General features: G+C 49.7%; 3 protein-coding genes, 1 long non-coding RNA gene and 1 pseudogene across 6 annotated transcripts; 3 read left to right on the forward strand and 2 right to left on the reverse strand.

Annotated features, from left to right (window-relative positions):
• Positions 1 to 3,369: 3,369 nt before the first annotated feature.
• Positions 3,370 to 77,218, reverse strand: LOC140902798 (putative PIP5K1A and PSMD4-like protein). The gene is given in 23 exon segments (XM_073323268.2): positions 3,370 to 3,730; positions 4,114 to 4,181; positions 4,819 to 4,950; positions 5,562 to 5,670; positions 5,765 to 5,980; positions 7,933 to 8,001; positions 9,462 to 9,548; positions 11,745 to 11,859; positions 12,530 to 12,703; positions 14,522 to 14,564; positions 45,974 to 46,033; positions 47,038 to 47,169; positions 47,470 to 47,554; positions 47,993 to 48,041; positions 48,899 to 48,982; positions 49,646 to 49,851; positions 50,781 to 51,080; positions 52,444 to 52,596; positions 54,064 to 54,181; positions 54,823 to 54,953; positions 58,471 to 58,560; positions 59,824 to 59,858; positions 76,909 to 77,218. Coding segments are annotated over 23 exon segments (2,682 nt in total). The 5' UTR covers positions 76,967 to 77,218; the 3' UTR covers positions 3,370 to 3,562.
• On the reverse strand, positions 26,379 to 26,828 carry LOC140902644 (small ribosomal subunit protein eS28 pseudogene; annotated as a pseudogene).
• Positions 71,978 to 82,893, forward strand: LOC140902799 (uncharacterized). Of its 2 annotated transcripts, none has more exons than XR_012156114.1 (3): positions 71,978 to 72,072; positions 77,627 to 77,834; positions 82,623 to 82,893. It is a non-coding gene; the product is annotated as an uncharacterized LOC140902799 (long non-coding RNA). The 2 variants fall into 2 exon arrangements; XR_012156115.1 differs by lacking the exon at positions 71,978 to 72,072 and adding an exon at positions 76,906 to 77,166.
• A 7,517-nt stretch (positions 82,894 to 90,410) lies between these two features.
• VPS72 (vacuolar protein sorting 72 homolog) lies at positions 90,411 to 95,689 on the forward strand. The gene is made up of 6 exons (XM_073323057.1): positions 90,411 to 90,627; positions 91,472 to 91,624; positions 92,524 to 92,635; positions 92,907 to 93,086; positions 93,912 to 94,056; positions 94,822 to 95,689. Exons 1-6 carry the CDS (start codon positions 90,514 to 90,516, stop codon positions 95,210 to 95,212), a joined length of 1,095 nt encoding a protein of 364 aa, XP_073179158.1. The 5' UTR covers positions 90,411 to 90,513; the 3' UTR covers positions 95,213 to 95,689.
• Positions 95,690 to 97,342: 1,653 nt separating this feature from the next.
• On the forward strand, positions 97,343 to 114,920 carry TMOD4 (tropomodulin 4). 2 transcript variants are annotated; one of them, XM_073323056.2, is made up of 10 exons: positions 97,347 to 97,466; positions 101,450 to 101,624; positions 102,070 to 102,226; positions 106,135 to 106,257; positions 108,278 to 108,367; positions 108,814 to 108,944; positions 110,323 to 110,430; positions 111,618 to 111,761; positions 113,740 to 113,884; positions 114,613 to 114,920. In XM_073323056.2, the coding sequence occupies exons 2-10, from the start codon at positions 101,502 to 101,504 to the stop codon at positions 114,633 to 114,635; spliced, it is 1,044 nt and encodes a 347-aa protein (XP_073179157.1). In that variant the 5' UTR covers positions 97,347 to 97,466; positions 101,450 to 101,501; the 3' UTR covers positions 114,636 to 114,920. The 2 variants fall into 2 exon arrangements, with proteins under 2 accessions (XP_073179156.2, XP_073179157.1); XM_073323055.2 differs by lacking the exons at positions 113,740 to 113,884; positions 114,613 to 114,920 and having other exon boundaries at positions 97,343 to 97,466; positions 111,618 to 113,152.
• Positions 114,921 to 120,271: the final 5,351 nt, after the last annotated feature.

The following is a 120,271-nucleotide window of genomic DNA, read 5'->3' on the forward strand; positions in this document are numbered from 1 at the left end:
GTCTGAACAGGGAATTTCCAACACAGCTCTCATCCTGATCTGCAGGGCCATCTGCTGGTCCAGCCTTAGGCTTCCTTTAACATACCTAACTCCCACCCTGCAGGATCCCTTGCTACTCTATGGGAGGGGATTCATGAGAAAGCTTGTAGAGTTCTTAGCAAATAGAACGTGCTGAGGTAGAATCATAGAATCATAGAATATCAGGGTTGGAAGGGACCCCAGAAGGTCATCTAGTCCAACCCCCTGCTCAAAGCAGGACCAATTCCCAGTTAAATCATCCCAGCCAGGGCTTTGTCAAGCCTGACCTTAAAAACCTCTAAGGAAGGAGATTCTACCACCTCCCTAGGTAACGCATTCCAGTGTTTCACCACCCTCATAGTGAAAAAGTTTTTCCTAATATCCAATCTAAACCTCCCCCACTGCAACTTGAGACCATTACTCCTCGTTCTGTCCTCTGCTACCATTGAGAACAGTCTAGAGCCATCCTCTTTGGAACCCCCTTTCAGGTAGTTGAAAGCAGCTATCAAATCCCCCCTCTTTCTTCTCTTCTGCAGGCTAAACAATCCCAGCTCCCTCAGCCTCTCCTCATAACTCATGTGTTCCAGTCCCCTAATCATTTTTGTTGCCCTTCGCTGGACTCTCTCCAATTTATCCACATCCTTCTTGAAGTGTGGGGCCCAAAACTGGACACAGTACTCTAGATGAGGCCTCACCAATGTCGAATAGAGGGGAACGATCACGTCCCTCGATCTGCTCGCTATGCCCCTACTTATACATCCCAAAATGCCATTGGCCTTCTTGGCAACAAGGGCACACTGCTGACTCATATCCAGCTTCTCGTCCACTGTCACCCCTAGGTCCTTTTCCGCAGAACTGCTGCCTAGCCATTCGGTCCCTAGTCTGTAGCTGTGCATTGGGTTCTTCCGTCCTAAGTGCAGGACCCTGCACTTATCCTTATTGAACCTCATCAGATTCCTTTTGGCCCAATCTTCCAATTGGTCTAGGTCCTTCTGTATCCTATCCCTCCCCTCCAGCGTATCTACCACTCCTCCCAGTTTAGTATCATCCGCAAATTTGCTGAGAGTGCAATCCACACCATCCTCCAGATCATTTATGAAGATATTGAATAAAATCGGCCCCAGGACCGACCCTTGGGGCACTCCACTTGATACCGGCTGCCAACTAGACATGGAGCCATTGATCACTACCCGTTGAGCCCGACAATCTAGCCAGCTTTCTACCCACCTTATAGTGCATTCATCCAGCCCATACTTCCTTAACTTGCTGACAAGAATACTATGGGAGACCGTGTCAAAAGCTTTGCTAAAGTCAAGAAACAATACATCCACTGCTTTCCCTTCATCCACAGAACCAGTAATATCATAAAAGGCGATTAGATTAGTCAGGCATGACCTTCCCTTGGTGAATCCATGCTGGCTGTTCCTGATCACTTTCCTCTCATGCAAGTGCTTCAGGATTGATTCTTTGAGGACCTGCTCCATGATTTTTCCGGGGACTGAGGTGAGGCTGACTGGCCTGTAGTTCCCAGGATCTTCCTTCTTCCCTTTTTTAAAGATTGGCACTACATTAGCCTTTTTCCAGTCATCCGGGACTTCCCCGGTTTGCCACGAGTTTTCAAAGATAATGGCCAGTGGCTCTGCAATCACAGCCGCCAATTCCTTCAGCACTCTCGGATGCAACTCGTCCGGCCCCATGGACTTGTGCACGTCCAGCTTTTCTAAATAGTCCCTAACCGCCTCTATCTCCACAGAGGGCTGGCCATCTCTTCCGCATTTTGTGATGCCCAGCGCAGCAGTCTGGGAGCTGACCTTGTTAGTGAAAACAGAGGCAAAAAAGCATTGAGTACATTAGCTTTTTCCACATCCTCTGTCACTAGGTTGCCTCCCTCATTCAGTAAGGGGCCCACACATTCCTTGGCTTTCTTCTTGTTGCCAACATACCTGAAGAAACCCTTCTTGTTACTCTTGACATCTCTGGCTAGCTGCAGCTCCAGGTTTACTTCTGGGCCTTTACCAAATGGCTTCTGTGCTGAAAGCTAGGGAACTGCCTCCTGCTAGAAGGGTGTTGGCTTTTAATAAAGAGGCAATTAAAGTTAAAATAAGGCCTCTCCTTCTGCCCCTTCCCCAATGCACAGACGAGAACGGCTCCAGGAGAAGCACACTAGCGTCACTCCTGCAAGCAAACACTTACGTATGTACAGCAGCACTCTGGTCATTTAGTCTGAGCTCCTGCATAACACAGGGCAGAAAATTTAATCCAGCGATTCTTGCATAGAGCCCAATGACCTGGGCTGAGCTGGAGTACCTGCTCGAGAAAGACATCCCAGTCTTGATTTAAGGACTCTGAGAATTTACCATCCTTGTGATTCCATTCTGTTGGTCAGTTTCTCTCACCAATAATAATTTGTGCCCTCTCTCTCCTCTGAACCTTGCCAACTTCCACTTCCCACCACTGGCTCTTGTTAAGCCTTTGCTAGATTTAGGAGCACCAAGGTACCAGATCGATGCATAACTCTTCCCTAGGCAGGTAATCCTGTTTGCTTCAATGGGGTTACTCCTGTGAGTAAAGTTACACAACTGATTAAGCGTTTGCAGGATCTGGGCATAGTGGGGAAGGCTCTCAGGGGTTTATTTCCTTTACCACAAAGGTCCCCACGTACCACAAAGCTGAGAAGGGAATATATGTAAGATCAGCAAGCCGGGGATGTTGGTTGGAAGGTTGGATTTGGATTCAGTTCAGTTTAAGGCAGCTCAGGATACTGTGGAGTTAGGGGACCTGCACGCTAGAGGGGCTGCAGACTATGCAACACAGCTTTCCATGGCAGAAGCCCTGTCTACACACAGGCTGTACTGGTGTAGTTAAAGCAATTGACCCCAAGTACACTTATAGCTCTATACAAAGGTGCTTCATACAAATATAGCTATTCCCACACGGGAAGGGGATGCAATACCCCAGTATAAGAAGTATAATACCTCTATCCCAGTATAACCAAGTCCAGACTAGGGGCTGTTCTGGTAGATTAGTAAAAAGAGAAGCATTCCCCTAACCGATGGTTACATCAGTACAAAAGCTCTCTCTAAACCAGACCTAAGAGATGCAAGGAATTCCACTTGGACCCAACTAATCTGGTTTAAGTGAAGCCCTCTCCCGCTCAGTAACCTCATGGGCCTAAGGGGGCAGCTTTCCCTGGAGGCAGGTCACCCCATCACTGCAGGGATTCTTGCACCCTGTTCTGAAGCAGCTGGTTCTAGCTTGGAGTCAGGAGACTGGGCACCCCTGCCAATTCCTATGTGGCTCTAAGAAAATCCATAAGCATGTTCTATAGTTACTTTAGGAGGGAGATGGAAAAAAATTTAACGTTTTTATTAACTGTTACATCAAGAAAAAAAAAATCCTACCCTCGCCCTGTGATCGCTCCACAGCTACCTGGAGAACAGTGATTAAGTAAGTTGAAGTTATTAGGTTACATGGACTGGAACATGCAGGGCTGAGATTATCCCAATCGCTTGGCAGTGGCAGGGAGGTCAGTACCCCAGTGCCATCACTTCTTCTCCTCTTCCTTTTTGTCCTTGTTCTCCTTGGAGGCCTGAGAGGCCAAGGAACCCATGGCATTGCGGATGGCCTCATTGTTGGGGTCGACGCCAGGCAGGTTTTCAAGCACGCTCTGTAGGAACTCTGGATCTTGCATCACATCATAATCATCTTCTTCCTGCACATCCATGTAGAGAGAGTCACTCCCCACTCCCTATCAAGAAGATTGGCTGGGATCTAACAGGCTGGCACTGCTTGCTTGAAACACTCCACCCTGTTAGCAGGTGCGGAGCATGCTAGGGAAGGTTTAAGTGGATTCCAGGAACTCACTGAGCCTGGAAGCTCTTGATAAGGGAGATGGGAGCGGCTCTGTGGGGAAAGGGGAACCTAGGGTGCGAGCTGAGGAGTCCTGAGGGAGGAACCCCAGCAACAGCCAATCCTACTGACAACGCTTGAACTGAACTGTTATGTTAACCAAGTCTAAGGAGAGGGGGAGTTTGGACTCCACACAGAGTGGATGTCTTGAGAGATAGGGAAAGGGGTGGCTGGGGAGACCATCACCTTGGTAGGTTCTGATGTGTCCATGGCTGCACTGCTATCAACCTCTCCCGATTCAGCTTGGGCGAACTCTGGAGAGAGAAAAGAAATGTCTTGGCTACTGAGTATTCACCACCACCACCACCTTTACTGCAATCGTATTTATGCTGGGTTGTCAGCAGGGTGTGTATGTAAAGATATTGAAGGCGACTTGCCTGTGGCAGTTAGTGGGCCAGGAGTTTCACAAACCAGACATCCACAATTGCAGGCCTTCAGGTCGCGAGTCTGTCAGCACTTGATCCCATCCTTGCCTTACCCAGCTGTGCTTATGCATAGCAGCATATGGCAAATCATTCCCTCCCCACTGATCTGCTGCTCCCTGCTACAGACACCATATCAGTCAAGACATGCCTGGGATAACACTGATGGATGCAGAAGGAAGCCTCAAGGCAGAATAGTGAGAGCTGAGAAAGGAGATTCAGGCCTGAAGGCCTGACGTGAAGGTTCCGACACCCCTCTCCCCCAGACAGGTAGGACATTCATGGAATTCAGGCCACTCAGACAAGCACTCACTAACTTTGTGCCTCTCCATTTTTGGGTGCCCACCCTCTGTCAGACGTTGATAGGTGTTGAGAACCTGTTGCTGTCTCTGAATTCACTGGGACAGCTCAGTCAGCGCAGGATTTGTCTTCAGGGATTAGACAGATGTTCTAAATTCTAGCCACTCACCTGGCCCTTGCAGAGACATCTGCATAGCATAAGCAATCTGCTCCTCTTCTGTCATGCTGCTAAGGTCGGGCAGGCCAGCTCTACCAAACTCCTGCTGGGTGATCGTCATCTTCAATAAGGCATCGTCTGAATCTAGCACAGGGATAAACAGAGTACACATTCCTAGAGCAATTCCCCAACAAATTCTATATTCAGAGAAGAATCCCTGCCCACCACTGAAGGGCAGCCACTTCTGGGGTGGGATGAGACAGCTGCACAAAGCGCACAGCAACAATGCACAACAGTTCAGGACAGGAAAAAATACTGCATCCAACTGAAAGTGCAGGGGCAGTTTTTTAGGGAAGGCAGAATGTAGATACCCGAGAGGGAGTGGGCTGAGCTACTGGGGCTAACCGTATTCTTGTGGAAAGTGCCATGGGATCTCTAGCCAGTACAAGTGATCAGGGCCTTCTTTTACATCTCAAGTGAAGAGGAACACCACACTGGAGGGATATAAGGAACTACCATGTTGAAAGGAAGTGTACCCCTCCCTAATGAATCCCCTGCAGCGCCGTAGGTGTCCATCCCACCCAAATGCAACCCAGGCCCTGCTTAGCACTGGAGGCTGGACACAATCTCAGTACAAAATGATCTGGCTGCATCAGCAGCCTCCCCCGCCCCGCTGCATTGAACTCGCTGCTTTGCTCTGCTCACCCCGGCTCCTCCAAACGAAGAGGGATTAGATCCCCCGCCTGGTTTCTTACCATCCCCACCAGTGGCTGTAATTCCTGCCTCAGCAGCGGAGGCAGCTGCAGCTCTCCTGGCCTCTTCCTCCTGCCGCTGCCTCTGCTCCTCCATGGATACACGCAGCGCCTGTGGAGCAGACAATGGGGTAAACTCAAAGCAACAGCACGTTCACAAACAGTTCGGCTCCTTCAAAGCCATTCTTGGTTCCACCATCTCTTACCAGCGCCAGTTCTGGGTCCGCGCTGGGATCTACTCCAAACTCAAAGTCGCTAGCGCCAAGGCCAAGCATGGCACCGCCCTCCCCAGCCAAAATGGGGGAACTGATGAGGGCATCGGCAAGGCTAGGGCCAGGGGGAACAGTCACCAGGTGGGAACCAGTCCCATCCTTGCCGTTTAAGGTGTTAATGAAGGCAGTCAGCTTGTCTGTGTTGGCTTCCTAGGGGAGGGAAAGAGAGAGGTTAGAACCAGACTGACTTCCTCCCATTGACTTGGCTCAAAGGAAACGATGCTGGGCTGCCCTATGAACTGTAATAACCCTGACGTCCTCTTACCAGCTGGTGTTCAGAAAGGGAACTCATCTATAAACACAGAAGTACAGAGAACAGTGATCAGTATGCACCAGGGGTACGGAGACACACCACATTTCAGAGCTGGAAGAGGCCATCTATATAATGGGCCCCCTCCAATGGGCAACTGATTAACGCCCCCAGGAAGTCCCTGTGCAAAGTGAGGACAGTTGACCTGGAACATTGCTCTATTCAATTCATCCTGAGTTTGCTCGTGTTTTAGAGTCCTGCTCAAAGGAAGTGCCAGTAGTTTCCTTTCATAGTGCTGTGACCTCACTGGAGGATCAGGAACCTTATGGCCTGGGTGTCATCTGACAGTCAGCCTGAGGGTGTACCAGCAACACTAGAAATGAGATTGTTCCCAACAACCAGAACAAACTTTGGCCTATTTTTCCTCTAACATGGGCACCACATGTCTTGAATACAGCACTAATTTTCATACTATTGCCCTCCACCAGAATCCATGTTACACTGAGGTTTTGCTCTATCTATCCAGATAGAGCAGATCAATGTGATACGGCAACAGGCCACTCTGCTTTGCAGCTTGCTCATCAGCTACGCTGCGAATGGTTGTGGTAGATTTCTGGGATTCAGCTGTCTCAGTTTAGGGAATAAAACATCATTCTCCGCTGAGTACGAGTTGGCCTGTAGGAAAGACGGTTGGCTGGGGTATCATCCTGGCATCACTGATGCCACCCACACTCTAATGATCAGGAAAGAATAGTCACAGAACTTAAGCAGGCCCTGTGAAGGCTGCTCCCTCCGGAAATCTGGAAGTGGAGTAGGGATTATTGGGGAAGAGAAGGGAAAACCGCCAAACCAATTATTTTTCCCTCTCCCCTGGAATGTCATTACCAGCTTGGTTCCAAAATCAACCAAAGTCTTTTAAAGTGGTGATAAGATTCTTTCATAGCCACAGTGTTGCAGCTCAGAAACACCACTCGGAGGCATGGGGTGAGAGACCCTGGATGGAGAGGGGTCACCTCACAGGACTAGATGCCAGACCGACAAAATTCAACCACAATTTTATTCGCAACAATCTCCACTGTTCCTTAGCCTTATACCACAATACAGCCCTCTGCCCAAGGATGTCAGAAACCAACACTGACTAATGTAGCCTGTGACTCACAGAGGTGTGTTCCAGATCATTAACTATATTTCATGAACAGTAATTGAAGTCTTTGATGCATGGTTGCAAGGGAATATGGGAACTTCACACGGCCTTAGAGGTTTCATCCTAAGGATGGGTTGGGGTTTTTCATACAAAGGGCAAAGTATGTTTTGTATACAAAGGTTTGTGCCACCTGAGTGAAACTCAGAATTACAGCTGGCTTTCTATTTTCAGCCAGAACACTGTGAAAAGGCAGGTGACTAAAGTATGCAGAAAAGAAGTTAAAAAAAAAAATATTAAAAGACGTCCTTCAGTTCCTTCATTTATGGAAACAATTTTAAAAATCCAATTTGTTTTCTTTTTGCCCTTCACTGATGGTGAGTCTAGACCAGTCAATTTCACTTTTAGTTAGAGTCAGTTTCACTAAAGCATTAGCAGAAGCCTGAAATGTTTGGGTAGGAAACACAGCAGGGGAATATTTGAGAAGAGAGTCTCCTTTGGAATCTGCAAAATATTAATGGAAGGATTTCTGTTGTCTGAACAGATCAGCCTTAAAATCCCTGCTGAAGAGATTAAGATGGGGGAATTGTGATAGTATTCTTCACTGGTGTTCCCAGATAGATAGGAGACAAGTGTTTGAAAATGAGATGTAAACCCCTGGCTGGAGTTTGTATTTCAAAGACTCTTGGGAGATCAGTTTAAAACTCTCACCTCTTCTCCAAAGTTGATAATGTCAACATTTACTTTCTCCTTTTTAAGGCGCTTTGCCAGTTTCACCAGCTGCAATAAAGAGAAAGGAGTGTTAGCCTTTCATCACTTGTCTTCAGCTCCTACATCTCCTCCACGTAACAGAAAGCAGACAAAAGTGCGTGGGATTCGTTCATCAGGACACAAAGCCAGATATAAAAGCATCTAATTTACAGGTGCCAGTCTATACAAGCTTCATAGTAAGCGATTATTTCTGAACAGTAAAATGTTTGAGAGGTTTCATCTCCATTATACTCCTATGAAAACCAAATAGGCCAGAACTTAAAATCAATCCTTAAAGCCAGCAAGCTTCTTTTAAAGAGACACACGGACAATCTGAATTACATTACATCACCTTTTTAATTGTATGTACTTTGACTTAATTAATAAGGCACTTATCTAAAATTCTGAATGTTTTTTTATAACCAAAAAAAAAAAAAAATCCAGACAAATACAATTAAGAGTTCAGACTTCTGACTGTTTGATACTTGAAGGCTTTTTTAATACTGCAACAAGACATTTAAGCATGTTCTGATGCATGATCCAATTTAAATTCCCTCACCTACTGGGGGCAGATTTAAATTTTCACAGTTGCAGGGAAATTATGGGGCAGTCAGACAATTATTTAATCACAACACATGTTGAGATTCAAAAAGTTAGAGAGTTATAACTGTTAAAACACAAATTGTCAACATCACATCAAAATATACAAAGTAAATATCCTTAAATCAAACTCTAAGTTCTCAAGCAGCATTTTTCAATGGAAATATTTTTTCATGGGTTTGTATGTGTACAGCGAAATCAGTGTTTACCAACATTTACCTACAGAAATGGAATCCTTCCAAGCCTATGTATAGAATAGGATAAACGAGGCTCTGTTTTGATAGAAACCTGTATTGCCTGGAAGCTGAGTTAGTTTATTTGCATCATTCCTTCTTTTCCATTTTCACACCCACCCTCCCACCCCCTTTCAGTAGCTCACATTCTAGTAGCAGGATTTATCAGCTAAAGAGTCGTCTCATTGGGACATAAGCTTTGAGCCTTGCAGTTCTTGATACAGATTCAATAAGATTGCTGTAATATGAATGCTCATTAAGATTTCTTAGAACCAGGTTTTCTGGATATACAGACTGACCAACATAGTCAGTTCAGAAACGCATTGAACAGTTCCAGTTTCAAGAAAGCAGCTATTATGAGGTACTTGATATCAGGGTGATGAGAGCAGTATAAACACCTAGATAAAGAAATTGCTGTGAAAACTGAAGGCACGTCTACATTTAAAAGGCTGCACTGGCTCTCCCATCAACATAGAGCTGTCTACACGGGGGTTAGGTTGGTATAACTACGTCGCTCTGAGGAGTGGATTTTTCACACCGAGTGAGATTGCCATGGTTATATGACATAAGTCTGTAGTGTAAACCAGACCTGAGGGTTCACCATCACGGATTAAACACACCCATGAAATTGCATCTAACTGGTCACGCTTTACTCACATCTTTCTCGTTATCTTCCACGGGGCTCCCAACAAAGGCAATGATACGCATCTTGTGATTCTTGCCTTGACGATGTTTCAAAGCCAACTGGAAAATAAGAGTTGTCATCCAAGGTGAACATAAGAACGGCCATACTGGGTAAGACCAAAGGCCAGTATCCTGTCTTCTGACAGTGGCCAGTGCCAGCTGCTTCAGAGGGAATGAACAGAACAGGGCTATTATTGAGTGATCCACCCCAACGTCCTGTCTCAGCATCTGGCAGTCAGAGGCTAGGGACACCCAGAGCATGGGGGTGCATCCATGACCATCTTGGCTAATAGCCATTGATGGACCAATCCTCCATGAATGCATCTAATTCTTTTTTGAGCCCACTTATAGTTTTGGCCTTCACAAGATCTCCTGGCAACGAATTCCACAGGCTGACTGTGCATTGCGTGAAGTAGTACCTCCTTTGGTTTGTTTTAAACCTTCTGCCTGTTAATTTCATTTGGTGAGCCCTGGCTCTTGTGTTCTGTGAAGGGGTAAACAACACTTCCCTGTTCACTTTCTCCACACCACTCATGATTTCAGAGACCTCTGTCATATCCCCCCCTTAGCTGTCTCTTTTGCAAGCTGTACAGTCCCCATCTTTTTAATCCTCAAAAGGAAGCTGATGGTGACTGATGTATCAAGAAAATGTAAATGCCCAGGAGGGAGAGGAGTTGCGTGGGATAGAAAAAATGGGACATTGTACACACACACCTTGGAATAATGGGATGAACCTGAACTAAATAGCAGGAGGCACTTTTATGAAGCAAGACTCGTTAGACTGAGGAGTATTTTCAAGATGATATAAGCCGTAGTGTAATAAGCTGCTTTTAAGAGTCTGCTGCTTCTACAACATGCTTTATAAGGAACTGGCACTAGTAATGTCACTTCTCTATCAAAGGATTCCAGCATAACAAACATTAGTTTAGTTGCATTTGTGAGGCAGGTATTATGATCCCTATTTTGCACCCAAGGAAACTGAGGCAAAAGAGAATCATTAAGTGACTTACTCGATGTCTATACGGCAACTCCACGCCCGCGGCTAGCCCGTGCAAGGGGACTTAGGCTCACAGGGCTCAGGCTGCGGGACCGTTTCACTGCTATGTAGATGTCTGGGGTCAGGCTGGAGCCCAGGCTCTAGGACCCTGCGATATGGGAGGGTCCCAGAGCTGGGTCTGAGCCCAGACGTCTACACAGCCATGAAACAGCCCTGCAGCCCTAGCCAACTGGCATGGGCCAATGGTGGGTTTTTCTTTGCTGTGTAGACATAAGTAAATCTGTGGCAGAATTGGCAACAGACCAGAAGGTCGGCCTCCAAGTCTTGTGCCTTAATTACAAGACCATCGTTCCCCCCAGGGCTTTGGAGCGGAGCCCGGAGTGCGGAGCAGCAGATTTCTGCCTGTAGCTGGAGCAGAGCACAGCTCCAAAGCCCTGGTTCCCCCTCTAAATATCTATGAATAATAGCTTTCCAGATGTACACACCAGAGGATGACATGAGAAGCACATATACCAGTACAGAGCGAAAGTACAGGACAGAAGGGAGTGACTAAACCTTGAGACCTATTCCATATGTTTCAGGGTAACAAATGCATCTCTTCTTTGTGGGTGCGAATTGACGGAATTTGGCCCCTGTAAATTGGCTGCACACACATGAGCTATATTGCAACTGTAACCCAGCAATTTAGTAGCAAATAAAAAGCCATCTCCACAGACTCAGATTCTCTCTAGTTTATATTTCTCTTTCTACCCCTTCACCAAACAGCCTCATTGATTTCCCCACACTCAACTTCTCAATAGAATTATTCACCACGGTAGCAGACTGGATTACACTAAATCCCATAACCTGGCTCAATTCCAACTCGGGCAGTTACATGTCACTTGTCTAAATTCACCTCACACTTTCAGATGAAGACATTTAGTATCCTAAACTATGATGAGACTTTATTACAACAATACCAAGCCCTTATCTAGCACTTTTCATCCTTAGATCTCAAAGTGCTTTACAAAGGAGGTCAGTATCACTATTTCTATTTTACAGATGGGGAAACTGAGGCACGGAAGTGGCATGAATTATTCAAGGTCACCCAGCAGGCCAATGGCAGAACCAGAAATAGAAACTAGGTCCCCGAGACACAGTCCAGTGCTCTACCTATGAGACCACACTAGCAGTAAGCAGAATGCTTTAGGATGAGAGGGGTTATAGAAATACAAGACGACGACTCATTTAAGAAAAGTCATGAACAAGGTGTCACTTACATGAGCAACTCGAATTCCTGTACAAAAGGTAATTTTCCCTTTGGGTTGCACCGTGTGTAATTTGGAAAGGATCCGTCCTGTGTCTGGGGTAAGTGTGGTCAACACTTCACAGTTACTAGAACAATATAAATGGTTGCATTGTTATACGAAGTCCTATCAAACCTCCCAATACCCCTTGTAAGGTAATATCCTTTTGCAGGTGGGGAAATTGAGGCACAGGGTCACCCACAGTCACATGGAGAAAACAGCAGAAGCCAGTTATCCCTAGATCTGTGCTCAATACACTAGATCAGTGTTTCTCAGCCTTTTCAGGTTGGCAACCTGAAATGTGAGGTTAAAAGTGTGTGTAACTCCCTTACATTTACTATAAAAGGGTCAGAACTGCATCATTGATAAGCCTATGTAATTTGTGTTTTTTGAGAGGCTGACAGAATACTTAACCTTGCAGGATCAAGGTGTGCAGGGAGTGGGATCTCTGTTGTAGTTTTTTATAATCCCCTCCCTTATCCCCCGCACTGCCTTTCATGACCCTCTTACCCACATGGGGGTTGCAACCCACTGGCTGGGAAATACTACACAAGAGCAGTGTTACTCAAAGTGGTGGTCCACGGACCGGTGCCAGCCCGCGAGCCATCGGCGGCCGGTCTGTGTGCACATTGGGAAAACAAATTGCCGGTCCCCCACATCAGAGAGCTCGAGAAGCACTGCCCTAGACCACACTCATCATTTGGGTGGGAGAGCAGGAGTCGTTTTGATTTCTAGGAGTGGGAACTCTACAGACGTACTTAGCTAAGGTAATGAGCCCCACGTTGTTCTCTGGGTTGCTACGGGTTTTTGAGTGGCACACGATGTTGACAGCATCTTGCTGAGCTTGCAGGCGAGTAGGTAAAAAGTCCCCATTTCTCATGTATTCACTGTTGTCAACACTGAAATACAGAAAGAATCAGACAAGGTCAGAACTAAAAAACAGGCTTGTCTGGTTTTTACCCTAAGCTGGTTCATGAAAATGAAGCCTCAGGATCCTAGATCTGTGGCCAGATGGCTAACAACATACATGTCTCCTCGTCCTTGTCAATTCTTAAGGCAGAGCGAGAGAGCAAGAGAAGGAAGCATACAAGTAGCCTGCAAAAAAAAGTCAAAGGCTCTTCAGCCAAGGCAGAACCGACCTACAGAAATCCCATACTTTACATGCTCAAGAATCTTGAAATTCAGATGCAAGAACTAAACCCATTTTAAAGCCCTGGTTATAGTAGGACAATGCAGAGGCCTGTCCTTTGGGCCTATTGCACAGACTCTGAGAGTCCACAGTCCAGTCCATGAGTCCTAAAACTGGGCATGCAGCTCCCCCCTCCCTGTAACTGCCAGCTGAAGAGCACTCAACCTCAGCTGCATGTTCTGAGATTCGCAGGTGAACACAAAGAACAAACAATTTCTCTTCATTCATCAGCAGTATTAGCTATGGTTGGAGACAGGACAAAGAATAGCTGGACCAATCTGATGAGGCAATACCCTTGTTCCTATCAGTATGTATACGCAAATCTCTCTTAGGGTTATGAACATTTATTTGACATTTTAAGAAGTAGCCTACAGCTTTTTGATATTATAGCAACTTAGCACTGCTATAGTTGTAGCTTCCAAAGTGCTTTGGCAAAGGTGAACAAATATCCATGCCATCATTTTACAGAGAGGGAAACTGAGGCACAGACAGGGGCGACAGGTCACACAGAGTCAATGAGAGCTGGGACTAGAACGGTCATCTGATGTCTCACAGCCCCAGGCGCTAATGAAACATTTGATGCAGCTCAGGCTCCTGGCAAACTGTCAGCATGGCGGTATCCCAGAGTCCAAGCACCCCCCGTTATACAGATTCGATTGTTTGGGATACGGAAACGTCTAGGGGATAAAAAAGGAGACTGAGAAGCAGAGCTTCTGGGCTCTGTTCTGGACACTGCCACTAACTCACCGGAGGGAGGGACTTTGGGTGAGTCACCCCTCTGCGCTTCAGTTCCCTCCCCCTGTGTAAAATGGGGCTAATTCTCCCTTGCTTTTTGCAACAGGCATTGAGCTCCTTGGGTGAAAGGTGCTAAACATGTGCCTAGTATTATCAAGCGGTGAATTACCAGCTTTGTGGTTTCACTTCTGTTCCCAACAGAGAACCATTAACATCCCAGCTCCCCCTCAGTTAACAGGAGCTGTTACACTGCAGTTGTGACCTGTTAGCTACACTGACAGCGTAAGTCAGATTTACTCTCCACCTACCAGCAGGCTGACCCATTCCATGTAAGCTAGCACATCTGCAACACTGATGGCTTGCTACGATAGTGCTTTCATTGAGGATTGGCTGAACAAAGAGGGGCTCTACTCCAGTGGTCTCCGACCTTTTTATGCCCAAGATCACTTTCTGAATTTAAATGCATCCCAGGATCTACCTAGCCCCTTCCCCACGGCCCCATCCCACTCACTACATCCCCCCTCCCTCCGTTGCTCATTCTCTCCCACCCTCACTCACTTTCGCCAGACTGGGGCAGGGAGTTGGGGCTGAGGTGTTTGAAGTGTGGGAGGGGGTTCCGGGCTGAGCCTGGGGCAAGGGTGTAGGAGGGGTTGAGGGGTGCAAGCTCTGGGAGGGAGTTTGGGTGCAGGAGGGGGCTCTGGCCTGGGACAGTGTTGGGGTCAGGAGGGAGTACAGGGTGCAGGATCTGGGAGGGAGTTTGGGTGCAGGAGGGGGGTCCGGGCATGGGCAGAGTGTTGGGGTACAGGAGGGGGTACAGTGTGCAGGCTCCAGGAGGGGGCTCAGGGCTGGGGCAGGGGTGTAGGCTCCTGCTGTGGCGCTTAACTTGGGTGGCTCCTGGTCTGCGGCACAGTGGGGCTAAGGCAGGCTCTCTGCCTGCTCCAGCCCCGCGCTTCTCCTGGAAGCTGCCATCTCTACAGCCCCCGGCAGAGTGGGGAGGTATGTGGCTCTGCGTGCTGCACCCAGGCACCGCTCCCACAGCTCCCACTGGCCACAGTTCCCCGTTCCTGGACAAAAGGAGTTGCAGGCAGGAGCAGAATGTGGAGACCCCCCTGATCCCACCCCCTTTCCAGGACTCAGTGGCGCGGGACCAGGGCAGGCAAGGAGCCTGCCTTAGCCCTGCTGCGCCGCTGGACTTTTAGCAGCCGGAGATCACGATCAGCTATCAGAGACTCCAGGATCTACCAGTTGGTGACAATTGGTGACATTCAACTTGATGGCATGTCTGTCAATAACATGATAACTTTGCAATGCCAGAGCTGATCCATTCTAAAAATGTCAGAGAATGTTCAGTCTAAACATTAATGGGCAGAAAACTATGGATTTGGTGAAAAACAAAACAGGGTCACTGATGCCTTCCGTGCCCCCCACATCTCAGCTCTTCCTAATAGAGTTTAAAATGCTGTGCCCCTGAATGACGTAACTCCCAGACAGAAGAAATAATGGAGGGCACACAGAGCCCCTACCATAGGGCAATGAGGGGTTGCAGAGAGTTCCTGAAATAAGGCACACAAACAGCTTGTGGGGCAAATGGAGGCAAGGAGCCCCTGGTGTGTGCAATGAGTTCAGCAGACAGAAGCAACTATGTAGTAGTTTTGTCTCTGTGCGATTTTAAACCTTTCACATACAGAATGTCACTGCACAGGATCCAGTTTTAATCCTTGCTCTCCTGGCTGTAGCACACAAAGCCACTTTCTCATGCCAGAAGGCATCATTTGTATTAAAATGCAAACCCTGTGTGCTGCTGAACGCAAATATTCTTTACTACAAAAAGCAGCCATTCATTCACACACAAGAATGGAAGTGGATGTGTGTAGTAAGAAATAGCACATGGCATATGGACTTCAAAGTGCTTTGCTAACATTAATTCTAACAACCCTGAGAAGCAAGTTAATACTCTTATTTTACGAGACACAGACATCATGACTCCTCAAGGTGACAGTACCAGTGGCATGATGTGGGCCAGAAACCAGGACTCATGACTCCCAGTGCCCTGGTCTAACCCACTACACCCCCCACCCACATGGCCCAGCTCTTCTTGCCCTGCACCTTATGCAGTTATTGTCACTATGTGAACCTAGTGTAACAATGAGGGTAAATACACTGCCAGACTAGAATGGTAGCCCACTGCACCCATTCTGCACTGGTGTAGGTGACCATACAATGTACAAGGCAACAATGGACTGGACTCACTAGACCTGGGATTTTATATTCCAATTTCAGAACTCACTCTACCAAAGTCATGAAATCAACAGCTACAAGAGAACAATGATTAACCTGACACTGTCTCTTATTTGAATCTGACATAGTTACTTAGCAAATCAAGCTACTGTGATGTCTCTATCCAACTAACTGAAGAGCTATTTAGTTACCATATACAACGCACAATGGAAGTTTTGTGCATCTTATGAATCTCTGCCATTGCTACATTTGGTAATTAGACTACAGCAACTAATGGGTCTGAGGTATTGTAGTAACCATAATCTTTATTGTGCTCTGAACAATAGTAAGTTTAATAGTAAGTTTAGTGATTTTTTTATGCATCTCTGAAGTATAAACTTATTTTCTATGCCTGATTTTAGCTCTAGCTATCAGCTTGGTAATGTAGAAAGCAAACCTAAGTAAAATGGTGGTCAGTTTATTTATACTCTCCAGTTCTTGGGGGGTGGGGGAGAAGGGTCAGACACTGTATCCTGTGAACAGTCTCTATTGTCTGCTCTTGTTACAAGCTACTCTGGGCCACATCAAACCCGAACCAGCCTTGGCTGTGCTATGAGATAATGTGTGGGGGGTGGACAGGGAGGAAGGTTGGGGGTTGAATCCAGACCGGGCTAAAGGTAAGTTAACACAGAGGAGGCCCTGGCTATCTTTGTTGATCCAGTGTGAAGTGGATTCTAGTCTAGCTGTCTCAAATGCTCCCACTTCTCAGTCCCAACTGATCCTCCCAGAGAGCACCCCTCCCCATCCTCCAGAGTCTGACCACCACACTCTGCCCTACAGATTCTCCACAGCATCAAGCCCTCCCCAACCAATGTCAAATATTTGCCTTATCGCACCTGACCCAAATGTCACCACATCCCAGCACTGCCCCCCTCTGAATCTCCTGTCCCAGACTATCATCCATTGCCCACTAAACGAAAGCCCTCCACAGCCAAGGAGAAGCTCCCCATCCAAACAACGGTCATCTCTATAGCCCTCCCAGCCCAGCCTTACATCCAAGTTAACAACTCTCCCTGCCCTTACCTCAGCCAGCACCAAACCACCTTCTAGCCTGGAAGGGACAGCCAGCTTAGTCCCCTCACCAGTCCAGAATTAATCCTTCCTCCCATAAAAGGGCAGTGATTCTCATCACCTTGTGACCACCCCCTGATCCCTTCAGTCTATTACTGTGCCCCACAGTCCAAACTAGAACTAAGTCACCCAACAGATCCCACTTCCCCCCACAGCCTTCTACTGATGCTGCCCATTCATCTTCTCCTACCCCATCCCCAGCCCAGAACTGGGATGGCCTCTGCCTCTTTCACATCCCTGCTCCCAACCTGCCACTCATCTCCCACTCCCAGAAATCTCCCCAGCCAGGTCCTGCTCCATTTACCCCCTGCATGACTTTAACCCAGCCCTGCTCCAGACCCCCTTTCTGGCACCAGCCCTCCCCAACTCCCTCTCACCTCAGACTTTTCCCCACACTGAAATCTCCCCAGCCTGGGGCTATTCCACTCCCGCTTGCCCCGTCCTGCCTGATCCAAATCCAGCCCTCCCCTCTCCTAGTTCTCCCCAACCCCATCAAGTCAGCCCTGCTCCTCTTCCCCATCCCCTTAACCAGATTCTCACCCTGGTCCTGCCCCTACTTCCCCCACAGAGCCTCTCCAGCCTGACCCTGCTCCACATCCCGCACAACTCAACCCCAACCCCTCCCTTGCCACCCCCCCATCCCTGCTCCTCTTCCCCACCCCACCTAGGCCTCACTCTCCCCTCAGCCTGGCCCTGGCCCTGCCTCAGAGTCCCCCCTGCCTAGGGATATTCCACTTCCCTCGCATAACCCTAATCCACCCCCACCTGCCCTCCTCCAACCTCCCAACTAGCCCTGCACCCCTCCCCCCAGGACCCTAAACATATGTGGCCCCTACTTAGTCCTGTCAGTCCCCCCCAGATTCTCTCCAGCCTGACCCAGTGCCACATACCCCATTGCTCAACCCTATCGCCCACTCTGACAGCCCCCCCGACCCCGCACTCAGTGCAGTTCTCCTCACCCCAAGCTGGCCCTGCCCGCAGGAGTCTCCCCACCTGGGGATATTTCACCCCCTCACCTGCCCACTGCTGTCCCCCATCCCCCCACAGCCAGCACTGAACCAGCCCCCAGCTCCACATCCCCCCCTCCGGTGCCGCTCTGCTCCACCCCGGGTGAGCCCCCCTGCCTGACCCTGCTCCCCCTCAACCCACCCCCACAGCCCCACTCCAGCCCCAGAACCCCCCTGCCTGACCCTGCTCCCCCTCAGCCCCCCCACCCCAACAGCCTCCCCCAGCCCCACTCCACTCCCAGAGCCTCCCTGCCTGACCCTGCTCCCCCCCACCCAGACAGCCCCGCCCCGCTCCTCCCCCAGAGCCCGTCTGCCTGACCCTGCTCCCCCTCAGCCCCCCCACCCCAACAGCCCCCCCAGCCCCACTCCCCCTCCAGCGAGCCCCCCCCGCCTGACCCTGCTCCCCCTCCACCCAGATAGCCCCGCCCCGCTCCTCCCCCAGAGCCCGTCTGCCTGACCCTGCTCCCCCTCAGCCCCCCCACCCCAACAGCCTCCCCCAGCCCCACTCCACTCCCAGAGCCCCCCTGCCTGACCCTGCTCCCCCTCACCCAGACAGCCCCGCCCCGCTCCTCCCCCAGAGCCCGTCTGCCTGACCCTGCTCCCCCTCAGCCCCCCCACCCCAACAGCCCCCCCAGCCCCACTCCCCCCCCAGCGAGCCCCCCCCGCCTGACCCTGCTCCCCCTCCACCCAGATAGCCCCGCCCCGCTCCTCCCCCAGAGCCCATCTGCCTGACCCTGCTCCCCCTCAGCCCCCCCACCCCAACAGCCCCCCCAGCCCCACTCCCCCCCCAGCGAGCCCCCCCCGCCTGACCCTGCTCCCCCTCCCCCCAGATAGCCCCACTAACTCCCCTGTCCTGCTTCGGGCGAGCCCCCACGCCTGACCCCGCTCCCCCTCATCCTGCCCCCCGGCCGGGCCTAGACAGCGGAGCAGGAGCCGGGATGACTCAGGGAAACCCCGCGGGGGCCCGGTCCCCGCTCCCCGGGCCCTGGCCCGGCCTATTCTCGGCTCCTCCCCGGGGCCCCGGCCCGACCTCGCCCGCCTCGGCCCCCACCCCAGCAGCCCCCACCCCCTGCCCGGCCCCGGCTCCGGCTCCTCACCAGACCATAGTGCTCTCCAGCACCATCTTGCCTCCCTCTGAGACACCGGCCGGGCTAGGCCCCGCCAACAAGCCGCCCTCGCACTGGCCCAACCTCCAGCCAATCACCGGCGCCCATCTTAAAAGGTCGGCCGCAAGGGCCGCTGGGAGTTGTAGTTTCATCGCGCCTTCTCAAGGGGCTACAGGAGGACAACTTCGTCCCCGGCCGGAGGGGGAAGGGCTGGCGTTGGAGCTAGAACCCGCCCCCGCCTTGCAAGAAAAGTGCGTGCAGGCAAATCGTCTCAGGCAGGGGGATTAGTTGCGTTTTATTCCTCCAGCAGGAAAAGTTACTTGGCCCAGAGGAATGAGCTTTTGCCCTGGAGGAATTGCCAGGTTTTTCCAAACAAAATTGCTTTGGAAATTTCTTGGCCCTGATGCAGAATTCACTTGCCGGCCCTTTGTTGTGATAATAATGGGGGGAAAGAGAAATGCGTGAAATACAAATAACGGGACTTACAGAGCTGGGAGGGAGGGCACTTGTACGTTGTAGGCCTGCGTGGAGCTTGCAGGCATTATTTTGAGAACGTTCTCTGGCCTGGGCTAGACAGGAGGTCAGACTAGATGGTCACAGTTGTCCCTTCTGGCCATTTAGAACTGGGCTTGCAGGAATGGACAAGCACTTTATTCCCAATTAAAGCTTTGTAGATGTGCCATTGCGACAACAATTCCTGGCGTGGCTGCCTGCCAACAAGTGAGCGATTTGGAATGTGTGTACCCACAAGTCAAGTACATGGAGGAGCGCAGCATCTGCTAATTGTTTGGGAGTAGCGCATGGATGGGTTAAGGACATAAGAACGGCCATACTGGGTCAGACCAATGGTCCATCTAGCCCAGCATCCTCTCTTCCAACAGTGGTCAAGGCCATGTGCTTCAGAGGAAATGAACAGAACAGGTAACAGAAGTGACCCATCCCCTGTTGCCCGTTCCCAGCTGCTGGCAATCAGAGGATAGGGACACTATCCCTGCCCATCCTGGCTATGAACTTATCTAGTTCTTTTTTCAATCCACTCCCAAATCCCCTGTCCTCGCTGCCTCTCCCATCAGCTGATTGATCTTGCTAGGTCTCCGAGATCCATCCTACCCATTCCCCCATCCCTGCCCATCCTAATAACCATTGATGCACCTATCCTCCATGAATTTTTCTAGTTCTTTTTTGAACCCTGTTATAGTTGTGGCATTTACAACATCCTCTGGTAAAGAGTTTCACAGGGCCCCTGCACATTTCCTTGATCAGTATCACATTTAGCTTCAATCCATCCCATCCCTGCCAGTTAAAATTACCCAGAGGATGGTAGCCTTGGTTTACTAGGCTTGTGGTAACTGAAAACTCCCACATGTTGCGCACATATAGATCTTACAGTGTAAGCAAAGATACCAAACTCTTTTGTTAATTGTTTTAAAAGCAGCTGGTGCAAGAGAGATGTCCTGACCGTATTTGGCCATTGGGGGTCACTGCATTACCAGCTCGAGAGGTCCGAACAGGTACTTGTTTTTCTCTGGAAGAAACATTTTTAAAGGTGGACTTGAGGTTTAGATGGTGAAATTCAAACCTGGGACCATTACACATTTTGTTTAGGGAGTCCTTCTGCATGAGTGGCTTGTGATGATCTCTCTACCCCATGTTTAAAGTCAGCCCCAGTAACAAAACAATGAGCTTTGTTATTTTAACTTGCTTCATCCGTCTATAATAAGGGAGACAACGTGATCTAGTGGGTAGGGCACTGGATCAGGAGTCAGGAGATCTGGGTTCTTCCATTCCTGGCTGTGAGGATGGGTGAGTCACTTCCCCTCTGTTTCCTCTCCCACCCTTTGTCTGCCTTATCTATTTACAAAAAGAAAAGGAGGACTTGTGGCACCTTAGAGACTAACCAATTTATTAGAGCATAAGCTTTCGTGAGCTACAGCTCACTTCCTCAGATGCATATCGTGGAAACTGCAGCAGGCTTTATATATACACAGTGAAACTTATCTATTTAGATTGCCTAAGCTCCTTAGGGCAGGGAATGGCTCTATGGGGCTAGGTCTACACTACAGAATTACTTCGGTATAACGCAAAAAGAAAAGGAGGACTTGTGGCACCTTAGAGACTAACCAATTTATTAGAGCATAAGCTTTCGTGAGCTACAGCTCACTTCCTCAGATGCATATCGTGGAAACTGCAGCAGGCTTTATATATACACAGAGAATATGAAACAATACCTATTCCCACCCCACTGTCCTGCTGGTAATAGCTTATCTAAAGTGATTTCCAGCACAAATCCAGGTTTTCTCACCCTCCACCCCCCCACACAAATTCACTCTCCTGCTGGTGATAGCCCATCCAAAGTGACAACTCTTTACACAATGTGCATGACAATCAAGCTGGGCTATTTCCTGCATAAATCCAGGTTCTCACACCCCCCCCCCCCACCCCCATACACACACAAACTCACTCTCCTGCTGGTAATAGCTCATCCAAACTGACCACTCTTCAAGTTAAAATCCAAGTTAAACCAGAACATCTGGGGGGGGGGGGGTAGGAAAAAACAAGAGGAAACAGGCTACCTTGCATAATGACTTAGCCACTCCAAGTCTCTATTTAAGCCTAAATTAATAGTATCCAATTTGCAAATGAATTCCAATTCAGCAGTTTCTCGCTGGAGTCTGGATTTGAAGTTTTTTTGTTTTAAGATAGCGACCTTCATGTCTGTGATCGCGTGACCAGAGAAATTGAAGTGTTCTCCGACTGGTTTATGAATGTTATAATTCTTGACATCTGATTTGTGTCCATTTATTCTTTTACGTAGAGACTGTCCAGTTTGACCAATGTACATGGCAGAGGGGCATTGCTGGCACATGATGGCATATATCACATTGGTGGATGTGCAGGTGAACGAGCCTCTGATAGTGTGGCTGATGTTATTAGGCCCTGTGATGGTGTCCCCTGAATAGATATGTGGGCACAGTTGGCAACGGGCTTTGTTGCAAGGATAAGTTCCTGGGTTAGTGGTTCTGTTGTGTGGTATGTGGTTGTTGGTGAGTATTTGCTTCAGGTTGCGGGGCTGTCTGTAGGCAAGGACTGGCCTGTCTCCCAAGATTTGTGAGAGTGTTGGGTCATCCTTTAGGATAGGTTGTAGATCCTTAATAATGCGTTGGAGGGGTTTTAGTTGGGGGCTGAAGGTGACGGCTAGTGGCGTTCTGTTATTTTCTTTGTAAGGCCTGTCCTGTAGTAGGTAACTTCTGGGAACTCTTCTGGCTCTATCAATCTGTTTCTTCACTTCAGCAGGTGGGTATTGTAGTTGTAAGAAAGCTTGACAGAGATCTTGTAGGTTTCAGAGTAACAGCCGTGTTAGTCTGTATTCGCAAAAAGAAAAGGAGGACTTGTGGCACCTTAGAGACTAACCAATTTATTAGAGCATAAGCTTTCGTGAGCTACAGCTCACTTCTTCAGATGCATATCGTGGAAACTGCAGCAGGCTTTATATATACACAGAGAATATGAAACAATACCTATTCCCACCCCACTGTCCTGCTGGTAATAGCTTATCTAAAGTGATTTCCAGCACAAATCCAGGTTTTCTCACCCTCCACCCCCCCACACAAATTCACTCTCCTGCTGGTGATAGCCCATCCAAAGTGATAACTCTTTACACAATGTGCATGACAATTAAGCTGGGCTATTTCCTGCATAAATCCAGGTTCTCACATCCCCCCCACCCCCATACACACACAAACTCACTCTCCTGCTGGTAATAGCTCATCCAAACTGACCACTCTTCAAGTTAAAATCCAAGTTAAACCAGAACATCTGGGGGGGGGGGGGTAGGAAAAAACAAGAGGAAACAGGCTACCTTGCATAATGACTTAGCCACTCCAAGTCTCTATTTAAGCCTAAATTAATAGTATCCAATTTGCAAATGAATTCCAATTCAGCAGTTTCTCGCTGGAGTCTGGATTTGAAGTCTGAGGGGTTGGAGCAAATGCGGTTGTATCGCAGAGCTTGGCTGTAGACGATGGATCGTGTGGTGTGGTCAGGGTGAAAGCTGGAGGCATGCAGGTAGGAATAGCGGTCAGTAGGTTTCCGGTATAGGGTGGTGTTTATGTGACCATTGTTTATTAGCACTGTAGTGTCCAGGAAGTGGATCTCTTGTGTGGACTGGACCAGGCTGAGGTTGGTGGTGGGATGGAAATTGTTGAAATCATGGTGGAATTCCTCAAGGGCTTCTTTTCCATGGGTCCAGATGATGAAGATGTCATCAATATAGCGCAAGTAGAGTAGGGGCTTTAGGGGACGAGAGCTGAGGAAGCGTTGTTCTAAGTCAGCCATAAAAATGTTGGCATACTGTGGGGCCATGCGGGTACCCATAGCAGTGCCGCTGATCTGAAGGTATACATTGTCCCCAAATGTGAAGTAGGTATGGGTAAGGACAAAGTCACAAAGTTCAGCCACCAGGTTAGCCGTGACATTATCGGGGATAGTGTTCTTGACGGCTTGTAGTCCATCTTTGTGTGGAATGTTGGTGTAGAGGGCTTCTACATCCATAGTGGCCAGGATGGTGTCTTCAGGAAGATCACCGATGGATTGTAGTTTCCTCAGGAAGTCAGTGGTGTCTCGAAGGTAGCTGGGAGTGCTGGTAGCGTAGGGCCTGAGGAGGGAGTCTACATAGCCAGACAATCCTGCTGTCAGGGTGCCAATGCCTGCGATGATGGGGCGCCCAGGATTTCCAGGTTTATGGATCTTGGGTAGTAGATAGAATACCCCAGGTCGGGGTTCCGGGGGTGTGTCTGTGCGGATTTGATCTTGTGCTTTTTCAGGAAGTTTCTTGAGCAAATGCTGTAGTTGCTTTTGGTAACTCTCAGTGGGATCAGAGGGTAATGGCTTGTAGAAACTCGTGTTGGAGAGCTGCCGAGCAGCCTCTTGTTCATATTCCGACCTATTCATGACGACAACAGCACCTCCTTTGTCAGCCTTTTTGATTATGATGTCAGAGTTGTTTCTGAGGCTGTGGATGGCATTGCGTTCCGCATGGCTGAGGTTATGGGGCAAGTGATGCTGCTTTTCCACAATTTCAGCCCGTGCACGTCGGCGGAAGCACTCTATGTAGAAGTCCAGTCTGCTGTTTCGACCTTCAGGAGGAGTCCACCTAGAATCCCTCTTTCTGTAGTGTTGGTAGGGAGACCTCTGTGGATTAGTATGCTGTTCAGAGGTATTTTGGAAATATTCCTTGAGTCGGAGACGTCGAAAATAGGATTCTAGGTCACCACAGAACTGTATCATGTTCGTGGGGGTGGAGGGGCAGAAGGAGAGGCCCCGAGATAGAACAGCTGCTTCTGCTGGGCTGAGAGTATAGTTGGATAGATTAACAATATTGCTAGGTGGGTTGAGGGAACCATTGCTGTGGCCCCTTGTAGCATGTAGTAGTTTAGAAAGTTTAGTGTCCTTTTTCTTTTGTAGAGAAGCAAAGTGTGCGTTGTAAATGGCTTGTCTAGTTTTAGTAAAATCCAGCCACGAGGAAGTTTGTGTGGAAGGTTGGTTTTTTATCAGAGTATCCATTTTTGAGAGCTCATTCTTAATCTTTCCCTGTTTGCTGTAGAGGATGTTGATCAGGTGATTCCGCAGTTTCTTTGAGAGCGTGTGGCACAAGCTGTCAGCATAGTCTGTGTGGTATGTAGATTGTAATGGATTTTTTACCTTCAGTCCTTTTGGTACGATGTCCATCTGTTTGCATTTGGAAAGGAAGATGATGTCTGTCTGTATCTGTACAAGTTTTTTCATGCAGTTGATAGATTTCCACTCCATACGGCTAAATGCAGTGCCTTGCATAATGACAGGTTTCAGAGTAACAGCCGTGTTAGTCTGTATTCGCAAAAAGAAAAGGAGGACTTGTGGCACCTTAGAGACTAACCAATTTATTAGAGCATAAGCTTATAGCATAAGCATAACGACGTCACTCAGATCCACACCCCTGAGTGATGTAGTTATACCGCTCTAAGCGCTGATGTAGACAGTGCTAGGTGGACAGGAGATCTTCTCCCACTGACATAGCTACGGCCTCTGGCGGAGGTAGATTAATTCTGCCAACAGAAGAGCTCTCTCCCAGCAGCGTAGCTTGTCTTCACAAAAGCACTACACAACTGCATTGGACTGTGAGCTGTTCAGTGCAGAGAGAATGGGTTTCTCCAGCATGCAGCACAGTGAGGTCCTGACCCTGTTTGAGGCCTCTGGCGATTACAGCAATATAAAGTAAGGCCCCCATCTGAGCCAGCTGGGTCACACACATGTCAGAAGCCCCTCCCCTGCCAATTTGGACGGTTATTGGTATATTCTGAAGGCACATGGGGGAGTGCAGAAGCACTTTGATTTCACCAGGTACCCCCTTCCCAGGACCAGCTCTCTAATGCATTGTAGAAGGAGCTGTTAATGACAAGGAGGTCATGCTAAAAAGGTGTGTACGGACAGTGACACGGAGAAGGCAAAATCCCTTTGAAAAACAGGGTTTTCCACCAAAAGAGATGCCATGATTCAAACAGACCCCAGTTCTCGCCACTCGTCAGTAGGACATAGGCGGGGCTGCCCGCAACCCAGAAAGCAAGAGAGCCGGTCCAGTCAGGCCCCCACCCGGTTCTCTTTAGCTAATAAGCTAGCCAGGGCTTCCCCTAACAGAGTTATGTGTACCACTGGGGGTACACGAGCTTGATACTCCAGTCACATCACAGAATATTTTTAAGGGGCCAGTATGTGAACCAAGGAAGGCTGGGAGCCGCTGTGCCAACCCCATAAAAAATAATAGCTCGAGGGGAAACGTGAGCCAAAGGGCCTGCATTCTGCTACCCTCAGCAGACAGCATAGCAAAGCAAGCACACAGCATATGAAAACATACCATGTTCTACCTAGGCCAATTTGTTGTTCAGCAGAGTTCAGCTGACGTTTGACCTCTCTTTTTCTCCTTCCTTACAACTAACTTTGGGCCTTGTCTCTTTCATCGAAGGGTTGCAATATGCCCTTTACTGCAGAGTGGGGTGATTTTCCGAGGAAGGCATCGCTGTCTGTCTAGTTCTTAGCACAGAGCCCTGGGATTGCATTCTGTCACCAATCTGGCCACAGATTTTTGCACTGTGACCAAGAGCAGGTAACTTCAGCTCCCTGGGCGTCCATTTCTCCATCTGTAAAATAGGCTTATGCTCAAGAACCAGCGCTAGGCACTGTACAAACACCGAACAAAGTGTGACAGGGTGAGGCTAGATGGCTATAGGAGAGTAATTTTTTTTTTTAAACTGGAAAAAAATCCTTTTTGTAGTCTCTGAAACACAACATTCCTCTTCACTAAATCAAGCGGAGTAGGTATGAACTGTCGCTTCTTCATTACAGGAAGTTGGAAATGGTAGTCACATCAGGCTTGCCAACCAGCTGCAGCATAGATCAGCGTAATTGCCTTGCTTCACGCTCAGACTCCAGCAGCATCAAAACATCCCCCTCACGGACAGGCCCCTTTACGTTTCGGATGATGGATCTACTGGTGTCGTCCATGAATTCAACATGAATCTGGGTGCACTGGCCCTGCGAGCCCGTCCGGCCCAGCACCTTGGTGACCCGGGCCAGTTTGATGGGCTGCACGCGGCTTGTATCCATGGCGGCTGCTGTGGGTACGATAATTTTTTTTTTTTTTGAAGCAAAAAAGGTATTTTTTTATTTGCATAACACACTTACAAACAAAACAACAGCATATGCAATGTGTAACACAGCAACCAATCGCAATTGTTTTCTCATTAGCTTCAGGGGAGGGAAGTGTTCAAGCTTGCCTGGGCCCAGAACAGGGGGCTCTCTCGACTCTTGTGGTCTTCCACCCTTCCGAATTACCTGGTGGTCCAGAGCGAGGGGGCCTCATCGACTCTCAAGGTCTGCCACCCCCTTGAGTTACCTGGCGCCACGCCCGAGTGTCACCAACAATTCCCTCCTCTGAAAGCACCCAACAAAAGGGGCAGGCTGTGGGGTGACAACCCGGGGGGAGACCCATGCACCCACGTGTGAAAGGACCCCTCTAAGGTGATGGTGTCCACAGCAGCAATGGCTGGGGCTGGGGTCCCTTACTCTCTTCCCCAATCAAAGGGTCAAAACAAAGGGAGCCGGACGGGGACACCGAGCAGAGTGCCTCGGACAGCGCCCACTGCTCCTCAAAAGCATCAAGGGAGTCAGTGGACGCCGCCCAGAAGAACTCCGCCCAGATACACGAACGGACCGAGGACTGGAAAACGGCCCCACAGTCACAGGAAACTCCATCGGCCAACCTCCTCTCTGGTTTTATAGATGGCCGTTTTAGCCAGGGCCAGGAGGAGGTTAACTAGGAGATCCCGCGACTTTGTGAGGCCACGGATGGGGAGTGCATAAATAAAAAGGTGAGGGGAAAAATGCAAACAAAAACGGAATAGAAGAATTGTGAGGAGCCGGAACAGGGGCTGCAGCCTGGTGCACTCCAAATATACGTGCGCCAGGGTTTCCCTCACACTGCAAAAGGGACAAGTATCTGGGATGGGGTTGAACTGCGCCAAGTATGTGCCCGTGCTCACAGCTCCGTGAAGGAGCCGCCAACTGATGTCCCCGACGGGCCTCGGAACCAAGGTGGAAGACAGGCTGGCCCACGGGGGCTGCTCACCCTCCAAAGGTGGCAGAAGGTCTCGCCACTTTATGTCAGGGTGGGACACTAGGGTGAGGGCGTGAAGGGTGTGGAGCACGAGCGTGTATAGATGTTTCCTTGGCGCGGTTTGGAAGTGTACCGGCTGCAGTTCATGCAGCTGGCTTGCCATAAAGGGATGAGGGGGTTGATTGGGTCTACAGGGCAGGGGTCCAATTAAAAGGTCCAGCGGACCTGGGGTAGAGGATGGGCGGGGCAGGGCGTGCCCTTGAGCAGGACCCGACTGAGGTAAGCTCTAGCAGCGGGCAGCAAAGCGGCCCTCACCTCCTGAAGTACGCGCGGGGAGGGGGGGGGTTACAAGGTCTGGAGAGCCCCATGCGCCGAGCGAGCGTCAGGGGATCCAGCCAGTCTCCCCGGTCGTAGTCCAGGAGGTTTCCGACTCTCGTGACTTTTGCCAGGAAGTCCGTGACCCATCCTGTAGGTGAGTAATTGTTCATGGAAGACGCAGACCCGCCAGTAGGCCGTGGTATCCTACTTCCCCGTCCCTTTACCTTCCCCCATGAGGGCCCTTCTGGCCCAGAGGATTTGAGAAAAGTCCCTGGAGAGCAAGTTGTACCTTGTTGCGGGAGCCACGGACATCCTCTAAAAACTTCTGCAGCTCTCCTCGCAGCTCATGGGGGGGGGGGGGGTTACGGTTTCCCGGTTGTTCCCCAGCGGGGCCCTTTGTGCAGCCCCGTGGTCCACTAAAACGGACAAGCAGGGTGCGGACCCCCAACGGGGTGCCTGATGGGCTGGAGCTTCTAGGCCTGCCTCAAGCTCTGGGGCAATAGGGGGCGGTGGAAGGAAAATAGCAGCTCCTAATGGGTCAGGGCAGGAGAACACAAAGGCCGCTCCCTGGGGGTCATCAGTTGGGAAAGAAAAGGAGACAGCCCTGGGGGCGGCGATAACATCACAGGAGGTAAATTGGATAGGGGTAGGAGCACGGGCGAGGTTCTGGGTTTCGGGAGGCAAGCAGCTGGATGGTGGCGCCTCCCGATCAGGCTCAAGGGTTAAGGGGGTGGGGAGGGAGCTCTCAGTGACACTGGGCATGCGCTCTGTGGTGGATTTAGCAGCCAAAGCATCAGGAGGTGGATTATCTTCTGTAGAGCCCCCGCCCGGGAAAGAAGTCGATTGCTCTGCACCAACGGGGGGTGTCCCTGGCGACTCGTGTCCCGGCCGCGTGGCGCCGGCTGTCACCTGAGCAAGCTCAGTGGTCGTCAGCGGGGTGCCATCAGTGGCCAGGTCGATGGAGGAGTCCAAGGGCTCCTCGGAGGTGGGAGCGGAAGCAGCAGTTAAGGGGAGGGAGTATGGGGAAAAGGGGGTGGAGTGAGGTTGCCCAGATCGAGATTTGCTGGCAAAAGGTCGTCCTCCCCCGGGCGACCGGGGTCAGATCTAGGGCATCAATCTCCTTGAACATGGAGGAGAGGACACTTTCCGCCGCCCCAGGATTCTCCCCGCCAGCACCTGCCACGACGGTTGTCTTGGGGTTCCCGGGGGCTTCGGGTAGCGTCAGGACAGAAGGGGCTTCCTCGAGGGTCCGTGGAGGGTAGACACTACCCTCTGGTGCTGCCACGTCTTTCCCGGCTGACACCGGTGGATGGGACGCACTCGTGGGCAAAGCGGAAGGTTTGGCATCGGTGCCCCCCTTCCTGGTCTTCCGGGGGGCCTCCGCCTCGGGTAGATGAGGCAGAGCTCGAACCTTCCGCTTGCCTCGCTTCCTCTGGACTAGGGCCCAGCCCTCCATAGCATCATCTGGGGGCTGGTTAGGAGGGGTCGTGTCAGGGGGTAAAGGCGATGGCTCAGGGACTTGGGGGGGAGTGGTGGGGCAGCATAAGGGAGGGAGGATTCCCCTTGGGGTAGACTCTCTCCCATGCCTGGTGGTATCTCTGCCACACCCTCCTCCATAGGCCCCGCCAGATTGTCAGCAGCGAGGGCGGGGCTCTCCCGCTCGTCTGGGCATTGTAGGGGAGGTGCTCCTTGGGCCTGAGCAGGAGAAGTGATGGTCCGAAGAGGAGGGGGGTGGGTTCAGGTACCGGGTGGCCAGGGGCGTCGGCAATGACAGGGCCGATGTCCTGCCGGGTCTCGGGGATCCCAGGTGCCCCTCCTTGCCTGGCTAAGGGGCAGTCCGTCCGGACATGCCCCGACGCCCGGCAGAGGTAGCACCGGGCCTCCCCCGTGGAAAAGTACACCCGGTAACGGGTCCCCTGGTGGGGGACTAGGAAGGACCCCTCGAGCGCCTCTCCATCACGTGCCGCTGACGGCAGTAAAAGTTGCACATGCCGGCGGAAGGAAAAAATGTGACGGAGGGTGGGGTCCTTGCAGCCCAACTGGAGAAGACTGATGACAGAAACAGGTTTCCCCAGGGTGGAAAGGGCTGGTAGCAAGGCAGCATTGGGGAGAAAAGGAGGGACAGAGGTCAGGACCCCGGTAACCTCCATTGCCGATGCCCCAGCGGGGGCGGTGGCAGGTGATTAACAGGAGTTGGGGTCAGGTAGAAAGGGACAAGCTGTGGGGTGGACAATTCAGGGACGGGGGGGGGGGGCACATGAACCACCGTACACTTGTCCAGAGAGTCCTGTTTGGTTGGCTGGTGCTTCTGGCCCACGCCAGGCAGATGTTAGACGGCCAGCAAAGACGGTGGAGTGGGGGGGGGGTGAAGATCGTAGTGTGGGGGTTGGGAGGACACAGATGGATCGGGGGGCGGCTCCGTGCCACACCCCCTGTGTCCCTACAAACACAGTTAAAACACAGTCAAGGCCTCCCCCTACACGAGAGCACAGTTCGAAAGTTACTCAGTCTTAGGCCCCCTCCACGGCGATTTGTAGATTCCCCGGGCGGTGTTCCTCCGGTGGACGGCTTTTTCTCTGTCTGTTCCGGGCTTTCTTTTTTGCATTCCAGAAATGCCAGAGCAAGTGATAAGAGTCCTCTCAACCAGAGATGGGTCCGCAGACAAACAGCAAGTGGCTGGGTCTGGGTCCGCGGCCTAGGTCCTTCCACTCCCTCGCTCTGGGGAAGCGGGCCGGCCGGCCCCCCCTTCTCAGGCGGGGGGTTTTCAGCTGGAGCGGCAGCAGCGTCCGAGGGCGGGCGGGCGGGGGGGGGCTAACAGCTGGCCAGCAGCCGGCCAGCACTCTAGCAACACCAGAGAAAGAAAAAAAAACAACAAAAAGAAAAGAAAGGGGGGAGAGCATCTGGCCTGGTCGGGGTGGGGGGAAGCCAAAAGCAGGGCCAAAAAGCAAGGAAAGCCTAGGCCAGAGGGCGGCAGCAGCAGGAGAGCAGGCTAAGTAGGTCCCTTTTCCCTGGGTAAGGTAACAGGGAAGGTTCCAGAACAATCAGGAACCTTCTGGAGACAATTAAGACAGGCTGATTAGAACACCGCAGCCCATCAAGAAGCTGCTAGAATCAATTAAGGCAAGCTAATCAGGGTGTTGCCGGCACCCAGTGCCGAGAGGCTGAACAACAGCTTGAGTGGTTCGTTACCCGGTGTGCTACACCCAATAATCACAACGGGGTGGAGAAGCAGAAAAGTTTATTTGCAGCTGCAAAAAGGTACAGGGAGAATAAAATCTCAAATCCTGCACAACAGAGCAGGAAGTTACACAGGCTTTTATACATCCTTTTTCCCAGCATACTTATCCAATAGCAAGCTGCTCCAAGTATCCATATAGCCAGCCAATCCAGTTCCCAGCTAGTTCCCTGATTCTCTGTATCATTTGTTAAACTATACATAAAGCTGCTTTATTCAGCATTGTTCTTCCATATCTCCCCTGTTTGGCCTTGCTTAGTTTCAGGCAGTCTGACTCTGCAACATACTGTTGCAGATTCTCAGCATAACTGCTGTGTGTGCCTCCAGGCAGGGGGGCCAAGGACACTTGGGCCTAGCACACAGAGCTGCTGCGAGTGCCTCCAGGCAGGGGGGGGGGGGGGGGGCAAGGACACCGGGGCCTAGTGCGAGGGGGCTTCATCAACACTTGTGGTCTTCCATCCCCTCGAGTTACCTAGTGGCCATGCCCCAGTGTTCCCAACAAGGGCACCTGCGTTTTAAAAAGGAGCTCACTTCAGTTTGTGGTGTGTGTGTGGGGAGCTGGGAGTGAGAACGCGGACTGTTGGAGGACTGAGGTGTACAAGCATTATCAGACACCAGGAGGAAGGTCCTATGGTGAGGATAAAGAAGGTGTTGGGAGGAGGCCCTGGGGAAGTAGCCCAGGAGTTGTAGCTGTCGCACAGCTGTTCCAGGAGGCACTCTAGACAGCTGCATTCCACAGGGCCCTGGGCTGGAACCTGGAGTAGAGGACGGGCCCAGGTTCCCCCCAAATCCTCCCAACTCCTGGTCAGACACAGGAGGAGTCGACCTGGACTGTGAATTCAGAAAAATGGCCAAGCTGAGGGCTGCCGTGAAGCTACAAAATGAGCAAATCCGCCAATAAGCGCAAGACCCACCAAGGTAGAGCAGGAATTTTGTCACAAAAAGACAATCCCTACCCCCAAAAGCTTCTAATCTAGGCATAAGACAAGAGACAACAGCTGGAGGAGTGCAAGAAAAAAGTGAGGCCATATGGTCAGCAAAACTGGCTTTGCACACCAACAGCCTAACTGTTGTCAATATTTTTGTAGGCCTTACAGCAAAGGAGAGTTTAAAGGAGGATTACAAATATAAGAACGGCCATACTGGGCCAGACCAATGATCCATCTACCCCAAATCGTGTCTTCTTACAGCGACTGGTGCCAGATGTTTCAGTGAGAATGTACAGAACAGGGCAATTCTTGAGTGATCCATCCCGTTGTCCAGTCCCATCTTCTGGCAGTTGGAGGTTTAGGGACACCCAGAGTGTGGGGTTGCATCCCTGACCCTCTTGGCTAATAGCCCTTGATGGACCTCTCCTCCAGGAACTATTCTAATTTGTGTTATAACCCAGTTATAATTTTGGCCTTCGCACTATCCCCTGGCAACAAGTTCCCCAGGTTGACAGTGTGTTGGGTGAAGAAGTTCTTCTTCTGTTTGTTTTCAATCTGCTGCTTGTTAATTTCATTGGGTGACCCCAGGTTTGCGTGTTCTGTGAAGGGGTAACTAACATATCCTTATTCCCGTTCTCCACACCAGTCATGAAGGCATAGACCTCTATCCTCTCCCCCCTCAGTTGTCTCTTTAAAAAGCTGAACCGTCCCTGTCTTTCTTAATCTCTCCTCATATGGAAGCTTGTCCACCCCCCTAGTCATTTTGTTGCCCTTCTCTGCACCTTTTCCAGTTCACATCGATCTTTGTGCCAGAGGAGAACACTGTAGCTTTGCAACAGTTTACAGGGCGCTTGTCCCAGGCATGAGGGGCCGAAGGGGAGAAAGCACAAAGGTGTTTGAAAATGTAAGAAGTGGGTGACAGAGACTATCATGGGCCGATTGAAAGGTCGACTCCCACCTCCGATACCGAATGAGACATGACAGGGACAGTGAGGATAGGCTGTGAAGGGCCTTGACCTTAAGCAACCTACGTCTCGGTGGGATGTATAAACAGGGAAATCTCGAGTAGAAGCAGGGAGATTATTTTACTCCTGTATTTGGCACTGCTGCTGGAATCCTGTGTCCAGTTCTGGTGCCCACAATTCACAAGAAGGATGTTGAAAAATTGGAGAGGGCCAGGAGCATGAATAAAGAATTAGAAAACATATGTTATAGTAAGAGACTCAAAGACTTTCTATTTAAGCTTAAAGAGAAGGTGAAGGGAAGACTTGATTACAGCCTATAATTATATAGGGAACAATATTTAATAATGGGCTCTTCAGTCTAGCAGAGAAAGGTCCAACACAATCTAATGGCTGGAAGTAGAAGCTAGGCAATTTCAGACTGGAAATAAGGTGTAAATTTAAAACAAAGTAATTAACCATTAGAACAATTTACCAATGGTCATAATGGATTCTCCATCACTGAATTTTTAAATAAAGATCGGATATTTTTCTAAAAGACCTGCTCTTGGAATTACTTGGGTCAGGTCTCTGGCCTGTGTTAGACAGAAGGTCAGACTAGACGACCACAGTGGTCTCTTTTGGTCTTGTAATCCATGCAATTGCTCTGGTTTCAGAGCCTGCAGACAAACAATAGTTTTGAGAGGTGCGAACTACTTAATCATGTAAATGGGTTGTTGATTCTGAAACCTAATGACAACTGTGTGCAAATACTATCAACTGTATGGATTAGAGCATGAGTTCCATGTCACATGAAAGACACAGGAAGAAACTGTCTCACTCCACTCAGCACTGGTGTGGCTTACGCTGGAGTAACACATCCCGTATGGGACACCTCGCTTTAAGAAACATGTGGACTAAATGGAGAGAGTCCAGAGGAGAGCAACAAAAATGCTCAAAAGTTTAGCAAACCTGACCTATGAAGATTGGGCACGTTTAGTCTGGGGACCTGTAACAGTCCTCAAACATGTTAAGGACTGTTATAAGGATCAACTGTTCTCCATGTCTGTTGTAGTCATTTAGATGGAATACAGGGGCCCAAAGAGTCCAAGGTGTTAACATGATTCTGTTACTCTCCAACAGTGTAAAACAAGGTTCAGGGTTTGGTACTCAGATCTCAGCCTGCTTATACTATGGTGCAAACACCATTCAAAATCACTAACTGCACTAACTTTAAGAAAAATGCAAAGCTTTAAGTAAGGCTTTCATTTTAACACCCCTCCCTCTTTCCTTTGAGCTGGAGTTTTTAAAAGGACCCTCCCCCCACCTCAGCTGACAGTCTTCTAGATGGCATTAAAGATGGCCAGAACTGTCCTTCTGGGGAAAAGAGACACTAATTGAAATGGACTGGAGCTGGCGTTGTTGTTGTTGTTATTCAAGTCCAATCCTGCTTTCCAGAAAACCAAACAAGACGAGCACACTCAAGGTGAAAGGAAAGAACAGCAAAAGAGAGACAATGCAGCTGGCTCTTCGGTGGAGCCTTGCTGCAGAACAAACACAAGACCACACAATGTGCCTATCAGTCACTCTGAGACCTGGCAAACTTGTGCCAGCAGTAGGCATTTTAGAGCATTGCACTTTGCATATTTTGCAACAGTAGTGTAAGCTGTCCTTGCAATCACAGGCTCTTGGTCATCTAAGCCAGCCTCTTCTTAGACAGAAGGAAAAAGGGGACAGAGGCAGGGAAGAGAGGAAATAAGGTAGGGAAGGGAAAAGACATATTGGGAGAAAGACAAAGTCTCACAACCCAGATGCTGTTTGGGATTTAGTTGGAGCTGGCAGAGGTGGTAGTCCCTCTCCCTGGTCTGGTGTTGGATCATATTAAAGAAGTTCTGTATTAAAATCACAAATGAGTTTGATTTCCCCATAGTTTAAATTCCAGGGTATTACTAATTAAGAGGTCTCTTAGTTTTTGGTACTGTTTCTCTCCCTCTATGTGTGAAACTTGCAAGCTGCTAATTGTGTTAGTACATTCTAAGACAGTCTGTTCTCAAAGCAATTGTTTGTAACAACTACTACTCTCACAGAGAGAGACTCAAAGCAATACTCTGTAACAACAGAAACAGCACCCAGAGACTCCCCGCCCTTTTGTTGTATTCATCTCGCTTTAACAATAATAGAGATAGAGGATGTATGTGGATGGATGCTTGGTGTGGATAATAACTGAATGATCAGGGAGGTGCCAGCCTAAGAATCCAGTGTCCATCGGCTGAAGAAGGCATCAAGTGGAAATAACCAGAGGACCCCCGGAGGGCAGACTGGAATCCACCCAACAGCCTCAAGAATGGGAGAACCAAAGAACAAGATAACATCTGGCAGCACGGAGCCATCAGGAATGTGCCATCTGCTGATTGATTCAGCAACAGCATGATGAAGCAATTCCCATAGACTGGCATAGGAAGAAATTCCTATAAAAATGGACCCTAGAAAGTGAGAACTTTGGGGTCTGATTCTGCAAACCAACTTCCAAGAGCATCAGATGTGCATCTGAGAAGGCCCTGCTCCCTCCTCGTGTCCAGGCCACCTGGCCAGTGGCTTGGCATGAGCAACTCTAAGGCTGGTAACTATGATAACAACCTTGCAGAACCTGTGTGTGTGTGTGTGTATGTATGAATGAATGTGTGAATAAATATGAGATTGAATGGAATGTTATAGCTATAACTAACTGCTTACTATGATTCTTTCTGTATTCACAATAAATGTGGTATTTTGCCTTTTCCCCTTTAATAAGATCCTGCTGGTTTTTATTTGATTGGTATAACATTTGCCCAGTCGTCTCTCAGGATTAAGATGAAGAAGGTTCAAGGTCCCGGGAAATAATGGGGTGGCAGCTGCAATGGTGAAACCCATTCCTTTCCCTTCTCTTATCTTTTAGACTGTGTTTGCATCCCCTCCTTTCAGTAGCCAGCTTCCCCCCTCTTGTCTTTTGAGGACCCCCAAGGAGGAATGATGGGTGGAATGGCTCCCCCCCCATTTTGTCCACCAATTATGCTTAATTTCTGACACCAATTTGAGTTAACTGATTTTCAGTCCCACACTTCTCTCATTTACTCGGCATGATCTTAACACAGTCCTTGAATTGGATCAGGAGGACTTGGGGTTTGGACTAATTCAGTCCATCTCCATTTTTATCTTCTCCCATCAACACTTGTAATAGGTTATCGTGACACTTTTATGAACCTTCACTCGCTTTTCACAGTTGAGCTGACAATTAGGATAAATTTATAGGCCTAATCATCACAACACATCCACTATAGGTAGGACAAATAGTAATAGGCTTAATCTGCAGGAAGAGAGATTTAGGTTAGAGAGTAGGAAAAACTTTTTAACTGTAGGGGTAGTTATGTTCTAAACTAGGCTTTCAAGGGAGGTTATGGGACCTTTGTCATTGGAGGTTTTTAAGAACAGGTTGGACAAACCCCTGTCAGGGATGGTCTAGGTTTATTGGTCCTGATACAGGGCAGGGGACTGGACTTGACTTCTTGAGGTCCAGTAGTAACCCGGAGGAGGAGGAGAAGATAGAGAAGAGAGGTAGGAAAGAATGCAGGGAAACAAACAGGGTCAGAACTGAAGCAGACTGGTTGATGGGCATATGGGCCCTGTCCACTACTCCAGGGACAGGTTCTCCTAGTGGCCACAAGGAAAGTGGCATAGTCTTGGAGGTGAAGCAGAAGACCGTCTGAGACGGCGATAGTTTGTCCAGGGAGAGTTTGATACTCTGGCAGGGCAGGGCTACAGTGACCTGGCCACAGGGCCGTCACAAAAATGGAGCACTCCACGGCCAGTGTCTCTACAGGGCGAACAACCAAATGAGGAGGCACCAGACTGGTAGAGAGCTGATCCCCAGACCTAGATGCAAGGAGCCGCCGCACTGGTGAGTGAACCCCGTCACAAGGACAAAATTAAGCGTTCAGTAGGACACCTCTCAGGCCAAGTCTAGGCTACAAGCACCACAGCAGCAGCACTGTCGCTGTAGTGTGGACACTTCCTCCACTGATGGAAGGAGTTTTATCCATCTCGCTGAGGTCAGCGGAAGAATTATTGTTGACCTAGCTGCATCTACACAGGGGTTAGGTCAACTTAAGCGTGGCGCTCGGGGTGCAAAATTCTTCACAGCCCAGAGCAACTGTTAGGTTTATTTAACTTTTCAACTGTAGACCAGGCCTAAATAGAAGCAGTGAACAGAGCGTTAGCTAGAGCCACTGCAGACAGCTCGCTCCAAGCCAACAGGTCTCAATAATTCTCCTTTTAACAAGCACAGCTCAGAACTCAACACTTCAACAGCAGTTCCCTGAACTTAGTCCTTACCAGCTCTCCTTGTCTCGCACATCTACCGTCTCCATTGCTGCATGCTGGGAGACGGCTGTATGAATGTTATGAAATGGATGAAGTATAGTTTCAAGTCCCCCCAAGCCACCCCTCACCACCAAGAGAAATAAATAAAATAAAAATACACACACCTTTCTGGGTTTGGTAGCACACTGTGTATTGTAATATCCCATCAGGGCGATATTATCCCCTGTGTAGGACAGGCTCCTAAGAGACAGCTTTTGTTTTTAATATTCAATTTAACAGCCAACGATGGCAAAAGTGTTACAAGGTTAAAATGACAATATTCACAACACGGCACAAGTTGTTTCATAAGGATGTATGCTTGACAGGTCAGATCCTCCCTGGTGGATTGACGAAGCAGCAATGGACCCTGCCGTGTGGAATCAAAGCTGTCAGCGTAGACTGAGCAGGAAAGAGGTCCAGCCATCAGCAGCTCTCTATTCCTTCGCCCCGCATTTCAGTCCAACAATGGAGGGGTAAGGGTAGGGCGAGAGGCTTAAACAGGGAGCCAGGATCAAGGGTGTTGACCCCTCCCTTCACAGACCCAACTCTCTGAGCCATTAGCCAGACAGCGAACCTTGTGATGGAAATAACCGATCAAGTTTTAATACCTTACACCAGTTATCCTGCCACTTTTAGAATGCAAGAAGCCTTTGCTGTTAAACCATTGCAAAGCAGAGGTTGATAATTATGATATATAAATGTCAACGCCCTCCCTCCCCCACCCTCTGCATAACTATTCCCGGAATAAAACATTTAAATACAACTTCATAAATATTAAATCATGAACAAAAAAACCAAAACTGAACTGGTTTCTTTCCTCCTGGTAAAAAAAGGATTTGAGTGAGGAGGGAAGATCAGACAGCGTGTGTCTAATATAGACGGTTCATCAGGATATGAAGAATAACCTGCTGAGTAGAGGGGAGAAAGAGGGAAATTGCACTAGAGCGGTTTCCCATTGTCACTACACTGATCTTCAAGGTACAGGTCTCATCAGGACATTGCTTGACGTTTAAATCTAGATAAAGAGGTTCCAGACGTTACTCAGAGACCACCGCTTTCCTGCTTGACTAAATGTCTTTGCGTTTGGACACCTGGCTGGCTCTCTGTGAGAAAGGCTGTTCTGCCTTTCAAAGCTCTGTTTGTTTGTTTTTTAAACTAACAGCTTGAACTCTATCCACGTTAAATGTGATTGGAAAAAAAAAAAGAAACCCAAACACTCAGCCCTGATACATCAACTAAAAACCCCTTCTAAGCCGCTACATTCTTCGGCTTTATCAGCAACGACTGCTAAACGGCATACAAAAAACTCTTGCATGTGCAAGAGCAACAATTTGAATTTCTCTATTTTTTAATCTGCGAAAAGGAGGTGGGGGAGGGTCACGGTTTTTAGGGAAAAAAAGACAGATTCATTTAATTTAAAAAAAAACTTTAGTGAAAATAAAAATCAGTACAACATATGCTCAGGTTTCTAACCATGTGTCTGCAGCTGGTAACTTGGTAAGGACTGCCAGTCTTATGTACAGCAAATGGCTAAGGTAATACAGCAATGCGTCTTTTCAGCTGATTCTAATAAGCCGCAGCCTTGGAATCAGAGCGCAACACACACTTGTTGAGGCCAAAAAAACCCCAAAATCTGTTGCTCTGCACAGAGACCCAGCAGCCATTTATATGGAGTAGCATTATGGGAATCTCTATTTGGAAGCACTCAGAGCACTGTGCGCAAAAGGTAACCCTGATGCCAAGGGGTAAGAGACAAGCATAGCTATCAAAAGGGAATTTAGCTATTTAAAAAAAAAAAATGCAGGTTTTACAAGTTGTGTCCCAAGGAGGACACACAATACTGGGAAAAAACCAAGCAGGATCGGTTTGGTCCATTTGCTTAAGAAACACTGAAGGCTTAAAAATGTGCCAGGCACCAAGATCTCCCCAAATCTCTGTTGCTTCTCATTCTGTGGGAGGATGAGAGAATAAAGGGGTCATTTAAAACAGGACAAAGCAATGCAAAAACCTCTCTGACATCTTAAAAGCGTTGCACATTCCAAATCCTTCAAGCACCAAGCCATGATAAAGCACCAAGTCTTGTGGGCAGGTCTGTTCCATGTCACCTTCTCAGGATGATGATGATGATGCAATGTCATAAATGCATTAGAGACTACTGCTCCCAAAATTAGTTTATAGAAAAGACATCCATGATCAATACCTTTCATGTGTGACCAAAAAAAAAAGTCGCTCCCCTTTCTGCTTCCCTCTGATGCGGGACATTTTTGGTGGAACACTGATAAAACTATTTTTAAAAAGAATAGATAATTGTTGCAGCCTAAAAGAAACGATATGACTGAATTCAAGAAACTTAAATTAATATAAAAACCAAACACCATGTTGATCTGTTGCAAAAACTGTTCCAACAAGGCTCCAATGTCCATTTCCCCTGGTGCTCTTCAGAGTTGACCTTTGTTCTTGCAAGATCTGTGATGTCCTCAATCCTAGGTAACCAACTCCCCCAAAGCCAGTTCCTTTTCTCCAGAGGACTCTGGCCTGCATGGAGCAGCTCCTGCTCCTCCTTGGAGATGAGAAGCCTTGCTCCTGCCACTATTCGAAGAGAGGACAGCAGCAGAAAAACCAGATGCAACCAGCCACAGGTTGAGGGCTCTTTTTCAGAAGAGGAGGTTGCTCTGGGCTCAGTCATTGTTAATACTATGACACTAAGTATGTCCCAAGCCTTCCACCTTCTATGGATTCTGTCCGGATAAGATTTCTAGGATCAGCCGCAGGGGCTGAATGTTTGTCAGACTCTACGGCCCACGCAGAGTACAGAGAAATCTTCTGCTCACATCACAACTGTCCCTCTGTTATTTCACTGTAAAGAGAAAAATCAATAGGTAGAATATTCAGGAAGGTTTTCTAAGCAGTCTGAGTCAGTTTCTTCCTTGGTGAAAGGTGCTGGATTGCGAAGAGACAAGTCCAGTAGCAATGCAAAGCCTCACTGACATTTCAAAAACTAGTCTCTGAACAGGCACAACCACTCTGTGCTAACGTGATGTCTTCAAGCGCTTCCTTCCTGTCCTTGAGTAGTTAGGGCAGTGGTTCTCAACCTATTTACCACTGTGGGCCACATGCAACACTACCTCTATGGCCCTGAGGATGTCACATGGGCTGCAGCTCTGTGCTGACTGGGCTGCAAGTTGAGAACCACTGATCTAGGGCCTAGCAATTCTTGGCCTCTCCGAGGCAGACATTGTATTAAAGGAGGCTGTCTAGATAGGTCATAGGTTTGGTCTACACTTGACTGTGGTTTTATATGTCCCAAATCATGCTGGTGGTTCACTTTCAGCTTGGACAAGCAACTGGGACCCAGGAGCCCTGGTTCTATTCTCCGTTTTTCCATAGACCTGCTTTGGGCATGTCAGCTCTGCACCTCAATTTCCCCTCCCACTCCACGTAATCTGGTGCAGAGTCTCACCAGATGTCTGCGTAGCATGCAGCACAATTAGGGTCCAATCTCAGTTGGGGCCATTGGTATCAAAGAAACGAAGTAATTAATTGAGTTAGTCTGTTGCATTTCGGGAGGCTCACACCCCAAGCACAAAACACCTGCATTTCCACCACCACAGGGGAATATTTCAATTAAACGCCAAACGAAACCTTTTTTTAAAGCTGCGACTAAAACTGCCCGACAGAGCCCTTCTTGCACTTATGGAAATGCAGGCACTTACAAAGCTTATCTCCGTCTCTGGTACGTCTTCAAAATGTTCTGTCAGTTCTGAGGAGCGTTCTGTTACCAAAGGCCCTGCGGAGCCACTGGGGGAAACAGAAAAAGGGCACCTATAAAGCTGTTTCTTCTAAATAAGCCTTCAAAATTCTTCGTGTTCCTTTGGGTTTCCTAATACGCCCACAGTAATATCCAAGTGATGTATAAAGCATCTCTTAGCCACACGTGAGATGTTCCTGACTCACTGGCCACCTTGGCACGTGTACTTGAAAAGATCGCACCAGGAAAAAAAAAGAGACTCCACCCCGAAGTGACTCTGCCAGTCTGGAATCCAGGTTTCCCCTCCCTGCCTCACAAGAGAGCTGTGATGTGTTACTGTCTCTCTGGGGAAGACTGCTCCTTTCCCACATTTTACATGGGTACTCCAGAGATTTTTATTCAAACAAGAACTGCACTCATCACAGACTCAAACTAAGGGGAGTTTCAGGCAAGCAGGTGGGGCCCACCACTGGGTGGTGACTCATTTAGGGAAATGCAAAGAAAGGCCGATTTACGTCATGTTTCCATTCCACAAACATTCCATCCCTAGTGTTTACACAGTTGGAACAGTCACCTTCCCTCCCCTGGTTTTAATTGCTCTGTTTATTGCGTAAACGTGGATCTTAAACACTAGATGAGAACGCTTATGGTTCAGATAAACCAATGGCTCTTCTTTACAAGCACAGTGGTTTTCAACCTTCTTTCATTTGTGGACCCCTAAAAAATTTCCAATGGGGGCACAGACCCCTTTGGAAATCTTAGTCTGCAGATCCCTAGAGGTCTGCGGACCACAGCTTGAAAACTCCTGCCCTAGCACACAGTTGGAATGTAAATAAATACTCCTAGCTGGAAGCCATTTCAAAGAGTCGATAAAATGACATAATGGGCTAGAACAGTGTTTCTCAACCTTTTCAAAATGGCAATCCCTTATTCAAAGTCAAAAATTTTCATTGTCCCCTAACATTTACAATAAAATAAGCAGTTGCACCAATGGTAAGTCTCTAATTTGCACGTGTGTTTCAAGAGGCTGACAAGACCTGACCTTGAAAAGGGCCAGGGTGCATGGGGAGTCGGGGAGAGAGAGTTTCTTTGTTTTAGATTTTATTTTTTTCGTGCATTGCGACCCCAACGATTGCCTTCTGGGGCTGGCGATGCACTGGTTTCCAAATCGGGCCTCCCCACCCCTCCCACTTAGCAACACAGGATGGGCAGTGTGGTCATGATCTCCTGACTCCACTTCACAACCCAAAGGTTGAGAATCCATGAAGTAGATAAAGGGAAAGTTCAACCTGGTGAGCATGGATGTCACACTGTACCGTGCATTACACAGGCCAGGAGACGCTAGTCACGTTACAGTCACTGTCTTAAAGAAAGTTGTGACGGCATAAGGAAAGCCACATGCTTCTGAAGTTGAAGGCACTTTGGTTTATGCTGCTAATGCACCCAGGGCTTGTTTGCTTCCAGCAGGCTACACCTTGTCATCTGGTGCTGCGTGCATCATTGGCAGGGTATGGAATGTATAGAGCAGTCTTCCACCCATTCAGCACATGAAAAGTGGTCACCCTGCAAAGCTAGGACCTCTGCTCAATAATCTTCTGTTCACTCACATTCAGCAGACTGGAGACACTGGAGTCCTTGTGTTTGGACACAGAGGGTACCACACATCTTTCCTGCCTAGATTAAGCCTCACCTATTTGAGTGGTTACTCAGGGCTGAACTAGCTACATCCTCTGCTGAGCTTTCTGAGCTGTGTACTTCCAGTCCCACTGACCTACACAGAGATTAAAAGGAGAGACCCTCAGCTGGTGAATACAACACTCCAGACACTGATTTTACAAAGAGGGGAAAGTCTGGTGATAACCCACATAAAGCTTGTGTTTGGATGAAGAGAAATCCCCCACCTAAAGCCATGAGGAAGGTCAACCTATGGAACTCATTGCCACAGGATGCCAATGAAACACTATGGCTGAATAATTTATACTTTATTTAGCTGCACAGTTCAGGGATCTCAAAGTACTTCACAAACAATATGAGAGTCAATGGCAGAGCTGGGTCTAGATACACAGGGGAGTCCTAACTTCCAGCCCCATGCTTTTCTGGACTGACCCCTCTCTTCATTTGAGGTTATACAGCATATAAGCTGACCCCCACGTCTCTCAGGGAGACATTCTCCTTCCCACCTGCACAACACTGCAGCTTTCTTTGAAGCACCAGGTATTGGATACAGCAAAAGGCAGGACACCAGACTGAATGGCTCAGTGGCTCGATTCAGCATGGCAAGCCTACTCTGCCATCAGTGCTGGCCCGGGGCACTCCGTACATAAAGCTGTGCAGGGGCAGCTACATATCAGTGGCAGGCACCAGGGGGTTTGCTTTATCCCTCACAAAGGCAGGCAGGATTTGCTGCAAGCACACGCTAACAGCGTGGTATTGCTTACAGCGCTCTGAGGGGCGCATCGTCTTCAGTGCAGACTGGGCACTGTTCACAGAGGCATATAGCAGCACTCCACAGCAGAGGAAGCGGCTGTGCTGCAAACCAGAGACTGGAGTAGTTCTTTCAACCTGGTATTGCAAAATAGTGGGCCCATCCCCTTGTGTTTAGAACTTAAGTACCGAGCAAATTAGTGCCTTTCCTGACTAGGTCTTCACCCTCACCTATTGGATCGGAAGCTGAGAATTGTTCTAATTGTAGAGTTTTCAGACACGTGAACTTGAACTCCCACTGACCTACACAGAGATTACAAAGGTGAAACTCCACACTGAGTGGTAAATACAAAGCCACAGGCTTGCTGACTCTATAGAGAAGGAGAAACTCTGGTTTAATTCCATGTAAACAATTACTATAGTTATGAAACTACCTCAGTGCTAGTCTATTAATACAGTGCCCTGGAATTTGAACACAAGACCAAGACCCTTGCTCTAGCAATCTGTCCTTACTCGTATCTATGGGAGGTTAGAGAAAAGTAATTGCCTCTCATGATTGCTTGCAGGGGTCAGGAAGGAACTGCTTTCTCCATGCGTAGTATTGCCCCATTGGCCAAGTGTATTAATGGATGGGTGCGGGAGAGAAGATGTTTCCCTCCCTTAAAATCAATAAATGTTCACAGGATTCCAGATTTGATGGACCAGCGGGATTAACCCAGCAGGGCAAATCCTATAGATGCTGGGAATATTATGTCATGCAAGGACAACACCATACCTTGAAGGCACTTATCGTTCCGCCTTCTGGCTTACAGCAGCCTTGGTGCATATGTAACTTGGTGCAAGCACCCACTGTGTTACATGGTATTACATTACATATGACGAATTCCCAATATGCAGAGCACTTATAGCCTCTGAACAGTAAAGGGGCACATGGCAAGTTGGTCAAGTGGTCCTACTAAAAACAGGCTACTAAGTACTTCATCTACAGGCAGATGAAGTCAAAATTCTGTTTAGAACTGAAGAGGTTTCAGGCAAAGCATGATCCTCGCCCTCACCTATTTGAGCAGATGACAGGAGCTGTTCTAGCCAAATCCTTTGGTGAGGTTTCAGATTTGTGAACTTGCACTCCCACTGACCTAAGCAGAAATTAAAGGAGAGAGACCCTCAGTGGTGAGTCAAGAAAAAGCCTCAGACATGCTGACTTTATTGAAAAGGAGAAGATCTGGTTTAGGATCCCTATAAAGAAGTGTGTCGGAGATGGGCAAATTATAAATTTATAATCCAGTTCTGGCCCACTTGTTTGGACTGGGTTTGTGACATTCTGCAGTCAATGGACTATGATTAATGAGGACAGAATGTTTCTGATCATTTGTGATATGAGAAATGAGCATCAGAGCAGCTGTGTGCTTCCATGATCCAGACTGCCTCCCTCTTACAGCCCCTCCTATTCTCTACCATTCTTACCCCTTTTGCAACAAACAAATGATTCAAGGGGGTCCTTTCATTGCTTCCTTACAGCTGTCTATGCACATTCATCTCCTAGCAGATGCACTTTTGAAATGCATTTTCTTTTGGCCTCATTTTCAGAGGTGTTAAGCACCTATAATTCTACTGGAATCCATGAGAGCTGCAAGAGCTCAACACCTCTGGAAAAAAAAAAAATCAAGTAAATTCTGTCGATCCTGCTTGCTACTTGCTCATGTTCTCCTGCATGTCTTTTTTTTTTTAAGTGACATTTCACCAGATCACCTACTGTAAAAGATTTCAAACGATCAAGTAAAAAACCAAAGCTGCTACACAGTTCAAGCAAGGAGCTAGAAGGCCAACAAGACTCACCACCTTACAAAGCAGAGGATGCAACACTGCCTTGGTCTTCAAACACAACACTGCATGTTAATGGTGTTACAATGACCCCTTGCATCTGGTACTGAACCGGTCTGGCATGTGTCGACTGCTCAAAAGACATGTAGTTTGAAAAGCATACCAAAAAACAAACACTCCATGAAAGCAGCAGGCATCTGCCCTGTGACTGATGTGATTGAAAGCAGAGTATCCCAGCCTGCAGACAGCAATGCCCTCCCACGCACGGTTGTGATTAACGGAGAGGTACCTGTTGGCTGGAGAGTTAAGGCCTCCGCTGCCCAATGAAGAAGTGGACAAGGTTGTTGCTATGGAATCACTGTTAGCTTCGTCTACTGGAGGAGTTCTGGGAAGGAGATCAGGGCGACCAAGATGGGAACCTGTGGGAAGAGCAGAGCAGATAGCAACATAATGAATAGCATCCCCTGGCATCAGCAGCAATAACTAATCATTTGCCAAGATCTTCTGTAGCCAATGCTGCTTCATGTTACAGAAAGTCATCATGCAGGAAACTACACAACAGAATGGTCCAGTCCAGCACATTTGGTATCCATTCTCAGTGAATCCAGCTCTTTGTGATACAGTCTCTGTACCAACATTTCCACTAACACGCTGGCAGGGCATGATCCATAGGGAAGGAGATCAAAGCTCAGGACATCACTTAGGCCAATTACATAGGATTTACCATACTGGATCGGACCAGAGGTCCAATCAGTCCAGTATCCTGTCTTTTTACAAATCAGTACTAGATGCTTCAGAGGATGGGGTAACAATGCTGCTGACATGGGATAATCCACCCAGACCACATTAGGTCTCCTCCTGACCTCTAAGATAGTCTTAAACCCTGAACGCTGAGGTTTAAAGTCCCTTCCAGAATTTGTTACGATAAGAATATCCAGTTGTAATTCATATAAATGTCCAATCTCTTTTTGCTTCTTGCTAAATTAGTTCTTGATCTCATTCACTTCCTGTAGCAGTGAGTGCTACTGGCAAAGTATATATTATGTGGAAAAAAAGTCTCTTTATTGTTCCACCATTAATGCACCACAATGTTGGCAGGTCCCCAGTGGGCTGAGACACGTTTCATGAAAGTCTGACAACTCCTCTAGGCCTGCTGAAGACCCCTCAGAATGCCACACCCCTTGAACTACGCAATATATTAATGGCTGCATCTGAGTCCTGGTAGCTGCGATTAGATCTGTGATCCTAGGATAGTGCTCTAGCAAGCTTGCAGACTCGGACAGCGTGTACTGAATGTCCCCACAGTCTCACCAGTGGAGGTCTTGGATCACAAAAATCTGGGCTGAACCAAGCTTCTTTTGCTGTTCTTTTTTTAAAAGGAAAGCAATTCCTGTCATCTGGGTTTTCTAGTATAGGCACCAACCTTGCTCCACATCTGCTTCTGCCGTTACTTGCGCTTTAGTTTCACACGATGAATGGTAAGGGGCTCCGCCTTGACCCGTCCTCCGAGGAATGGTTGTGCCAGACCGGCTCTTTTTAGAAGGAGAAAGTTTTACTTAAAGACAAAAGCAAAGAAAGATCTTACTTAATATCACGTTTTCCAGAAACAAAACAAAATCTTACATAGCAACATCCACAACCTTCCCCATTATTTCATGAGAAAGTGTTGCACTCTGAAGAAAGCTGATGGATTAAAGACCCTGCCCTAGGAGTTGTCAGTCACATTCTGCAGGGCAGGAAAATATACTAGTAACCCTGACACAGCACAAGTTTCCTACTGATCAGACGCACCTCCATTCATTCTCTCCCTGACTATGGCAGCCTCCCAGGAACCCACCTGTGAAGAGATACTTACATGGTATTTTCTTGAATGCAATGTTGCACATGAATCGTTGAAACCTTTCTGCATAGAAGCTGGGCCTATGCACAGACACAGTGTCCTAAAAACATCCAAGGGACAAAAGTTACACACGTAACTATAGTTCTAAGACAACATGGATTTCTTTTAGAGTAGGTTTACATTTGGAACAAGTATGGTCACGCTATATTAAAAGCATCTTTATAAATGATGAATAAACAATAAAGTGATTAATAGCTGCTGAAAGCATGAGTCGTATGTGTTATAAAGACATCAGTAGAAGTTGTTATAGATGGTTATAAGCAAGCTACTAACTTGGACTAAATTTATTGCATTTATTAACATCTATCAATAATTTGTTGATCTTTATAAACGTACCTTTACTATAAGGTCTGACCATAGATTCTACTTTAAAATACATATTTCTACACACACAACTATCTGTTTGATGGGACACCTGGTTTGAAAATACTGCTATCAGGTAATTTAAGAGTCCCAGGATAAAATTCTTGCTACATACCCCATCGTGCACCAATGCTTTCCATGAGTGCTCCAATTTCTTAACGAATCTGAGAAGTGAGATTTGAAAGCAGTGAACAGACCATAGTAATTTTCACATTTAGGCTTTGCAATCACTATTAGTAAGTTACGTTCATTGCTGAAGTTTGGCTTCTTAACATTGACAGATACAACAGAAATGCACCTTTTTCCTAAAGCCAAAGTAATTTACAGACCTAGTTAAAAGAATCTAAAAACATTCAGTAGCAGTTTTATTCTTTTAGGGGGCAATTTTAGGAGGCACTGATGGCAGGGAGAGAACGCCCATTGACTTCTAATGATAAATGTAAAAAAGATCTCAAACTGAAAAAAAAAAAGTTAGCTAGAATTTCAAGCTAGCTGGAACTACGGGTGTGGCAGCACCCCTGGGCTTGAGGTGGTTTCCACCATACACAGGGTTTACAGTTTGGTTCAATGGCTCTTAGCACCCTCACTGTACAAATTGTTCCAGCACCCCTGGCTATGCACCAACTCGACACCAACACTACAAACATCTAAGCAAAGTCATAAAACTATTTTTCATTCCAGACACTATGGCAATTTTAACCTACCACCTATTTTTCTCAGCCACTTCCTGCACACTCCCTTCAGCATAATCACCAAGTCTAAGAAAAACCTGCCCTGTAAGAGCAAGCCTGTACTCTGACACTGAATAAACGAGGGATACAAGGTCCAGAGGAGCATGCGGGGATTTCAGTTTATGAAAAACATCAAGGAAATGGGGCAAGAAAACTACAAACTGTTTGTAGTCTTCAGTAAACAAGCCAGAGAGTCTCAGACTGTTGCAACCAAACAGGGCCAATTTTATTACTGGAGGTTTATTTTATCGACTATTGTCAACATATAGGTGTCACGTAAAGGCTCTTACCTGTAGGACTGTAGCACATCAATAATACCAATATATAAAAGCAGCCTTTCCCCCTTTGAATTTCGGGCTGGAATGCCTCCCATTCTAGAAAACAAAAACAGGAAGCATGAGATTTGCAGGCTTTACCCTGATCAAAGCAGTTTTCACTCTACACAACTAAGCCTTACATGGGTTAAATGTTAAGCGGATTAACGAGTGGCAACATGCACCTACTGCTGAGCTGACAAACTCTAGAGAAGACAAATCAGAGCTAAATGCTAAGTCAGTAAGTTACCAAAACATAACAGGAGTTTATCCCTGTTTTCTGTACATTGTCTATTTTACTGAAACTGTGGGCTGGTTAATTGATAACTGTCCACTTTGAGAAGAATCCAAGAAACCTGGAGTATCTGGTGCTGGCCACTCAGAGACAGGAGCTCAGGTCTGATCCGCTACAGCAATTCCTACGATCCCTGGAGGCGATACTTAATATTTAGCTGTTTGAGTACAGCTTCCAGGTGTGGTACAGACACATTAATCCTCACACATCCCAGTGAGGCAGGCAAGCAGAGGCACAAAGGACTTAAGTGACGTGCTCATGATAAGGAACTGAAATCAGAACTCAGTACTCCTGAATCCCAAGCCTCAGGCTCAGCCCTACATCATTGGTACCTAAAATCACACCTTCCTTATCAATCCTTGAATTTTACCGCATCTGCTCTAAGTATGAATTGGCCATGTTAATTTGAACAATCAACCCAGACATACTGGTCGTCAGTCTCTATAGTGCCGCCTCGCCGGGCTTCTCCTCGGATAGACTCCATAGCCGTGGAGTAGAGAGCTTTCTGGGTAGCTGGCCTTCGTGTGTCCGACTGGGCCGTCCCATCCATTATCGCACGCTCTCTCTGTGCCTGATCAATGTTATGGACGGCCACAAGCAAACTATAATCCATGATTTTAAAACTCTGCAGAACCTGGACGGAAACAAAGTCAATATGACATCATTTACGTTTTGCAAGCTACATGAATGGTTAAACTATTCCAGTTTTATGCATGCACTGAGTATTTTTGCTTAGTGTTCTGAAAATACCAAGGGGATGGCCTCTATATAAACACTCAGTGATCTTCACCCACAGATATCAATGAGCAGCTTTACAAAGGAAGGTAAAATATCAGTATCTTTCTTCTACAGACAGAGCAACTGGGAAAATGATTTGTGCAGGGCTGCACATCAGATCACTTGCAGGCACAGAACTCAGGTCCTCTGACTCTCCGTCCGGTGTCCTACCTGCTGGACCACACAGCTGCTCTAAAACTAGGACTCCTCCTACTGTAAAAGTAGTAAGACATTATTGGGTGGCAGGGCATAAATTGGACTGCTCAGGGGACGGGGGAGGGGAGACTGCACCGTACCACTCTAGATTACTGATTTGAATTTTACCCAACTTAGAAACATCTGAACATGCAAAAGGAGTTTGTGGTCTGTCCCATTCCCAGTGGACATCATCACACAAATGCCAATTAGCCCTGTAGCTGGCAGTCATGGCAGAGGTGCCAAAGATTGAATGTATCACAGTAGCTGAGTTCCCTGGGTCAGAATTGAGTTGTACAGGGAGGGCAGTGTTTGGAGGGGGTAACTGCACTGCAGCTGCCTGGGCAGTGCCTTTCTGGGGGACAGAGGACTCAATTCTAGCATCTTGCACTTAAAAACTGCACTGCAGAATTATCCAGACTGTAGACACACAAAGAAAACAAACAAACAAACAAAAAACAGGGCAAATGCCAGGCCTAAGAAGCTTTAGAATGACCTTGGGGTACACACATTTCAAAAGGCATGAAGTAATCCACAGAGAAGGGGGGAAAAAAATTGGTCTCAATTCAGCTCATCTCACCCTTCACTCACCAAACAATCTCTCTGCAGCGTTTTGCACAAGGCATTATACATATCAGAGTCTAGGAACAGGCCATCGGGGATGTCCTGCATAAAATCCAGGTCTTTGTATGTCGGGAAGACCTTTTCCCGCTCCTTCTGGGATGCTCGACGCTTATAGGTGGAGCCTTTCAAGTCATACTTCAGGTGCATTTTCACAGAGCGGGGCAGCAAGTTGTTCATCACTACGATGCGGATGTTCTTCCCTCCAGCCTGCACGCAGTACAGACCATAGAACTTAGGCAGCAGCGTCCGAGGATTCTGATTCAAGTTCTAAATGTCCAAAGACAGAAGACATAACTTCAGAGTCCAGGTGACTCCCTACATTCAGAGTGGCTAGCTATTTGCTCTTAACCGGTGTATCTGAATCAAAGCAACCTTGTCTGGGATCCAAAGTGATTATCAGCAAAGCAATGAATCAGGGATGGGTGAACTTGGGGCATAGATTGGTAACTCTAGGGTAAGAAATGTTTTCTCTGCAAACCTGAACTCATCAGATGCAGCTTTTGCATAAAGAAGGAATTTGCACCTTCATCCACACAATTATCTGCCAGAGGCAATCTGTGGCAGCCAGCAGGGCAAAGGAGGATTTTTGTGCTTAGTCTTTTAGTTTGCCACTCCCTCCACAAGCTAGGCTCTTGCCAGATCTAATGCTAAGCAGGATAAGGGTGGGTGCATACTGGAATAAGAGATTCCTATAACTCTGGTGGTTGCAGAAACTAGCATTGGTCCAGTTTCCCGGCCTAGTAATATGGGCAAAGTGCTGGTGGTGCCATGGGTAGGTAAGAAGAGGTCTTAACCAATGCATGTATTAAGAATCCCATGGCACTTTTCTAAGCCAGGGACATGAACTCCATTAACCTGTTCAAATTCCCACTCAGGGAGGCAGTTAATAAAGCATTCTGGGACCATCTGCCATCTCTAGTGGGATTAGGTATATATTGTATGTTGGGGTTGGATCTGATTTTGTTCTAGGACTAGCAGGGCCCATTTATCTATTTATGATCACATTTTTAGTCTCTTTAGACAGACACTCAGAGGCCCTGGAATATGGGCATGTTAAATTTACATAACAAAGTAGCGTTGGTTGGGCAGCACTGATGGAACAAAGAGAATGGCCCAGAAGGGGGGAAAGGAAATAAGGAACTTTGCTAGTCTTTGCATATCATGAGTATGAGCTTCTTGCACAAAACTTGACTGAGCAGACGCACACATTCAACCACACACAATCTAGCAGTGCAAGCCTGAATGCTAGGCAGGTCCCTTTCAGGGAGACGGGCACTCTTCAAACAACCAAAATGAGAAGGTCTGGTGCAAACCTTCCTGTGCCGGCCCAAAGAGCTCCAGCAGCCTCTATTAGTCACATGCAGGAGGGTGTATCAGTATTAGCCAGCAGAGGCAAAATGCAGTTGACCAACCCAAAGGGCTCAGGTCCAGATTTTCAGAAGTCCTGAGCATCTACCCCTGCAGCAAATGGGAGTGGAGTGTGCTCAGCATCTCTGAAAATACGGCCTTGAAACCAGTTGTAAATCCGCCGCCCCGCATGTGACCTGCCAGTTACGACGATATTCTCAAGTTTATGCTGTCAGAGAAACATCATTACAACCCACGCAGAAAGGTCACCCAAGCAACTTACCATATAGTAACCCGGCAGCAGCTTTTGCAAGAACTCTGCTTCTTTGTGCTGAACTGTTTTAATGATAAACTCGTCATCACTGGATACATAGAAGAGGGAACCACTGGCCCCGGAGTTGGAGAGCTCAATGAGTGGCTCACTGCAGAGCGAGTACTGAAGGGGGGTGGGGTGGGTTTGAATTAAAAAGCAAAAGCGTAAGATAAACAGGTAACAAAGCACAGGCATCTTTATCGAAGCTTTAGCTAAAGGGTCAACTTGAGTGTCTGAGTACGTGTGTTCTAACCCACGAAAGCTTATGCCCAAATACATTTGTTAGTCGCTAATGTGCCACAAGGATTCCTCGTTAATTTTTTTTTTTTTTAGAGATGGCGTCGTTACACATCTGCACAGGCGCCTTTGCAAAGCACTTTGAGCAACCCCAGTGAACAGCAGCGTCATATTTTGCCCACAAAAACAGATAAGTATACAATTCAGTATATAGACTGGTTAGTAGTTCATTAAGTTAGATAAACTAGAGATGTTTTATGAGAATAGCAAGTCATGGCACAGCTTTTAGAGTTGGGGAAGCATCCAGCATGACTGTCTCTGGAATCCGTGGCCCTCAGGTTAATGCTTTCTCATGTCCATAACTTTGTGCTAGAACATGTCTTGTTTGGAGAGATTACAGGTAGGCATGGAGATGCAGTTATAAGACTGTGATGTCTCAGCAGCTCTGCTTCCTCCCTCCCTCCGGGTTTCTCGCAATTAGTAGTAATTTGTATTAGCACAGCACCTAGGAGCTCTAGTCAAAGACGAGGACCCTGCTGGGCTACTGCAGTCGCTTGCTACATAAAGGAATGGTTTGGTTCCTTCCTGAAACTACTGGCCCATTGACCAGCTACGGGGCAACATATTCTGGCCAACCAAGGGGCCCTATAAGCAAGGATCACACCTCATTTGAATAAAATAGAGGTAAGAACTGCTGCATCCTGCTCCAATACAGTGGCACAATTGCAGAGATTACCTGGCCCAGTGTGCCCAACTCCATTTTGATTCTAGTAGCCCGGTCTCCACATCAAAGATGGGATCTGCACAATAGAATTCTGTGGGCTGTATTTGGCCCTGTGAATTCTGGGGGCTGCAGGTGCCGCTTTGGCCATCCAAGGTTAAAGCAGTGGTTTCAAGGGAGCCTACAGTGGGTCCAGGCTAGGAGAGTCTCACGTGAGGGTGCCGGAGATGCACAATCAGGATGGAATTGGTACAGGACCCAGTATGGACGTTCAGAATACGCTGCTGCGAATCTGACAGTCAGACCAGGCAAGTCTCATTAGCTCCACTCAAGAACATAAAGCAATAATCATCAGAAGGGTCAAGAGATCCCAACAAGGATAAATACTGATCTGCCCACATTGGGGATCAGGCTGATGGCTGTAAGTGCAGTCCTGGCCAAGGGCTTTTTCTTGGTAAACTTTAATTAAATAAAGGCAAACCCCAAGAAAGGGGGCGAAGCTGAGACAACAACCATTGGTGTGTGCACAGTGTTAGGAGTGGGACCGGATAGAGGCCATTTATACTGGGGAAGAAGGGAAAAATACTAGTTATCAAGTATGACAAATAAAACTGGCTTCCCCAGTGACTTACCAGATAGTCATCTGGCCGTATTCCAAACAGTTCACGGAAGTAGCGAAATGCTACAGGAGCATACGTTTTAAACCGGAAGTCATTGTAGTGATGAGCTGGGGTCAGGTTACTCCCTTCGCTGTGGGGGAAGGGAACAGATGGTTAGAAATCCACACAGTACTTTTAAAGGCCTCTTTTAAAATAAAGAAGGACCACCCCAAGACAATTTTCTACAACACCCAAAAACAGAACACATGGCAAGTTTGACACCTTAAATCAGTGATTCTCAACCTATTTACCATTGTGGGCTGCATCCAATACTACCTGTATGGCCCTGAGGATGTCACATGGGCTGCAGCTCTGTGCTGATTGGGCTGCAAGCGGTGGGCTGCAGGTTGAGAACCACGGCCTTAAATTCTCTTTCATTAACCCTCGCATACCTCAGAGCTCCAGCAGGTATTTTTCTATCATATATAATGCAAGAACAACCATTGTTGAACGCTTGCTCTAATGGAAAGGTTGAGTAATACCTAAAATTAAGGGCTGAGTTGCATTCTGTTGTGTGGTTGCCATATCAACAAGTGCAGAACTAGGCCACTATACTGTTGTGTGCTTTGGAGACGCCTGCACATGTCTTAAGGAGCGGATTTGGAATCAGTGTTGCTTTCTTCTCTTAACTCCCAACCATACAAGTAGCTCATCATAACCCGCGGGAAGACCCACCTCAGAGCGGGTAACCCTAAGTAAAAGCATTTCACAGAGCAGCGCGCACGCTCTCACCTTGGGAAGAAAATACTTTCTACTACATAGAAGTCTTGCATGAGAACATCTCGCTCCGGTTTGGTGCTCAGGCTTCCTACTGTGTGGGTGATGCCCAGCTGAATGGCACCTTTCAAGGCCGATGAGGTAGTCTGGAGGGGAAAAGGAAACAGGAAGTCAAACAGAACAAAAAATCTGCTCCAATTTAAACTAACATCCTTCCAGCAGGCACTAGATGGTATTTCGTACCCATAAATCCCGGTTTCCTTTCTTTGCTTTTCTCTAGTTGGCTAACTTAGTCTTTGGCTGCTTTCTTTCATGTCAATCTGCTTGATGGGAAACATACAACTTATCACTGTACGGCAAGATCACCACATGAAAGGGATCCTGTTTCCAGAATATTTAAGCTGCTGCCAAACTAAGGTGACAAGGGCCCCATGTTCCACTCATCTGACGCGCAGAGTGTATAAGACTAGCTTCTGCCATATATTAGGGATGGGGATACCTCGACATCCCTGACAAAGCCCTAACAATCCTTCCATCTCATTTTATCCCCATTCTGCAGCATTGCTACCCCAGAGGACTTACACTATAGCTACCATCCACTTGGCCTTATGAAGACTGGATTTTACCTCCTTCCAAGGTGTTCATTTCCACTCCTTACAACGACTGGAGTGGTGGCTATTGAACAGCAAAGTACTCTTGTTCCTCTAGGAAGCGGACGAGCATGGTATCTCGATCTCCCGAAACCTAGGTTTGCATGATCGGGTGGCCTCGGCATAGACTCTGGTCTTCCTCAAGGCAATGTAGAGTCCAAGCATGGAGCTAGCCCTCAAAATAAGCTTACCCCACAGAATGCACACTTGTGGGTTTCAACCATGTATTCTCACCATCTCATCCTACTCCTTTGCTAGGCTTGTAAGCAATAATAAGAGGCTTAGCAGAATTCACTGATTTATTTTTTTTTAAACAATGTTGTCTGTAATAACAATGTTTATTTTTAAGCATTTAAGATTTGTATCTATTTAAATTTTCACAGTTGTGGTAAATTATTTCAGGGGAAGTCAGACAATTCTTTAATGACAGTAGATGTTGCGGTTCAAAAAGTTAAAGCTTTGCCAGTGTCAAAACACAAACTGTCAACACAGAGAAAGCAAATATCCTTAAAATCAAACTCTAATAAGTTCTCAAGCAGCATTTTCCTTTGCCTAGCTGGACTTTTGACCAGTGATGGAAATGTGTGTGCACAGTGAAACTGAGGTTTACCAATAAAAATCGGATCCTTCCAAGCCTAACTAACAGCGGGTCATTATAGTTTTAAAAACAAACCATAGCTTTACTACTGTGGCCTCTGCATAAATTGTCCAAGAACAATGCAGTATTATATTCCTGTGGCAGCTATTTACAAACATAGTCTGCTCATGTCTACAGAACACTGTGATTTTGTCTTAGGCCATTAACATTTGCTGAGATCCAGCTTGTTCTACGTGGTCATGAATCTTCCAGGATGATGCAGATAAGATCTGTTTGACAACTACTGAAGTTACATGGTCTGTGTCAATTCCCTGCCTATAAGACAAACCTACTGCAAAGGTTGTTAAAACTATGGCGGAACAGGTGCAAGTTGTTTACATACAAGGCAACTGAACCGAAAACAAAATCCTGAGCAGGTGACTCAGTAGGTGGTGTTCTTCTGACAGTCAGTATTGAACCAATACCCCAGCAAGGTACCAAGGGACACCGTGCATCTAATAAGACGTCCTGATGACTTGGTTGTGAAAGACAGAATTTAACCTTGATGACTAGGCCAGATTCCAATTTACGCAAGTACGTTTTGGCTTCCCTAGATTTCCCCTCCATTGCTGCTAAAACGAATGCTCTGGCTCTTTCATCTGAGTATCTACAAAATCTTTCAAAGATGAATAAACAGTCTCCATTTATTATCAGTCATGTTTATTACAGTAGCACCTATGGGCCAACCAAGAATGAGGGCCCCATTGTGCTAGGCACTGTACAAACTCAGAAATAAAGAGCTTATTCTCTAAATAGACAAGACACATGCAAGAAGAACACACAAGCAGAGTGGACAGTGTGATGGCAGCAAACAGGTTAGTTCCATTATTATTATTTTTTGGGGTGGGTTTAGTTAGGAGAGGATCAGTTAATGAAAAGAAAAGGGAAGGGGGTGAGCAGGACAGAGCAGAAGAAGGTAAATGGAGATGGAGTAAGAGACCTGTCCAAGGTCACACAGTAAGTGACAGAACTGAGAACAGAACTCAGGTTTTTCTTGATTCCATCAGGTTTTAGACCACTTCATTGCATCCCTTCACTCTCCTTACTAACCAGCTCCTAGGATGTGCCCATGTGAGATTTATCACCCAGTTTGTCTAGGATGTTGGAACAGAATTCTCCTAAATACCTTTCCTTCTTGCCTTTTAAAATTAATATAGCTGAAAAATCCATGCAAGCTCAGCCCACTGTTCATACCTAAAAGGTAGTTTCACTTTAAAGATAAAGAAACTGAACACCAGCTTGGCATTGCTGCATTATCTGTGGGTGCAAAGAGCCACAATGAGGTTGCCATTAAGCTGTGTGCATTTTTTTTCCTCATCATAAACTGAGCAGTCAGCTGCCTGTTTACAATTGTTTTAACAAAGGGCAGAGAATAAATTAATCAACATAGTGCCTCAAGGAAAGGAGGGAGACACATAACCACAACAACAACAACAACTTAAGTAAGGAGAGCCTGTTAGTCATTTCCAGGTAACCCCATTAGGAGCCCCCCGTTACTAGTTTCTGGGGCCCCTGCAAACATATTTAAGTGTCTCATCTAATTCCACTTTGGTTGCTGCCTTCTCCCAGCCAGTTCTGCTACCTCCTTCTCCTCCTCCACTCAGCATGCTGGGATACTGGAGATCTGAACTGAGAACCCCAAGCTTAAACAGTCAAATATAATAAAATTAGAGAGACTAGATTCAACAGAAGTGCTGTTTAAGTTCTCTCCCACACACTCAGTTCCCTTTTTTTCCAGGTAATCTTTAGAAGTGAACCCTGTCACCAAACAGTACGTGGATATTAAAGCATAGCTGGATTAAAGATTTCAAACGAGAAGCTTCCACTTACATGAAGCGAGAGCTGCTGAAAAGCCTCGATCATGCCATTATCCATTTAATCCAGACACGGGAAACCACTCTTGTTGTAAAGCAAGTTGGCACATACTGATGAAGTCCAACGAAAGTTAGTAGCAGTGTCCAAAAATCCCCACATCCATAGGCTGGTTTAAGAAACCAACACACAATCTGCCTTTTGTAAAGCAAATTCCAGCACAATCACAATCTGTAGCTGCTATCGTGTCCAGACAGCAGCAAGCGCACCCAGTAAATGAGAAGGGTCCTAGGAAGTGTTGCTAATGAGGGAAGGTTTAAAAAATAATCCTGTCTTTAGGAGGCAATGGCGGAGAAGCTACTCCCAGAGCATAAATTCAGCCCTTCAGCCTCTTCAGCCTGCCAGTCTTTGCTCCCACCGAGATCTTCTTTAATGTTTGTCACGCAAGTTACTCAACCTTTTATGCTAAATAGAATGAGTCAGAAACCTTGATGCTCTGGGCAGCATTAATGTAGTGAATAGGAGAATGAAAACAATCAGATTAATTAGCTGAGATGCACCTACCTTTTTATATGTCGTCTCACCAGTGGAATCTACTCCTCTATGACCTTTTTTTATTGTCTGTGAGCCAGGCTGTCCAGAAGAACCAGACATCTAGGAGTATGGGTGAAGACAAGAACCAAGAAGTTTTAAAAAACAAATATCCTAGGTGTATCTCTCCACCCTGAATCAAGAGGCATAACTACAGAGGGTTACAGGGGATCTCTCAGGGGTAAGCCTATGGAGTTGTATAATACATTTCTTTTCAACTTCCACCTTTAATACAAAAATGCAGCTTGCAGAAAACTACAGGTCCCAGCGTGCAAAGCTTGGATCAAGATGGAGCACCACTTCATGGGCTGCTGCTGAATATTAATGTGGAGGGGGACATTATATGGCCTAACTTCATCTTCAAAATAGAGTGACATTAAAGAACCTTGGAGAGATACTAGCTTCCTGGGAATTTCCTGTGTGATGCAGACTTGGAAGCTAAATAAAGGGGTGGAGGGGACTGTCTTCACAAAATGCAAGCTAGAGGAGGAATTTTGGTTCTGTACAAGGAGGGAGTTTTCAGGTTGCTCTTAGAAGCCTTAATTTCCAGCAGATTGGTCCTAAATGACCTTAGGCTGCAATCAGTGTACGCCTTCCTTTACTGGTACGACTCATGCCCATGAAGGGTATGGCTATACTGCAGTCACACATGACTGCAGCTTGAGCAGACATACTCTAGCTGGCATAGGTATTGGGCTTATACATCTCATGCTCACGTGCGGACTGCCACAACTTCACTGCTCCAGATCCGAGCTAGCTAGATCAAAGCTAGTATGTGTGCTCAGGCTGCAGTTACACCCCGTGATTGCAGTACAGACATACACTTCGAAGACCTGAGGCCTTTGAGGAAGTGAGCTAGGTTGGTGGTGCAAGTTAATCTAGTTTCTCAGGCAGAGGTGGCAATTTTAGCTGCATCTTGTCTACTACTCTATGACCCCTTGGAAACTTGCCTGGGTCATTGTCTTCTGTGTAAATGGCCATTCTGTTGCTCTATAAACTGTGTTCCTTGGTCAAAATGAGTTGAACTCAGGCTCTGTGGCTTAACATTTATATAGTGTTTTGGTGGAATGGAATCACTTGAAATTCCATGGCAATTAGGATATAAAAATGGACCCAATTCTCTTACGAGGACAAAGGCCCACTGATTTCACAAGTGAATACACCAGTTCATTGCAGCCTTATAATTGCTTGTTCAGCTTTGTCCCCCGCTTTCCCTTTCAGATTCAAGCCATATACAGAGCTCAAAATGCCTCGTTAAATAGAAAGCACCAGTTTATGACAGTGCCCAGGGAACAAAGCACACCATTTTCTCAAGAAGTAACTTACCTCTGAAGTGAATGATTTTTTGAAGGTTGCTGATCCTGTCAAGATAGAAATTTAAGAGACATTTAGCAAAGAAACAGGTTATTATATATTGTGGAAAAAGCCTGACATACTGCTGTGATTTGAATGTTTTAGTGCATCTGAAAAAGCACTGACTCATGTTGAATTTTTTCTCAACTTCTCTTGCTCACAGCACAGGGAAATTTTTTTCAGGCCATAAGGAAATGTCATTCTGCTTACCACACAGCCATCGCAACTTAACTTTGTTTATCTCCCATAGTGTAACTATTTGCTAGTCTGATCTCTCCTGCTCAGCCAGATTCCAATAATTTTTTAGCTATGTATAGAAACTCAGGGCCAAATTCAGACATTGTGTAAGCTGATGCAACTTTATCAAATTCAACTGAGTTACACCAAGACTTAATATGGCTCTAACCAACCATTAATTAAAATCACTACATCAAAGACCCAATTTTCATAGTTCAAGCTTTGTGATGCTGCAGCGTCAGCACTTCCATTACAAACTTATTTCCAGGAGTTTTTAAATCACAACATAAATCCTTTGAGTCGAATGTTAAGATTCAGACGATACTAGGGCTAAATGACTGTGAGGTGATTTACTACTTTTTCCACCTTTTGAGGCCAGGATTCCAGTCCTGTTTCTTGGATACGGGAACAGAAATGGACTATGATCCTGCTCTTTTGTGGATGTTTGTCTAAGCCACAAAACTACCACATGGATTGGCAATAATACTCAGAAACAGCCCAAAACTGTAAAAGCGGAGATGCTGCCCCCATATAAAATGAAGTCATGGGAAAACTTGCATTTCTTCCTTTACCTCTACCTGGGACAAAAAAAACCCCAAAAAAACTGCAGCACATCCTCCCCAGGTGAGAGCCACAAATACAGTCTGATTAAGGTTTCAGAGTAACAGCCGTGTTAGTCTGTATTCGCAAAAAGAAAAGGAGTACTTGTGGCACCTTAGAGACTAACCAATTTATTTGAGCATGAGCTTTCGTGAAGTGAGCTGTAGCTCACGAAAGCTCATGCTCAAATAAATTGGTTAGTCTCTAAGGTGCCACAAGTACTCCTTTTCTTTTTTAGTCTGATTAAGCTTATTTCTCAACTATGGCAACCTCAGTCATTCAAAACAGGGGCAAAGAAAAATTAAGAAGTGTTATGGTGGTAAGAAAACTGCATTTCAGCAAAGCATACAAAGGCACTTAACAGTCAAACTGACCAATCTTCCGATCCATTTATCAAACAATCAAAGCTCCCATTTCAAGATAGACGAAACAGTGAGCAAATATAATTCTGTGCCAAAAGCTTTTTACTAACCAAAGTGAGAGTATAGCGACCAGCTTTTTTCACCCCTTCTGTTCTCCCCTTAAGGCAAGAAAGGTGTCATGACAGGTTTAATTTTTATGTATAAAGTTCCACACATTCAGGAGCTATTCCCTCCCCCTCCCAGTACATTCTGTGCTCTTCACAAAAATGAGTAACGCACCGCTGTATTCATGTGCACTGACTTGCAAGTAGCTGTGCTACGCAAGGCCATAGATCAGTAGCATACAACCTGTGGTCCGTGGACTCCTGGCAGTCCGCAGACTACGTCTAAGATTTCCAAAGGGGTCTGAACCTCCATTCAAAAAAAATTTAGGGGTCCGCAAATAGGGTTGAAAACCATTGCCATAGATCAAAGGCAGTCAGCTAGTAGGGCAGCCAATTCTGCACATCAGTTGGAGCCATTTGTCCTGGGACATAGGTCCAAGGGCTCAAGCTTTTGCTGCCACTTGGCCAGCTGAACCTCTGTGGAGTCAAGGAGGCTCTCAGAGTTTCCATGGGCTCGAAGCCGGAGGAGCCCACTAGGCTATCACTGTCCAACAGTCCAAGTTAACAGCTTTTGTTCTCGACCCCCGCCCCCAAACAGGAAATTCTGTCCCTACAGAATAGACTGGATCTGAAAGCAAACAGATTCCCAGTTGGAATCTAGCTTCTATACATTTCAGTCCTGCTAACAGGAGCCACGCAGCCATAACCATTTTTCAGTATGCTGTTTTAATGAGAAACTGACAGTGCTCCACTCTGTCACCTTGCAGTACAGGTGACTGCTTTGAACAAGGCTTTCCACACTGCCAGTGTCTGGGACACAGTGGTGGAGGAAGCAACTCAGTCATTACAGTGCAGCACCTGTTCAGCAACAATTGTGCCCTATTTTATTTTCAAGTGAGTATTCTGTAAGTATGTAAATCAGATATTCTTTATAAGTCACACTGAACCAGCAGCACAGCTAGCCCCATCACCTTAGAGATTAGCTATGTTAATAATCATCCATTCGAACCCTTAAATTCTATGCGGATTGACCTAAAACTATTTATTCAAAAGGGATAAATAATGAGCCTTTTTATACTTTTTCAATCACATCCAAGAAACAATAAGCCAAAAAACAAAAACGCAAATATAAAAAATGTACCACTAACTTTTCACTTGTGTAGCACTTCTCAACTGAGGATTCCAAAGTATTTCATATTCGCTTGACCTCTACACCGAGGGCGGCCAAACTTACTGACCCTGCAAGCCGCATATGACAATCTTCAGAAATTCAAGAACCGGAGCACACCTGCTGGGGTTTGGAGGTTTCAGCCCCGCTCCTGCTGAAGCCCCAAGCCCCGGCAGGTGTGCCCCATGGGGCTGAAGCCCTGACATGCCTCTCCCTGCTGGGCAGAAGTCCCTACCCCACCACCCTGCTGCAAGGCAGGGGTCCTGAGCTCCTCCCACAGTTTGGTAGGTGGAGAATGGGGGGGGAGGGCCCATACCGGGGAGGGGGGGAAGAGGAGGAGAAAGGAAGGGGCCCTCTGCCAGCCATACTAACTGTGAAAGAGCCACATGCGGCTTGCAAGCCATGGTTTGACCACCCCTACTCTATACTAATGTGACAGGCACTCTCATTTTACAAAGGTTTAGACTGTAACATACAGTGATTTGCCTGAAGTCACACAGCAAATCAGCATCAGGACTGAGAACAGAAACCAAGAAACTGGCTCTACACGGCACTGGTGAAGCCTCAGGTGAATACTGTGTCCAGTTCTGGGAGCCACACTTTAGGAAAGATGTGGACAAATTGGAGAGTCCAGAAGAGAGCAACAAAAATGATAAAAGGTTTAGAAAATCTGATCTATGATGAAAGTTTAAAAAATTGGGCAAGTTTAGTCTTGAGAAAAGACGATCGAGGGGAAAGACCTGATGACAGTCACCCAGTATATTAAAGGCTGTTATAAAAGGGGACAGTGATCAATTGTTCTCTATGTCCACTGAAGGCAGGACAAGCAGTAATTGGGTTAATCTGAAGCGAGAGATATTTAGATTAGATATTAGGAAAAAAAACATTTTAACTGTAAGGAAAGTTAAGCACTGGAACAGGCTTTCAAGAGAGCTTGTAGAATCCCCACCATGGAACTTTTAAAGAAGAGTTTGACAAACACCTGTCAGGGATGGTCTAGGTTTACTTGGTCCTGCACAGGAGGCTGGACTAGATGCCCTCTCAAGGTCCCTTCCAGCCCTACATTTCTATGTATCCCCATTCCTACTTTCCTGGTCCAACTGGATGAGCAACATTGTCTCCCATCATGTAATTCTAGTGAATGCTATCTAGAAATCAGATATACACATGGTCTCCAAATCAAGCACCACTGTCTACAAGGAAAGATCACTAGCCAGCACAGGAAAGTTGCTGTAACAAGGATCAGTAACCAACACACACACCCCCTACCATGTGCAAGACAGGAAGCACTCCCTCCCTTTCTCTAGTTCCTTTATTTCCAAATGAATGTGCAATATCCGTTGATTGCGATATCTCCAACCATCATAAATGGGAAGGGTTCTGAGTTACTACAGAGATTCTTTCCCAGGTGTCTGGCTAGAGGGACTTGCTCTCATGCTCAGGGTCTAACTGAGCACCCTATTTGGGGTCGAGAAGGAATTTCCCCCCAGGTCAGATAGGCGGAGACCCTGGTGTTTTTTTGCTTCTCTGCAGCGTGGTGTGGGTCACTTTCTGGTTTGAACTAAAGTAAATGGTGGATTGTTTGTAACTTGAAATTTTTAAATCAAGATTTGAGGACTTTAGTAACTAAGCCAGAGGTTACAGGCCTATTGCAGGAGTGAGTAGGTGAGGTTCTGTGCGCTGCGATGTGCAGATGGTCAGACCAGATGATCATGATGGTCCCTTCTGGCCTTAAAATCTATGGGCAATAGGTTATTTCCCTTTGTCCACAATAAAGATGGTTAATTACACTTGAGCACTAGAATGAACATGCAGCAGGAGTCTGGTTTCCTAAGTAAAGAGGAGATGAATGTAAACAGGCATGTACGATTCCTGTAAATGTTGGGAGTTGCCTGCAAACGCATAAGCTTCCTCAGTTAAAAGCATTACTAGTTTTGGCCATAGGGAGGCATCATATACAGAGCCAGGAAATAGTTAAAACTAAAAGACTTTCCATGCAAGGAAGTTAGAGTTATTATTCTCTTTTTTAAAATGACCAATTCTTCTGCAGTATGTGGAGAAATGAAGAGCAACAGCGTTAGCCAATTCCATGAGCGCATTTTCTACAAAACTGAACCTTTAGATAAAGCTTCACTTGTGCCTGGGTGTTTCTAAAAATGTGTTGGAGCTGCTTAAATTCATGAATGTTTTTTGAAAAAAGAGGTACATATTTTTAAAATCTACCTCAAGCGTTTAATTAAAAACAAGCAGGTGATTGACTGAAGAATTATGGTAACTATTTTCAAAAAAAGAAAAGGAGTACTTGTGGCACCTTAGAGACTAACCAATTTACTTGAGCATAAGCTTTCGTGAGCTACAGCTTTGTGGTTTAATTCCATGCCTGGCCTCTCTTTTGAGGGGACTAGATAAGGGTTAGACATTACCTATGCATTCCCCTCCAAAAAAAAAAAAAAAAAAAAAAGGAAGGATTATCATATGTTTGTATCTTTTAACATTACACAACCAATCCCCAAGGAGAATTCAGACTGTCCATAGAATTATTTACTGGAAGCTGAATCAGGAGAAGCAAATAGAAGCTGGCTGAAAATAGTACAGGACCACCACAAGTAGCATGATTCTTACAGCGCATCAAATAAATATCAGACTAAAAGCCATACTGAAGCTATTGTGGTGCCGTTTTGGTTAAATAGTCCGTGAACTGCTCTGAAAGGAGTATGCAACACAGAAATTCAGGTCAAATTCTCACCTCACTCATTTGTCTAGAGGATAGGTGTGCTAATTTGGGGTGGGCAGGAATCATAGCCACCAGTGTCTATATTTATGGAGCTGTTCAGACAAATTTCAGTTGCATCTCATGTTTTAGATAAAAATAAAAGTGAAAACGTTACCACATCCAAACACATCATCAAGAGCTACACTCTTCAGGGTATGAAGCATCTTACAAGTTAAGCACCAGGGCCACATCAAACAAGCATGCATTGAAGCTGCTAGAAGCTCTTGTGAGGAAAGACGACATATCTCCATTTCCTCTCCTAATTTCAGGTTTCATCTCAACCCTGCCAGCAGGCAACTGGAGAGGCACATAGAAAAGAGGTTATTATTATTATTTTTAAATTTAGGATGGCTTTCAAAGGTTCTGCGGATGAAAGACAGCTGAGATGTTTTCAGAAAGGCATGGCAAGCAGGTTTGAAAGCATAAAATGAACCTGACTAGAATAATCCTGGCACATACATAGCAGTTTAGATATCAGGTGGTAGCTCATACTTTCATATAACATGCACTTAAAAAAAAAAAGCCATTTAATTAAAATAGCAGCTTCCACTGAGCAAAGTTACAGCACCCATCTACTAAGCCTACAGAATGCTTGATTCTGTATCACTCTTCTTAAAAGCCAAGACAGTTATGTAAAGTGGGCTATTTGCTGCTAGTTATTGGATAGGAAGAAAACCCATGCTTCTGAAGCACATACTGTATATGAAACTTGTCTACCTCTTTGAGATGATACTGAGCAGCACAAAAAGCTGAAATCTATATGAGGAAAAACAAAGCAAAAAAAATGTGAATTGAAACTTCAACCCTTAAAGAAATGGAAAACTTTTTTGTGGCTAAAGTTACAGGAACAAATTTTAATCAAGACCAAATACAATTTCTGTACGGTAAGAAAGAGGACACCTCTCAAACTGTGTAAAATTTTTTTTTTTAAATGTTGAGTTCTTAACAAGACACCCTCACCCTGTTGCGTTCATTCACAGCAAAACTCTTTTGTAACTCTAGAAGACGAGCATCTAAATATTTCATTTGCTTTTGGTAAAAGGATCTTATGGACGCTCCAGGAGCCTGGCTTGAACGAAAAGTCAAACCAACACTGATCATAATAGTTGGAGATGGAAGAGATCTGTTAGATCATTCAGTCCACCCCCAGCCAGAGCAGAATACAGTCCTCTGAAAGAGGATATAAAAATTTTATTAAAGTTAATGTTTAAAATCAAATTTACACAAGTTAAGAAGGAAGGTACTGTACTTCTGGGGTCAGGCTGTTGGATCATATTAAAGAAGTTCTGTATTAAAATCATAAATGAGTTTGATTTCCCCATAGTTTAAATTCCAGGGTATTACTAATTAAGAGGTCTCTTAGTTTTTGGTACTGTTTCTCTCCCTCTATGTGTGAAACTTGCAAGCTGCTAATTGTGTTAGTACATTCTAAGACAGAGTCTGTTCTCAAAGCAATTCTTTGTGACAACAACTACTCACACAGAGAGAGACTCAAAGCAATACTCTGTAACAACAGAAACAGCACCCAGAGACTCCCCACCCTTTTGTTGTATTCATCTCGCTTTGTTAACAATTGTGATTAAAATAGAGATAGAGGATGTATGTGGATGGATGCTTGGTGTGGATAACAACTGAATGATCAGGGAGGTGCCAGCCTAAGAATCCAGTGTCCATCGGCTGAAGAAGGCATCAAGTGGAAATAACCAGAGGACCCCCGGAGGGTAGACTGGAATCCACCCAACAGCCTCAAGAATGGGAGAACCAAAGAACAAGATAACATCTGGCAACAGAGCCGTCAGGAATGTGCCATCTGCTGATTGATTCAGCAACAGCATGATGACGCAATTCCCATAGACTGGCATAGGAAGAAATTCCTATAAAAATGGACTCTAGAAAGTGAGAACTTTGGGGTCTGATTCTGCAAACCAACTTCCAGGATCATCAGATGAGCATCTGACAAGGCCCTGCTCCTGCCTCATGTCCAGGTCACCTGGCCAGTGGCTTGGCATGAGCAACAAGGCTGGTAACTATGATAACAACCTTGCAGAACCTGTGTGTGTGTATGAATGAATGTGTGAATAAATATGAAATTGAATGGAATGTTATAGCTATAACTAACTGCTTACTATGATTCTTTCTATATTCACAATAAATGTGGCATTTTGCCTTTTCCCCTTTAATAAGATCCTGCTGGTTTTTATTTTATTGGTATAACAAGGCTTGGGTTATGTATAAACTCTTGATCTTGGCTGGAAGGCCAATCAGTGAATGGCATTTTGAAGTTCTCTGCACCAATAGATCTATCCAACAACTTATGTTAAGAGCATTCCTAAATGTTTTTGATTTAAATTTGCTGTTAAAGAACCTCTGGCTTAAGACTTGCTAAATTTTGTATATTCTTTTTCACAAGCTACTCATTCTTGATACCACAATTTGCTAGCAGTCAGCAGAATTAACACATGCATGAATGACTTTGTTGCCCTGGATTACTGCACAGCTTTGTCTCTCAATATTTCACTTGTACTATGAACTAATGGATCAGAGCATGAGCGAGGATATTTCTGAAGTTACTGGGATGCTGCTGACAATGACTAGGCTCACAGCGACGAGACCAACAGCTTACTGGGGAATAGCCTACAGGAAAATGCTAAACATTTTGAGCCACGTTTTCATGGCAATCTCCTCTTGTTGCTTTACAGGACAGGAATAAACTATTCCTCAGGGCTTAGATACTACGGCAACAGGCATTTTATAAATACTTAATACAGACAGTTGAGCTCAGACACCAAGACATCCAGAAATAGAAGGAAACATAGTAAGCTATGTGGACTTTTACTCCATTATTGCACAGAGATTTGGCAAGTTGGGGTGGGGGGCAAAAATCAAACAGGTTTTCAAACTTCTCTCCCTAGCTCCTTAAGGTTTGTGGATGAAGTTCTGTGCTCATGTTAGTAAGAGAGCATTGTAAACCTACTGGAAAACGGGAATTATAAACTCGCTGTTGGAGATAGTTACCATAACAAACCCAGGAACAGAGATACTTAACAGCAACTAACTATTTTGGGTCCTGAACCAAAACCCACTGAGGTCAATGGGAGTCTGCATTGATTTAACTGGGTTTAGGATCAGACCCAGAGCTGTAACTAGGCATTTTCGCACATGGGGCAAGCAAGCATATTTGCACCCCCTAAAGGTTACGCGGGGGGGGGGGGGAGCACACAGCATCACATGCCCCCACCCCCCGATTTCTGCCTCCAATTCAGCACAAAGGTTTTCAAAAGGCACACTCCTGTTTGAAAACCGTCACCTGCTGGCAGATCAGATGCTGATGGGAGCTGCCTAGCTCACTCAGGCCCCTGACTCTCCGCACTGTGGGTGCTGGCTGACTGCCCAGCAGCCCTCCTTGCCCTGCTCACCTAGCTGTGCCACCTCCGCACGGCTGGGCACTCCCCAGCCAGGGCATGCGGCACAGCTCCAAGCAGCACCCCGATGCGCTCTTGCCTCACCCGCAGGAATCTGGCGCTGGCTGGTGATGCCCCTTGGAGCCAACCCCTTCCCACCGAGCCTGCCCTGCCTGGGGAGCACCTGGCCATGCAGAGAGGGAGGGCTGCTGGGCAGCCAGCCAGCGCCCTGGCTCCTACAGTGTGGAGAGCTGGGGCCCGAGCAGCTCCCACCAGCTTTCAATCCGCTGGCTCCTGGCAGGAGGCTACGGTTTTCAAACTGTAGGGCAAGCCCCCCTAGGGAGGTGCACCCGACAATTTGAGAACTACTATGCTAAATGGAAGGCAGAAATCTAGGGGAGGCATGTGATCCCATATGACCTCCCCGCCTCACTTTTCCACCCCTGCAGCTTTGTGCCCTGGGCGGCTGCCCCGCCTTGGTTACAACCCTGATCAGGCATTTGAGTGTGAGTGTTCAATAGAAACCTAACAGACCTTTCTTTTTTCCTGTTTTCTGGTCCAGGAGCATGCTTAGAAAAGATCATTGTTCTCAAGTGCATTTATAGTGGCAAATAAAACTGTTTCTAGTTCTGTGAGAACAACACACATTAAAAGGATTTTCTGATGGACATCTTGCTATTTCCCTCAACAAGCCCTTGCCCGTTGCTGATTTTGGCAGCTAAGGTTTCATGAACAGCTAGAGTTGATGATTAATGTTTTATACCACCACTAAACTGGCACTGCAAACTTTGGATTGTACAATGCATTTGTTGCTGGCTTTGGCTGTGCTCAAGATAGCAATTAAGATCATTTTGCAGTAAAGTGGGAAAATTGGATGTTAATCAGAACTATGCAACTCCAACGTCCTGTATCACATGACTTGCCAAATAAATACAAGATTTATGCACATGGCATTGTGGGGAGCAAGCGAAGAACAGACAAGAGACCTCAATGAATGGTTCACAGATGTGGAGCAGACAGCCTTTGTGACTGACGAAAGCCATGGAAATTCTTAAGGCGAGAGGAGTGTGTTCCAAAGGACAGGGAACTAAAAGCCACTGACTTCTGATCCTGGCTGATGTTGTGAAGGCCAAGACTATAACAGGGTTCAAAAAAGAACAAGATAAATTCATGGAGGATAGGTCCATCAGTAGCTATTAGCCAGGATGGACAGGGATGGTGCCCCTAGCCTCTGTTTGCCAGAACCTGGGAATGGGCAACAGGGGATGGATAACTTAATGATTGCCTATTCTCTTCGTTCCCTCTGGGTCACCTGGCATTGGCCACTGTAAAAAGACAAGATACTGGACTACCTTTGGTCTGACCCAGTATGGCTGTTCTTATGACTCTTACACACTCCCCTGTAGTGAAGTGATTCACCAATACCTCTCTGCCTCGATTTCCCCATCTGTAAAGAAGGAATACCACCAAGCAAGCAGGAGACTGGGTTTGTAGATTGTTTGGTAACAAGGATAATAATGTTTTGAAGATGAAGAGCATTATGTAAGTATGAAACAGTACAATTAAATCCTGGTAAGAGTCAACAAGCAAGTGCCGCAACAAAAAGCTATTTAATTACAAAGGCTAGATGTGAAAGTAATGTAAATGTGTTGTTTCTAAAAGGAGAAAAACCACATTCCATCTCTCATGGAAAAATTACCTTAAGTTTCTTGGCTCCTCAAGACACAGTGGCAGACTTCAGTATCTGCAGAAGACAGTTCAGCCTTTCTGAAAGCATGAGCACTCTGACCGGAACGCTTTCTAGACTATTTGATGGGCTAAACATTAACTAATCCTCACAACACTTTCACATTTACTTCACAGAGCTGTTATTTCCATTCTACTTAAAAGGAATTTATGCTGAGGGGTTAAGTGACTCAACCAAGGCCACAGAGGGAGTTGGGATTAGAAATCAGGGGGTACTCACTGGTCCCTTGTCATGTGTTCAGGCCATGTTTTTCTCCCCACTTTGGGGAGGCAAATTGTCATTTACCAGCAGAATAGAATTTAGGCTACATCTAAAATGCCATTCTGTCTCCTGAGAGCTATGGCTTTTAGAACTAGGGAGAGTGGGTGGGGATTATAAAACACCTTAACAACACATTTAATGGTGTTATAATTGTGATTACTAAGTAATCAACAAAGATCAAGAACTACCTACAATATCTGTGTCACATTTTCTGGTTTTCACTGCATCTAATCTTTAGGGCTGTCAGTTTCACTCTTGACAGAGTGAAGCTCTCCATCACCAAAGAGATACTGCTGCTTTTGCAGTATCAATGTGCTTTAGTCCTGAGCTGGAAGGGCCCACTTCTAAGGGCTTATCTACCCAGGGAGCTACTCTTGATTAACTCCACTTAGGCTAGTCTAAACTATGAAATTAGGTCAGTATAACTATGTTGCTCAGGGGTCTGAAAAATCCACCGCCCTGAGCGATATAGTTAAATTGACCTAACCCTGGTGTAGACAGCGCTAGATGGATGGGACAATTCTTCTGTCAACCTAGCTACTGCCTCTCAGGGAGGTGGATTACCTACGTCAACGTGAGAACCCTTCTCATTGGCATAGGTATTGTCTTCACTTAAGCACTACAACAACAGCACAGCTGTGTCACTGTAGTGGTCTATGTGTAGACAAGCCTGTATTCCAAAATAAGTGTACCTTATTCCAAATTAGATTAGTCCATATGATTAGACTAACTCAGCTAAGGGATGCTTATTCTGGAATAAGAGTGTTCCTGAACAAGGTTAATCAGAAACAGACAATAATCCACTTTAAATTCACACCCTACCTTATTCCGGATTTTCATCTGGAGAGAAACACTAAGGGTAAGAGGAAAAAGCTTAGTCCTTGGCCTTTATTGCTGAAATTGTCAACGGTAGTGGGTAGATGCCTGTCTATTGTGATCTGGACAAAGACAACTATACAGACAAAGCAGTAACAACTTTCAGTCCCTACTAACCCGGGTTGTAATTGAACCACTCACCTAGAAATAAAAGACTTCAGAGCCCATTATTTTCCAGGGGTGTCTGCAAATGAAGGACTAGCTAGAGTGGCATGGAAGATGAAGAAGTTAAGAGGGGTTTCTCTGTAACAACACATGGCAGCATTAAAGGCTGTGTTTTCCAAAACGGGGCTCAAGTTTAAGAAATTCAGGAAATGGTGTTATAGTTTATCACCAACCGCCCCAAACCATCATACAGTAAAAGCTGTGTTATTCGGCACTTTGCCAACCGCAAAGCTCTAGAAACCAGCATTTCTGATATCTCCATTAAAAGTCCGGTTGGCATGGGACTGGCAGGCTCCCTACCTAGCTCCACGTGGCTCCCCAGAAGTGGCAACATGTCCCTGCTGCTCCTAGGTGGAGGAACAGCCACGGGGGCTCCATGCATTGCCCCCATCCCACCACCACTGCTGGCTCTGCAGCTCTGGGAACTGCAGCCAATGGGAGCTGCGGGGACAGCACGCAGCGCCTCCTAGCCGCGCCTCCATTTGGGAGCAGCAGGGACATATCGCCGCTTGTGGGAAGCCGCCCGAGGTGAGCGCTGCCCGGATCCAGCACCCCAAAACCCCTCCTGCACCCCAACGCCCTGCCCTGAGCCCCCCCCTTGCACCCATACCCCCTTCCAGATTCCTCACCCTGCACCCTCTCCCACGCTCCAATCCCCAGCCCCCTCCCACACGCACACCCCCTCCCAGAGTCTGCGCTCTGCACCCCCTTCCGTGCCCCAACCCCCTCCTGCACCCAAACTCCCTCCCTCCTTTGGTAAGTATAACTCTTAGTTAACTGGAATTTTTGACTAACTGGCACCCCTCCCCAGATAAAGCTTTTCCTGTATTTTCATGCTCTTCTTTCTAAAGTACCTTCCAAAGAAGAAAATTCCAGCTTCATAGACCTGCTTGTATTTTGCTTAGAAAAGCAAACACACTACTTTGTTCTTTTAAATCACTTGGTACCATCTCTCCTCTCTTTCTTAAAGGAGAGGGCAATTTGGCCAACATCTGCATGTGTGTTGCAAACATAAGCTCATGAAGTTTTTCTGCACTAGGTTTTTCTTCCATTTCCCACCATTGTTGCTCCATTAGTGGTAGCAACAGTGACAGTGCAAGTTTAGACGAGGGTGAGACAACAGTGCACAGTTTACAAGAGTATTCAGAAGCTGGGAATGGACGACAAGGGATGGATCACTTCATGATTACCTGTTCTGTTCATTCCCTCTGAGGCACCTGGCATTGGCCACTGTTGGAAGCTAGGATACTGGGCTAGATAGACCTTTGGTCAGGGAAACTGAGTCCCACCCCCTCTGCATGCAAACCATTGGAAAAACAAGGAAAAATAAGAAAATCCCCCACTTCGTCACACCCTGTATCGCCGTTCTTATGTTCACATTGTTGACTACCCACTGCAGATCATTTTAGGTTTTGACAGGGTAGATAAAAATAGATTTTGGGGGGCAAAAAAATCAGATTTTATAATTTAGATAACAAAATATAACAATGGTTTTCTTTTTAAAAATGAATCTGTTTAAAATGAACCTAAATTTAATACAATATATGTTAAGGCCAAAACCTATAATCTCTTAAAACATTTATCTAAAAAAATATATGTTGAATCCATGAGCCCCTATTAATTTTAAGTTAAAGGCTGATTTTTTATATAAAGAAATTATCAGGGCAAAAACATCTAAATTTTGAGGTCAAATTTTACAAATATGGCACAACAGATCATGTGCTGTGTCAAGGGCTTGTTTAAATAAAAATAAATTTGACATGTTTTGTAATAATAAGCAATATGTCATTCACCCTTTTCTAAAAAGTTAAAAATGTAAAATCAATAAAAATCTGAAAATATCAAACTATATGACTGCTTAAATAACCTTCCTAGAGAGCAAAAACATGTACCAAATCTAGTGTAAAGACTCTACTTAGTTGTAAATCAGCATGTTTTAATCGTTATATCAAACAATGAGAATGCACCCTTCTTAAGAAAATAACCGAAGTACAAATGGAAAAGCTCCTTAACATTTATAAGTTAAATTGAGCCTTTCCACTTGGTGATTTAAATCAATCCACCCTAGGTTTTGAAGTTTATCTCTGTAAGCAAAAGGGCAAGAGACTCTTTAAAATTGAGGCTTAGGACTCCAATAGTTAGGGCCCTCCCAAATTCACAGTTCACTTTGTCAATTTCACGGCCACAGGATCTTAAAATGTTGAATTTCATGACTTCAGATATTTATATCTGAAATTTCATGGTGTTGTAACCCTGGGGGTCCCGACCCAAAAGCAGATAATGGGGGGGATCCCAAAGCTGTTGTAGGGGGGGCTGCAGGATTGCCATACTTACTTCTGTGCTGCCTTGAGAGCCCAGCTCTGAAGGCAGCAGCTGTGGAGTTTACTATAATTTAGAACCCCCTTGTGCAATTAAACTTCAAATCTGTCAGAAAAAGTCTACCTCCACTCTCAAAATCAGCAAAAATAAAAGGAGTACTTGTGGCACCTTAGAGACTAACAAATTTATTTGAGCATAAGCTTTCGTGAGCTACAGCTCACTTCATCGGATGCATTCCTAAATTCAGTGCCTTGCATAATGACAGGTTTCAGAGTAGCAACTGAGTTAGTCTATATTCGCAAAAAGAAAAGGAGGACTTGTGGCACCTTAGAGACTAACACATTTATTTGAGCATAAGCTTTCATGAGCTACAGCTCACTGCATGCTGAAGCTCACGAAAGCTTATGCTCAAATAAATGTGTTAGTCTCTAAGGTGCCACAAGTCCTCCTTTTCTTTTTGCGAATACAGACTAACACGGCTGCTACTCTGAAACCTCTCAAAATTAGGTTAGATCTGAGGCTATATTCCTTTGTTTGGAGATCTGAGAGAGGGGCCCAAACTCAAGAATGAAAACTCAGTTGGAACTACCTATGGAGTGGCTACTGCACAGAACGCAAAAAGAACCAAGGATCTGAAGTCTCACCGGGCTACTTTTGGCACGTTTTGTCCTGCTTCAAAGTGAAAGCAATGAGATGTGATCCTCTTGGGTGTTTCCACACATAGTTAAAAAAAACAAACAAGGATGCAACATCTCCATGTCCTGTAGAGAGGGTGGGGGAAACGCTGCATGAGTGGACTTTAAGGAGGAAAGGGTGGAACAAGTTTCAGAAACAGTCATACCCTTTATGTATGCAGAGAGAAGCCAGTAATTGAGAAATATGCCAGAGGGTAAATAGCAACATGTGCCACTCTGGAATGTGGATAGCCCCCTAACAACCGTGCCAAGTCTTTAAGTGGTTTTAGTTGTACTGTGGGGAGGGATGGAGCGCACTCTCCGCGTCCAAGAAACCATTTTAAATATCCAACTACTATGCTCATTCTGCCTGAGGAAGGCTGTACTCTGCTTCCTCTGGAGCCTGACAATGCTGCTCCTAGGGTGCCTGCGGGTGTTTTTTGGAGAGAGAACCAAGATACCCTTACATCCTTGAGGAGAGGGTTGCTGAATTCAGGACCAGAGTTTACATCCTCCTGTGGCACAGCAGTAAGATCATGAGATAAAGCAATTGTCATTTGAAACAGAGGGAACAGTTACTGGTCTAAACCAGTGTTTGCTAAATTAGTCAAAGACTAGAAAATCTTAAAATCCACACTACTGGACAGTCAAAGGTTTAATGGCCATCACTTGTCCCAAAGGCAGTGCCTGTCTACACTGCCACTTTACAGTGCTGCAACTTTCTTGCTCAGGGGTGTGCAAAAACACCCCCTTGAGCGCTGCAAGTTTCAGAGCTGTAAAGTGGCAGTGTAGACAGTGCTGATAGCTACTCCCCTCATGGGGGTGGTTTTATTACAGCGCGGCAGCACGTTAACGTTGCTAGTGAAGAAATACCTTGGACTTTTTTTTTGGTAAAGTGGCAGCAACAGCAGGAGCACTGGTATAGACAGCATTTTTACTGCTTTGTTAATGCTGCTTAGAACAGCTCTAGATGACATTGTGACAAAGATGTTAGTGCCCTGTCTACACTAGAGCTTCTACCATTGCTACCACTCTGGGAGATTTCCCAAAGTAGTTTAGTGCAGACAAATCCATAAATGATGGGCAAGAGGAAGAGAAGAAGGTGGAAAGATTATAAAGCCTGTGCAGTAAATGCTAAACAAAGGATACATAGGTCAACAGATCACAAAGGCTTGAGTGATTGTTTGGAATGTAAACTAAAGGCCTTTTTAAAAAGTTAACTTGCATAAAGTCTCCCCACTGTATTTTCCACTACATGCATCCAATGAAGTGAGCTGTAGCTCACGAAAGCTTATGCTCAAATAAATGTGTTAGTCTCTCAGGTCCCACAAGTCCTCCTGTTCTTTTTGCGGATACAGACTAACATTGACTGCTACTCTGAAACCAGGCTATAGAGAGGTGTTTGCTTTGGCCTATTATTAGGAGACCCAACCCCATTCCTGTAAAAGGAGAAAGGCACTCAGTAACACCCCACCCAGTGATACTGCAAGAATTAGTGTCTGTGAAGTGCTCCGAAGATGCAAGGTGGAGATGTGTGTAAGTGCTAAGTATCTGTCCCTTTGTCTCCCAGGGGTAGCTACCTGCCACAACCCCATTGTTATTACTACTAGCCTCCATCACCAGGTTTAGCAATGGCATTCAGAGCTCCTTCCAGCTCCTGTCAACACCATTTCTGGTTCAGCTCGAGCTAGTAAAGAGAAGAGACCAGGACTTCAGAGGCGATGGATGTTAAACAGCAGTGACAAACACCCTCACACCCTGGTAAACAGAGACAGGACTAGCGAATCTTTGCCTTGGCTTCCCAGAGGTGGAGCCGCTTCCTAAAACAAGCCCGATGATAATTTACACTCCCACAGCACCGGGCCTCCTCCTGCAGGGTCCCAAAGCACCCTGAGGAGCGGTCTCTGCACACAGCCAGGCTACTCCCCCCACCCGGGACCCCAGTTTCGGCAGAGCAGCGCGGGGGGGGGGGGGGGCGTGGGAAGCACCCCGCCGAGCGTCGCCCGATCGCCTGCCCTCAGCACCAGACCCCTGGGCATCCCCAGCAAGGGCCCCACAAGCGAAGTGTTCGCAAACCCCAGCCCCGGTTACAGAGGCGAGCCCCCACCCCGCCCCTGCACCCCCGGCCCAAGAAAGGGGGGGAGGGAAGGGGGCGGAGAGTCACATCTTCCCCCCCAGGCTCCGGGAGCAGAGCCACGCGGTAGTGGACGAGCCAGCTCCCGCTCAGCGACCCCCCCCCGCCACAGGGGCCTCAGCCCCCAGCGCCCCCCAGGTCTCCACACAGCGGGTCCCTCCTCCCTTCCCCCGCCCCTTTGGGAGGTTACAGGCCCGCCCCTCCCCCGCTTCCCCTCAGGCGTGCGCCCCCCCTTACCCGCGATGCCGGCGCTGCTGCTGCTGCTGCCCCCAGACTCGGGGCCGGCCGACGCCATCTTGGAGCTTCTCCCTGCTCCACTGGCCGCCGGCAGCTCCTCCCTCCCCCCGGGGGCCCCTCACTTGGTGCCGCCCGCCCCGCTCTGCCCGCGGTTCAGGACCGCACCATTCGGGCTTAGACAGGGTGGGTTGCTCCCCCCGACTTGGACTCGCCCGGCTGGCTCCGGACCGAACCACTCAGCGCGGATGGGAGGGGACGGTGAGGAGATGCCGGGCTTCGGCCACCGCCTGTTTTTGCTAAACTCGGGGAGCTGGGCGCCCCTTGGGCTGGCTACAGCGCATGCGCACGGAGGGAGGAGGCGGCTGAAGCCATAGTGGAGGCCGCCATGGGTCACATGACAGTGGAGGAGGGCACAAAAACAATGATAACCCCTTTCCAGTTGGATGTCAAGGGGTGGGCCTGGCACATCATGGTGATACTGGAATGTTGCCATGGTAACATAACATGGCTTGTCATGACTTCATTTGTGTTGCCAGGATGCTTCAACCTCACTCCGTTGCCAGGGCGTCTTATGTCCTGATCTCATTGTCACATCATGTGTCGCACCCCACGTCCTGACCTCATCGGGTCATAGCACCAGGTGTCCTGACCTCATTGTGGCACCTCACATCTTGACCTCCCCGCGTCGCCACAACATATCATGTCCCTCCTTCTCCAGATCATCCCAGCCGCATACATCCTGACCTTATCCCGCTGTCATTGAGTGATGTGCTGACCTCACTGCATCAACATATCGTGCCATGACCTCACCACCACATTGCCATGATGTCACGTTGCCTTGGCGTGTTACGTCCTGACCTCGTCGCGTCACTAGCTGAGTTGAGAGATCTGGGATTTGCAGTTTATAAGAATGAATTTTCTACTTGGTAAGAGTCTAATCTTATTTCATAGTGGAAGATACTAAATTTCCATGCCTGATGTATAATTTTTGGACCAAATTGTATGTTAAGTCAAGTTCATCAACAACAGTTTAATGGTGTATTGCTGTCATTGGCCCTCCAAGTACAGCAAGTCAAAAGGAGGAGATTTCATATATTGTACTGCTTTAGATACAGAGTTCACCAAGAGCAATCAGAGACTCAGTAACCCCAACCAGTTTAAAACAAAGGGAGTAAATACCATTTCACCTAAAACACTTCCTCTATTACATCCTCATCTACCACATTGCCATGGGAGGTCAAATCATCACATCACATCTAAACCTCTCCATGCTGCTGCGTCATGTCGTGTCCTGGCGCTATCGCTTTGCGACGTGTCACCAAGTCATGTGCTGACCTCGCTAAGATTTTGTCATGGGTATTTTTAGTAAAAGTCATGGACAGGATGCGGGCAGTAAACAATAAATCATGGAAGTCCCAGCCCTGTAGCGCGGAACTGGAGCTGAAGCTCCGGGGTGCATGGCTGACAGCCGGAGCCCCGCCACGCACGGGGCTGAAGCTGAAGCCAAAAAAGTCACAGAGATCTGTTAATGTCACAGAATCCATGACATCTGTGACCAAGTCAAATCCTTGGAATTGCAGCACCATTTTGCCATGAGAAACGTAACCATGTTGCATCCGAAGGCAAGCACTTAGCACATCTTGGCACCACAACAGTACAGCATGGACCTTTGGCTGATGCTGTCATGTGCTGGCAAGAAACTACATCATGTTGCATTGCTCGGCAATGGCCCTTTGTCACATCAGGATATTCTGATACTTAATCGTGGTCTTTTGGATGACATCATATTGCATCACTGGCCAGTCTGACATGTTGTCATGCCAAGACAAGAGTGTTTATGCAGGGTATCATGCCATCTGCCTGACCACACTAGCTTGTCACAATACTACATGACAGCCCCTGTGGGAAAGCGCTGCCATGTTGCAACACAGCAAGACGTAATGTTTGCAACACTAACTGCTTGTGTTTTAACGCAAAGTTGTCACATTATGGCAAGTCATCATGCCACGATGCCATGTTAGTGTATTTTGGCCCAGTTGCATCATGGACCACAGCCAGGGGATGGCCTCTAGAGTTCAATGTGGTTATGTTGCATTGTGGCCTGTCATCTTGCCGTGCAATTCTGGCATGTCACCTTTTGATGCAAAGTTCTTCTTGGTGCATCATGCTGTCCCAATGCCTTGATGGTGTCTTGGTGCAATGTCAAGATCCTCAGGCTGTAGCGTCATCTTGCAATGCCAGGTGAAAGCACGCTGCAATGTCCAGATAGCACTGAAAATCTCTTGACTCAAAAGTAAGGGGGTCCTCCTGAGTAAATCTGGATGATCAGATCTGCCTTCCCAAATCCTCACTGCAGTTTCACTTGATTATGAGATTCTTCTTCACTTCCTGTCATGTAGCATTGCCGTGAGCTGTTAAACAGCTGCTGCATTCCACCCCAGAGCTGATTGCATTTCAATGATGAAGGCAATAATTCAAGATTGCAAAGAATTTGGGGATGAACAATGCCTTGTAGGTGCAATAGATTATACAACACTATCTTTGATAGAGAGGCATGCCTTAGTTATCTGAGCACAGAAGTAGCGAACTCCTGAGTTCTAGTTTCAGCTGTGACATTGATTCCATCTCTGGCCTTGGGCAAGTCACTTAACCTCTCTGCCTTATTCTCACTTCTTGTAAAGTGTGGATAATAACACATGTTAGGGGGCTTATTCCTTCACCCACTTACTTCCCTGGTCCTTCTCGCATGAACAGAGAGCAACAATACCCGAAGTCCAAAGGTGCAAACAATTCCATGTTTATTGGGGTGAACTTCCAGCAAGCATGAATCCAGTTTCCTTCTTAGTGTCCCCCCTTCCCAGCTCTGACACCACAGAGCCTTACACCTGTGTCCCTGTTCCCATTCCTGCCCTTAGCCAAACATGATTTCAATTTCCTTACCAAAAAGAAAAGGAGTACTTGTGGCACCTTAGAGACTAACCAATTTATTTGAGCATAAGCTGTAGCTCACGAAAGCTTATGCTCAAATAAATTGGTTAGTCTCTAAGGTGCCACAAGTATTCCTTTTCTTTTTGCGAATACAGACTAACATGGCTGTTACTCTGAAATTTCCTTACTCCCATTCCCTGTTCCCACTGCCCCCTTTAGCAAAACATGATTCCAATTTCCTTACCCCCATTCCCTGTTCCCATCTCCCCCACTCACACACCCACCCCCCCACTTCCTGATTGACTGCAGACTATCTAGTAAAACTTGCAAAAAGAAAAGGAGTATTTGTGGCACCTTAGAGACTAACCAATTTATTTGAGCATAAGCTTTAAATTGGTTAGTCTCTAAGGTGCCACAAGTACTCCTTTTCTTTTTGCGAATACAGACTAACACGGCTGTTACTCTGAAACCTAGTAAAACTTGAGTTCTGCTTAGCTATACCTTAACCAATCATTTTCCTGAAATTTAACTAACCAATCCTAGCATATTGTAACATGATTATGTAACCAATTATGTCCCACTGCCATAATTAGTTTACACCCAGCAAAATTAATTATACAGCAGACAGGAACAATCACAGAACCAGACAGAGATTATACAGACAACAATAGCAAAGTGGGAACTATAATGACAAAACAATACAGAAGTGAGGATTTCACATCCCAGCTATTGAGAAGTGAGTTCTTGCCAGACAGGATGCTATCAAACTAAGTTTCCTTTTACATTTTCTAGGCACTTCCCTTTCTCTGGAGGTGATCGGCATTATCAGGACAGGATTGTATTCTTAACAGCCCAATAGCACCTTATTTCAGTGTGACTAGTTTGGAATATAAGGATGTGACCATTGGCTTCCCAGCTTATGGCTGCCTCTGCTGCTTAGCCAAAGGCCTTAGCCTAAGAACAGGCCTCAGACTGTCACAGTAAGAGAAGGACCTTACACTGGCAGACAGTGATTTTGATTCTTTCTTTTATACCTCTATAACTAGCCAAGTGATAAGAATACACCTAAATTCTTCGAGTACAGGCCTTTACCGACAGGCCTGAATATCTATATCCTAACAACACATTATTATCCCTAACCCCTATACAGCATGGGCAGGAGGGAATTGTTAATTAATGGACATTCATGAAGTGCTATGGAGGTCAGAAATGCCATGCATTATTTGTAACTGAGTCAGTGTGATAAGGGAAACCCCATGTTCACATGGATAAGACCCTCTGCTGTGAAAACAGAATGGGACTTTTGCAGCTGCTAGGAGAGTCCTTGTTTTGAAAGCTCCCTGTCAAATTAAGCACTGCTTTATTTTAACTGGTGACTCAGATAGGCTACCAGCCTTGAAACAAAGCATTGCATTACACCCCTGTCCTTTCCAATCTGTCAGCTCGGCTAACCGATCCTATCATTTCCCACATCAGGGTAATAATAGGTCTGTTTGGGATGACCCTGTGGGCAGGCATTAGAAAGCTTCTGCCACCTACAGGCAAAACATGAGAGCTGGCTGTCAGGGCTCCACATCACAGAAGAAATGACAGCTGCTGTGGGCATTTCAGACAGATCCAATCTTCTCATCTTTAGCAACAATCACCAAAGAAAAGATAGCTTGGCCCAATGAATTAAGGAGCATTTCTACTAATTTTGATTCCATAAGAAGACTGCTTAAATGCGACGTAACAAGAATATAGTCAAACTGTCGACAGGCCAGTCCTTTAACAGGTGACAATGAATAAACCATGGGGCAATTGTAATTATTTTACATGTCAAGTGATATTTCTATATTACAAAATCCAGACTCCGGGATGTTTTTTTGGTTGTTTCTTTCCACTTCTTCAACACTAATTTAAACCTGGTAATTCTCAGCTCATAGTAATTATGAGAAAATCAAATTCCATCTGCTGCCCTGAGGCAAATCAGGAGAAAACTCCCAACTTGGACTACAATCTGCATCCTGCAGGCAGCTGTATGCAGACAGGCTCCTGCGCCCTCAGGGAGCCCTTTGTCTTCAAGAGGCCCTGTGTAGGGGGCTTGCAGGCCCCACACTGTCCTGATTGACGGCTGTTATTTTTAAGTCGAGTTCATTTCCTCTTGTGAGCTGGTCATTCTAGCTGCCCTGTTCACAGGTGGTGATACCAGTTTCCCATTGTTGCTTTGCCTGTGATAGCAGGTCTGTCTTGGAGGAGACTTCGCAAAGAATAAGAATTGTACTTTGACTTTACATGGACCAAGTACTGTGCAGACATTACTTAATTCACCCTGGTTCATCCCCCGGGGAGGTGGAGCCTTACCATTATTCCCACGTCGCCCATGTGAGTTCTAGTCCCATCTCTACCACAGACTTGTGGTGTAACTTTGGGGAAGTCATGTCCCCTGCTCTGTGCCTCAGTTTCCCTATCTGTAAAATGCGGGCAATAATAACTACCCGACATCGGGGCTGTCAGGGTTAATTTGAGATAATAAAATAATAGGAATTTGGGGCTAGAAGGGACCTTAAGAGGCCATCTAATCCATCGCCCCCACCGTCTGCTGAGGCAGAGTTAGGTATACCTACACCACCCTGAGAGGTGTTTGTCTAACCTATTCTTAAAAACCTCCAATGACGGGGATTCCACAACCTCCCTTGGAAGCTAATTCCAGTGCTTAACTATCCTTAGAGTTTGAAAGTTTCCTGATATCTAACCTGAATCTCTCTTATGCAAACTAAAAGGATTATTTCTTGTCCTATTCTCAGGGACATGGAGAACGGAGAACAATCCTTGGGTGGAAGGTGCTATAGACATGCTAATGATCCTGTTTATCTGACCTGGATTTCCAGGTAGGCTTCTGTCTCCAGGCCTAGTGACCACCAAACGTACCTAAGTAATGAACTCCTTCTAATGAGGCGAACTCTCACTGCTACAACTGCACAGTGAACCACTCAATTTCCTGTTTTTGTCAGAGCATGTTTCATCCCATGGACTCTTGCTCTTAATCATGTTAGTATTAAAAGGACACTGAAATTCTTTCCTGGTTTTTATTGTCTTCTTTAGATAGCCAAATATTGACTTGTGAAATTCAAGAGGGGTCAGGATTTCACTGTTTCTGGAAACTGACTCATTCCCATGGTGTCAAGCCTGACCTCCTTTAGAAAATTACACCTTGCACCAGTTATTTACCCATGAAAAGTCCCCTGATAATGCTATGTCTAAAACCCTCTCCCAGATGCAGTTAGCCATTCTTCAGTCCTTTCTTGAAATATAATTCTCCCAGACATGGGAGCGGGCAACAGGAGGGCCAAAGAGCCATTGCCCCATACTTTTTAAACAGGGGGGCCATGCTGCCCACTGTTGAGAACCTGAACTTGGCAGCAGGGGTACATTGCGAGCAGTGGGCGGGGTCCTTCTTACTTCTTCAGGGGTCCTTTTTACTGCCCCGCTTTGACCTCTGATCAGAACTGGATTGCATAAAGTCAGAACCCCTTCCCTTGGCCCAGCCATCCCATCGGCATGACGGAGGGGTGGCTGGGCCAAATGTGAGTGGCATTGAGACCCTGTGCCCCAGGTTTCAAAACCACTCACACATATTTGGCTGTCCCTCCCTTCAACTTCTGCTGTCCTTCTGGCACCATTGCTCTCCTCAGACCTATACCTCGAGTCTCCCCTGCAGATATGCACTCATGGATTCAGTGACTGAAACTTCAGATACAAATAACACAGATTAAAAAATCCAGGCAGAAACCATGCAACCACCAGGACTGGTGCTAAACATTTCATTCCATAGGAACGTAGGGAAATGTCTCATTGGATCAGACTTGAAGTCCACCTGTCCAGTAATGCCCAGCATCAGCTACTTCAGAGGAAGATGTAAGAATCCCACAGCAGCAGATGTGGGATAATGTGCCCCTCACAGTAGATCTCATCCTGGTCTCTGTGGGTATGTCTACACTCCAAAAAACAAAACAAAACCAGCAAGTGGGTTTCAAATCCCAAGCAGGAACATCTCCACACAGCTGTTTTGAGCCCTGTAGACCAGGGCTCTGAGACTTGCTGCTGTGGGTTTTTTTTTCCCCAGTGTATATGTACCCTATTAGTCAGAGATCAGCTTAAACACTGAAGCATAAGCCATAATATCCCTTCCAGAATTGTTGTTATCAGTAACTATGCTAATTCTAGATATTCTGGTTATCCATAGAAATATCCAATCCCTCTTTGAATCTTGCTAAGTTCTTGGCCTTAATGATTCCATGTAGCAGTGGGTTCCACAGTCTGTCTACGCACTGTGTGAAGAAGTATCTCCTTTGATCAGGTTTTAACTTGTCATCTTTTCATTTCATTGACTATTCATTCCAGATCACGCTGCTTTTCATTGTGTGGTTTCCTCTATTCTCCATTTGTACGTTGTGTATTTAGATAGCAAGCTCTTCAGGGCAAGGACCGAGTCTTCTTACAAGTTTTCATGGTTAGCACACTGTTGGCTTTGAATACTACAGTGGTGAGTGCTCCAGAATACAAGTAAACTCTGATGATCCCAACTCCAATTATCTGAAATGTGGATGATCTCACGCCTTGTCTATACTGCCGCTTACCGTGCTGAAACTTTCTTTGCTCAGGGGTGTGAAAAAATACCCCCCTGAGCGATGCAAGTTTCAGCGCTGTAAAGTGGCCGTGTAGACAGTGCTACCGTGCTGATAGCTACTCCCCTCATGGGGGTGGTTTTGTTACAGCGCTGGGAGAGTTCTCTCCCAGCTCTGGAGACACGCGCGACTACCCAGCCATGTTAAAGCGCTTTAATGTCGGCTGTGTAGACATACTGAAATTTAGAAACGTTTTCCAAGCCAGAATTTTATTTTTTGAAAAGTGTGATTGAAATTGATTTGCTGACATTACAGTTTCCGTTTGGCTAGCCCAGGTTTCCCTGTAAATGATAGATAGTTAATGATCTTAGTTTTCTATAGTTTTGCTCATTCAGAAGAGTCCCAAAGCTCTTTACAAATTACAGAAAGACTGGGCATACAGAAGTCGCTTCTTCCACCATTCATATGCAGCCACCTCTGGTGTGGAACACAGCAGTTGTTTAACAGCACACAGCAACACTGTGCACCAATTTAGAACAGGAAGCAAAGATGTTATGTCTTAAATTGGAATTTGGCCAGGACACTTGGATTATTATCCCTGCTACTGTAGTGGGAGCATCAATGCCCTTAGAGTGTGCTGTACCTGTTCTGGAGATAGACAGGCGGTTTACAAACATTACAAACATCAATAACTTCTTGGATTGCATGGGGGACTTTTAAAACTAGATGAGACAAAGCATTAGAAAATGTATCATAGAGAACAAATCTTCCCTGGACTCAGGGAGACGGACTGGATAATCTAATAGGTCTTTTCCACCTCTTCTTTCGACGATTCAGATTCCCATTGACTTAAGTGGGTTTTGGATTAAGCTCCTAGAGGCAAGGGAGAAGAGACAGTTCCAGAGAGGGCTTTGTTTTTTGCAAACCACATTGTGTTCAAAAAACCTTATCTGGTAACAATCCAGAATTATGGCTAATCCATCACTGAGCACCCAGCGCATACCGAAAAGATTACTGCTTAAGCCCTTAATGTATTAGGACACTTTGTAAGCGTTGTTACTGGACTGAGTCGCAATGCTAGAACATAATTTGGACTTGCTGTAAATCAGCAGAGCTCCAGTGTGTTGTTTCATAAGAAGAGGGCCATACGTCCCGGTTGGGGCAAGCTGGTGATTTGAACAGTGTAGAACAAGTCATTATCCTGCTCAGACTGTCCTGCTAATTTCAACAAGCCAGATCCTGAGAAGTGCTGCACCTCCCACGAAACTAACATGAATTCTAGGGGCACAGCAGGATGCGGCCCATTCCTCAGGCGCCCAGATACCATGGTGATGGGCACCAATATAAGACCCTACATGGACAGATATGTATGTATGGAGATAGCTAGATCATTCTTGTGATTTATTTATTTCACATTCATCATCATCTATATTGGGAATCCCTTGAAGTTGAGGATGATTGTCTTTCATGGATTGTCTATTTCAAAATATCTGTAGGTCCGCTGATGGCTGATAAGGCCTATTCTGAGCTGCACTCTCTGCCACATAGCAGACATGTTTCCGAGCAGGGCAGGTGACCCTGGGCTATTGGTTAGGGCCATAGCATGCTCTTTCTGTCACTTCTGTTTTTCCGTTACATGTAATCATATCTGATTCTCAAAGTGCTGAATTCCTTGCCTCAAGCAGTTCCTCCATTGTTGTCACTCCTGGGTTATACATTCCCACGAATGCAACCAACCAAACACATGCACGCTCTGGACTCCCCATTGTCTTGAGTGTTGTGTTGTCATTTACATCAATGCAAAGCAGGTTTAAAATGATACCGTTCCAATGCAGGGTAACCATCAACAAACCTGAGAGAGAGAGAGATGAAATTTGAAAGGGCAGCGAGGAGTAGATTGGATGTGAGATCAGATAGGTAGGATGGAACGAGTGTATCATACAATCTCCAAATGTTATTTCTTGCAACTTACACTAGGAGGAGCTACTGGCTCCAGCAAACTTGAAACTAGCTGAAACCCTGGTAAATCAGGTTAGATTTAGTCCTGGTCTACACTACATGGTTAGGTCGACGTAAGCTGCCTTGTGTCGACCTAGCTGTGGAAGTGTCTTCACTTAAATTCGTGCTCGCTATGCCGATTTAGTTAAACCACCTCCCTAAGCAACGTAGAGTCACGGTCAATGTAATTAGGTTGATGCAGTGTTAGACACTGCGATACTTATGACAGGTTTCAGAGTAACAGCCGTGTTAGTCTGTATTCGCAAAAAGAAAAGGAGGACTTGTGGCACCTTAGAGACTAACCAATTTATTTGAGCATAAGCTTTTGTGAGCTACAGCTCACTTCATCGGATGCATACTGTGGAAAATACAGAAGATGTTTTTATACACACAAACCTGAAAAAATGGGTGTTTATCACTACAAAAGGTTTTCTCTCTGGAAATGGCCCACCTTGATTATCATACACATTGTAAGGAGAGTGATCACTTTAGATAAGTTATTACCAGCAGGAGAGTGGGGTGGGGGGAGAGAAAACCTTTTGTAGTGATAAACACCCATTTTTTCATGGTTTGTGTGTATAAAAACATCTTCCGTATTTTCCACAGTATGCATCCGATGAAGTGAGCTGTAGCTTACGAAAGCTTATGCTCAGATAAATTGGTTAGTCTCTAAGGTGCCACAAGTACTCCTTTTCTTTTTGTGATACTTATGTCAACTGTTACTGGCTTTCAGGAGCTGTCTCACAATGCCCCACACTGGCAATACAATTGATACAAGCGCTCCTGGTGACAACGCACACCACCAACACAAGGAGCCAAGTGTGTGCACACAAGTGCTTCAACAACTGCGGTGGATGTATGCCCTCATTAGGTCATCATAATTGTGTAGTGTAGACATGGCCTCAGATGCCGAAGTTTTCTCTACTTAACAGACCTTTAAAATGACCTTTCAGAAAAATGCCATGGAACTTCCTATGGTGTGAAAAACCCTGTAGGTTCCAAATTAAACTAAGCAGCAGTTAGATTCTCAGTACATATTTTAGCAACAAAGCAGATTAGCTGATAATTCATTAATCATGCATTTTCAGCTCAGTATTGTCAGTTTCTTCCAGGTATATTATAAATCTAGATTTATAACAAAGATGAGTTAATCATGTTAGGAGATCAGAAATGAATGCACCATGATAAAGTCATGCCTTGTGGAAAATGTTGAAAAACTTCCTCAGCAGAGACAATTCTGCTGAGATCTGAGATTTGGTTTATTTTTCCTTGTGGACCAAATTCATCTCTTGTGTTAGTGGATGCAACTGCTATTGACTTCAATGGGATTGAGTATATTTACACTCAGGGTGCGTTTGGCCAGTGGGTCTTTGTTCCTTAAATTGGGGTACATCTGCCCATTGGTCTTATTTCCCACTAGCAGTCAGAAATCTGTTTGTGCCATCACAGTTGGGCTGTGGGGGAATTTTAATATCAGAAGGGGAAGATGGGTTTTGACACCTCTCGAAATGTACCAAGGGTCATAGTGGATTCCCCATCACTGGCAACTTTTTAATCAAGATTGGATGTTTTTCTAAAAGATCTGCTCTAGGAATTATTTTGGGGAAGTTCTCTGGCTGTGTAATCCAGGAGGTCAGACTAGATGATCACAAAGGTCCCCCCTGGCCTTGAAATATGAAGATGTGAAACCTGGTTTGTGCCAAACTTCAGACTCAAATCAGCTTCCTTGAAAGTTTCCCACAACAAGACTGAACTCACATTAAAACACCACCAACAACAAAAACAGAGGCTGATTCATGGTCTTGCATTCAAACTTAGTGGTTTGGGCTGAGGTTTGCTTTATTGGTTAGGTCCCCACAGCTGAGTTACCTCCTGGCAGGATGACCATCCCTCCCATTTTTAAAGGGACAGTCCAGTTTTTGGGGACTTTTTCTTATATCGGCGCCTATTACCCTCTACCCCCGTCCCATTTTTTCACAATTGCTATCTGGTTACCCTACCTCCTGGGAGTGGGGTGCTGAGATAATTAATTAATGTTTGTACAGTGTTTTGAGATTTTTGGATGGAAGGCACCATGGCAGGGCATAGCATTCTTGTGAATGATCCTGTTTAAATGCAAACAGCTTTAGCAACAATAAAACAAGGAAAAGGGAAAATGGGAGATATCAATCAGTGGAGCTGGTTCTAAAGAGCTCCTGTTTTGATTTCAGTCTTTATCCCCAAGATACAGTTTCAAAGCAAAAACCAAGAGCACATCAGGGAAATCAAGTGAGCCAGGTATAAACAATCAGTAACACTAGGAGGTATCAGGTCACAACTGCTCTCAGAATAATTAGGCAATTTGCCAGCTTGCTTCAACAGACCGTCTGAGATTATATTTCCTCTTGACCAAGGTCTGAAGCTGAAGGCCAGGTTTGGTCAGTGGAGTTACATCTGCTCATTCCAGCTATGTGATTCTCTCAGGCTTTGCACCACACGTCACCATTGACACCTGTGCCAAGCGAGTGTGAAGTGCAATCAAATTGGGACAGTAGTGTTTTACGCTTACGTTGTACAGGTGTAACCAGTGAGGCACAGTATGAGATGGGGAGTTTTTGTTGGGTCTCTTTGTGCTCTGTTGATGATTTGTTGGGTCATGAGTGGTCCCCATTTTGTATCCTTCCACCAGCAGTGTTTCCAACTCTTGCCTTTATCTTTCTTGCTGCTGCACGGATCTCAGTGGTATTTTACGTCAAGCCTTGCAGCTCTTAAAGCCCCACTTGCTGGAGTTATGTGATTACATAACAGAGAATCTCTTTGCTTTCATTTTTTTAAAAAGGCCAGTGTTGCCCCTTTTGACCAAACTTGCTAGTCACTGCTTAGGGCCCTGTGGGTGTTCCAGTGGAGAGTAGAAATTGGAGCTAGGTATTTCTGTGATGCAGTTTTGCTTATTTACAAGGAATATACCAAGTCCTATGCTTCTGAATGCAGAGGGAGTCAAATAGCAAGAAACAGCTTCTGTTGCTCATAGCACCAAGCACGAGCTTTTCAGCCTGCACTTCTGACCCAAAAAACCTCTCCCCAGGTTTCTTCTGGGGTCAGCCACATGCTTTCAGCTGTTCATTCCTCCAGGTTAGCTTCTAGTTCTCTCCTCTGTCTGGTCTCAGTTTCTGTGTGTTCTCTTCCCCCCAATACCCAGGTGAACTCAGTAGGTGCTGCTAGTCTCTAGGTAGACTTCATTAGGGTTTGTTTTAAGTATGCCCCACACTCTCTCTTAGCTTAAATGGGCAATTTATTCACACTTTTGATTCATCCCATAACAAAGGTTCACCTGCCCCAGCTCATAATAAGAGTAGGTTTCTAGTCCTCGTGGCTGCAGAGAAAAGCTGGAAATCACAATGTCTTTAAGTCTCAAAAACCAGATGGCCAATCATTGATTATTTTTTATATTATCAGGATTTTATATCAAGCTGGTCTTGTGGGTTTTTTTGCGGGGTGGAGCTGACTATGACTGTCGGGTGCTGGGGGCTGGCAATAGTGTCCCAGGGCTCCAGTGGCTGTCATTGTGGCAGCAGGAAGTCACTTGTCTCTGTGGTGAGAACCGCCAGTGGCAGGGGGCTGGTTTCCAGTGGCGTGGATGGGATTTCTCACAGGGGCAAAAGATGTTGTGCCCCCAGAGACCTTGGGTTGGGTGCCTCTCACAAGCTACGTAGGGCTAATCTGGGTCAGCATGTGGAGGGGAGACCCCATATTAGGCTGACTAGATGTCCTGATTTTATAGGAACCGTCCTGACTTTTGGGTCTTTTTCTTATGTAGGCTCCTATTACCCCCCACCCCCATCCCGATTTTTCACATTTGCTGTCTGGTCACCCTACCCCCTATAGAACCCTGACCTAGGCAGGTGTGCAGATCCCCACAAGCCCCGCCCAGCTTCCATCGATCTCTCAGTGCTCGATCGTTCTCCCCTGGCCGCTCCTCCCGCCTCGATCTCTCGGCGCTCCGCTCCGCGCCGGGACGGGCTGATTTCTCTCGGCCTGCGCTCGCTCTCCCCTGGGCCAGGCCGGAGCAGTCGCTCGGCGGCGGCGGAGCGGGATGAGCCTGGCGGGGGGTAGGGCGCCGCGCCGCACGGCGGGGAACCGGCTGGCGGGGCTGCTGAATGCCGAGGAGGATGAGTTCTACCAGACCACCTACGGGGGCTTCACGGAGGTGGGGCGAGCAGGAGGGTGGTCTTGGAGAGGGGGCCGAGGCCCGGGGGAGGGGGCTGTGAGGGGGCCCGGAAGGGCGGGGGGGACAGAGGCCCGGGGGAGGGGCACCGGGAGGGGCAGAGGCCCGGGGGAGGGGCACCGGGAGGGCGCGGGGGGGGGTAGAGGCCCGGGGGAGGGGCACCGGGAGGGTGGGGGGAGGGGCAGAGGCCCCGGGGAGGGGCACTGGGAGGGCGCGGGGGGGGGGTAGAGGCTCGGGGGAAGGGCACCGGGAGGGGCAGAGGCCCGGGGGAGGGGCACCGGGAGGGCGCGGGGGGGTAGAGGCCCGGGGGAGGGGCACCGGGAGGGTGGGGGGAGGGGCAGAGGCCCCGGGGAGGGGGAGGGGCACTGGGAGGGCGCGGGGGGGGGGTAGAGGCTCGGGGGAAGGGCACCGGGAGGGGCAGAGGCTCGGGGGAGGGGCACCGGGAGGGCGCGGGGGGGGTAGAGGCCCGGGGGAGGGGCACCGGGAGGGTGCGGGGGGAGGGGCAGAGGCTCGGGGGAGGGGCACCGGGAGGGCGCGGGGGGGGGGTAGAGGCCCGGGGGAGGGGCACCGGGGGAGATGCAGAGGCCCGGGGGAGGGGGCTGTGAGGGGCCCCGGGAGGGCAGCGTGGGGGGAGTCGCTCTCTTGGGGAGCAGAGTTGGGGGGGTGGGGGAGTGCAGCAAGGCCCTGTGGAGGCTGAGTTGGGGGGCTGTGGGCTACTTGGAGGACAGCTGTGATTTGGGTGGGGGCACGAGGCAGAGCGGGACTCCCAAAGGGGCAGTGGGATCTGGTCAGCCGTGACTGTCGTTTGCCCCCCTCTCCTGGGCAGGAGTCGGGAGATGACGAGTACAAAGGCGACCAGTCGGACAGTGACGACGAAGTGGACTCTGACTTTGACATTGACGAGGGCGACGAGCCGGCCAGTGACCAGGATGATGACGAGCCCAAGAGGAAACGCAGGGTGGTCACCAAGGCTTACAAGGTAAGGATGGAGCAGCTGGTTGTGGTGCTGGGAGACCCAGCCTCTGGTTCTGTATTGGGGTAGTACCTAAGAACACCCACTAGTCATAGACCAGGACCCCAGTGTGCTGGGTGCTGTACGGACAGTGAAGAAAATGGTGGTCTCTGCCCCAAAGAGCTTCCAATTGAAGTACAAGACAGGAGACACTAGGTGGATACAGACAGGGGCGCACAAGGAAACAACAAAACAACTACAGTCAGCATGACGTGCCGTGGTCTCAACGCACCAGTTGTCTAATTGCTGTTTCTGATATAGCCCTGTTGGGCTGGGGGAGGGACCCACATGAAAGCTGCTGCCAAAACTCTTAGTACAACCAGATTGTAATCTAGTGTAGGGGGTAGCCGGGGAGTTCACAGCAATTCCATGTATAGGCTGTTTCATTTATGATCTTGGCAGCAGCAGAACCCTGAAAGCATTTTCAATTAGTGTGTTTCAGGAGTGGGAGTGCAGGCTCATGGGCAGGACTCCTGGGTTCTATTTCCAGCTCTGGGATGGAGTGTGGCCTCATGTTTATCCAGGAGATGGGCAGTCAGGACTCATGGGTTCTATTGCTGGCTCTTGGAGGGAGTGATGTCTAGTGATTAGAAACTGACCATAATAAACAGACTGCAGCAATGGTCAAAGTAAATCAAAGATTGAAAATGTTCTTTCTGTAATCAAAGGTGTAACTAGTAATACAGGCAAAGCACTTTTCTTTTTAAAGGCGTTTATGTTGGCAGGGGCCCTCTTGCAAAAACAAGCTGCAAAATCCCTTGTGGCTCTTTATTTAAATGGGGTTGAACTCTCCAAAGCAGCATTAAATAGCAAGCCCCCAGGAGGTTCTTTTTTTCCTCACATCAGCTCTTATCTGAACCTACTAGGAGCCCATCAAAAGCCTGAGACCCAAGAAGCCCGATACGGCTTCCAGCAGCTCCCAGAAGGCGCGAGAGGAGAAGTCTGCGCCCCTGGAACTCCAGGATGAAGTGGGAGACAGTAAGTGTGGCTGATGCTCATTAGGATCAAATGTATTGCCTTGAGGTGAGACGAAAAACTGGTTTCTGAAGGTTTTCTCGAAGCTTCTGCATCGATTTGCAGGGCAGAGGTTTGATTCAAAGTTATTCAACTACAACTGCTGGGCTGAGCTATGATCCACAGACAGGGAGGAATCATCGTGGGGCTGCTATGCTGGTTTCTTGGTAGCTACGCTGTCTCTGCCCGCCATACCCAGTGTCCTGACTTTCCCTCCCACTCCTTGGACTTACAGGCCGCAAGTACATGCGCCAGTCGACTACGGAGCACACACGCCAGACCTTCCTGCGTGTCCAGGAGCGTCAGGTGCAGTCGAAGCGCAAGAAGGGGGGGCAGAACTATGACAGGCCGCTGACGCAGGAGGAGCTGCTGGAGGAGGCCAAGATCACAGAGGAGATTAACCTGCGGTCTCTGGGTGAGTGACATGGGTAGGAGGCCCTGGGAAACACACAGGCTCTTCACTCAGGTTGGCAGCAGGAGCCTGGCGCACCAGTCAGGGCTGTACTGCTCTACTGGAGACAACATGATCTGATGGGGGTTACGATTCCCAACCTTGTCCTCTGCCTAAGTTCTAGTGGCAGCTCCGGAAGGGTGTATTATCTCCCAGCTAGAACAGGGGACCTGGAGCCAGGACTCCGGGGTTCTGTTCCCAGTTCTTGAATGAGAGTGGAGTCTAGTGGTTAGAGCAGTGTGGGAGTGGAATCTGGACTCCTGGATTTTATTTCCAGCTCTACCAAGGGCCATTCATTTCAGCTCCGTGTGCCTTGGTTTCCCCAACTGTAAGCGTGGATAATGCTACCCAAGCATTAGTTCTGTGGATGATATATAGACGTGCCTAGGCACCTCCGCTCACCATCATGAATGGTTCAGAATTATAGGCATAACACAGGAGGTCTCTGGCTCATTCAGTTACTAGCCACCCCTTATGGGAGCCTGTGTGCCCCTCCTTGGTTCTCCGAGCACCAGGAAGGAGTTTACAGACCATTGGTGACCTGCGACCTGTACTCTGAGAGCTTCTGGTGTGGCACAGATCTCTCTGTCGAAATGCTGGAGTCACAGTCACAGTTAATGGCTCTTGCAGTGGTTCCATGTGGTACCTCCCAGTGTGAGGTAAAGAGCTCAGAGCTCTGAAGGCAGTAGAGCGGGCTCAGTAGCCGGACAATTGACTGGTGGTCTTCTCTGAGCTGCCCCATCGTTCCAAGCCCTGCTCTGTTCACCCTCGGTTCAATCGCCCTTGCAGAAACCTACGAGCGGCTGGAAGCTGACAAGAGGAAGCATGTGCAGAAGAAGCGGAAGTGCGTGGGGCCGGTGATCCGCTACTACTCGGGGACCATGCCGCTGATCACTGACCTCGGGGTGAAGGAGGAGAATGTGGATGTGGAAGGGTAGGTGTTGGGGATTGTATTTATTCCTCCCATCTCCCTAGCCTGAACTCTGGCCCCTCGGGATGGGCTACCAACTCCCTCCTAGGTCTCACTGTCCCTGCTGACTCCTGCACTCTGGCTGGCAGGTGCCAACCCCACTTCCTAGGGGATTCCCCTGAGCCAGCTCGTGGGAGATGTCAGCCCCATCTTGCAGACCCCAGCCACTCAGTCAGTCCTCTTCGGCGTCCCAGCCTTCAGCTGCTTCTCTGAACTGGATCCTGAGTCCCAACAGCCACCAATTTCTTCTTCGTCAGCAGCATGAGTGTGATCTGGATCCCTCGAGGTGGCAGGTGTTTGGGCCCTGGTTAGTCTCCGGCTGAGGACATGGGGCCAGTTGTGGAATTCCCACCTGGACCTAGCTTGAGTTTCAAACACAGCTCAGGCCCATGCTGATCCCTCACTCCTCCCGTACTCCAAGGGTATCCCAGGTGGGGCTGGTAGGATTACAACTCAGGCTTGGACAAAGCAGGGCCATGCCTCCTTTTGCTAGAACCTGCTGCCCCAAGATGGGATTTGTGTGGGGTTTGCACCCTGACTTATGTGGAGGTTGCCTGGAGATCTTTACTGAGCACAAGTGCCTGGTACATGCTTTGTCTCCCCTCCCCCGCACCTCCCAAAAGCCCTGTGCGTCCTTGTGCTCCCTCATCCCCAGAGCCCTGGATGTTCTTATTCCCGCTGTTGCGTTTGAAGCTTGAGCTGATTCCTGTGTTTTCTCCCCACCCCCAGGTTGGATCAAGACACGCAGCAAACAGCAGAGGCTCCCCAGGCTTCCGCCTCCCAGGCTGGCAAATGCTCTCGCACCTTCATCACCTTCAGCGACGACGAGACCTTTGAGCGCTTCTTCCCTAAGGCCAAGCAGCCCAAGCTGCCCGTGAAGGAGATCTGCCCCGTCACGCACAAGCCGGCCGTCTACCGGGACCCCATCACCGACATCCCCTACTCCAACATCCGGGCCTTCAAAATCATCCGTGAGGCCTACAAGAAATACATCACTGCCCATGGGCTGCCCAACGCGGCAGCTTCCGCGGCCCTGGGGTCAGGGCCGCCAGCAACGGATCCAAATGTCCGGGCGACCAGGCAGAAAATCATCATCAAACAAACCGTCCCGGCCACATAAAGCCCAGGAGTGGTTGTTCCCTTTCCAGGAGGGAACTTCTTAAAGGGACACAGGCACATTTGGGTGGCTCAGTATTGACCCGCCCCTTCTTCTACATCCCTGTGTATCTTTCTTTCAAACTCAAACAGGTGGTGGTTCATTGCTCTTTATTTATTATTTTATTTTTTAATAAAAAAAGCAATGCCTGCAGCAGTCCCACCAGAACAAACCAGCGCGCACAGCCCAACCCTCGCAAGAGACCCTACAACCACCAAACCAGCGCGCACAGCCCAACCCTCGCAAGAGACCCTACAACCACCAAACCAGCGCGCACAGCCCAACCCTCGCAGGAGACCCTACAACCACCAAACCGGCGCGCACTAGTGGAGCTATGCAGTGGGTGGGATCACTTATGCTGGAAGGAGGCAGGATGGATTTTAAGCTCGGAAATGGTGCCTGTTTAACAATTTAGAAAGATAATAAAGTGACAGGACAGATGCTGTCTGCACTGTGCGGCTCACTGTGGGGAGGGGAGGAGCTGGTGAAAGAGGCTGGATTCTGCGGCAGCCTGACGTCCCGTCTCGCTGATCACCGCAGGGGCAGTGCACGAGTGCCCTGGAGAAGAGCGTCTGGCCCCGGGTGACGTTCAGTTGGTTCTAGCTGAGACTGCAGGCAGGGTAAAGCTCCCGTTGCAGCAGCCAGAGGCATGAGGAGCGTTTGTGCTGAAACCCTGACTCGTGGCACCGACTGGAGCCTTGGCGGGGCTGTAAAGTGCAGGCGGTTCTGTGACTCAGACAGGTTAGTTGGTGTCTGCCTCCTGCTAGTGCTCCCGTGAGGCTTCGCCAGCCTGCAGGGCTCTGATAAGTGTTGTCAGTAACGCCCCTGGGAGGGAGGTCCAGAGCAGCGTTTTATTCCTCGGGATTGTCCGGCATCCTTGCCAGCCTGGCTGCTTCAATGAGGAGAGAAGGGAAATAAAAGAACCCACCGTTCCAGGGGTGATTTCCTCAGTTGCCCTCCCTGCCCATCCGATTCCCTACTTATGCCCGTGGCCAGCTTGATCCCTGCCCCCTCTCTACTCATCTGGTTTTAAATGTCTCAGGCACTGGGGCTTCCGCACCTTGGGGGATGAGGCTGCAGCTCCAGAGAGCTTGTTAACAAGCCATTCCTGAGTTTCAGCTTAAATTTCTCTCTCGCTCCTTGTTATCCCCCAAGCAATTCTTCCTCCTTGCAGCTGGCTAGCATCGTACCCCCATCCCCTGCCAAAGGGTACAGCTTAGTTCTGCCTGTCTAGTGTCTTATCCAGTCCCGTCCCCAAAGTATCTGAATGCTTTGCCTACAGTCATGTATTGATCCTCCCAGGGATTTAACATTATCCTCATATTCCCCAGATGGGGAAACTGAGGCACGAGGTCTCATGCTACCCCAAGGAATCAGAGCTGGGAATTGAATCCAGATCTCAAGTCCCAGTCAAGTGCCTTAACTGCAAACTCATCCTTCTTTCCTTACCCCACATCTCCATTAAGCTGTCTTCATAAATTAGCCCCCCACCCCCTTTCTCTAATTCAGTTTAATAGATTACAGGCCAGAAGGGACCTTTATTAGTTGTATTACGGTAACAGATGGGCGGCGTAGTCATGGACCAGGCCCCCATCCTGCTGGGTGCTGTATGTTCTTTGTTAGGTGTATTATGGTAGCAGCTGGGACCCCCCCAGTCACGCACCGGCTGTCCACTGTGCTAGGTGAGGTACAATCACATCAAAGAGATGATCCCTGCCTCACAGAGCTCTCAGTCTAATCCAGGCTGCAGAATTTCTCTTGAATGTCTGATCCTGAGCTAAAGCTGGGATTCCCAGTGCGGTTGCACGGGATCTGGAGTGAGAGGGGTCCTCTCTTCTCAGCTCTGCCAGGATGCCTGTGTGGCTGGCTCTCATTCCTGCTGCTAAGGCCTCCTCCATGCCCTGGCCTCCTCCATGCCCTCGCCACCTGCAAAGCAAATCAGGGGCAACCGAGAGCTGCCCCCCTTCATGTGTCAATTCTGGCATTTGACCACTGGGGGTCTGCAGGGCTCTGGGAAAACCAGCTGGGCAGTTGGAGTGATTGATAACCAGCCTGTCTATGTGATCTCGCCCTCCCACCCTCCCCTTTGCCCAGCTGGAGCTAAAATAATAATATGCTGATCTCACACACTTCGCTGGCGGTATCCCTTGCCTCAGCACTGCGCTGCGGCTACTTTCACCCAGCCTGGAAAGGCAGCGTCCTGGACTGCCAGGGGAAGGTAAGCTGGAAGCCTTGCTCCCGGGCGGTAGGTTTCTCCTTGGGGCGCGAGGCTGGTCTAATCACAAAACTAATATTCTAAGCGGCTTGCCAAAGGGGCGCGGGGCTGGCTTGCCCTTTTCGGTCATTGCTCATTGGGCTGTGGATTCTCACCTCAGGCTTGCATTGAAGGGGACAGGCTGCCCATGTGGGATCAGTGCCTGCTTTTCTGTGGGCTGTAGGGCATGTGTTCCTCTTGCAGGTAGGTGAAGGCACCCTTCCCTGGTGCGCTGAGAGACCTTCTCTGCCTGGGATATCCACTGCTTGTACTTGACCCTCCGGGTAAACAGCTTTGTCTCCTATTATGGCTCCGTGCACGATCCTCATGTTTTCGGCTACTAGGCCTGCTTTTCCCCCACCAAAAGAATATAAAAAGCATGACAGGGCTACGATGTGGATCCTCCTACACAGCCCAGAGTACTGTATAAATGGTACAGACTCATACGGGTCGGTTTGACTAGCGCTGAAATGTGGCCACCTCTGGGGAGGGCTGCAGCAGCTGATATAATCGTCTAGGCCAGGGCCCGCGTACCGTAACTGCAGGAGGAATATTAGGTAGGCAACATCGCAATTCCCAGGCTGGGACTCCGGGGCTAACATCCGCTGAAGCACTAGGGGATCTTTAGTGATGGGGGCTTGTGTGTGTTACACCTGCCACACAGCCCTCCCTAGTGCCCCGTGCTGACCCAATACGAGCGTGCCACCTGGCGAATCCTCCAGCACTGCTTCCGGCAGATCTGGGTGGGGGGCGCTCGGAGGTCTCCTATCCAGCTTACCCACCCAGCCTGCCCCTACTCGGCCTCTGAAAGCTAGTTTGATCCCAGCACCAGGTGGCACAACTGCAGACCGAGTTGCTTGGAATAAAACAAGAGGACCGTCAGGTTTTGCCCTGGGGAAAGGCCAAAGGGCTATTGCCAGATTCCCAGAGCCCTCCAGGACATTGTGCCCTTGCTTTGTAGTCAGAAGCCAGCTTAGCCCCGGTAAGGCTGCAGCTACATGTGAGCACCTGGCCGCTGTGATCTCAGCAGAGCAAGGTCAGGCAGAGTCGGGCCCAGCAGGGAGCACGTGGCCGCAGGGGCTGTTAGAAAGGCTTTTTTGACCGGAGCTGGTGTCTGGCTGCTGCTTTAACATGATAATGGGTAAGAATATAAATAATTCCCTCTGTGGCAGGTCCCCCGGGTGGCTGTCTCTGGCCTGTGTTAGACAGGAGGTTAGACTAACGGATCAGAGCGACTCCGTCAGGCCTTAGCGGCAGTGGGCTTGATTCTGATCGCACATATGCTGGTAAATCGAGAGTAACTGCACTGAAGACTGGTGTGAGATCAGAATCCCTCCTGGTGGCTCTGTGGCAATGTTATCCCTGTGCCCTGGCCAGCCCTGTCTGCTTATGTAGTTCGCTCATGACTCGCAGAGTGCCCATCACCGTGGGGGCTGGGCCCTGCACCAATGAGCTTACAAGCAACAGACGGCAGGGCGCAGGGCTTGAGCGGGTGAACGGTCTGTAGACGCTCCCCTTAACACTGCCAGAGCTGGGTACAAGGGCCTGAGGACAGAGGTGTCGACTTCCCCAGTTCCCAGAGGGTGCTCGACCCCCGCTCTGCCCCGGGCCCTGCCCCCACTCCACACCCCTTCCCCAAATCCCCCACCCCTTCCCGTCCCAGCCCTTCCCCCAACCCCCCCCCCGCACCTCCTGAACACTGCTGAACAGCTGATCATGGTGGGTGGCAGGCACTGGGAGGGAGGGGGAGGAGCTGATTGGCGGGCCGCTGGCGGGTGGGAGGGGGAGGAGCTGATCCGTGGGGCTGCCGGTGGGTGCTGAACACCGACTATTTTTTCCCCATGGGTGCTCCAGCCCCAGAGCACTCAGGGGGTCGGTGCCGATGCCTGAGGGTGAATGCGACTCAGGCCCATTCTTGAAGATGCTTCCCAGCTGAGCATCTCAAAGCACCTCTCATTGTACTGATGGAGGAAACCATGGGGCTGTCTACCCTCGGAGTTCATAGATTCATAGTTGCCAAGGCCAGAAGGGATCATGGGGATCATCTAGTGAGACCACCTCTGTAACACGGGCCAGAGACCTGCCCCAAAGGAATTCCTAGCGCAGAGCTGTTAGAAAAACATCCAGTCTTGTTTGAAGCATGGTCAGTGACGGAGAATCCACCATGACCCTTGGGAAATTGTTCCAGCGGCTAATTACTCTCCAGGTTAAAACATGCACCTTATTTCCAGTCCGAATGTGTCTAGCTTCAATTTCCAGCCATTGGATCGTGTTTGGCTTTTCTCTGCTCCTGTAAAGAGTCTATTATTCAATACTTGTTCCCCATGTAGGTATTCCCAGAGTGGGATCAAGTCCCACCTTAGTCTTCTCTTGGTTAAGCTAAATGGACTGAGCTCCTGGAGTCTCTTGCTGTAAAGCAGGTTTTCGAATCCTTTAATCCTCCTCGCAGCTCTTCTCTGACCCCTCTCCGACTGGTCAGCCCTGTGGGAGCCCCGAGATAGCTCCGGAAAACCTACCGCACCGTGTAGCACTTTGCTCAGTGACTATTTAAGGCCCGTTTCTCTGCCCTGTTTCAGACCCCGCTCCAGCAGGGATGGGACGGGGCGGCCGTCCCACCTGTTCTACAGCTGCCAGCTGCCACCGCTCTCCGAACAAGCATCAGGGACATGGCACTGGGCGCCAGGCTGACCCGTGTCAAGCCAGGTTGGCAGATTCCTGGAGCAGCTGCCTCAGCAGTTTTGATCAGTTGAAGGGCGGATGGTGCTGGCTGTGTCACTCCTTCATCTGCCCTTTAGGTTTAGCCCCCAGCGCCCCTTCTGTGCCCAGCAACCCCCTTCAATCCCTGGCCTACCCCCCTCATGCCTGGAGCCTCCACCGCCCCCAGCATGACACCTGTCCGTCCCCAGGGCGTCCATTCCCTCCCCAGCTCCATCTTTATCTCAGTGCAGCTGCCCTCCCCCTGCCACCCTTAGCCCAGCCCCACCACCATCCCTGTCCCGCTCTTGGCTGCGTTCCCCTTCCAGCATGGACCTGTGGCCCCCAATGGACACTCTGGTCCCCTCCAGGGGCACCCTCTGCATCCTCCCACCCTGCTCAGCGCGTCTGCGTCAGACTTGCTCCCTTATCGGCCAGTGCCGATGGCTGTGGGGCTGGGACGAGCCCTGGGTGGGGCTGTGGGGTCTCTGATAAGGACATTGAGCTACTGCACTGTTTGGAGACAGGGAGGGGCAGCTCCATGGAGGGTGGGGGGAGGAATAGGGGCTGATTTAACCATTTGTGCCATGGGCCCTTGTGCTGAAGCTTTGGGGACGGGGTGGGAGACGAGGGCAGTTAATGCACCATCCCCTTGGAAGGGGCGGGAGGTTGGCTGGGCCTGGCTGCTGGATTCCTGCCCGCTGCTACTCTGGACCCTACAGTGTCTTCAGACAGCAGGGATGCCAGGAAATTCAATAATATCCACTGGCAGTGAGTTCCACAGGCTAACCTCACTAATATCTAGTGGCAAGGAGTCCCACAGGTTGACTATACAGTGGCCGGGAGTTCCATGGAATAATCTCACTAATACCCAGTGGCAGGCAGTTCTGCGGCCTAACCTGATTAATAGCCAATGACAGAGAGTTGCACTGTCTAGTCTCACTAATATTCAGTGGCAGGGAGTCCCATGGGCTAATCTCTCTAATATCGAGTGGCAGGGAAATACACAAACTAACCTCGCTAAGAGCCAGTAGCAGGGAGTTCCATGAGCTAACCTTGCTAATATCCCACATCAGGGAGTCCCACTGGCTAATCTCACTGATATCTTGTAGCAGGGAGTTACAAAGGTCAACATCAGTCCTGTCCCTCTGCAGTGACCCAGAGGTCTTGTGTGGCAACAGGGAGTCCCATGGGTGAACCTCATGAATGCCCCGCTGTAGGGAGAGCCCACATCTGTTTGTGTCCCCACCCAGGCTAAGTCTCTGCTCGGTTGCTGAGGGGGTTTGCCTCCGACGCTGCTGAACCATGACGTCCTACCGGATGGAGCTGGAGAAGTACCGGGACATTGACGAGGAGAAGCTTCTGAGGGAACTTTCCCCCGAGGAGCTGGACCAGCTGGACCTAGAGCTGCAGGATATGGATCCCGAGGTGAGGCCACTCACAGGGCTGGCAGGGGAAGGGGGTGATGCTGCGGCTTGGGGGGAGTTGCTGACCTCCAGGCTTCGAAGCCTCACTCCAATCCCCACCCCACCCCTGACCCTGGCTTTCCCTGGGCCTTTGTGGTGCAGCCATGACGGTCATAATACTCTTTGATACTCAGACCAGTGGGGGTGGGGGAAGAGTGCAGTTCAGTTCAGTTCAGTGGTTAGAGCAGGGGGCTGGGTTCTATTCCCAGCTCTGGTACTAACTCCCTGAGTAAACCACTCCCCTGCTGTGTGCCTCAGTTTCCCCACTGTAACATGGGGCATTGGCGCCAGGCTTCATTCATTGCCATTTGCAAAGGGCTTTGTGCCCCTCCTCAGGGGCAAGGGGGCTGTGATCTCTATGGGGGGGCTTGTCCCGCCAGTGACCCCTTCCCGCCTCCCTCTTCCAGAACATGATGCTCCCAGCCGGGCTGCGCCAGCGAGACCAGACCAAGAAGAGCCCGACGGGGCCACTGGACCGGGACGCCCTCATGCATCACCTGGAGAAGCAGGCGCTGGAGGCGAAGGAGCGTGAGGACCTGGTGCCATTCACTGGCGAGAAGAGAGGTACCAGGGCAGTGTGTGTGAGGGGGGGGTGCTCGGGGGCTTGGCTCAGCCTGACCTGGCATTGGCACAAATGGCACAGACTCTGGCATTCGCCTGATCACCCCCCTGATTGGGGGAGAGGGGCTCATGGCCCAATCTGCTAGGAGGTCCATGGCCATGCCATGGGGCCTGTGCCAGAGGATAGGTGTCCCCCACCCCCGAGGCAGAGCTAGGCCAAAGGGTACGTGCCCCCCACCCACCAGGGCAGGGTTAGGCTGGTGGGTGGGTATGTGCCCTTGGCAGCTGTGGGGGTTCATTCCCCATGGGGGCGGTGCTAGAGGGTACCAAGGCCCCATGCAGGGACAGTGCCGGGGGGGCAGGTGTCCCACACCAGAGGAGGGGCCGCACCTGGGGGCACACCCCTGCCTGTGTCTCTGGGTGGCCAAGCAGTGCTGGGTCAGGTGGACCAGGCCAGCGAGAATGGCCCTATGGGGGGCCCCGCCTTGGCCTTTGTGGGGTGGGCAGGGCTGTCCCTGGGTGCTGCTGGCCGAGCGTCTGCCCAGGTGCTGGGCTGCAGGGCTGGGATGGAAGGGATTATACGTAGCTCAGCCCAGGAGCTGAGGCCGCTCGAAAGTATCTTGGTGAGTGGCTCGGCTGCCCTGTCCGCTCCAAGCTGGGGCCCCATCAGCCCAGACACAGCAGCTCCTGGCCCTGGAGCCCACCCCTTGTCCTGGCCACTCCCCATAACCCTGGGCAGCTGGCAGGGGCCAGCTCCTTGGGGCAGGGCAAGGGCAGAGCTGCTGAAGTTTTGGGGAGGCAGCAAGGTCTAGTGGGCATGGCACCAGGTTGGGCCTCAGGATACCTGGGTTCTATTCCCACTGCCTACGGGGGGATCTTGGGCAAGTCCCTTCCCTTCTTGGTGCCTCAGTTTCTCCGGTCTCCCAAGTCTGTCGATCTATTGAGACTGAGCTCTTCAGGGCAGGGAGCGCCTCCCACTCTGGGTCTATGTAGTGCCCAGCGCAACAGGGCCCCAGTCTCAGCTCTGGATGCCACCCTAAAGGGCCAATTCTCTGATTGGGGACCCCTCCTGTGAGGCTCCTCCCCCTGAGCTGCTGGCCACAGTGCTGTGCACTTCAGGGTCCATTCCCCGGCGTCACCATGGCCCCAGGCCAACAGCCTCCTGTGGCTTCCATTTCGGCTGAAAGGGTGGCTGGGGCCAGAAGTGACTCCCCTGCCCCATCCGTGGGGCCTGGAGTCAACCTGGTGACCCCAACTCACAGGGGAGACTCACCAGGGAGGCCCAGGAGGGAATGGGCCATGGAGGCTGAGCTGCTTTCTGGCCCCAGAGGGGTCCCCAGGCGGGGTCAGCATAGGAGAACGCTGAGCCCAGGCTCTGCCCATCCTGTGAATGCCTGGGGCTGCCAATCAGGGGACGTCTTCTGCCACACTGGACAAATTATAACAAACATCCTCCCGACCCCCCGGAGATCGTGGCGCTAAAAGATCCACCCAGGGCCCTGGGAGTGCGGGGCCCTCGAACATCAAGGCGGGGCCCTGGGGCAGAGACAGAGTCCTTGGGAGATGCCGGGTCACCTGCCTGGCTCCTGAGCACCGCTGAGCTCTAAATCTGCCTCTGGACTCACCGGGAGCGCCAGGCTGAGCTGGGGGGTGGCTGAGAAGCAGGGCTCTCCGACGGCAGCCCGCAGGGGCGGGGATCCTCCCGCCTCACTCAGCTGGCCGGACAGAAGCTGCTGACAGTGGAACCCCCATTACGCAGGTGGAGACAGCAGGCCTGGTGCTGCTCTGGCCTGGGTGTGGTTGGAAACGGTTCCCCATAAAATCCTCCCTGTGCAGGGGCCTCCCCATCCAGTGGGCAGCTGGCATGAGGGTCCCGTCCCCACCCTGCTCCCACCCCCGCTGCAGGGGGTGGAGCGGGGGTGTGGCTGCGGCACCCTGTGCTGTGGCTATTCTTGGCTCCCCAGGGTCCGTACAGGGTGGGGCGGGTCTGTGGCCGTGGTGCACTGCGCTGTGCCTATTCTTTTCTCCCCAGGGCCCACTGGGACCCCGAGGCTGCCCCAACTTCCACTGGGTGCCAGGCAGGGCCCTGCACCAACCCAGAATCCAGGGAGAGCAAAGGCAACTTAGCCAGCCCGCACCCCAATCCTGCTCCCGGCGCAGGAGCAGAGTGACTGGGATCGGGCCCAGTGCATGGGCTCCACGTGTCCTGTCCATAGCCCCTGGCCACCCGGTGGCCCATTAACTCCCCACCTCCCCTCCGGAGCATGATCACAAGCAGGCACTGCTAGGCTGCGAGTCCATGGAGCCAGGCCAGCTACACAACGTCTCTTGTGGTGGGCTCTGTGCTGCCCGGGAGGGACGTGCGGCATCAGAATGTCATGCTCCGGGAGATGGGCCCGACGCGATGCGCCGGTGAAATGACACCCAGGCCAGGGTGACGCTGCCCCCGGTGCCCCAGCTGGGCAGGAGGTGCCCAGAGCGGTTGCTGCTGCAGCATCCTGAAAATCGGGTGTCTGACAGCGGCTTTCCCCTGAAGCTAAGAGCCCCGAGGCGCTTCCAGGCTGGTTGGTCACATCCGAAAAGGTCACTCTCCTCTGCTCCATCTCCCCCAGCCTTCCTTCGGCCCCTGCCCAGCGCAGGACCTCCTAGTTTATGCAGTTTCCTGTCCCACCCTGTGACTGTGGCCTGCGGGCACCCTCCAGGCATGCATGAAGCCACGTGACTGACTCCTGCCATGTGTGGCTTGTTCTCTCGCCCAGGGAGGATTGTGCGGGTTGGGGGGGTGTTGGTGTTGGAGGAGGGCCGGGTGGAGAAGCAGACAGAGGAGCAGGGGGAAGGCTGGGACGGTCCAGTCCTGGGGGAGTTCGTGCCCCAGTCTGGGATCAGCCCGCCGAGGTAGCCCTGCCTGCTGCACAGTTGGTAGAAAGTTCCCCTGGACCTGGACACAGGTCCTCAGATTTAGGGTCTTCTAGAGGTGCTGGGCCACTGAGCTCTTTGTGGGTGAGGCCTGAGGCTATTCCACGGGAAGACAGCATCGAGAGCAGAGTATTGGGCCGTCCCTGATCTAACTGATGTGGGATCTCACGCCACTGCCAGAACCCATCCCAGCCATCCCAGGTTCAACCCCGGGTGCTACATTCTCTCCATCTCTGCACCGATCAGGTCCATCTGTCCCTCAGTGCTCCCGTCTGTTGGTCTGCACCTGTTGTCTCTCGACTTACACTGTCAGCTCCTCGGGGCAGGGGCCCTCACCTTGCGGGGTGTCTGTGTGTAGTGGGGCTGGGGCTCTGCAATCCACACCCTGATAACCTCTAGCCCTGGGGGCTGGCACGTGCTCCCCGCCGTGAAGGGGCTGGAGTGAATGAGCCACAGGAATTTTACAGAGCTGAGGCCAGAACTCCCTGCGAGGCTGTCAAAGGGGTCGGCCGCACTCTTACATTCTGTCACTCAGCGCTGCCCCGGCCTTTCAGTTGGAGTCTCCTTTGCTTCCTGTCCTGACCTTGTGTGGCTGCTAAACAGCTACAACACTCTGCCCCAGAGGTGGCTGCATTTGTGCGGATCTGGGACGGCAATTCCCTCTGTCGCTGGGGGAAGTAGGGATTCCAGGGCAGAAGGCACTGAGGGAATCGAAGATGTTGTCACCAGTCGATGGCTACCTGGCATCAACAGGCTGCTACTTATAACCTCGTGACGGCCGGGGGAATAGAAACCACATCTTCCTACTCTAAAAGTCCAGGCTCTCGCCACGTGAGCTGCTTGAGAATTTCCACTGTCTGCTGGCAGTATAGGTCCTATGACACACACCTGATTCCATGCAGCAGAGCACAGTGGAGCACATATGCTGCTATGTTACAGTTCTAAGCTTTGCTGCTCTTCAGCCCAGACGCTAACCCCAGTCTGTCTCTCTGCAGGAAAACCCTTTATCCCAAAGAACCCCCAGCGGGAGATCCCCAAGGAGGAGCAGATCACTCTGGAACCTGAGCTGGAGGAAGCCCTGGCCAACGCCACTGAGGCAGAGATGTGCGACATTGCAGGTGAAGGGCCTTGGGCCCTTGGAGGCAGCAAACCCAGTCTGCTTTGGGGCCACAGCAGCATGGAAGGCAGCAGTGCCCTACCTGCGTGCTAGTGGCGAATGCCCGGGGCCCAGGCTCTGGCTTGACGTCGCTGTGGCTGCCATTTCCGGGGTGGGTGTGTTGTGACTGGGGGCTGAGTGAAGGTTGGCCGGGTCCTGGCACTGGCAGGGATTCAGATGGAGCTAGTGAGATGCTGAGCCCCCCAGGTTGGGTCATAGGTTCAATCCCCACTCCCAGAGACCTCTGGAGCATGAAGCACCAGCTCTGCTGCAGGAACTGAAAGGTGAGGCTGTTGGCTAGGGCTGTAGCAGGCTCATCATCTGCCATGTGTGACTGCTCTAGGAGGTGGGAGATGCTGAGAGCAGGGACCAGGTCCCGCCTACCCCACAGGGGGCGTGGGCATCATCATGGGGAGCCGGGGTGGGTACCAGGAACAACCTTGGGCTTTAAAGCTAGGGGGCTCTGGGGACAGCTGCCCTAAAACATCCCTGAGGGGACGCAGGGTGTGGGATAGGTCGGGGGAGGAAAAGACAGGCCTGTGGGCACAGGCACCATTGAAATCGACGGGCATTTTGCCACCTATGCCAGGGCTGGATTTGACCTCTCAGAGCTCCTGTAATTAACGAGTGTGTCTTGCAAACTGCAGTGGGGCTAATGGCAGGGGAATGTGTTGAGGTTTGGGGGTCTGCTGTGTGTGAAAACGCCTGGCCAGACGGGGGAGCTGTGGAGTCTTGTGCAGACTGAGCATGCCCGGGGAGCTTGGCGTCTCTGGACGAACCACGCGTGAGAGAGGCTGCCGTGGGCGTGCGGGCAGAGGCGGGTTTGTGCGTGTTGTATGCACGTCCCTGTGTGAAGGCACGTGTGTGAGCGTGTACATGCGACCGGGTGTGTGTATGTATACGGGCCCCTGTGTTTGGATGCCCCTATGTGAATCCACGTAGGCGTGAGCACATGGGCACGCATGGCCTGGCGTGCGCATATACTCATGAGCATCTGTGCCCTCGCCTTGCTTCAGGGGCTAGTACATTCAGGCTGGCTCGTTGCCTGGCCCAGATACGTAGCAGACCTCGTAGCTCCCCGGGTGGGGGTGGGAGGGCGTAGAGGGACAAGGCGGCAAAGCGGGACCTAGGCTCGCCCCATCCCTAGTTCGGCAGCACAAAGCTTGAGCTGCTTGAGCTCCGGGACCCGGCTTTGGTGCCCTGCCCCCATGCCGCCTCGGGGGTTACTGCTCCTGCCCGTACAAGCCGCGATGAGCTCCGATTCCCAGAGCTCAGCAGCGAGTGAGCTGGCCGGGAGCCAGCGGGTGGCTAAAATGAGAAAGGCAGGCTCTAGGGCTATCCGCTTACGCCCGCCGGGGAGATGCTAGGCCAATAAAAATACATGGGGCATGTGGTGAGAGATTACATTTAGGGGCTTTTCCTATGGCCTCCCGCAGCCAGCCGCGGTCGGGTTGTGAGCGTGGCCGCAGGGCTGCCCTGTGGCCTGCCACAGTAATAGAGAAGTGCCATCAACCTCCAGGTCATGGGGCACTTTGTGAGCCTTGTATGTATAGGAATTGCTTGCCCACCCACTAACATGCAGCCATCTCTGGGGTGGAACACGGCAGCTATTTAGAAAAGGCATTGTCACCCACTATGTGCATACTGCCATCTCTGGGGTGGAAGATTTTAGACAGGGAGCACTCTCTCAGTGGTGAGACACAGCAGCTTCTGGCAGGGAATGTGGAAGCTGCTTGTACAGGGATCCCTTCCTCTGTGCTGAGATGCAGCCACCTCTGGGGTGCAAGGTGGTAGCTGTTTAACAGCAAACAGCAACATCCCGACTGTCACTTAGTGCAGTTTAGTGAAATTGGCCAGGAGGGTGCAGGGTGAGCCCAGGAAAGCAGAGAGCTGCAGCGACCCCCATCCCCTACCTCTGCAGCTTAGGCTCTCGGCCTTTGTTATTCAACCCAGCGGCCTGTTTGCTGTTCCCTCCCCAACAGCCATTCTGGGGATGTACACCCTGATGAGCAACAAGCAGTACTACGAAGCCATTTGCAGCGGCAACATCACCAGCACTGAAGGCATCAATAGTGAGTGAGCTCCACTGGCCCGCGGGGCGGCAGGGCGGGGTTTGCGCTCATCCCACGCGCCAGCTGACTCCGGTGGGGTTGCTCAGTCAGTCGCAGAGCACAAGGCCTGGGTCCCTAGGTCTGGATTGTTCCCCCTGCGGGACTGTGAACCTGCTCTCAGGAAACGCGGGATGTGAAACCAGCAGATCCGGGATGAGCATGAAATGGGGTTTATCAATTCCTCTCTGTTTGGATTGTTATGAGTAACGCAGTGCAGGAGATGTCAGGAAACAGAGGGCGCCAAATTCTCCCAGCATGTACCCTGGCATAAATCAGGAGTAGCCACAGTGGAGCACCTTCAGCGGCTCAGCGGCGTTCCCCTGGCTCAAGGCCGGGTGGAGCGTGAGAGAATCGGGTCAGCGAATCTCCCCCTGCTGACCTGGTGGTGCATGCGTGTTTCCCACCAGGTGTGGTAAAGCCGGATAGGTACAAACCAGTCCCAGACGAGCCGCCGAACCCCACCAACGTGGAGGAGACCCTGAAAAAAATCCAGAGCAACGACAAGGACCTGGAGGAGGTCAACCTGAACAATATCAAGGTCAGCTTCTCCCAGGGCAGCAAGGGGCATGGGAGAGGGTGGGAGCCCCGAGCCGTGGGGACATCTGACTGGGAAAAGCCCTGGGGTGAAATCCTGGTCCTGCTGGGGTCAAGCATAGTGGGGCTATTGATTCACTGGGGCCAGGACCTCAGCCCCTCGGGGAACAGATATCCACCTCCCTCCATCTATCTACCCCTTGGATCCACCCGCCCGATATCCACCTCCCTCCATCTATCTACCCCTTGGATCCACCCGCCCGATATCCACCTCCCTCCATCTATCTACCCCTTGGATCCACCTGCCCGATATCCACCTCCCTCCATCTATCTACCCCTTGGATCCACCCGCCCGATATCCACCTCCCCCATTTATGTACCTCTTCAATCCACCCGCCCGATATCCACCTCCCTCCATCTATCTACCCCTTGGATCCACCCGCCCGATATCCACCTCCCTCCATCTATCTACCCCTTGGATCCACCTGCCCGATATCCACCTCCCTCCATCTATCTACCCCTTGGATCCACCCGCCCGATATCCACCTCCCTCCATCTATCTATCCCTTGCATCCACCCGCCCGATATCCACCTCCCTCCATCTATCTACCCCTTTGATCCATCCACCTGATATCCACCTCCCTCCATCTATCTACCCCTTCAATCCACCTGCCCGATATCCACCTCCCTCCATCTATCTACCCCTTGGATCCATCCACCTGATATCCACCTCCCTCCATCTATCTACCCCTTCAATCCACCTGCCCGATATCCACCTCTCTCCATCTATCTACCCCTTTGATCCATCCACCTGATATCCATTTACCTCCATCTGTCTAGCCCTTCCTTGCATCCATTCCTCGAGCCATCTCCCTGCATCTGTATACTACTTTGATCCATCCATCTACTCCATCCATATGTACCCCTTTGTGACTGAGGGTGTCTGGGCCGCCCTCACTGGAAATGCCAAGGTCAGGGCAGGCTGTGAAAAGGAGAGCAGATACTCCCAACATTTTCCTGATACCTGACATGGCATATCTGGCATAACTCTTTACAATTTTACAATATTGATATTCGTAATATCCTCAAGTGACCTCAGATTCCATGCAGCGTCACACGCGTGGATCCATCCATCTACTTCATCATCTATCTACCTCTTTGATCCACCCATCCATCTATTCCTCCATCCCCTTATCCATCTACCCCATTGATCCATCTCTTTACCTTATCCACCCCACTGTATCCCTCCCTCCCTCCATCCACCCATCTATCTCATCCTCTTCATCCCCCATCCCATCGACCCACTCATCTACCTCATCCCTCTGTCCATCCCTCCATTGTGAGGCGAGACAAACCCGTTTTCTCACTCTCTCCTCCTGCAGGACATTCCCATCCCGAAGCTGAAGGAAATCTGCGAAGCCATGAAAACCAACACTCACGTGAAGAAGCTGAGCCTGGTGGCGACTCGGAGCAACGACCCTGTGGCCAAGGTAAGTCCTCCCACTCCCGACAGACGGAGCCGCTCGGAGCATCCCCGGTTGCCGTTCCCCCCGAAGCTTTGACAAGCCGTAGCTGGCACCAGAATCCCCGGGGAGTCTGACTCTTCCAGAGGGAAACAGCTTCCCCAATGGAAACGAGGGAAGAATTTTCCCTGGCTGGAGACTTAAGCCCTGGCTGGATTCAGCCAAGCCCTTAAGCAGTGCTTAACTTCACGCACTGGTGTAGGTCCCGTTGACCTCAGTGGGTACGTCTGTACTGCAGTTGGGAGGTGTGACTGCAGTGTGTGCAGACGTGCCCCAGCCGGTTGATCTAGTGAGCTCGGGTAACATAACGGTGCGTGGCAGGGGCTAGCTGCTCGTGCACATCCCCAGGGGCCTGGGCAGGCAGGTCTTGCCCATGCAGCTTCCCTGCTGTTTTGACTTGTGCTGGCTTTGCTCTAGCGAGATCCCAGCTAGCTCAGATACGTCGCCTCCCCGTCGCAGCGTAGACGCAGTCAGAGGGACTTACGCTTGGGCTTTGGTGCTCTGCTGAATGGGGTCTTCAGTCTCAGCCCCATAGCTCGTCAAGCAAAGAACCACCCGGGACAGATGTGAGTCACGAGGCTTAACGCACTGTCTGGAGGGAGCCCAGGTGATGATCGGAGAGAGCCCAGCTACTGGGATGATTTCCTGAGGGTCTCGGTGGATTTCAATGCAGACGGGACGTTTCTCTCACAGATCTCTCCAGGCCTTGTTTCGGGGAGGTTCTGTGGGCTGTGTGAGGCTGGTCAGGCCAGATGGTCACAGTGGCGGCTGTGTTGACAGGTCCTGGGTAGACTTTTCAGCTCAGAACTGAACCCCCATTCCGCAACCTCAGCCTGGGGCTCCAGGACCATGCCGCAAACCTGGCTTGGCTGGAGCTGCGTGTACTGGTGCTGTCCCTTAGCCAGCAAGAGCTGGGAGGGCGAATGTGTCTCATGTCACTCAACAGCATCCCCGATAACTACCAGCCTTGACTTCCATCCAGACCAGGTCTTGAGGGTGGTGTCTAACTTGGAGGCCCTTATGTGGGGGGCCAGCGACATTTTAGCTTTGTGTTCTGTACGGGGGCGCTGCGTGGGGAGGATGTCACCACAGCAAACCCTGCTTGCAGGCTGTGAAAGGTCGATGCGACTGACTCTGGTCTGGGACTCCCACAGGCCGTGGCCGAGATGCTGAAGGAGAACAAGACTCTTCAGAGCCTCAACATTGAATCCAATTTCATCACCAGTGCCGGGATGATGGCCGTCATGAAGGCCGTGCAGCAGAACACCATGCTGGCCGAGCTCAAGGTGGACAACCAGGTACAGCCGTGCCCAGCCGCTAGGGAACACCGGGACGGGGTGCGACACACGGCTTGGTGGGGGCGTGGCACTGGAAGGGCAAGCGAGTCCAAGCGTCATCTGATGGGTGGGCAGGAAGCGAAAGGTGGGGTTAACGGACGTTGGACATCGTCGGTGGCTGGGATACAGACCTGTGTGCTGGGAACCCCTCAGTATCAATCCCACTCAGCTTCTGTGGGCACATGGGGTTTCAAATGCTGGCCCTATTGACGTCAGTGGGAATTTGGCAATTGATTCTAATAGGAGTGTGACAGAGAGAGTGCCTCTCAGTGCCCCCTTGTGGCGTGGGATGGCTCTGCAGCATCCCTGCCTCAGTTTCCCCTCACCCAGGTTTTTACAAGGTCCAGGTGTTTATCAGTTAGTCCTGCCCCCTCAGGCTAGGAGGCTGCTAATTATGACACAGGCAGGGCTGGCCCCATTTCTCCTTAAAGGATCCAGTCATCCTGTAACCAGGAAGCTGGGCATTCTGTGCCTCAGTTTCCCCCAGGTAAAACAAGGATAATGCTACCCGGGTTCGTAAGGGGCATTGTCCACCTTCCCTAGCCAAGGGACAGGTATTGTAATAACACTCCCTTATCTTTCTGGGGGTTAGGAGGGTTCACCTTTGTAGACAGAGGCTAATTATTAATGATCATCTCTGCTGGCTGCACATTGCTAATTGAGAGCCTGATCCGGGGAGGGGCTGAGTTCGCTTTGCACCCAGTGGCAGTAGTTCTCAAACTTTTGTACTTGTGACCCCTTTCACATAGCAAACCTCTGAGTGCGATCCCCCCGATAAATCAAAACCACTTTTTAATATACTTAACACCATTGTAAATGCTGAAGGCAAAGCGAGGTTTGGGGTGGAGGCTGACAGCTCGCGACACCCTGAGGGGTCCCGATCCCCAGTCTGAGAACCCCGTGGGTCCATGGAGCAGAGGGGCTCAGCGCCTTGCAGCCATGGGCTGTGGGTCTGGTAAGGAGAGGCCCCATGAAGTGAATGGAAAGGCTCTGGTTGACTCCAGTAGGCCCCGGTTACTCAGGACAGCCAGATGATTGGGCCGCTTGTCTGGGTCCAGAGCGAGGGCCCGGTGGAGGGTGCAATTGGGAACAACCAGCCATCTGCCCAGAGCTGTCTGGCCTGGGGTGGGCCCCATGCTGGGCCACAGGCCCTGGAGAACCCCGACTGCTCCTGCTTAGGGGGGTCAGAGCCCATTAGATTCCAGCAGCCGTCTGTGAAGGCAGGGAGCTTGGCAGGATGGACTGAGGACCTGACCCAGCGTCGTGCCACCATGCGAGTGCTGCCCTGCCCATAGCTGCTCCTGGCTCTGAACCCCACGGGCAGGGGACCCGGCCTGACGACCGCTCGGCCTTCCCTGCACAGAGAGAGAGAGAGAGAGAGAAACAATGGCTTGATCCTTTTGCTCCAGGCTACCACCCTCGGGCCCCCTCTGCGAGAAATCAGGGAGCCAGTCCAGGCCTGGGTCCCAGGCTAGCACAGGTGCCAAGGCTGGGCCATGCCTTGGAGGCCGGGGCGGCCGGCGGGACCCTAAGCACCTGAAATGCAGCCTCCACTTTACTGACAAGGTCTCCTGGAGGCCGGTGTCCATCCACAACAATCCCCGGTTTCCCGGGGGTGAGTAACAGGAGACGAGGCCTCTCGCCCTAGGGGCCGGCTCTGAGCTGGGCTCTGCTTTGTAGTCACCTCCCAGCAGCTGGTGTGCGATGAGTCTGGCAGCTGTCAGGCCAGCTCCCAGCCGCCTGGCAGTCTCTGCAGAGAGACCAAGGGGGGCTGGGCCCTGGAGGGTCTGTGTGTGTGTGTGTGGCAGGCCAGTTGGGCTGGGCTGGAGGGGAGGCTGGTGGGCAGCCTGGGGGAAGGTGGGAGCAGAGCTCCTCACCCCTGGGGCTAAGCTCAGCCGGGCGCTGGTACCCACCGAGGCTGCCATTCCTGCCCCCGCAGTCTCAGCGGCTGGGGGACTCGGTGGAGATGGAGATGGCCGCCATGCTGGAGAAGTGCCCCTCCATCATCCGCTTCGGGTACCACTTCACGCAGCAGGGACCAAGGGCCAGAGCCTCCATTGCCATCAGCAAGAACAATGAGCTCCGTAAGTAGCAGGCTGGGGAAGGGTGGGGAGGGGACTGACTGTCGGCTCGCCCATTTCCCCGGCCCCACTGCAGCAGCTCTGTGAGCCCGAGCTCCCTTGGCTTTACAATAGGCCCTGGCCCCAGATTTACCCGCATTGATGTGGCTCTGCTGACGACCTGAGGTCTGGTGTGCTCTGCTCTGGGGTGCAGCGCCTGGTTGACGGTACATTGCTGCTCCCCTCTAGCGGCTAGACCAGACAGAGCCGGTCCGAGGATGGCGCTAATCGTGCTGGTTCTTTAGCTTAAGCAGCCGAGACCTGTGCATTTGGATGTGGAGGTTCAGGGTTCAATTCCCCGCCCCCGGTGTCATTCCATGTGCTGCTGATTAGGACAGGAAGTGAAGGCTCCCCCAGCTGGCTGAAACTGCAGCGGGGGTGTGAGAGGTTAGAATGGGAGAGCAGGCCCTGGACTTCACCCAGGACCGGGATTAAGACCCCGGCAGAGGTAACACCCCCACGGACCATCCCACTGGGCCGCCCATTGCTGATGGATGTCAGCCTCTTCACTTCCTATCCTAAACCGCCCAGCGGCATTTCCTTCCTGCCTATCTCCTGGATGGGCTGGAGCTAGATCTGGGGAGGGGGAGAAGGTTTAGGGAGGTCGGTACTGGTCGATTTATAGAGGGTGGGGTGGGGGCCTCTGGGCTCAGCTCTGCGCCACCGACCCCCTTGCTGTGTCTGCCCCACAGGTCGCAAGCAGAGGAAGACATAATGCCCGGCGCCCGGCCCGTGTCTCTAACGCCTCTCCGTGCCTCGAAGCCATCGGCCCCGGCCGGCTGGTGCCCCGCAGCCAGGGCTCTGCCTCCAGCTCAAAGCAAAGGGGAGCTATTTGTTCTTTTTGTAGATTTCCTGGAGCCGGCCCTCAGCTGTCGGCCCCCCGCCCCCCCTCCCGCCCCATCTAGTACTTGGAGTCCCCAGCTCAGGTTACTTGTTCTTAGGAAGAGAATTGAAGCGAGTGTTTTGGTTCTCACTGTAAATAAAGAGATCACTATGCGGACAGAGGGCCCAGGCTCCAGCACTGGGGTGGGGAGTGGGGACCAACACTCTGTAGGGCCGGGAGCCTCCTCCCAGGGGCCAGTCCCAGCTGCTTCAGAGAAAGGACAGTTCTTTCCCTTTGCACCCTAGGCTGTAGCAGGGCCAGCCCCTGCCCCGGCCAGCAGAGCTGGGCTCACCGAGCCACAGATCAGTCCATTTGCCCACTTGTCCCCCAGCTCCCCACTCCGGAAAGTGGCACCCTGCTCCTGGATTCACCCCCACCACCTGCACCTCCCTCCTTTGCCCCTGGATCCCCTCCCCGCCTTTAACCATGGAACCCCCCCGTGCCTCCCCATCTTTAATACTGGATCCCTGGCTCTCCCCTCCTTTAACCCGGATTCTTCCCCTGCCTGCGTCTCCTTCCTTTGCCCCTCGACCCCCCTGCACCCCTCCCCTCTCTCCCCCACAGCCTCCAACTGTCACATTCCTGACAGTGGTGCCTAGAGGCTGCCCTAGAGCTCGGGACCCCGCCCTAAGTCGCTCACCCTGTAACTAGCCAAGGGGTGGGAGGGGAAACTGAGGTGCAGTGCAGGGAAGTGACTTACCCAAGCTCACCCCCAACTGGAACAGGGCCTAGACCCCCGAGAGCGCTGTGCCTCGAGTGTACCGCTAATCTGACTCCCCCCCCCCCTTTTCCTGCCAGGCTCCCGTGCGCTGCTTGTCCACGGCCCAGTCTGGAAGGTCATTTCAAGGATGCCACTTCCCCCCTGCCCCTTCCTGCCGGCCGGTGCACACACCTTCCTCATCCTCCCCCCAGGCCCACAGCCCCCTCGCACACCTGCCGCCCAGGGCAGCTCCTGGGGCAATGGAGAGGCTGAGAATCAAGGGGCACCGTGTTGGATGGGGGGGTCCCCCATGGGCACTTAGCCCTGCAGCCTCACTCCTGATCCCCCCTGAGCTGGTGGCGTCCCTCAGGTCCAGGTTTCCCAGCCAGCCTAGCTCCTTACGGCCCCCTCCCTGCTGCCCAACAGGGGCTTCCCCCCGCCATGATGGGGGGATGGGCATGGCCCTACACAGCCATTGTCACTCTGACGCCAGACCTGGGAATCCCTGGGAACAGACACCCCTGGGGCAAAGGAGTTCGGATTCAAGCTCCACAGAGGGGCCATCGTGGGGAGGACCGATGTGGCTGGCCTCCCATGCCCGGGCTGGCAGAAGGGAAGGCCCCCAAGCCGGGCGCCGACTGATGGGCTTATATGGTAAGGTGGCGTGCTGGCTCCCTCCCTGTCCCCGCAGCCGTCACACCCACGGGCTGATGGGGGCAGGTGGCATTAGTCAGCAAGCGCGTTCAGGACCGTGCTAAGCCCTGCCCGGCCTGGGGCTGCCAGCCTCGTAAACAAGCGGCATGGGTCCCACTTGTGCATCTTACTCAGCATCAAAGGGCTGCGGCCCCAGGCTGCGAGGAGCAGGGATGAGTGATAGGGATGGGTGGGAGGCGAGGGGAGGGAGCTGGGGCTGGGCAGCTGGCAGGGCTCGAGTCACTCGGCTTGGGTCCCTGCACAGGTGACTACAGGCAATTCCCGGCCAGCACCACCAGGGGGCAGCACGGCAGGGGGCTATGGAGCTGGGCTGGCTCCTGACCTCTTTCCGGGTGGTGGCCACACCTGCCTGCTGCAGAGCCCCAATGGGAGGAGGGGGTATAGTTTCAGCACAGGACACCTGGGTTCCATTGTTGGGTCCGAGGAGTCCTGCCCCATGTAAGGGGCAAATCAGGGTGGAGGCTCAAAAGAGCTTTATAAAGGGGAGGCAGCATGGTCCAGCGGTTAGCGTGGAGGTGGGGGAGGAGTCAGGACACCTGGGTGCTATTCCCCGCTTTGCCACTGACTCCTTGTGTGACCCTGGGGCAAGGCCCCTCTGTGCCTCAGTTTCCCCCTCTGTAGTATGGGGCCACTGATTCTGCTCTGCCTCTATAACTTGCTTTGAGATGCGCAGAGGCAGGTACTCTGAGAGCAAAGTGTCCCGTGGGCCGCTGGGGGCCAACCGTGGGAGAGGGCCCCGCCTGTTGAGGGGATCCAGCCCCACCCGGCCCTCTGGAGCAGTGACCCTGATGTAGCTGGCCCCTGGGGCTGGATAAGTGGGGGTAGGTGGAGCAGGGGCCGCTGCGTCACAGCAGAGAGGAGGCGAGACACCATCAGCTTTGGCTTATGCTCATGATCCGGTGGATACTGGAGGCAGAAGTGGGGGGACTTCGCGACTGAACTCCGGCTGTCTCCAACGGCGCTGGGCACCCAGCACGGGGGCAGGGACAGGAGCCTGCAGCATCCAGGGCTGGCACAGCTGCAAAATGGCACTGCCCCATGGCGCCACCCTCCCCACTGACCCCACCGCTGCATGGACCCAGGCTGGCGCCTGCCAGGGACTCAGCGGCTAAGCTCTGGCACGATAGGCTCCCGGAGCTGCCACTGGGGGAATGGCCGCAGGCAGGCAGCGCCGCAGGCAGGCAGCGCCGCAGCCAAGTGCCCCCTGCCCTGGAGTATTTATACCCCTGGGATCAGCCCGTGAAACGGAGCGAGGGTGATCGGGTTACGGCCCAGCGCGGACGTCACCCTCAAGGAGAGGAAGGAGGCCAAGGGTTTCCCAGCCAGCACTGTCCCCCATACCCAGTAACCGGGGTTGGACCCTATCTCCACCAATGGCACCCCACCACACACCGCCTTCTCCTCTTCCTCAGCTAGATGAAGGCCCCTGCGATCCTTCCCACAATGCCCCCTTCCCCTCCAGGTGGCCCCTTGGCTGCCATCAGTCAAGTGTGTCGCACTCCCCCTCCCCCCAAGCCGGAAAGGTTTATAAGCCCTAAAATTTACACGTCTTGCAGCTGGAAACAACCTATTAAAGCAGGCGGCTCAGCTGTCCTGCGGGACGCTGAGCAGGGTCTATGCGGCTGGTGGGGGAGCGTCTCACGTGGCATGAGCCAGATCAGGCCAGCCTCGTGCGGGGAGCGCCCCCTCCCACAGCCGGGATGGTGCCCGCCTGCTCCCTCTGGGCGGTGACTCCCCCCGCCCGCAGTCAGCTCCACTGAGCCCAGCAGGCCCCATGCTCCTGAGGGAACTCCAGCTCCGACCGCACCCAGGGCCGGCCCCTCTGCCTGCAGCCTGGGCCCCTTTCACGCCCCGTTGGCACCAGCACCTAGCCCCGTGATCCTCCCCTGCAGCGCTTTGCTGCCAGAGCCCTTCGGCGCGATTCAGCCCGGGAGCACAGCCTCCCCCCGCAGGGACCCAGCGGGCACGGCCACCCAACACCCGCTGCCTATTTATAGGCAGGAGCCTGACCTAGAGGCCAGACTGGCCTGGCTCAGCCCAGGCTCCCAGGGCCTTGTTCACAACCTGAACCCAGGAAACGTGGCAGAGCAGTGCCCACAAAGTGCCTGCAGGGGCAGAGCTGCTCCTGAACTGCCTGCAGGCAGACGAGAGGCACCCCCTCCCCCCGCTCCCTGCAGCTCTGGCATCATGCCAAGCATCCCCCCTCCCCTCCCAAGGGGCTCAGGGGCCACAGCCCCTTTGGCCTCGCAGCTGAGGTTCACAGCATGAGGTTCTCCTCTGTGCCTATTCCTCCCCCAAAGCCAAGGGCCACAGGGTGTGCGGATTCCCCTCCGTGACCTTGGCCATGGGTTAAGGGGAGCTGATCACTCCCCAGGGCAGCCCCTGCTCTGCCTGTATTCTGGGGGGGTGCATGTGGCCCATTCGTTCTCAGCAGGGCCCTTTGGGGCTCAGATCAGCTGCTCCAAACTTGGGGCCTGCTGATCAGGAGGAGGATCCAGCCAGTCCGCTCACTGCGCTGGAGGCAGAGCACCCAGGGGTAGCAGCACAGAAGCCTCACGTGCGGTGGAGCGGACGCTGCCAGGGAGGAAACTTTACCCCAGTATTTAGATTTATCACTGTCCGACAGAGGTGGCTAGACAGGGGCCCCTCGCACCAGGCACTGCAGCCCCAGCGTGAGAGACAGCCCCTACCTTAAAGAGCTCAAAGTCTGAATAGAGCAGACACACACAAGGAAACTGAGGCACAGGGAGGGCAAGGGACTGGCTCATGGTCATGGAGCATATCAGTAGCAGAGTCAGGAAGGGAGCCCGGCTGTCCTGTGGCCCAGGCCTGCCCCACCAGACCTCACGAGGAGTAGAAGTGGAGGGGGGAGCCAGCAGGCCTCCAGGCTGCCGTTGTGTCTCCCAATAACTAAGCTTACGGCGCCCTCTGGGAGGCTCCAAGGGCTGCATGGAAGAACACCAGGGCCAGTAGCTTCACAATCCTTTTTCCAAGCCAGGGCCCTCCGGTGCTGATCCAGAGGCCCCACACCTGATGCCAATCCGCACCCCCTTCCCTCAGCTGTCGTCCTCCTTAGCTCCTCGAAGCAGGACGTGAACCAACTAGGGGTGCTTGAGGGGCTGGTGAAAGGGCCTCACATGCAGCCTCCATCCTTGTTGAACTGAACAGGAGATGCAACCCGGTCGCTTTCACAAGCGGCTCAGCAGGTGGGTCGAGGCCCTGGGCTCCCACCCTTGCTGAGGTCGCTTTAACGACCTGAGCTGACCCTCCACCTGCAAGTTCTGGGCCCCGAGCAGAAAGGCGGCTGGCCAGTTAGCCCCCCTGTGCTCATGCCTGGCAGAGTTCAAGCTGTATTAACAAACGCTGGAAACTTAGTGCAAGCACAGTAGCTGGGAACGTTCAGGATTCGAACGTTGAAGGCCCACAAGGCTCTGAGGTCTGCCAGCATGCACAGCAGCTAGAAAACTGACCAGGAGCCAGGACATCTGGAGGGGCCAACCCCAAGGCCTTGCTGTGGCCTGAGCAGGGAGGATACTGGGTCAGGGAGGCAGGAAATGGGGATAGGAACGGGCCAGGGTGCAAATCGAGGGCTGACTAAACTTGGAAAGCTCAGCTGGGTCAGTGGGAACCAAGAGTTGCTCGCTTCTCACTCTCCTGGTGCAAATCAGGCATGATGCCTGATCAGTGGAGTTACACCAGTCTGACCAAGGACTAGGAAGGAAGATGATCTGGCCTCTGCGTTTCTATGACTGGGTCTAAGGACCCACAAGGGCTACAGGGAAAAAACAACTGGGAGACTGGGAGCTCTGGGGGGCAGGGACATTGGTCTGGTGTGTGTTTGTTCAGTGCCTAGCACCACGGGGTCCTAGCCCATAGCTGGGGGGGGCGGGGGGGGGAACTGGAGTGCTACCGTAATACACCTAATATGGGCTCCTGACTAGGGCTCCTGAGTGCTACTGTAATACACCTACTATATAACGTACAACACCTAATGCCATGGGGTCCTGGTTCATGGCTAGGATGCCTGAGCGCAAGCGTAATACACTTAATAGGG

This window comes from Lepidochelys kempii, chromosome 24 (genome assembly GCF_965140285.1).
Source record: "Lepidochelys kempii isolate rLepKem1 chromosome 24, rLepKem1.hap1, whole genome shotgun sequence".
Lineage (NCBI taxonomy): Eukaryota > Metazoa > Chordata > Testudines > Cheloniidae > Lepidochelys > Lepidochelys kempii.

Coding starts and splice junctions, on each gene's coding strand:
- VPS72 (XM_073323057.1), top strand. CDS start 90,514: ATGAGCCTGGCGGGGGGTAGGGCGCCGCGCCGCACGGCGGGGAACCGG. Junction 93,087..93,911: donor GATTAACCTGCGGTCTCTGG/GTGAGTGACATG, acceptor TCGCCCTTGCAG/AAACCTACGAGCGGCTGGAA. Junction 94,057..94,821: donor GAGAATGTGGATGTGGAAGG/GTAGGTGTTGGG, acceptor CCCCACCCCCAG/GTTGGATCAAGACACGCAGC.
- TMOD4 (XM_073323055.2), top strand. CDS start 101,502: ATGACGTCCTACCGGATGGAGCTGGAGAAGTACCGGGACATTGACGAG. Junction 106,258..108,277: donor AGAGATGTGCGACATTGCAG/GTGAAGGGCCTT, acceptor CCTCCCCAACAG/CCATTCTGGGGATGTACACC. Junction 108,368..108,813: donor CAGCACTGAAGGCATCAATA/GTGAGTGAGCTC, acceptor GTTTCCCACCAG/GTGTGGTAAAGCCGGATAGG.